Here is a 117,500-nt window from a genome sequence, read left to right on the forward strand (position 1 = left end):
TCATATTGATGCTCCAGAAGGAAACACGATGCATTAAGAGCCGGGGGGTGTAAACTTTTGAACAAAATTAAGATGTCCAAATTTTTCTTCTTTTGCTGAAATATCTTAAAATTAAGTACAATTTACCTTGATCTTCAAATTCAAAAAGTTTTCACCCCCCGTATCTTAATGCATCGGGTTTCCTTCTGGAGCATCAGAGAGTGTTTGAACCTTTTTTAATAGTTGTGTTTGAGTCCCTCAGTTGTCCTGAGTGTGAAAATATGGATCTCAGAATCATACAGTCACTGCTGGAAAGGGTTCAAATATGCAAAAGATGCTGGAAAATGAAGAATCTGCAGGACCTGAAGGATTTTTTCTGAAGAACAGTGCTCAGTTTAACTGTTCAGAACAAACAAGAGACTCGTGAACAACCATTACAAAACAAAAAAACAATCGTAGATCATCCAGGTAACCACACACAGTAATAAAAACTAAGGTTTCTCAGACTTTTGCAGGGGGTTATTTTAATAATTTCAGCTATATGTAAACATCTTTGATGTAAAATATCTTACTCAGGACAGTACTAAATAAAAAAATAACATTCATTTTGTATGATCTCTCTTATTTTGTTAAAATTATTCACATTTTCACAGATTCTACAAGGGATTCCCAAACTTTCGCATACCACTGTACATACATGTGTGTATGTATATATGTGTATATAAGTAAAAAAAATAAATAAAATAAAGATCATAGCATTAACATGTTTTATGAAAAAATGTCATTTAAGTCTTCCTACTGCAAAATTTCACGTTTAATTCAATGGATTATTTGCTGATTATTTGTAATTGTGAAATTTACTACCAATTTCTGAGTGAAAACTGTTACTATACTATTTTTTTAATCAGTGTATACACTGACATTTTGAACCTACAAAATCAAGCATGGATATCTAGAGGTATCAGTGCGTATGTACACACAGAGTATGTTTCAGGCTTTTAGTTAAAACAGTAACAACATACCAGGTTTTGAAGTCAGAATGTACTCCGACAAGTCCTGAGACTTTATGTTAGTCTTCACGTGGCCCGTCCCATTAGACCAAACCACGCATCCTCTTTGCCAGTACATGTCAAAGGACTGTATATCTTCATTTGAAGTAAAGAGCTCAGTTTTCACAGGAGTCTTTCCTGCAAACTCCAAACTGTATACGGCTGTTGCTGTTGCATAGGTGACCTTAAAGTCTGAGGAAAGAGATGGAAAATATCATCAAGAGGCAACTCATCTTTCAGTGAAATATTAAATATTAGATGCTAAATAGTGAACACACTTTCACAAGATCCCCAAGACATGGGCAGCGCTCCTTTAGGACACAGACAGGTGAATCCAGCAGCACTTTTCTTGGAGGGCAAACACAGCTTACAGCCCGAGTTCTTACATGGTGCAAAGCCTACATCATGAAAACAAAGTTTGGAGTCAATTGATGTGATTTAACCACTATTATGAATTCAGAAATATATATATATATATATACACACACACACACACACACAACAACGTATTCACCTTGGGGTTGCTGAAGCGCATGGTAGATGTTCAAGACAGGAAGTGAGGCTTTTAAAATAAAACCATTTTGTGTATCAGCAGGCATATTTTGAGAAGCCTGCCAGAGTTTTTTCTCATCGGCAAAATAAAACCAGCCGTTAAACACGGCTAGGATCTGAGCGTGACGTCCTTGAAAGAAATCCCAGAAGGTGTGGCGTCCAGTGCCGTCTGTCCTGATGCTCTCAACTGACTGGAATATCAATTTAAAGGATTAATATTAACACACAATAAATAAATCTGACAATATATATTTTTTCCCCAAACGTATCGCACCGCTTTGTAAACACTGATCCAATACAGCCGACGCGCTGCCACATCCAACGTAAGACTTCTTGGTAGCTGTGCAGTAATGAAAACCAATGTTGTCCGAGTCAAACCGTCCATTTCTGCCCTCTCAATGGTTAGCTCTTCATTCATTCCTTTATTGATCCAAAATATGAAACTACAAATGGGAAAAAAGATGCATTTTAACTCTTGTCCTCAAGTTTGTACTAATATGATAGAAAGCAGTTTGCACCTTTCAATAGGGCTGAGGACCATATCGCTGGGGTGTATTTCTTTGGACATGAGCATGCCTACAGCACTGCCATCAGCTGCACCGGTGTAGATGGCTTTCTGGGTAACACTAGTCCAGTACAGTTGTCCAGTAAGCCAGTCGATGGCTAGACTGTGCAAACCAGACTGTCCTAATAAGTGAGAATAAAAACGGTCTTTGACATAAATAACACCTTTTGAACTTTTAGCATATTTAAGTAAAAAAAAAAAAAAATAAATAAATATTTTACAGCATTTTAAACCACCAAATATCACAATTTTCCCTATGTCCCCAGGCCTGTGTCTGCCATTTTGATGATGAATACGACACTTACTGTGAGTGTGGTAATAGTTTTGTCTAAATGTATATGGGTCATTAAGATGTCCACGTCAAAAGAAATTTACAAAAGTCATTTTATGTCCATAGAAAGCACATTAAATGTTAGTAAAGTGTCTACTTAAGATTTAAAATATGTTTTTGGAGAATAAAACATCAAAATTTGGTTGAAATAATGTTACATTGTCATTCAGTGTAACACAATATTTGTGTAAAAATTCAAACAACATGCTTATTCTGACTTGTACATATTAAAAAAAAAAAAAAAAAAAAAAAATTATATATATATATATATATATATATAAGAATAAGGGAGCATATTACATTTTATTGTGTTTTAAATGAGTAAAAATTAGCAAAACCTAGGATAGTGGCAAATTTAAAAAAGTAAAATTACAACTAATTAGTATTTGGAATGAAAGTAATTATTCTTTTAATATGTCATAAATTGATTTTTGTTGTAAATATGCCTGATGAGATTGTTACACTGAACGACATTTTAGTGGGTGTTTTCTGTGAATTAGGGGAAAATGTATGATATTTATTTTTTGCTCTGAAAAAAAAAAAAGAAGAAATTAAATTAAACAGAAAACTTAATTTTTTGAAGGACAACAACAGTTTAAATCAGTATTACACTTACTGTTTTTATGCTTAAACCTTTTTTCATCTTTAACTCATATAGCATCACGTTCAAAAATTACCAATGAAATTCGATATTTGTTCCATTTAAAACTTGACTCTTCTGTAGTTATATCGTGTACTAAGACCGGCGGAAAATGTAAAGCTGTGATTTTCTAGGCTGATAAGATTAGGAACTACACTCTCATTCCGGCGTAATAGTCAAAGTTTGCTGCCGTAACATGGCCGAAGCAGGCGCAGTAATATCACGCAGCACAACGTGACCAATTGCATGCACAGGGAGCGTTCCTCGTTGGAAGTTACCCAGCTGGGAACTAATTTCAGGCGCTGTGTGATATTACTGTGCCTGCTGTGTCCATATTACGGCAGAAAACTTCCTTGATTACGCCGGAATGGGAGTGTAGCTCCTAATCTTATTGGCCTAGAAAATCGCATCTTTACATTTTCCACCGGTCTTAGTACACGATATAACTACAGAAGAGTCAAGTTTTAAACAGGACAAATATCGAAACTCATTGGACATTTTTGAACGCGATGCTATTGGTCTCATAGGATTCAATGATCTATGCTAAGCTATGCTAAAAGTGATATCGCCAGAACAGGAGAACGGCTGAATTGATTTCAAAACTGTAAAACTCAACTTATTAACTTAGGGGGAGTTGGAGAATGAGCCTATTTCCAAAAAAGTGGAGTGTTCCTTTAAATGCAGACCTTGAGCCAAAAACTCATCACCAAACACTAATGACTTGTACATGCACTACATGGACAAAATTGGGACACCCCCTTCTTTAGAACAGAAAAAGGCACTTCCAAAAATGTGGCAACAAAGTTGGAAACATAATAAATGTTTTTAAAACTTGCATTTCCATTTCTGTTGCAACAGATATGGAAGTGTCTAAAATGAAAAAAAGTCTAAAAAGTCATTGGCGTTTTTGGCTCAAGGTCTGCATTTAAAATAGTTTCCATTAGGCGTATTTTCAATTTTTGCGCAATTTAAAGGGTAATGGAAACACAGCTATAGTCTACTTCAACATGTCCACCCTGTTAACTGGAATATGAAAAAAGTAAACAGAAATTAATTGTAAAAGCAGCATTTTAAAAACATTCCATTCTTTTGACAGACATACTGTGTTAGCATTTTTTTTTCTCAGACTCATAATGGCTGATTTTTAGGTCAAAATGTCCACTCTGTTAGTGTCCACTAGGGGTGGCACGGTTCACAAAACCCACGGTTCGGTTCGTATCATGGTGTTCGGTTCTGTACGGTTCTTGTTTTTGTTTTTTCTTTTAATCTTTAACACTCCAGAAATTTACTTTGGCATATGATATGTAGCTTAATTATCCACAATTTAGGATACATTATAAAAAAAAATTTGTTATATCATGTAATCATGCACAAACTGAATTGGACTTGACTTTAAGCACATTATTGGGACCATCTCTGAGGAAAGCTAGGGGAGATTTTGATACAGCAAGAGAGAAGACATCGATGACATGCTTTTCATTTATTTGGCAAAAACAGGAGAATGTGTATTGCTATCTCTACAGGAATTTGTGCGTTTTTTGCGCAAAGATTGAACTGAAGAATTAACTTGCATTTATCAAACTGCCAACTTCAGTGTAGCTCTTACAAAAATTTTATCTTTTAAAAGAAAAAGAGAGGAAATCTTTAAGCTCTGTTTTTTAAACAAGTGATTGATTGGTTCATGTCACATGACCTGCGGTGCGCTTGCGGCATTTAGAAAAGTTGAGATGTTTTTATCTCGATGCGGGGCGGACGCATCTGGAAAAGCGAGCACGTCGCTTCCATTATATTATATTTGACCAAAATATTTTTTTATGATTTACATCTCCCTATCATAATTACACAAGAATTGGTTAAAAAAAAATGTTAATTTTTTTAATTTAATGTAACTTTTTTTTTTTTTTTTTAAGTGTTATGATGTCCGAAAGGCACCAAATACAAGGAATGACACATTCCCTTTAACAGGTTGGAACTGTTGAAGTTGACTACATCAAATTGGAAAGATAAAATAATTCAAACAGACAATAAACAAATCAGAGGCTTTCTCTCACCTTCCCTGGTTGTTTTCTCTCCGAAGAAATGATGTCATGATATGATGTAATTTCCTTTTTCCAACTTTCATTTAATAGATCAGTAGTCGAATATAACAGGGTGGACGATATTTTAAGGGACAAGCCTAAAAACCTTTATTATTTTTTACAAATTAACTTAGTACTTGGAAAATATGTAAATTAGAGAAAACTATTACTGATATACCAAACTATGCAAAAAAATAAAATAATAATAATAATAATAATAATAATAAATAAATAAATAAATAAATAAATAGCTTATATTAAGTGTTGTAATTTATCATCAAAATGGGAGACAGGCCTGTGGAAAAACGCTGATATTTGGTGGTTTAATATGCTGTTAAATGTTTAGAATTATATAAAAAAAACATGCTTAAAGTTCTACATGTGTTATGCCAAAGACAGCTTTAAAATGTTCGTTGCTGAACATTAAGGCAATAATATCTTTTCTTGGGACACAAAAACACCAAATCCCAGGAACGACCCACATGGCTTCAGCGTAGGCCAACATATTTTAAGCAGGTTTTTGAATGGGTTTAGCACAAAACTAACCTGAATAAAGAATCACACTCTTCCGGTTAAAAGCCTTGTAGATATTCCCATCTTTATCAGCCCAGAAGATGAAGTTTCTTTGGAGATCGTAGGTCATGGTTATAGGGTCACTCTCACTCATCAAGAGCGGTTCATAGACTCTGGTCTTCACATTCACTAACCCAATCAGCCCCTTCCTGGTGGTCAAAATCTTCGTCACGGCTCCTTGTAAAAACAGTGTGATGTTACTGGTTTCAGTGTATACTTGCTTTTAATAGTAAAATTTGAAAATAAATGTTGTAAGTTACCTTGAGCTTCACAAGAACCATTGCCCAAAGGTTTGAAACCATTCTGACACAGACATCGAAAAGACCCAGGTGTGTTTGTGCACAAGTGCATGCAAGGTCCGAAAGACTGGGCACACTCATTTACATCTGGAATAATAAGAGGAGGAACAATACTTAAATCAAACTGAAAACAGTGCACTATTTGTGTACAAACAATTTGTTAAAATTGATTACTATTGGTATCAAGTCGAAGATGAACACTTGTTATACTACTAAGTGTATGTTTGGAGTAAATGGTGCATTGACTACTGTATACTGTATACTGCCTTAAAATTAAAATATTACCCAAAATAATATTAAAAGAGTTGTGATTATTATTACACTACTACAACTTAAGAGTATGCTAAATGCAGTGATACATACAGTATAAAAATGTTTTAAAAATGCTTTACTTTATGTCACATACTCTAAAACAATGATTTTTCTTGCAAGGGACACAATTTCTATTCATTTTCAAAATAAAACAGGATTTTATACTGTCAGACACTGTTTTATTGTTGTGCAAAAGCCAAAGTGAATTACTTAAGCATTTTCAGTAAAATACATTATTTGTATCAAGTTGACCATGCAGCTTTTTCTGTGTGTTTTTCAGGGCTGATGCCGATAGCAATTATTACAGATCAAGTAGACCGATAACCGATATACATGTCTGGTGTAAAAACGAATATAAATAAAAATTTAAAACAACAAAGCCTCTGAAAAAATACTTTTTTTAAACGCTTTGAAATTATTTTCAAGGCAAATTGTTTTGAAAATAACATACCGATAACCATAAAAATGCTTAGTATCAGCGACGATAATCGATCAACTCCTACTTTTTTCTAACTTATTAATAAGCATGTTTGTTTAATTTTATCTATCAAGTTATGTGTAAATTGTCTTGACTTTTTGCCCAATTGAATAACAAACAACAATTGAATAATCAACAAACATTCTACAGCATAGAACAGTATACATATTGCATATTACAGAAATGGCATGACTAGTATGGTAGTGTGCTATTCCAAATACATGACCCTGGACCACAAAAACCTGTCATAAGCAGCACGGGTATATTTGTAGCAATAGTCAAAAATACATTGTATGGGTCAAAATAATCTATTTTTTCTTTTATGCCAAAAATCTTTAGGATATTAAGTTTTTGTACATTTCCTATGATAAATATATCTAAACGTTTTTTTGATTAGTAATATGCATTACTAAGAACTTCATTTGGACAACTTTAAACTTTTGGCGATTTTCTAATTTTTTTTTTAAGAGTTTTTTTTTGCACCCTCAGATGCCAGATTTTCAAAAAGTTGTATCTTTTGTGGTCCAGGGTCCACATATGTGTTTTTCAGGGTTGATGTCAATACCGATTATTACAGATCAAGTAGACCGATAACCAATAATTTGAACCAATATACATGTCTGGTGTAAAAATGAACATTAATGTCAAAATTAATAACAACTAGGGCTCTGAAAAAAACTGTCTTTAAATGTTTTTACATTTTGAAAATGCCTAATACTGATAACCATAAAAATGCTTAATATCGGCACCGATAATCGGTCCACTCTTACTTTTTCTAACTCAGAAATAAGCATGGTTGTTTCATTTTATTTACCAAGCTATACATAAACTGTCTTGACTTTTACATTACTTTTATATTACAACTCAATAAATGACATACCAGATATATTAAAAAGCTACAATATGCCATATTACAGAAATTATAAGTATGGTAAGTTTGCTGTTCTAAATATGTGACCCTGGACCACCAGAACAGTCAAAAGTAAGCAAAAGCCAACAACACATTGTATGGGTCAAAATTATATATATTTTTCTTTTATATAAAAAAAAAAACATTAGGGTATTAAGTAAAGATCATGTTCCATGAAGATATTTCTCTTCTAATATATTTCCTACCATGAATATCTCAAAACTTAATTTTTGATTACTATTATGCATTGCTAAGAACTTATATTATATATATATATATATATAAAAAACACACACAGAGCATAAATGAGTACACCCCCTCTTAATATATATAAAAGATGTATTTTCTTAATGATCACTAATCTAATTCATGAAAAGATGGCAATATTTAAATGTATTAAACATATACTTAGTAAAAACAACAAATATATTCCAATATTTCCTGTCATAGAAGTAAATTTTCCAATTTTGTTTAAATAATGGATTGCAGAAATGAGTACACCCTATATGTAAATCAGCAAATGTATAAAATTCTAGTCCTTAATATGTCCTCCAAAACATTAAGTATGCTGCTCTGACCCTTCTTGGCACTGAGTGTACAAGTTCATGGCAAATTTTCATATCTGTCCTGTTTAATTCTGCCCTGGTCTTTAATGGGGAGTTTTTCTTAGCTCGTCTCAACGGAATCCCCTACAGCTGCTCAAGAGTGTTACTACTGAGAGAAATGCATGTCCACTGAAGGATTTGCACCTTGGGAGAATAAATATCCTCATTGCCATGCTGAAAAAAAAAGCCCAATAATGCAGGGAATGAGGGGAGGGTAGCATCTGCAGTTTCAGTTTTTTGTATTACATCACACAGTAGTGTGTGAATTCATGACAGCACTGATAAAGCACAGCTCCCTCACACCTTCAGCACTCATACGTCCCTGTAGAAGAGCTTAACTACCACTGAACGTCACTGTACAGTCGTGGCCAAAAGTTTTGAGAATTACATAAATATTGGAAATTGGAAAAGTTGCTGCTTAAGTTTTTATAATAGCAATTTGCATATACTCCAGAATGTTATGAAGAGTGATCAGATTAATTGCATAGTCCTTCTTTGCCATGAAAATTAACTTAATCCCCCCAAAAAAACTTTCCACTGCATTTCATTGCTGTCATTAAAGGACCTGCTGAGATCATTTCAGTAATCGTCTTGTTAACTCAGGTGAGAATGTTGACGAGCACAAGGCTGGAGATCATTATGTCAGGCTGATTGGGTTAGAATGGCAGACTTGACATGTTCAAAGGAGGGTGATGCTTGAAATCATTGTTCTTCCATTGTTAACCATGGTGACCTGCAAAGAAACGCGTGCAGCCATCATTGCGTTGCATAAAAATGGCTTCACAGGCAAGGATATTGTGGCTACTAAGATTGCACCTAAATCAACAATTTATAGGATCATCAAGAACTTCAAGGAAAGAGGTTCAATTCTTGTTAAGAAGGCTTCAGGGATGTCCAAGAAAGTCCAGCAAGTGCTAGGATGGTCTCCTAAAGAGGATTCAGCTGCGGGATCAGAGTGCCACCAGTGCAGAGCTTGCTCAGGAATGGCATCAGGCAGGTGTGAGCGCATCTGCACGCACAGTGAGGCCAAGACTTTTGGACGATGGCCTGGTGTCGAGAAGGGCAGCAAAGAAGCCACTTCTCTCCAAAAAAAAAAAAAAAAAAAAAAAAAAAAAAAAAAAACACAACATCAGGGACAGATTGATCTTCTGCAAAAAGTATGGCGAATGGAGTGCTGAGGAATGGGGCAAGGTCATATTCTCCAATGAAGCCTCTTTCCGATTGTTTGGGGCATCTGTAAAAAGGCTTGTCCGGAGAAGAAAAGGTGAGCGCTACCATCAGTCCTGTGTCGTGCCAACAGTAAAGCATCCTGAGACCATTCATGTGTGGGGCTGTTTCTCATCCAAGGGAGTGGGCTCACTCACAGTTTTGCCCAAAAACACAGCCATGAATAAAGAACGGTACCAAAACACCCTCCAACAGCAACTTCTTCCAACAATCCAACAACAGTTTGGTGAAGAACAATGCATTTTCCAGCACGATGGAGCACCGTGCCATAAGGCAAAAGTGATAACCAAGTGGCTCGGGGACCAAAACGTTGAAATTTTGGGTCCATGGCCTGGAAACTCCCCAGATCTTAATCCCATTGAGAACTTGTGATCAATCCTCAAGAGGCGGGTGGACAAACAAAAACCCACTAATTCTGACAAACTCCAAGAAGTGATTATGAAAGAATGGGTTGCTATCAGTCAGGATTTGGCCCAGAAGTTGATTGAGAGCATGCCCAGTCGAATTGCAGAGGGCCAACACTGCAAATACTGACTCTTTGCATAAATGTCATGTAATTGTCGATAAAAGCCTTTGAAACGTATGAAGTGCTTGTAATTATATTTCAGTACATCACAGAAACAACTGAAACAAAGATCTAAAAGCAGTTTAGCAGCAAACTTTGTGAAAACTAATATTTGTGTCATTCTCAAAACTTTTGGCCACGACTGTAGGTACCAGGCACTTCTCGCTGTACTCCTCCTGTAGCAACACCAGAACATTTTGGATGCTTTTGGATCCGAAATGATTGACTTGGTCCCTTGACACCAGAGTATGGATTCCCAGAAGTCTATATGTTGTAAATATGGGCCTTGGAAGAGGTTAAATGAGTTTACTGTGCTTTGGCTACAGTAGGTAATTCTAGTGGTGACAATAACCATGCATGTCACTTCTGCAGGCTGCTTCATAATCTCTGAGATAAAGTGTCACTCTTTTCATAGCTTTTGCTGGCTCTGATACTCTTACATGGTATTTCGCCGCCTCATTTTGTAGCAAAAATTCTCTCATCATTAAATGAAAACTTAAAGTGAAGACCTGGTTATTTCAGGAGCCTTATCACAAGTCCATTGTTTTTGAATGTCAGTGCTACTTCTGCTTTATTTTCACACTTAAAACAATAATTTGGTATTCCTCTTGTACCATTGTCCTCTTTTCTGCTAAGAAATAAGTCACCTGGCAGTTCTCTCCCAAGTGGTTTCATTGTTGACAGCATTAAGTCGGTGTATGATTCAGTAGGCTATAAAACGCTTTTAACTGTCAGGAAATTACTTGTCTTTAAAAGTTTTGGTTCAGTATACTTACCAGTTGATCAAAAACAGCTTTAAACCTACACTTTTGTTTTCTTATTTTAGTTTTATTTAGTAACTTTCAGGAGGGTGTACTCATTTTTGCAACACAACATTTTATCACTTTGACAGGAAAATTTTAATTAATTTGCTAAATAATTTTGACATTCTTCTTTGGTAATTGATCAAACAGGCCTGTTGGAACATTAGATCTCCAAAGAATCCTAATATCTCTTTCAAGTGAAGAGTAATTGCTCAATTTGTTAAGTTTTAGAAGGGGTGTATATATAGAAAAAAATAACTTTGCTTGGAAAACTTTAAAAGCGATTTTCTCAATATTTAAATTCCAGATTTTCGAATATTTGTATCTCGGCCAAATATTGTCCTATCCTAACAAACTATGATGTATAAATCTCAGTTTCATAAAATTGATCCTTATGACTGGATTTGTGGACCAGGGTCACATTACGCCTACTTGGAAGTAAACTTGGAAGTGCATGCATACCTTCACAATCACGTCCATTTGCAGAAAGGGTCATTCCAACGGGACAAGTGCACAAAGCTCCCCAAACCTGATCAATGCAAGTATGACTACAACCACCATTCCCATTACGACAACTTTTACCTAGGTGACAAAAAACAAGTAAATAAACAAATAACCGATGAATAAATATATGCTTACATAAAATAAATAAAGCTAACCTACTGTTTGTGATATGCAACATGATCAAAGTCAAATGTACTTCAAAGTAAAGCCAATAATAATAAAAATAATAAAAGTAGTAAATAATTTTGAGGCTCTTTATGTACCACATGTAAGAGGCTCATCTCTCTTATCTGAGCACTGAGCAACTCCATCACACCTCTGTCTCGGGGTTAGACATGTGCCATCAGGACAACGGATGTTCATTTTCCCACAAGAACCTAATAAAACACAATAAGGCAAATATATGAATATTAAATAAAAAGGTCAATATGATACTATAAATATCAGCCAAAATATTCTGTATATGTACAGGGCACCAACAAATGTTTAACGTAGATCTATAAATTTATAATGAGAAAATATTTTTTGATCCCCTAAGGTTTTTGTATGTTTGTCCACTGACAAAAAAAAAAAAAAGATCCGTCTATAATTTTAATGGTAGGTTTATTTGAACAGTGAGAGACATAGTTATAAATTTATTTGCTTTTAATGAGTGTAATAAGCATTTTATCCCCTATCAATACCATCGCCAAGTAGCTTAGTGAGAAGGTGACAGTTGGTGCAATTATTTGCAAATGGAAGAAACACAAAATAACGGTCAATCTCCCTCGGTCTGGGACTTCAATGCAAGATCTCACCCCTTGGAGTTTCAATGATCATGAGAACGGTGTGGAATCAGCCCAGAACCACACAGGAGGATCTTAAGGCAGCTGGGACCATAGTCACCAAGAAAACAATTGGTAACACACTACGCAGTGAAGGACTGAAATCCTGCAGCGCCCGTAAGGTCCCCCTGCTCAAGAAAGCACATGTACAGGCCCATCTGAAGTTTGCCAATGAACATCTGAATGATTCAAAGAAGAACTGGGTGAAGGTGTTGTGGTCAGATGAGACAAAAACCAAGCTCTTTGGCATCAACTCAACTCGCTGTATTTGGAGGAGGAGGAATGCTGCCAATAACCCCAAGAACACCATCCCCACCATCAAACATGGTGGAAACATTACACTTCAGGGATTTTTATCTGGGGGACAGGACAACTCCATGTATGGTCAAAATTTGGGTGAGAACCTTCTTCCCTCAACCAGGGCATTAAAAATGGGTCATGGATAGGTATTCCAGCATGACAATGACCCAAAACACATGGCCAAGGCAACAAAGTAGTGGCTCAAGAAGCACATTAAGGTCTTGGAGTGGCCTAGCCCTAATCCCATAGAAAATCTGTGGAGGAAGCTGAAGGTTCAAGTTGCCAAATGTCAGCCTCGAAACCTTAAATACTTGGAGAGGATCTGGAAAGAATTGGACAAAATCTCTCCTGAGATGTGTACAAACCTGGTGGCAAACTACAAAAAAAAATGTCTGACCTCTGTGATTGCCAACAAAGGTTTTGCCACCAAGTATTAAGTCATGTCTTGAAACTTATTTCACTCATTAAAATGCAAATCAATTTATAACTGCATTGAATAGAAATGCATTTTTCTGGATTTTTTGTGTTTTTATTCTGTCTCTCACTGTTCAAATAAACATACCATTAAAATTATAGACTGATCTTTTCATTGTCACTGGGCAAACATACAAAATCAGCAGGGGATCAAATAATCATTTACCCCACTGAATTAACACGCACAATTATAAAGCAATGTGAAATCTATATACAGTAGTCAACATTCGAAGTGGATCAAAAAAGTTAATCAAAAGTTGTCCTAAGATAAGAATGGGTATTCTTTTTGGTTTTAGGACAAATTTGATGAAAGGTTTTGATCCACTTCGAATGTTGACTACTGTACATCTAAATACATTTATGTATGCCTCTTCATGTATGCATTAATTTTAACCAATAAGTCACATCACAGGTTGATGCAGTGCAATGACATTCATACATTGTTTAAAGAATCAGTTCACTTCTGAATTAAATTTCCTGATAATTTACTCACCCTCATGTCATCCAAAATGTTCAAGTCTTTCTTTCTTCAGTTAAAAAGAAATTAAGGTTTTGAGGAAACATTACAGGATTTCTCTATGTATAGTTAACTTCAATGGGCATCAGCAGGTTGAGGACCTAAATTGCAGTTTCAATGCAGCTTCAAACCAACCCAGTGTTAACAAAGCAGTTTTTTCAGATTATTTTTTTGAACCGAAGTACATAGACTAACCATAGTGTCTTTTCCAACATAATGCAATGTGTGAAGTTAAGATAGTGCAAGACGAGCATTTGTGGTTAAAAGTATATAAATTGTATTTATTTAAAAGGAAATGACAGATGGCTTCACTACATAAGACTTGTATTCCTCAGCTGGGATCATGTAGAGCCCTTTGATACCCATTGAAGTCCACTATATGGAGGAAAATCTTGGAATGTTTTCCTCAAAAATCTTAATTTCTTTTCAACTGAAGAAAAAAAAAGCCATGAACATTTTGGATGACAAAGGGCTGAGTAAACTATCAGGAAATTTTAATTCAGGAGTGAAGGGGAGATACTGCAGGCAAACAGGGTTTTTTTTCCATACACCTAACAAGTTTGAGATTTTTGGTGTTTCATAAAGTGTTTTTTCAGACTAGTGGAAAGAAAACAAACAAGAGACACGGTTAAGTGTTGCTTTTATAGCACTTTATAACACTTTATCTGTGTCAATAGATTTCAATTACAATCCACATATTTAAAGGCGGTTTTCTTAAAATTAAATGTTTTTTTTACCTTTCACTAAGCCATAAATCTCCACTTCAGAAGCACTTACACACACCAAACTTTACATTTTTATTCCAATCTATATTCTGAAGGTTTTTACAGGGGGATTCGTTGATGTATCATTAGCTTGATTTTATACATTTTATTCCCCCAAAAATGGTAAAAAAAATGTGTTGTTTTCTGTTCGTTTTAAGTTTTTTTCTGAATTATGGAGTGACAATATAAAATACCCCAAATCCCCCCCCAAAATAGACTCCAATATGTAAATAAATAAACAAGAATTTGAAACTGACTTCATCCAGTATTTAGATTGTACTAGAAATGTATGCCAATTCGTGCATATTAAATAATGCCTCATTTGCATATTTAAACCTAACATTTTCGAAAACTTGTAATACAAAAAAGTTATTATCAACATAATCAACTGAGTAAGTAAGGAGATAACTATTAGTTTTTTTTTTTTACCCCATTCACCCGCAATGTCTCGCCTTAATGAGGCGCTTCTACACTACAGAACCTCACCACAGGTTTGTTCATCAGAGTTGTCACCGCAGTCGTTCACATCATTGCAGAGAAGGTCTTGTGGGATGCAAATGTTGTTCTTGCACTTCCAGTCACCTGACAGACACCCTACGCGCCAGTTGCAATCCCACTCATCTGAAGCATCAGGACACTGGGGCCGGCCGTCACAAACATCCAACCCAATCACACACCCAGAGCCATCCGCACATGCCAAATCTCCAGGTTGACATACTACTGCAATTAAAAAAAAAAAAATTTACTTGATTATTTGTGTTCTCCTTCTAGAGTATCAACCTGATGCAATCTACAGTGGTGTGAAAAAGTGTTGGCCCCCTTCCTGTTTTTTTTTTTTTTTTTTTTTGCATGTTTGTCACACAAATGTTTCAGATCATCAAACAAATTGAAATATTATTCAAAGACAACACAACATGCAGTTTTTGAATGAAGTTTTTTTTATTATTATGAATGGAAAACAAAATCCAAACCTACATGGCCCTGTGTGAAAAAGGGTTTGCCCCCTAAACTTAACAACTGGTTGGGCCACCCTTAGCAGCAACTACTGCAATCAAGCGTTTGCGATAACTTGCAATGAGTCTGTTACAGCACTGTGCAGGATTTTTGGCCCACTCATCTTGGCAGAATTGTTGTAATTCAGCCACATTGGAGGGTTTTCGAGCATGAACCACCTTTTTATAGTCATGCCACAGCATCTCAATAGGATTCAGGTCAGGACTTTGACTAGGCCACTCCAAAGTCTTCATTTTGTTTTTCTTCAGCCATTCAGAGGTGGATTTGCTGGTGTGTTTTGGATCATTGTCCTGCTGCAGAACCCAATTCGCTTCAGCTTGAGATCACGAACAGATGGCCGGACATTGTCCTTCAGGATTTTTTGGTAGACAGCAAGTCTTCCAGGTCCAGAAGCAGCAAAACAGCCCCAGACCATCATACTACCACCACCATACAGTATTTTACTGTTGGTATGATGATCTTTTTCTGAAATGCTGTGTTACTTTTACGCTCCAGATGTAATGGGACACACACCTTCCTAAAAGTTCAACTTTTGTCTCGTCAGTCCACAGAGTATTTTCCCAAAAGTCTTGGGGATCATCAAGATGTGTCCTGGAAAAATGAGACGAGCCTTTATGTTCTTTTTGCTCAGCAGCGGTTTTCGTCTTGGAACTCTGCCATGCAGGCCATTTTTGCCCAGTCTCTTTCTTATGGTGGAGTCATGAACACTGACCTTAACTGAGACAAGAGAGGCCTGTAGTTCTTTAGATGTTGTTGTGGGGTCTTTTGTGACCTCTTGGATGAGTCGTCGCTGCGCTCTTGGGGTAATTTTGGTTGGCCGGCCACTCCTGGGAAGGTTCACCACTGCTCCATGTTTTTGCCATTTGTCGATAAAGGCTCTCACTGTGGCTCGCTGGAGTCCCAAAGCATTAGAAATGGCTTAATAACCTTTTCCAGACTGATAGATCTCAATCACTTTCTTCCTCATTTGTTCCTGAATTTCTTTGGATTTCGATCATTGTCCCTGCCTGGTGGAACGATCTTCCCACCCCTATCCAGAATGCAGACTCCTTGACAGTTAAGCAACTGCTGAAAACCCATCTCTTTTGACACTATTTGACTCAAAAAAAAAAAAAAAAACTTTGTTCTCCTCTCTTTCTTAAAGGATAACTATTGCCAGAATGCAACCTGGGCTGTTTTTTTTTCACTGTAAACGAGACAAACTTATATCTAAAAGCATAATTACGACAAAAGAGCCGTTTTTGAGATTGACCGTGATTTCGATTTGTGGTCAATGGCCGGTGAATGGGAAAACTAGGGGCATAACTTTGAGTGCATCGAAATCTATATTTTTACAACACTAAGAAGGCTCGACACACCATGAAACTTTGCTCTAAGTATCGCCTGGGTCTCTACACATTAACGCGAGCATTGGGAACATTGTTTGTGTACACAGAGTTTACTAAAAGTTTTTAAACAACTCACTTTCACTGTTTGAGTTTCCGCTCGCGGCCGTCTTGCCAGTCAAGAAGTGTCGATCTCCGAATGCGAGGAGAGTAAAGATGGATAGCTCCTAAAGCATATTTCCATATTAATACACGGCTAATTTGTTGTTTTGTCGCAAGTGAAAAACAATATTAACCTTCTAGTTGTAAAAAGAGCCTCATATAAGCCTAATATTTCGTCCTATGGAGTCCATTCATTCGCATTCGGAGATCGACACTTCTTGACTGGCAAGACGGCCGCGAAGCGGAAACCCAAACAGTGAAAGTGAGTTGTTCAAAAACTTTCTTTTTAGTAAACTCTGTGTACACAAACAATGTTCTCAATGCTGGAGTTCATGTGTAGAGACCCAGGCGATACTTCGAGCAAAGTTTCATGGTGTATCGAGCCTCCTTAGGGTTGTAAAAATATCGATTTTGATGCGCTCAAAGTTATGCCCCTAGTACTCCCATTCACCGGCCATTGACCACAAAACAAAATCACGGTCAATCTCAAAAACGGCTCGTTTGTCGTAATTATGCTTTTAGGTACAAGTTTGTCTCGTTTACAGTAAAAAAAACAGCCCATGTTGCATTTTGGCAATAGTTATCCTTTAATTTTTCCTTTCTAGCCTGTACTCATTTAACAATGCCTGATATATGGTATTTTGAGCACTTCCTACGTCGATCTGCATCCTTAGGATGAATCGATTGCTGTATTCCCCAATTGTAAGTCGCTTTGGATAAAAGCATCAGCTAAATTAATAAATGTAAATGTAAATCTCAACATGATGTGTAGCTTTTGATGATCTTTTGGTCTACTTCACTTTGTCAGACAGGTCCTATTTAAGTGATTTCTTGAATGTGAACAGGTGTGGCAGTAATCAGGCCTGGGTGTGGCTAGAGAAACTGAACTCAGGTGTGATAAACCACAGTTATGTTTTAACAGGGGGGAGCAAACACTTTTTCACACAGGGCTTGCGAGTTTGGATTTGGTTTTCCCTTCATAAAAAAACCTTAATTTAAAAACTGCATGTAGTGTTTACTTGTGTTATCTTTGATTAATATTTAAATTTGTTTGATGATCTGAAACATTAAAGTGTGACAAACATGCAAATATTTTTTTTAAAAAATCAGGAAGGGGGCCCAACACTTTTTCACACCACTGTAATTCAACAAGTGAGCATAAAGAAACAGACAACTTTTCAGAAGCAGGTGGTGTCTTATACATACTGCAGTCCATCTCATCAGATCCATCCTGGCAGTCACTGACACCGTCACAGCGCCATCTGTGCGACACACACACTCCATCATCACACTGCCACTGATTTCTGCTGCAGTCTCCATGAACACCTGAAACATTCACAGAAGTCTCTCACTTTAAATGCTATTGTTGCAGGTGGATTATATGACGACTCACTACTTTATACAATCTTGATGTTTTTTTGTAGGTCAAATTAAAACATGAAAAAAATATATATCTCGAAAATGATATAAAACATTTGTTTCAAAGATTTTAATTATTTGTGGCAGAATATATAGTTTTCTTCCTGCCATTTTGAAAGCCATACATGCTCTATGATATTTAATGATTCATTGAAAACAGTCATTATAAAAGAGCCATTTTCAAAGCATTGAAAGACAAGGTCTCTATGAATAAATGAAAACTGAACAAATGCTGACCTCGTACAACAAAGTTTTAAGCGGCAAAACAATTTAGCAAAAAATATAAACTGTAACATACAAAACTGTAATAAATTATATAGTTACAACATAAAACATGCAGCCTAGACCACCAGTCAAAAGTTTTTGAGCCGTGAGAATTTTGCCCTCCAAACCTGCATTTATTTGATTGAAAGTACTGCAAAAACTGTAAAAATATTTCAAAATGTTACTATTTAAAATAACTGTTTTCCATTTAAATATTTTTTAAGATGCAATTTATTCCTGCAATTTCACATTTTTAGCATCATTACTCCAGTAACATAATCCTTCAGAAATCATTTTAATATTCTGATTTGCTGCTCAAAAAGCATTCATGATGATGTTAGAAGAACTTTTGATCTTTAGATCTTTCTACTCATCAAAACATCTTGAAAAAAACATACTCAACTGTTTTAAATATTTATGATGATAATAATAATAATAATAATAATAATAATAATAATAATAATAATAATAATATGTTTCTTGAACTGCAAGTGATCCTTTTAGAATGATTTCCAAAATTACATTTAAATAACATTTGAAAATATATCCAAATAGCAAACTTATTCTAAATAGTAAAAATATTTCAGAATTGTACGGTTTATGCTGTAAATAAATAAACAGCCTATGTGAGCAGAAAAGACTTCTTTAAAAAACATTACAAATCTTACAGCTCAAAACCTTTTGACTGTTAGTGTAACAATTTTACAACACAGTAAACTCAGCAATATTGTAAAGTATTATTATGGTTTAAAATATTTAAAATGTAATTTTTTGTTGTGATTAAAGCCGACTTTTTAAGCAACATGATCCTTCAGAAATCATTCAAATATGCTGATGTGCTGCTCAAAAACAAATAGAAATTGCTTTGTAACAATTTAATGTATTTTGATTAGCTGATCTTTAACTTAACAGGAATATAGGCCTAATTGGAACAAATTTCTCAAGGATTCATTACTGACGCTCTCTGCGTCCCAATGTGCATACTATCCGCCCTAAATAGTAATGAAATTTACTAATAACGTATATAATTTAGGATAGATAGTATTGGGACGCAGGCACTAACTTGCAGAAATGAATCAAACTCTGAAGCGTCATTTTTGCTACTGAAAATGCAAACCTTATGTTTGTGACAACTAGCCACGGTTTCTGCTTTATTTATTTTTTCAGAGTCGGAGGAAAGTAGACATCAGTGTTCTGCTGCTCCTATAAAAGTGTATGAAAAAAGCGAGAGGCAAAAGAATTACCTGAAAGTAACGCAAACACCGCCGTGCAGCAGATCAAATGCCGCAGGTCCATCACACAAATCTACCTGTTTGAGTCAAGCGCGTCTGCGCAGTGCGGACCAATTACATCCATTTATAAGATCCCGCTGCGCGCGACCTGTTCGATCATGACGTCATGTGTTTTTTTTTCTTACAGTAAGTATATATAACAAATATATAAATATATAGGTCTATACTCCGGTCATAAGTTTGGGATAAGTAATATTTTAATTACTTTTGAAAGAACGCTGTATTTATTTGATTAAAAGTACAATAATAACAGTAGGCCTAATATTGTGAAATGTTATATCAACTGTTTTAAAATGTAATTTATTCCTGTGATGGTAAAGCTGAATTTTCATTCTCATACTGATTTGATGCTCCATTATTATCAATTATTATTGAGGTTCAGTATTAAAAATGGTCTTATTATTGCTGCTTAATATTTTTGTGGAAACTGTGATAACTTTTTTAATTGTTCAGATTCTTTAATGAATAAAAAAGTTCAAAAGAACAGCATTTAATGTGTTTGGGAATAATGCATTACAAGTAACGCAAGTTATGTAATCAGATTACTTTTTTCAAGTAACTAGTGAAATAATGCATTACTTTTTAATTTACAAGAAAATATCTGAGTTACTTTTCCAAATAAGTAATGCCAGATACTTTGTTTTCCCATTTATTGACTGACAGCTCTCCTGTCCCCATGTTGAGAGTAAGTGCAAAGGCGTTGTGTGTATGGCAAGTCGTTTTAGCCTAAAATATACGTTTCTCATCGTAATTGCATTTTTACTAGTAACAATTCAATTAGTGAGCTCTAGTCTATACTTCAATTCCTACTAGTAACAATGCCAATTAGAGAGCTCTCTAAATCAATTTTTACTAGTTACAATTACAATTATAGAGCTCTACAAATAAATTTTTACTAGTCACATTTCTCCATTGACTTCCATTCATTTTTAATTACAGAGCTCTACAGCTGAATTTTTACTAGTAAGAATTCCTAATAAAGAGCTTTCTAATTCAATTGTTACTAGCAAGAACTGCAATCAAATATATCTTTAATGTGTTTTAATTATTTACTAGAAAAATGTAATTATAGAGCTCTGTAATTGCATTTTTACTAGTAATAATTAAATTAGAGAGCTCTCTAATCAAAATTGTTACTAGTAAAAATTGATTTAGAGAGCTCTCCAACTGGAATTGTTACTAGTAATAATTCAATTGTAGAGCTCTGTGTCACAATCTGGCGGGTTGAGGAGTGGAGATGGAGGAGGAGAACCGGAGTAAATGAATATTATAAAGTTTATTAAATAAAACACTGAATATAATTACAAACAAACAAAAACCAGGAGCATTAAACGAGAACATGTAACATCAACAACGGACAGCAGGGAGTGATTAGACACAGGCTTAAATACACAGAAACGGGGGCATGGTAACAAACAAGATAACAGAATAACGAGGGGGAAATACAAATATGGGCATGAACAAACCAAATGGAAACAAAACTAGAGGGGAAGACAAGGACTAAACCATTTACATATGAAACATGGGGGAAAAACACTGGGAGAACAGAACAAAACAGAGACATAATCCTGACATTACAACCCCCCCACCCCATCCCCCGAAGGCGGGTCTCGCGCCTAATAACATCCATAGGGGAGGGAGGGTGGGCGCCCTGGAGACCGCTAGGTAGGGACACAGGATACAGAGGTGGTCTCCAGGGCGGATCAGGGAGCTCAGGTGGCCATGGCGGGTCAGGAAGCTCAGGAAGCCATGGCCGGATTAACAGTCCAGGAGGCCATGGTGGATCTGGGGGCTCAGGAAGCCATGGCCGAGTAAACAGTGCAGGAGGCCATGGTGGATCTGGGGGCTCAGGAAGCCATGGCCGAGTAAACAGTCCAGGAGGCCATGGTGGATCTGGGGGCTCAGGAAGCCATGGCCGGATTAACAGTCCAGGAGGCCATGGTGGATCTGGGGGCTCAGGAAGCCATGGCCGAGTAAACAGTCCAGGAGGCCATGGTGGATCTGGGGGCTCAGGAAGCCATGGCCGGATTAACAGTCCAGGAGGCCATGGTGGATCTGGGGGCTCAGGAAGCCATGGCCGAGTAAACAGTCCAGGAGGCCATGGTGGATCTGGGGGCTCAGGAAGCCATGGCCGGATTAACAGTGCAGGAGGCCATGGTGGATCTGGGGGCTCAGGAAGCCATGGCCGAGTAAACAGTCCAGGAGGCCATGGTGGATCTGGGGGCTCAGGAAGCCATGGCCGGATTAACAGTCCAGGAGGCCATGGTGGATCTGGGGGCTCAGGAAGCCATGGCCGAGTAAACAGTCCAGGAGGCCATGGTGGATCTGGGGGCTCAGGAAGCCATGGCCGGATTAACAGTCCAGGAGGCCGTGGTGGATCTGGGGGCTCAGGAAGCCATGGCCGGATTAACAGTCCAGGAGGCCGTGGTGGATCTGGGGGCTCAGGAAGCCATGGCCGAGTAAACAGTCCAGGAGGCCATGGTGGATCTGGGGGCTCAGGAAGCCATGGCCGAGTAAACAGTCCAGGAGGCCATGGTGGATCTGGGGGCTCAGGAAGCCATGGCCGAGTAAACAGTCCAGGAGGCCATGGCGGATCTGGGGGCTCAGGAAGCCATGGCCGGGTAAACAGTCCAAGTGGCCATGGCTGATCAGGGGAGTAGCCCCCCCCAAACAAATTTTCTTGGGGGAACCTAGGGCATAGTCCAGCCAGGAGAGCACGGAATGGCATGCAGGAGAGAGCTCCGGCTCTGAAGGGCGCACAGGAGAGAGCTCCGGCTCTGGAGGGCGTGCAGGAGAGAGCTCCGGCTCCGGAGGGCGCGCAGGCTCTTGATGAGCGGGCTCTGGACAGCGCTCTTGATGAGCGGGCTCTGGACGGCGCTCTTGAGGAGCGGGCTCTGGGCGAGCGGTCACTGGAAGGCGCTCTGGTGGCGTTGTCACTGGAGGGCGCTCTGGCGGCGCGGTCACTGGAGGGCGCTCTGGCGGCGCGGTCACTGGAGGGCTGGGCAGAACCAGTGGAGTCTCTAGGTGCGTTCGACTTCATGTGGCGCTGCGCAGACCGATCGGCGGCTGACTTGAAGTAGTGCATGCCGGTTAGAAATTTTGTCCGACTTGAACCGGCGCCGACGCCACGTGACGTTCATGTGTGGCATCAAAGTAATGCGAGAGCGTTTCGAGAACAGCCAGCTTCCTCAGCCAGCGCAGCATTTCAGGAGCGGCTGCACTAGGCTGTGATGACGTCACAGCTTCTCATGATTGGCCACATTCTCCACATGACGATGATCACGCGTGTTTTGTGCTTCAATCCATATAATTGCATAACAAATCAATTTGCATGCCATTTCCTAAATAGTTTACGATCTTTTGACTGATCTTTTTTCCCCTTAAATTCTTTATATTGGATTTGTGCATAAGTTTATTATTGTATTTTTTTCATACAGACCACTTATAGTATTCAGCTGCATTAAAGTAGGCAAACGCCACGTGATCTGCCATGTTTGAGGAAGCAACGAGATCCCCAACGTGTCCGACTTGACGGCTCCGTTTTCAGCTCCTCCCCGACTGCTTTCGGCTAATCTCGCCGATCGGTCTGCGCAGCGCAGCATGAGCTCGAACACGCCTTCTGACTTGGCGGTAGCCATCTTGGGTGCAGACTCAGGCTTGGCGGCCATCTTGGCCAAGGATTCATGCTTGGCGGCCATCTTGGCCGGGGAATCAGGCTTGGCAGCCATCTTGGCCAGAGACTCAGGCACGGTGGCCATCTTGGCCGGGGACTCAGGAACCGAGGCCGTCTTGCTTGCAGACTCTGCCGTGGCAGCCATCTTGTGAGCTGGCGTGGCGGCCATTTTGTGAGCTGATGCTGGCTTGGCGGCTGACGGGCTTGAATGCGGACAGGAAGCCGGCGCTTGAGCGCTGGGCGGCGGCCGGCAGACTAGAGCGCGGGGATGAGGCCGGCCGCATCGGGCTGAGGACCGCGGTGGAGCTCTGGAGGATGACTGGGGATTTGGGACTGGGCTGGCGGCTCGAGCCATTGACACGGTATGTGGAGGTTCTCGGCTGAGGGCAGGCTGGCGCGTTGCGCCGTGTTTGGGAGGGGGCTGGAAGTTGAGACCTTCTCGGACTAGGAACTTCTTCTATTTCAAAATCAGATCCATTTAAATAGAGAATGAGATTGATTAGCTCGATCAAGGAAAAACTACAAGCGGGGAGATCGCAGCGAACCGTCTCATCATCCAGCCCCAAAACAAACACAGCGCAGATGGCAGCTTCGTGCCAGCCTACCTGGTGGGAGAGCTCGATAAATTCTTCCACATACCGTTCCAACTCTCGACCGCCTTGCCGCAGTCCCCTCAAAGCAGCCTCAGCCCGACTCATCTTGTTTGTTAGGTCCGTTGTTCTGTCATGATCTGGCGGGTTGAGGAGTGGAGATGGAGCAGGAGAACCAGAGTAAATGAATATTATAAAGTTTATTAAATAAAACACTGAATATAATTACAAACAAACAAAAACCAGGAGCATTAAACAAGAACATGTAACATCAACAACGGACAGCAGGGAGTGATTAGACACAGGCTTAAATACACAGAAACGGTGGCGTGGTAACAAACAAGATAACAGAATAATGAGGGGGAAATACAAATATGGGCATGAACAAACCAAATGGAAACAAAACTAGAGGGGAAGACAAGGACTAAACCATTTACATATGAAACATGGGGGAAAAACACTGGGAGAACAGAATAAAACAGAGACATAATCCTCACACTCTGTAATTAAAAATGAATGGAATTCAATGGAGACATATGACTAGTAAAAATTAATTTGTGGAGTGCTCTAATTATAATTGTTACTAGTAAGAATTTAATTAGAGAGCTCTTTAATTGCATTGTTACTAGTGAAAATTTAATCTCTCTAATTTAATTGTTACTAATAAAAATGCAATTATGATGAGTAACGCTTAGTATAATTTAGTCTAAAACGGCTTGCCATATTGTATTGTGCTGAGTAAACATGATGTTATTGTGGTTCTAGACTATTATTATTATTATTATTATTATTATTAATCTAGACTTCATTTCAGTTGCAAAAAGAAAAAAAAGTGAAATGCAAACTCAGATTACATCCTATTTTATTAACCTGTGTCTTTGCTGCTAACTTTCCGTGATTCAATTCAGTTAATGCAATTAATGCTTCACAAAAGTATAATTTGCTCTACAATTGAATTATTACTAGTAACAATTAAACAACAAACAATTACAGAGCTCTCTAATTCAGTTTTTACTAGTAACAATTCCAATTAGAGAGCTCTTTAATTTAATTATTACTAGTAAAAATGCAATTACAGAGCTCTATAATTCAATTTTTACTAGTAATAAAACACATTAAAGATATGTTTAATTGCAGAGCTCTGTTATTGAATTAAAGATCTCTCTAATTCAGTTCTTACTAGTAATAATTAAATTAGAGAGCTCTCTAATTCGGAATTCTTACTAGTAAAAACTGAATTAAAGAGCACTTTGAATTATTACTGATAAAAAAAATGTATTTAGAGAGCTCTCTAATTGTAATTGTTACTAGTAAAAATTCTGTTTTAGAGCTCTGTAATTAAAAATGAATGGAAGGAACTGAATTATTGAGCTCTCTAATTGAATTGTTTCTAGTAAAAATGCAATTACGACGAATAATGCATAGTATATTTTAGGCTAAAACGGCTTGCCATACAAGATAATCTAACATTTGTTTTCCTTTTTTTTTTTTTTATTGCTGAAGAGTTGACATTGTTTCTTCTGCGGTCCACTATACAAACGTGAATTTACTTTTCTCTAAGCTTGAGGCTTTTGGTGTGAAAAGGCTTTTACATTCGCCAAAAATACAACTTTTTATATTAAAAACAAACAAGCAGGCCCTGCCCAGATTTTCAAAGTAATGCAAAAGTAACGTAACACATTACTTTCCATTAAAAGTAACTAAGTAACGTAATTTGTTACTTTTTAAGGGAGTAACTCAATATTGTAATGCATTAAAAGTAACTTACACAAACACTTCTGATCAAAAAGAGAGTTTTGATATATTTGCGGTAGGAAACTTACAAAATATCTTCATGGAACATGAAGATCCTATTGATTTTTGGCATAAAAGAAAAATCAATAATTTTGATCCATACAATGTAGTTTTGGCTATTGCTACAAATATACTCGTGCTACTTAAGACTGGTTTTGTGGTCCAAAGTCACAAATAGTAGTGTATTGTAAACGTTCATTGGTTTTCTCAGTGTTTCAAACAGCAAAAAGCCACAAACAGTGATTAAATAGTGGACAATGTCGACATCTAGTGATATGCGCAGGTACTCATTTGCTTTCTTTATGATACTGGAATATTGTTGATCTGGGCTTTGTTTCATCATCAAATGCACACATCACATTAAGTCACCATCGTAAAAAAGTACTTTAGTACAACTCTTGACATAATTTATCGCTATACTGCACAAATCTGAGTATTTTATAAGGCGTAAAAACACCGGTGGATTTTTAAAATATTTTTGTGTGCACGCTTTTTATGTTTTTACAGCTGTTTTGTTATCGCGAATGAGCTCAGGTGGTTAACAACACAAGCTTGTGGCCTGTTTTAGTCTTATTTTTTACGTGCTGAATGGCGGATGAACACACAAACATCACAATCTCATAGTAATGTTATTTAGAGGCAGTAACTCGCTCGCAGTTTCCCCACCCCGTTCAGTTTGAGTCTATTATGAAGTCAATAGACAGACAGCCACATTGACAAACCACTGCCTCCTACCAGAACCTAAACATCACTGATTAGAAGACACACTCTGATTAGCCAATAAAAGTTGACTATAGTTTGCATATTCAATTTTGATCAAGATGGACGGTTTTATAAACCAATCGACGTGAAGCGCGTCCATGACCGGCTTCTCGTTTATCCAATAGGAATTTAGAAGGCGGGGCTTATGCGCAGAGCGTATCGCATTGCGTGCATTAAGGTTAGGTTGCGCGCGCTGGAGGCCGTCGTCTGCTGCTGTAATTCGGCTACAGTGGGAAGGAAAATATTGTTTAAAATCGACTTTTAACCGCTCGCGAATAATCCGTTTCGCTCGGATTTTACGCTATCCCTTCCTTACAGAAAAAGCGCCTCGCTGAAAGGGTGAGTTGACGGGGAAACGTAAAGATAACGGCTCGCAAACCCGTTTGAAAGCTGTTTATTTTTCTGTCAAAGAAAGTAGCGCAGGCTGCTAGCGGTTTACACAAAATCAATGTTCACACAAACTCACACATCGCGCATAAGCAGACAGATTTCGGCTTTTCGCTTTTGCACAGATTGAAGAGTTTGCAAAGCAGCGATTAATGTAAATGTATTGATCCTGGGGTTTGTTATATTGTAGGCAGACCGGGACGGTGAGTCGATTAGCGGCCCATGCAGCCATAACGAGCCCGTGATACACCATCAGATCGCTGGAGAAGGTAACAATGCGTTTATTTACCAATTGCAAATCATTTTAAGCTTATAGATGAGATATTGATGGCTAGGGTTAGGTTGGCTCGATTTATAGAATGATACTAGCAGATAAACATGTTGGTGTTTGTTTTGCCTATTTAGTTTATTAAATAACAACTTGTTATTGCTATGTGTTTGTAGACAAGTGCACGAAATGTAAGCATACTGGGATATAACTCACACCTGCCTCATTGGCATCTGTGTATTTCTCATCTCAGACTCTGGCTGTGTGTCAAAACTTAGAGAGCTGCCTAACTAGACAGCATTCTTGGGCATCAAAGTCGCGTTACTAAATGCTGCTGACCGGAACAGCCAATCGAACAATCCAACATGCCAGTTATAGGCAAATATTGTTCCGTTTGAACGTTTCAGAAGCACTTGTGGTGCTTGCTTTTTATGAACGTCCTAAACGTTCCAAAAGTGATTTCCGGAAACGCTTATAAGGGTGTTCGAGAATCCCCATGCGTTTAGAACGTTCCGTTCGGGTCTGTGATGCCACAAAACTTTAAACATTCCAATTTATTTATTTACATTGTTCAAATAAGCGTTCAGGACGCGCGGATTTTTGCTCAAAATATGATTCACATGTTCCATTTACCCTTTGAACATTTGTTTTGAATCTTTCGAATGCACACATGATGCTCTTGAAATCTGTTTATTAGTTTGGAACGTTCCAAATGTGCCTCTAACGATCTAAAATGTTTCTAATGTTCTAATGAAATCGTTTAAACTTGCATGTGATGTCCAAAGTGCTGTCAAATGTGACAGTTCACTGAAACCTATATATATTTTTTCAGAGCTTCATAGAAGGGAAGATTACTCTACTCTCAGAAAAAAAAATTCCTGATAATTTACTCGCCCCCAAAAACGAAAAAAGGGTTAAGCATAGGAACAGCAAGAGTAATAGTGCTTTGAAGGAGTAGTTCACTTTCTGAACAAAAATTTACAGATAATGTACTTTTGTACTTTCTTTCTTCAGTCGTAAAGAAGGAAAACATTTCAGGATTTCTCTCCATATAATGGACTTCTATGGTGCCCCCGAGTTTGAACTTCCAAAATGCAGTTCCAAAGGGGTCTAAACGATCACAGCCGAGGAAAGAAGGGTGTTATCTAGCAAAACGATCGGTTATTTTCTAAAAAAAAATTACAATTTATATACTTCTTAACCTCAAATGCTCGTCGTGTCTAGCTCTGTGTGTACTGTGTGTATTCTGGTTCATGACAGTTAGGGTATATCAAAAAACTCCCATCTCATTTTCTCCTCCGACTTCAAAATCGCCTGTCTGTTTTTTGTAAAGAGTGTTTGATCTTCTTTGCACGTTCACTTTGTAAACACTGGGTCGGTACTTCTGCAGCGATGTAGGACGATTTTGAAGTTGGAGGAAAGAATGAGATGGGAGTTTTTCAACATACCCTAACTGTATTGAACCAGAATACACAGTTCACGCAGAGCTAGGCAAGACGAGCGTTTGAGGTTAAAAAGTATATAAATTGTAAATGTTTTTAGAAAATAACTGATCGTTTTGCTAGATAAGACCCTTCTTTCTTCTCTGGGATTTAGAGCCATTTGAAGCTGTATTTTGGAAGTTTAAATTCGGGGGCACCATAGAAGTCCATTACAAAAAGAGAAATCCTGAAATGTTTTCCTCAAAAAACATAATTTCCTTCCGACTAAAGAAATGAAGACATTAACATCTTGGATGACAAGGGGGTGAGTACATTATCTGTAAATTTTTGTTCTGAAAGTAAACTACTCCTTTTAAATTGTTGTTTTTTTTTATTTTAAGTTTTCTTTTTAAGTGTATTTTTGTTTTGTTTTTTCTGAGCAAAAAATAAATATCCTACTTTTTTTCCTAATTTACAGAAGACACCCACTAAAATGTAGGGCTGCAACTAACGACTATTTTAATAGTCGACTAGTCACCGACTATTGAAACGATTAGTCGACTAATCGGATAATTATTCAATTTTTCTCAAATTTAGCATGAGATTGCTTTAATTATGTGGAAAATTATAGTAAACACAAGAAAGAAGGGGGTACTTCAATAAAAGATGCATATTTTGCTGCTGATAGGCCAATTCATACTAAAAGTAAATAAAAATGCCCTGTCTAAAACCAATTAGGCACAGTGCTCGGTCAGTACAGACATAAATGCATAAATTAAGAAACTCTATAATTTTTTTAATGGACAGGCACATTTGTTTTATAAGAAAAAATAAATTAAAATCAAGTAAACATTTTCTTCCTGTAAACCATCAGCAGCAATAAAACAGTAAACAAAAATGTATATCCAAAACAAAACGTATTGGCTTCCATGTTATTTAAATCTTACCGAGGCCAGCCAAACTCCGTTTCATTCAACTGTCCGACGTGCTTTCTCTTTAAATGTTCGTGCATCACAGAGGTGCTGCCGTGATGCGCAAGAACTGCTTTACAAACCATGCAGGTAATATTTTAATTCGCCGTAGCAGGCTAAAATGCTCCCAAACTTTACGCCTGTTTCATACATACTCAGTCTGCAGTGCGTCTACAGTCCGTGTGCGTTACGTATGCGGTGCAGAAGAAGCACATACTCGTTTTGCTTTCACACAGAACGCGTTTGCAGTCCGTACATTGTGAACGTTCTAATCCGTTAACATGGGTGTGGAAAAAAAAAAAAAAAGCACTGCAGACGGAGTATGTGTGAAACGGGCGTGTTTTGGTACGCGCAGCTGCTGCGTTGGACGCCGCCATTTCTGTATGTTATCGCTCAGCATAGAAGCTGCGTATGTGCGACTCTCGGCAGAAAGATGCCTCACTCGGTTGTCTGGCGACAACATCGACAATGAAATTCATTGTCGACTATTTCTATTATCGATTTTTGTCGACAACGTCGACGAATCGTTGCAGCCCTACTAAAATGTCATTCAGTGTCACAATCTTGTCAGGCATATTTACAACAAAAATCAGTTTATGACATATTAAAAAGACTAATTTCTTTCACTCCAAATACTAATTGGTTGTAATTCTACATTTTTAAAATTTGCCACTATCCTAGGTTTTGCCTATTTGTCAGAAATGGTTTTACTCATTTAAAGCACAATAAAATGTAATATGAATGTAAGATTATTCCTTTATATATTTTAACATGTTGTTAAAATTTTTATATAACATTATTTAAACCAAATTTTCGACATTTTATTCTCCAGAACTTATTTGAAACCTTAAAAGTAGACCCTTTACTTACATTTAATGTGCTTTCTATGGATGTAAAATCACTTTTGTGAATTTCTTTAGATGTGGGCATCTTAATGTCTTTGACCCTAATGTCTTTCTTTCTTCAGTCACAAAGAAATTACATTTTTTTGAGGAAAGCATTCCAGGATTTGTCTTCATATAGTGGACTTCAGTGGTGCTTAACAGATTAAAGGTTAAAAATGCAGTTTAAATGCAGCTTCAAAAGGCTCTAAACCAGCTGAGGAACAATGGTCTTATCTAGTGAAACAATTGGTCTTTTCCCTAAGAAACTGCATTTTTAACCTTCAATTGAAGTCCACTATATGGAGAAAAATCCTGGAATGTTTTCTTCAAAAAAAAAAAGTAATTTCTTTGCGACTGAAGAAAGGAAGGATAACATGGGGGGTGAGTAAATTATCAATCAGGAAGTTTTTATTTTAGAAGTGATCCAATAATTACCATTATTTGTCCTGTTACAAGAGTAATTTCTTAGTGTCATCGTGCTGTCAAAGTCAAACATCTTCTTCTTTAGTGAATTTGAAGTAGCATTTCTAGGTATTGACATCAATCTTTTGTCATGGCCCATTGTTTCCTTTATAATAACTGACACCCAGAGTAAGGGTATGTTGTAAGCTTGACCAAAGTGATCAAGATGTTTTACTTCCACTTTCCTATGTTCGCAAACTGGCAATATTCGCTTGGTTTCTCTGCATAGAGTTTCTTGTTATGTTGAACCTCTTTTTAAATTAAATTATATGAAAGATGACCTTCTGCGGTATTACCTTTTCTTCTGTATAAAATCATAGTTTCAAAGAAATCCCTCATTTGGTGAATAAGGTTGAGTCACTATCAAAGGCTGAGACCAATGCCAGAGAATCAGTTCTTGGTAAAACAAGAAAAGCTAATTATGTTGAACACGCTCCTTTATTTAAAACTGATGTCTCAGTTCTGCTCTACTAGCGTCACTAAACCATATTGCAAAAATAAAAAAACTGTCTCAAACTTCTAGTATTGCTTATGCATTTTTTTTTTCTATAATGCAAGAAAAAGAAATAGTGACTGCATATTTACACTACTTTTAAAAAGTTTGGGCTCAGTATGATTTTTCTTAAATATATTAATATATTTATTCAGCAAAGATGCATTAAATTAATGAATGTGACTGTAAAGAGGTTAGTATACAGAATATTTTTTATTTTACATTAATGCTGTTCCTTTGCACTTTTTTTTATCAAAGGGTATTAAACTTTTAATATATGATAGTGATAAATGTTTCTTGAACAGCAAATCAGCATGGAATGATTTCTGAAGGATCATGTGACACTAAACTGGAGTAATAATGCTAAAAATGTATCTTTTAAGTATATTACAATAGAAAACCTAATAATAATATTGCACAATATTACGGTTCTACTAAAAAAATAAGTTATAGGGCTGGTTTCGCAGACAGGGCTTAGACTAAGCCAGGATTAGGCCATAGTTCAATTAGGACATGAAAGTAATTTTTATAAACATGCCTTTGAAAAAACTTTACTGGTGTGCAGATATTTCAAGGTCAATCAGTGCAAGTTTCTTTCAGTTAAAACAGCTCAGATTTACATTTTAACCTGGGACTAGGCCTGAGACTTGTCTGTGAAACCAGGGGATAGTTATATAAATTATAATCCCAAACTGTTGAATTGAAATGTATGTAAAAACACAAATTGAAGCTATAAAAACATTTACATTAACCAAATAATAGTTCAGGGTGTAGTAGTAGTAACAAATGACCAGCTGTCTATATACACAACCAGTCAAAAGTTTTTGAATAGTACGATTTTTATTTATTCATTTATTTAAGACGTTTCTTCTGCTTACCAAGCCTGCAAAATTTTATAAATATTTTTAATGTTTAAAATAATTGTTTTCTCTTTGAGTATATTTTAAAATATAATTTATTCCTGTGATTTCAAAGCTCAATTTTCAGCATCGTTACTCCAGTTGTCAGTGTCACATGATCCTTCGGAAATCATTCTAATATGCTGATTTGCAGCTCAAAAAAGTTGTTAAAAGGTTTCTTTGATGAATAGAAAGTTCAGAAGAACAGCATTTATCTGAAATAGAATTATTTCTTTATCGCTTTTGATCAATTTATAGCGTCCTTGCTAAATAAAAGTATTAATTTATTTAATTTCTTCCCCCAAGAAATGACACTGACTTCAAGCTTTTAAATATGTTATAGTGTATAATGTAACAAACGCTTTTTATTTCAGATAAATGTTGATCTTTGGATCTTTCTATTCAATAATAGTAAAATAATAATAATTAATAATAATAATAATGTATCTTGAACAGCAAATCAACATATTAGAATGATTTCTGATGGATCATGTATAAAGACTGGAGTAATGATGCTGAAAATGTAGCTTTGATCACAGAAATAAATGATATTTTAAAATATATTCAAATAGATGAGTTATTTCAAATAGTAAAAATATTTCAAAATTTTACTGTTTGCTGTACTTTGAATAAAATAAATGCAGTCTTGGGGAGCAGAAGAGACTTTAAAAAAAAAAAAAATCTTACTGTTCAAAAACTTTTGACTGGTAGTATCAAAAAAAAAAAAAAATTAATAATAATACAAAGACACTGTTGAATTCAACTTAGTCAGCGAACAGGATGGAGTTTTTTTTAGTCTCATCCCTGAAGTTTGAAATCAACTTCTTGATTTCTTCTTCTCTCCACTCAGGTAACTCCTCGCCCCCCTTTCCTCTCCTGTTTCCTAAGCTTCTCTGTCCCCTGCCCCTCATAATCAACCCAGAGACCCTCTTCCTAAAGGCCAGTTAGGAACGTTGGGTCTGTTCCTCCCCATTCTCCCAGCCTCCATCTGTCTCTCTAACTCCACCTGCCCAGTAGGGGGCTGACCGCTTATTGGACACCCCAAAAAAAACCATGTCCTCCATCTTGCCTTTCACTCCGCCCGTGGTGAAGCGTCTGCTGGGCTGGAAGAAGTCGGCCAGCGGTTCGAGCGGAGCGGGAGGGGGCGGAGAGCAGAACGGCCAGGAGGAGAAATGGTGCGAGAAGGCCGTCAAAAGCCTGGTGAAGAAGCTGAAGAAGACGGGCCAGCTGGACGAGCTGGAGAAAGCCATCACCACACAGAACTGCAACACCAAGTGTGTCACCATTCCCAGGTACGCCAACACAAAAAAGCTGAGCGCTTTCCTGCTTTTAGATCAGTGTCTTGTCAAAATCTTAAATTTGTCGATCTAAATCGAAAACATAAGGGAAAGGATGAAACTGTAGTTTACTCATCCTCTTGTTGTTCAAGAATCAGGTGTGTTACAGTTTGTGTAAGAATTAGTGGTCGACCGATGCTTGCCAAGGCCTCCAATTTGACGTTTAATTATCTGCATCAGCCAATTATTTTGTCAAACTTTTATTTTGAAGGTTTTGCAGGGCATTTATTTTGACACAGATGTGAATGCTACTTCATTAGTTTACTGTCTCTGTTTAACAGTTTTCAATAATCATTTATATGTGACCCTGGACCACAAAACTCTTGAGCAATAGCCAACAATACATTGTATGGGTCAAAGTGATGCCAAAAATCATGTTCCATGAAGATATTTTATAAATTTGCTACTGTAAATATATCATTTTTTTTAATTAGTAATGTGCATTGCTAAGAACCTCATTTGGACAACTTTAATTTAGATTTTCTCAGTATTTTTTTTTTTTTTGCACCCTCAGATTCCAGATTTTCAAATAGTTGTATCTTGATCAAATGAAGTCGTATGCTAATCAAAAAAATGACACTTATGACTGGTTTTGTGGTCCAGGGTCACATATTTACACAGAGAAAGGAAACAGTATTTTCATTGTGTCATGTATGTTAAATTAATGCTAGGTTAGCTTTATTTGAAAAATGATTTCCAGTGTGCACAAATTTACCAGATTACCAAATACCTAGTTAAACTTTTACTGTTTTTATTAACAATTTCTTTGTGAAAAATGAACTGCAGAATCAGCCATCTAAAAAAAATCACTTAATTTTACACTTTTTATGTACTTGTTTATCATTTATTTATTTATTTTGCATTTTTGCAGTATATAATTAAGTAGCAGTGTTGGGGAAAGATACTTTTAAAAGTAATGCATTATATTTCCTTCATTAAAAAGTAACTAATTGTTAGTTTTTATGGAAAGTAATGCGTTACATTACTTATGCATTAGGTTTTGTCACATTTGGTGGGCTGCTTATTAGTTTTAAGTTACAACAAAAAGTTTTTTTGCCAACTGTAAGTAACTGTAATCGGATTACTTTTTCATGTAACTAGTAAAGTAATGCATTACTATATGTGTTACTCGGAAAAAGTAAATCTGATTACGTAACTTGTAGAGCTGGGTGATATAGCCTAAAATCAAAACCTCAATTATAAGGCACAATATGTGCGATTTTTGATTAAAGTACCCAAAAACCACTAGAACAGTTCTATTTGCTGACTTGCGTACTTGTATTATCCCAAATGTTTCGCAAATCCCATTGTAGCGGTCACTTGCTGTTAAAATACTCTGTCATTTTTGCTCATACAGAGAAAAGTCAGAAGAAATTTTTTTTCGAATAGGGCTGTGTTCATTTTCGATTTCTATTTTGGCTTCAAACAATTATGAAAATACAATAATCGAGATAAATTGGTTATTGCTCCTGATTCTGCTTCCTTCGTGCGCTTTCGCTCCACTACAAAAGTCCAATTTCATATGCAAATCAGTAAAATCATGTAACATGACTTGCATAAAAAAAGGGACATGCTTGATTGATTGATTTATTTTATTTATTTATCTTCAAATTAATCAATCATAATCCTGTTAAATAATCGTGATTACAATATTGACAAATAATCATGATTATGATTTTTGCCATAATCGAGCAGCCCTATCTCGAATCTGTAAGGACTCGGTTTAATTGTGTGCACTCACAGTAACGACAAAACGTTTCGCTTTTGTAAAATAATGAAAGCAAACAAGATGCACTTTTTGCCATCTCGGTCTCTGTGAACTTGAGTGCGAAACTTCGAAATTCCATGTATTCTTGTCTTACAGACATGAAAGATATAGGATATCTATAGAGAGTGAAATATCTACTATTGAATAAACCAATTCAAATGGAAAACAAATATTCTCAGATTATGTAGTTCGTATGTAACCTGCATACAGGAGCATCCGCTACTGTGAAGATGACGAGTCAGTGTCGTCGACTTCATCTTATAAGCCGAAAACACTAGTTTATCAAGAAATTATTAAAACATCAATGGAGTCTCCTTGCTGTTTTTTTTCCTGAAACATTCATAATTATCTGTCGGTGTGCCAGGGCAAGTTTCTTTTTTTGTTTTTGTTTTTATTATTAGGTTATGTAGGCAGTTAAGGACTCATTATGATTTATATGATTTATTATACGTGCAACTAATAGTCGACTAATGCTTAAAATGAACGCCTACTAGTCGACCAGAAAAATCTTTAGTCGTGCTTAGCCCTAAATAACAGTATTAAAAAAAACGAAATAACCAACGTAGGAAAGTTATATCAAATTTCAGTTTCGATTAATCGTCCAGCCCGAATAACTCATGTTACAAGTAATGTGTTTCCTATGTAATGTATACATTTGTGTTTTTGCTTTAATTTTTCAAATTATGTTTTTACGTTTTTGTTTAAATAGTGTGCTATTATATACATTTATACATTGGTCGTCCACTAGTAAGAATAGCATAAGTTTGGAACAACATGAGGGTGAGTAAATATTGACTGACTTTAAGATGTGTAGAACTTTTTGTTCGCTGGCGTCTTCATCTAATTATAAAGCAAGTCCTCTAATGAATCCGAAAGGCTTTTATTGAATCTTAGAAGTGACCTTAGCCGTATCATTGCGTGTGTTGCTTCCTGAGTGAAGGTGAAGGCATGACGCTGAGTTGCGTCTACCGTTGCGAAATATCAGCATTACTCCCCTTTGTTTCTTTAAGTGATTTCAGCTCCATCTGTCTTGGCTTGAGCTAAGGTCACTCTGTACAGCTCCACATCACCTCCATTCTGAGGCTTCTCATGCTGTATGAATGTCTGCGATATCAACCATCAGGCTGCTTTTATTCCATTTCTCATGACAAACGGTGGAATATCAGCGCTGCTATTTTAGGGAGATGATAAGAGGAGAGGATGATGGAGGATGGGTCGTGTGCCCGAGCCACAACATATCAATAGTTTGAAACCAATGCGTTACAGATACACGAGGGTCGAGTGATATGTCTAATACATTTAATCTGGTTTTCAGCCGTTCAGTGATATTTGAGAGAAATATATTGATGTATTTGCTCTGAAATGGCTTTAAAACATTTTTAGGCTTACAAAAATAAAAAGCTTCATTTTTCTGCTTATACATTTTTTTTTAATTCTAATAAAATTTGAGCTTAATATATTGAACGTTTATTATATAATATAATATTTTTGGTGACACTTTACAATAAAGTCCCATTTATTAACAATTTAACTACATTTAAGATGATATGAATTGACAAACTGTTTTTTTTTTCATTGAAAATTAATAAATATTTCTCATAATGGCTTTTAAATTAAATGAAGATTGATTTCAAATTTGTTCCATCAGAATGAACCATTTTCTCCAGTGTTTTTCCAGTCTTGAGTGCATTGCACACCATAATTTGTAGAAATGAGCATATGTAAGTGCCATCGCAACATCTAAATCATTTAATGCCAGCCTCTTTTAAAGGGATAGTATGTCTTAAAATGTCAATTTAAATTGAGTTTTTCAAAACTATGATATTAAGTTTTTACATACTATAGAAGTCAGTGAGCTCCAGTGTATTTTGGTTGCCAAATGTTTGTAAAAGCATCTTATATATATATATATATATATTTACTTGCTCTATAACATTTTGACATTTAAATGCATTCCACAGATTTTTGACCAATTTTCAATAAAATGTAGTTTAGTATGCACAATTTTTGCTCTATTTTGTTGTACTAGAGCTGAATGGGTTCCTGTTTATGTTAGGAAGTTAAATATGAAATTGTCCAGAACCTCAAGACTCAACTCACTTAAACACATAATTTTTTTTTTTATGATAAGCAGAATATTTGCTGTATTGTAACACTAGTGACTGGAGTTTTGAAGTTGCACAAGAAGAATTGAATAATTCATGTGCTTTTAAAATCCCATGCTGAGACTTTTAGGTCAGTTTTTATGCAAGACTCACGATTAAACCACCCTGTTGCCTTCTCTTAGGGATATTAGGGATGTTAAATATTCAAATTAATTGCTCAGTGTTAATATGTTTTATTCAATGTATTAAAATTCAATTATTTATTCACCTAACATTAACTAATAGGACTTTATTGTAAAGCGTAACCGTATTTTTAGATTTCAAATTTTATTATAGCATCCATAATTTGGCCTGAACAGACACTAAATGGACTTGTGATTTTAAATGACAATGTAAAACAATAAATATCTTTAAAAATAATCAATTTACGCTGCTGCTCAAAAGTTTAGCATCAGTAAGATTTTTAACGGTTTTTAGAGACGTTTCTTATGCTCATGGCTGCATTGATTTCGCTCAAAAATACAGGAAAAAAATGTAATATTGTGAAATATTTAAATTTAAAATAACTGTTTTTTTATGTGAATATATTTTGAAATGTAATTTATTCCTGTGATACAAAGCTACATTTCCAGCATCATTACTCCAGTCTTCAGTGTTACAGGATTCTTCAGAAATCAAAAGAACAGCATTTATTTACAATAGGAAGGTTTTCTAACAATATACACTGCTGTTCAAAAAAAAAATTTTTTTTTTGAAAGAAGTTACTTTTCACCAAGGATGTGTTAAGTTAATAAAAAGTGATGGCATAGATTTACATTTTTAGAACAGATTTATATTTTCAATAAATGCTGTTCTTTTTAACTTGTTATTCATCAAAGAATCCTGAAAAAAAAAAAAAAACATTCTAAATAAATATTTGGCAGCACAATGGTTTCCAACATTGATCATTCTAAGAATAAATCAGCATATTAGAATGATTTCTGAAGGATCATGCAACACTAAAAACTGGAGAATCAGCTGATGAAAATTCAGCTTTGCATCACAGGAATAAATTATATTTTGAAGTACATTAAAATAAAAAAACATTATTTTATATTGTAATAACTTTTTTCAATATTACATTTTTCTTTCTGTATTTTTAATCAAATAAATGCAGCCTTTGATGAGCATAAGAGACTTTTGAGCGGCAGTGTTTAAATATTTAATAATACCAATGCAATACTATAACAATTCAATAACAATTTTATAATCGTCCATTCCTAAGATACTCCACAGCTTACTTTTATTATTTAGATCCGCATCTAGCCTTAATGTAGAACTCTAGCACTGGTTCTTATTCTTTAACATCTATATGCAATTTTTAGTGCGAGTTACGGAGCAAACTTGAAAAGGGCACGATCACATAATTTCCTGGGTTAATTCAGTCGAAAGGTGTTGATGAAACGGATAATGCCAGCTTGCTGTAATGGCAAACAGGCATTATCCTATAATTTCCATTGAGTTCTTTTTGAATCAGTTTTAACATCTTGAGTCCTCAGAATAAGTGTGTAATTTAACAAACGCTGGCCTGAAAGCGTATCTCCCTCCACTGCTAGAAAAATTGTGCAATGGTTATTGTGAAAATGCTGTGCGACTTGGCACCGTGCCTTACTGCTTGATCAGGTTCACTTAGCAAAACCTCTGGCAGTGTATAGCCTACAATAAATACAGGTTAAATCTGACCTCCCTCGTGTTGAAATTTGTTCAAGTGAATGTTCAAATGATGACTTTTCTCTGCCAACTCTGGACTTAGATGCAGAGCTCAGGTCAGCCCCTCAGAAATGTTTCCAAGTCATTCAGAGTGCTTTGTCTTCCCTTGAGAGTGGATTCAAAGGGTGGGAAACTTTGCTTCCAACATGTGTTTTCTCCTGCTAATCTATTTTCTAACCTTGGAGGCTTGTGGGAACGGCTGGATCAGGCATTGTGTTCGCCGCTTGTCATGTTTGGTAATGGGAACGTCAAAAGCCGCCTCCAACTGTCCTCTCAAGCCTCCCTCGAATACCTGTGAACCAAACGGCACGGCTAGACTACTCTTGGGTGTTTTCAATTTGAATGTTCGTTGTTTATATAAGGGCATAATGGCTTGTAAATTAAGAGAAGATCGGTTTCAGATTTGTTCCATTTTGCTGTAAATCATGTCCAGTCAGACATTAGAATGAGCCATTTTCTCCAGTGTTTTTCTGGACTTGAGTGCGTTGCACACTGTAATTTGTAGAGATGAGCCTATGTAAATGCCATTGCAACATCTAAATCATTGAACACCAGCTTTTTTTAAAAGGGATATTCCATCTAAAAATGTAAATTGTCATGCTTTTTCAACTGTATGATATTTTTTTACATACAGTAGAAGTCAGTGAGCTCCAGTGTTGTTTGGTTGCCAGTGTTTGTTGGTGGAATATCTTGCTCTATAACTTGCCATTTAAATGCTTTCCACAGATATTTGAACAATTTTCAATACAATTTAGTATAGGGCTGTCACGATTCCTCGATTCAATTCAAGTACTCTATTTTAAAGGGGTCACATGATGTTGATAAAAAGAGCATTTTTTTGTGTATTTGTTGTAATGCAATGTGTTTAAGCAGTTTGAGGTTCAAAAAACATTTTTTTCCACATACTATACATTATTGTTGCTCCTCTCTGCCCCGCCTTTATGAAACGCTGCGATTTTTACAAAACTCATCGTTTTCTGATTGGCCAGCTATGTGGTGCGTTGTGATTGGCCGAATACCTCCAGCGTGACAGAAATGTTACCATGCCGTTTCTCGGCGCGATGAGACAAACAAAAAAATCCCATTATAAACGAGGCATTTGTTGCATCCAGTGCATCCATAACTACTGATTATAATGACTAATACTGTCTTTTTACATCTTGTGTCGCGCCACATAAACATAACACCATGTCTGCATTTGCGATCGTAAAACGAGAAACAACAAGCACTACTCTACACTGTTAAAAAGTCACATTTGAATAGTCAGTACTGAATTCTTTAAATATGAAAACGTACTTACAGGCTGTGAGTCAGAAGCGCAGACTGTCCTTGCAACATTGGAATTGCCCCACTTTATAGCCTTAACCCTTTGTACGGCTGACATTGTAAAGCTGCTCTCCCAGGTTCAGGAAACAGTCCTCCGTGAAATGTGCAGCACCCACTCAAATATTTGCGTTGTACTGTTCCAGAACAGTGTTGTAAATATAACTTGACCACTGATTTCTAGTTGTGTCCTCATTTGGAAGGCTAAACAAAGTATTTTTGCTTTTGCAATGAAACATACTGCGTCTCCACAACATGGCAACTGCAACAATACTACAGCCGGTAAAAGTTACCGCTGCTTTCTTTCCATATACATATGAGCAGTAGGGGTGTAACGATATTACAAACCGAACCGAAATATCGCGATACACCAACCACGATACGCATCGCGAAACTCTCGTGGCGTACCGCGGTACTCTCACGCCCCCTGCTGCCCATTGTTGGGGTTGACGTCACTTGTCTCTAACTAATTTAACCAATTTAAACATCTTTATTTTATCACATTTGAATAAATTGTATTAGTAATTAGGGGTGGGCGGTACACCGGTGTCATAGTCAGCACCGGTGTGACATTGCGCCACGACATGGATTTTCTAATACCGTCAATACCGTAATAAATCAATCATGTGCCTCGAACGGCTACATTTACATCAATAATAGCTCATTCTAAATAATAAGGCATTACATTTTCTTCAAACGTTCAGTTGTGGTCTGAATACCTGTCCATATACTATATATCTTGTTGTAAGTAAAAAAGTAAAACATATTCATATCAGCTTTGCAGGTGGTAGGTAAAAGGGGAGTGGCCATTAAACGACTGGTGAAACACCGTGAAGAAAGGTCGGGCCTAGCCTATACCAGGGGCGGAGTGGCAATCGGGACGACCGGGACTTTTCCCGGCGGCCGGCAGAAGGATTTACACAGCGGATCAGATCACAAATTGAGCGGGTGCGAGCGAACGCGACCGGCCTGTTTACTTTTACTTTCGATTTTGCGATAACACACACACTCTGTGTAAAGGGAGCAGCACATCTTATAACGTTAGTAGATATTTGTCAGTGAGTACAAGATTGCAGCAAATCCTCCAGTCTATGTTTGTAATCTCTCTTTACTTTCGACCCGTGATCATTCAAATCTAAAGGACATTGTACGCTTAGTCCGATTTTCGTATGCATTTTTTTTAGTTTTCTCATATTCGCCATCCTTATCAAAATGCTTATTATGGATGCGAAAATGCAGAAAATCAAACACGATCTGTTTTTTTTTGTGACGGACGAAAGTGTCAGAGGCAGTGTGTAAACTCGATTAACATAGCCTGTATTTTTTTTAACGTGCAAAAATCTCGGACGAAAATTTCGTACTCATGTGTGCAATGACATTAACTCCAGCAGCTCGTGTTGGATGCAGGGTTGCCAAGTCTGCGTTTTTCCCCACAGAATTGGTCTACTTTAAAAACTGTTGCCATGGGTTGATTTCCCCCAGTTATTTAAAGGTTTTAAATATTGCAGAAATTAAATTAAAAAAAAAAATGTTTTGTTGTACACTGTTAAGTAAGATCTTTAGGTTTTTTGCAAATAAATATGTTAAAGGAACACTCCGCTTTTTTTGGAAATGGGCTCATTCTCCAACTCCCCCCGAGTTAATAAGTTGATTTTTACCGTTTTGAAATCCATTCAGCCGTTCTCCTGTTCTGGCGATATCACTTTTAGCATAGCTTAGCATAGATCATTGAATCCTATTAGACCAATAGCATCACATTCAAAAATGACCAACGAGTTTCCATATTTGTCCTATTTAAAACTTGACCCTTCTGTAGTTATATCGTGTACTAAGACCGGTGGAAATGCAAAGCTTCAATTTTCTAGGCTGATAAGATTAGGAACTACACTTCCATTCTGGCGTAATAGTCAAGGAAGTTTGCTGCTGCAATATGGCTGAAGCAGGAGCAGTAATACCACGCAGCACATGTGCAAATGCTAAACTAGCTGGGAACTCATTTCTGATAATACTCCGCCTGCTTCGGCCATATTACAGCAGCAAACTTCCTTGACTATTACGCCGGAATGGAAGTGTAGTTCCTAATCTTATCGGCCTAGAAACTCGCAGCTTTGCATTTCCACCGGTCTTAGTACACGATATAACTACAGAAGAGTCAAGTTTTAAATACAACAAAAATGGAAACTCGTTGATCATTTTTGAACGTGATGCTATTGGTCTAATAGGATTCAATGATCTATGCTAAGCTATGCTAAAAGTGATATCGCCAGAACAGGAGAACGGCTGAATGGATTTCAAAACGGTAAAAATCAACTTATTAACTCGGGGGGAGTTGGAGAATGATCCTATTTCCAAAAAAAGTGGAGTGTTCCTTTAAGAATACATACTCTCCCATGTCTTTTTTTGATAAGGATACCTACCATTTACTTATTATATTATACAAATATTACCTTTATTCACATACTTAAGGGAAAGGAGAGGCTACTCCTCCCAAAATAAGTAATACCGTGATATTATACCGTCACCGTTCAAAAGATGACAAATACCGTGATATTAATTTTAGGTCATATCGCCCACCCCTATTAGTAATGATGAGCTTTTGTTCTAAATATTATATTCTAAAGTGAGTATTTTCCAAGTTCATGTCATGTGACTTGAGTGAGCGATCACACTCGGTTACTACTCAGGGCTGGACATTAACGCTTGTCCGGGACAAGTGGATTTTGTGAAAGGGCAAGTGAAAGGGGATTTTACTTGCCCAACCGGACAAGTAACCTGATTAAAACATCAAGTACAAACAATAACTAGCGCAGCAACGAAACTTTGGTGAGCATAATTCTGATTTTATTACTTAAGATAACTGAAAACGGACAGTATCAAGCTCGTGCAGGCTATCTGACTCACGGAAAATCAACACTAATAGGCTCAACAGCTACACAAAGAAACAAACATGAACAGACATACTGTACTGCGGTAGAAAAGCACCATTACGATTGCAAACGTGAGTGACATTGATTTTATACAACAGTAGTTCAATAAACTAGAAGTTAATATTAACTGACTTACATTTTAGACACATCATTAACCATTTTTGCAAACGAAAATAGTTCTAAGCAACAGCAGAACCTCCGTGAATCTCCGAGCAACACAGCGGTATTTCAGTACTGAATGATTTAGCTTTTTTTTTTTTTAATGAATGGAGTCAGTGAACGAACTGGTTGAATCCATCTATGGTTGAATCCGTGACTCGCTCATTAAGACAGTGACTACTGCCACCTATTGGTGGTTCGATTTTATATTTAAAGGTATTGCATTTTTCCAATATTTTTGTATAACATTAATCTTATTACATTATTTATGTATTTGCAATTTTACTGTGTAAATGCATTTTTTGGAACCTCTTATCTTCATTGAACAGTCTAAGTAAATACAGTTAAATGTCAATTTCATTGCAGGCCCGGTTTTTCCTGTGCAATGGAAAGATGGAGTTTGTTGATACTGATTTAATTTGTGCAACCATACAGAGTCTAATTATTCTAATTTGATGTATTGATAAAATTTAAGAATTTGATGTGAATGATGACACATACAGTTAGTAAGGTTAGGAAAATAAAGTTAAAAAGTGTCCTAGAAATCAATTTAAGGCAAATATCACAAATATTCAGATTAAAGTAAGACCTTATAGAGTAGTGATGAGACTATTGCTTCAGAATGGATTAATTTACAGCAAAAAAGGCATTTTTTTTTTGCCCCGGACAAGTAATTTTTTAACTCGGACAAGTGAATGTCTAATTTTCACTAACTTACTCAGGTATCCTGACTGTACTAAAATGGGTTGGCAAAGTTAATAAAGAAAAAGTTTAGTTGTTCTTGTTATTAAGTGAATCTATTGTTCCTTAGCATTGCTGTTAAGATGACATCAACCCTAACCCCACAGCAAACAGAAACCGAACCGAACCGAACCGTGGCTCCAAAACCGTGAACCGAACCGAACCGTGCCTTCGGTGTATCGTTACACCCCTAATGGGCAGTGTTACGCTGATCTACTCACCCAGTGACGTGGACAAGTGGGGCGTGTTTGAACGAGCCGTTTTAGGGAGGTTTGTGGATGAGTCTTAACTTTTATAATATCTCTTTGGTTTTTTAGACTTTAAGCTTTGCAACTTTACAGATCTTATCTATGCACTAACAGCTTGTAACACTCCAAAGACAAAGGAAAACAAGAAACCGCATCGTATGACCCCTTTAAAAAAAATCCTCGACTGCAATTTGCCTGTGTCGAGTAACCGGCTAAATACCGGAAGTGGCGCATTCAACAGATGAGAATCCATTAAAACCCATTATTAGGCCGTTTTCCAAAACTGCATGATATTAAATCCATAATTATAATAAAGCATAATGCTATTGTAATTTCACAAACTCTATGATTCAATTAACATGTAGTGGAGGTTTTATGTATGCGTTTAGGTTACGTACATGCGTGTCAGAGCGGAACAGTTATTGTTTACATCTGAAGCGTCTCAAACTCCATATATGTCTGTTGTTTTGAGTTTGGGTTTATTGTAACATTCATCCGGGAATGCGCGCCATTCCACCAGATTTGTAAGGTAAATCATTTATAAACCTAGGCAAACACAGGAGAATACATCAATATCTTTCTCAATATACTAAATGTTCATCGTGATTTCGAAATATAAACTCAAACCATCACTCTGAGTTTAAACATTTTGATGTCCACAATTGTCCACTATTCAAGAAGTTACAGTGGTTATTGCATTTCTGTGGAAAAGATATTGCTTTTTTTATTATTTTGAATTATTAAAGATTAAGTTGACATTTGAATTAAATGTTGTTTAGTCAATATTAAACAAGGATGAAACTATTATCAGGCCGTTGGCGCCCTCTGTTTTCTGTAACCATATGATTTCTTGCTTTTGGTTTTTTATTTGAACTAATTACATGCTAAGTAATTTTAAAGGCTATTGTTCACTTACATCTACATTTTTATTACCACAAAAAAAAGCCAAATTATAGTTATAGGGCCCTATGAAATCAGTTTAAATTTTTTATACTTTCTATACTTTAATGGTTAAATTTAGGGTTTTTTTTTTAATCAAAAAGCCTGTCTAATTGAGTTTTTACAGATATTTTTACCAAATTCTCTTCCGTCTTCTGGATTCCTTTTTAATGTTTCCATTGAAAATGTATTAATCAAAAACATCTGCAATTAATTGGGTCGTTTAGATTAATCAACAAATTAGTCGATAGATTAATCGATATAAAAGTAGTCGTTAGTGGCAGCCCTACTTTGTTAGGAAGTTTATCCGAGGTAAATATGAAATTGCCTAGAACCTCAAGGCAAATCACTTAAACGCATAAAGTTGTGTGCGCTAAGCAGCATATCTGATGTATTGTAACTCTAGTGACTGGAGTTGTGAAGTTTCACAAGCTGAATTCAATAATTTGTGCTTTTAAAACGCCATGTCGAGACTTTGAGGCCAGTTTTTGTGCCAGCGTCATGATTAAACCACCCTGTTGCCCTCCCTTAGGGATATTTATCCAGTAATACTACATTGCCGGCTCAATCGGTTCTGTATAATCTCAAATGAAAATCAGGTGCATTGTTCACTTGTTGTTCCCTTCGGCGCTTGGGAAATCAATCTTGAAATCTTCCAAACAGATCCAGCTGTGCGCTAATTTGCTCGAAACGAACATCCAGAGGATTCCCGCATGCATCCAGAACTAAACACAAGAGCAAGCGTAAAATTTTAGCTGATGTCTAGTCCTTTTCATTACTTATGTTTGTCTTGTTTAAAGGGAAAACAAACCCGTATCGGTCTTGACCTGACTTCCTGTTGAGGATCTCAGCTGGCTGCGCTATCAGCACAGGTCTTTTGTGTCGAAGTGCTGATAGTGTAATCTGCAAGATGCCTTCAGTGAGCGTAAGAATGCGAAGAGGGTTTCTCGTGAGGACACAGCCGACTGGCGCTGTGGTTTTTTTCGAGTCTATTGATTGTAACCCGAAGACGCTGTTGTCTGTCTGGCTTTCCATACTATAATTAAGACCCAGCTCTCTTTTGAACTCATAAATGATGTTAGAGTTGAGGTAAAAATGTCTCTCTAGTGGTGTTTTCTTCAGAAAAGCTTAGACTTTATTTGAAGTGCTTGCTGTTTTATCTATAAAGCACTATGAATTACTCTGTATTATCGGAAATAACAAAAACGCAAATCGATACAATTGGAATTAAGCCATTTGAACAAAAGGTTAGCAATTTTTAATGAGTAGTCTTTTAATGGAGATCCTCTTGAATTTCTTGCTCGGACATCTTTCGTGGAAATTAAGTTGTCCATTTGGCTCATGTTCAACTGGCTGAAATAGGACACGAATAGACTGTTCATTTGCAGGAATCATCCTGAGATTTGACAGAGACATATGGTTTCCTTTGTGGCGATTCTTTTTTTTCTACTCTGGCCTGGGGTTCGTTCTGAAACTTGGCATGTGTGCCTGCTAAACCTTTTCATTTTATTTTAAGACTAACTCTTTGTCTTCATTAGCTAGTCACCTGGTGCGCGAAGGCGGCGCTGCTTTAATAGAAAAGCTTTTTTGCTTTTATCTCAAGCCAAGTATAGTGTAGACGGTGGCCAGCAGATGGACTCTCAGTGGTTTAGTGGGGATGGGGTCTTCACACACCAGGATACGAGGGTTAATACCCTCCAAAAGTGTGTCATCTGTCTGGGACGTGGACGCCCAGTCATGCTGGTGTTGGATCCAGGTCTATTGGTTTTGGGTATTTTAAATAGCTGATACGAGCATCCATCGCATGCATATGATGGACTTATGGAGGTTAGTTGGAAATAAAATTAAATAAAGCATTGCATTTTGGGTGCAGACATTAATATCATTAATGTTTGTCTACTATTGATTGGATTTCTGCTGATGGTTGATGATAGGTTTGTGAATTATCGTTATCGTGCTTGATTGCACCTCTGTTAATATCACACAGTGATCGGCCATCTGCTCTATTGTTAATTTGAGGGTTAATACTCAATCGGGTTTTCTATTGTAAGTGTGTGCATGTGTGTGTTTTCAAGAGAGCATTGGGGGAAACTCTTCATCTACTGGTGTTTAAAATAACTAAAGTCCCCATCCCCCTAAAACGAGTCATGTGAGTTTATGTAAACTCACTGCGGTTTCACTTCTTTTAATGGTTTCTCATATACATTCACTTTGCTCTCGTTCTCTTTTTTCCATCTTAATGCCTGGCATTTCACTTTTAGTAAAGCTCAAACTGAAATGTCTTGGTTAAAATATTAGAGCTTTTTTTTTTTTTACATTACATTAATTAAGGGGATTCATGCACAATGTCAAGTTTGAAATTTCAAATTTTAAAGTTGTCCAAATGAAGTTCTTATGCATATTACTAATCTCAGTTTGAGTTTTTATATATTTATGGTGTATATAACAACGTTTTGGCATAAAAGAAAACTCTAACGCTTTGACCCATACAATGTTTTGTTGGCTATTACGACAAATATACCAGTGCTACTTATGACAGGTTTTGTGGTCCAGGGTCACACATTTAGAAGAGCAAACTACCATACTTGTCCTATAGTTTCTGTAATATGCAGCATGTTATGTCTCTATATGTGTGAAATACTGTATAATACTGCCTAAAATATTGTATCACACAATTCAATGTTTGTTGATTTAATGTTGTTATTTGATTGGGCCAGAACTCAAGACAATTTACATATAACTTGGTAAATAAAACTAAACAACCATGCTTATTTCTGAGTTAGAAAAAGTAGGAGTCGACCGATTATCGATATTAAGTTTTTTTTTATGGCTATCAGTCATTTTCAAAATTTAAAAGCATTTAAAGAGTTTTTGTCAGAGTCCTAGTTATTCTTAATTTTGACATTTAATTTTCATTTTTACACCAGACATATATACAGTTGCAATCAAAATTATTCAACCCCCCTTGACCTGCAAGACATTTTGCTGCAGAGAACAACATTTTGTGAAAACAGTTCAACAAAGGCATCAGTAAACTATTAAAGAAAGTTTATTAATACACATTTGAGTAATTCTGAGAATGCAAGTTGATGAATAATGAAAAAAAAATCGAATTGGCTCTAAACATTCATGTTCAAAATTATTCAACCCCTGAAAGTAAATTTGGTGTAGAATCTTTTAGTCTTTAAAACCACCAATAAACGCTGCCTGGAAGTGCTTCGATGCTTCTGTCACCTTTCTGCTGCAATCTTGGGCCATTCCTCCCCTGAAAAAGCTTTTAGATCACTGATAATCATTGGTTTTTACTTTGAAAATACATGGTTGAATTTGAAGCAAGCAGTGGCAATGAGAATTACATCTGGAAACTGAACAGGCCAATTAAAAAACATTCTATGACTGATCCCTGAACCCAAGCGTAAGTAGATTTGGATGTATACTTTGGGATGATTGTCCTGCAGGAAAGTCCATTGATTATTAGCTTCAGACATTGCACAAAAGGCATCACAATGTTTGCCAAAATGGTCTGATACTTTAATAAATCAATGATATCCTTTGTATGGTCATGTTTTCCACTTCCTGCTACAGTAAAACAACCCCATAACAGGACTGGCCCACCTCCATGTTTGATGATGGAGATGGTGTTCTTCGGCTTATAAGCTTTGTCTTTTTTGCACCAGACATACGGCTGATCCATACGTCCAAAAAGTTCCAGTTTGGACACATCACTCCATAAAATATTCTTCCAGAACACCACAGGTCTATCCAAATGAATGTTAGCATGTTCAAGGCAGCCTTTCTGTTCTTCTTGGTCAAGAATGGTATTCAGCAAGATTCCTCAACATGAAGACCGTACTTGTCTAGTGTTCTTCTTTTACATGGCATTGAAATGTTTTTCCTCCTATTGTCTGGTCATCTTGCAAATCTTTGGCTGTGCATTGCAAGTTTTTCTCAGTTGATCTGATCAAACATTTTATGATATTGTGCTTTTTTGTTCAACAGCCTCAACGGTTTTCTGGTTCAACACACTTTATTCCATGGAATACGGCTGCCAGCTGTGTCTCTAGGGACTTGTAATGTCTTAGAAATCTTCATGTAGTTTTAGACTTTCTAATATAGCAAACCATTTCTTCTCTATTGATTTTGCGTGAGCTCTGTTGACTTTACCATATTTGCTACTCATCTTCAGCACATGCATGGGCTAAGAGTATACTGTGTGTAACACCCCAAGCTAATTCCATTTTTAATAAGTTTGTAAAGGCTGAATTATGTTTTAAGACAGTTTTGTTCCTGACCATAAAAATAACTCTTAAAACAGCAATGTTGAGTAGGGGTTGAATATTTCTGTCATAGCTGTGTTATTAAAACAATCCTATAACTCAAAAACATTACATTATATATTGACATTATCATTTTTAATATGCCAGAAAGCTGTTGTAGATGCAGTTTAGTCCTGGATCTTCAGAAAGAGCAAAAATCATTTGTAAAATACTGCAGTCTCTGGGGGGGTTGAATAATTTTGATTGCAACTATATATATATATATCTCACACATATCACTTTAGATAATCTGTTATTGGCCTACTTGATCTGTAATAATCAGTATTGACATCAGCCCTGAAAAACACATATGTGACCCTGGACCAAAAGGTCCTTTTTTTTTTTTTTTTTTTTTTTTTTTTTAATTTATTTTTAATTTGAGACTTCTACATCTGAAAGCAGAATGAATTAGCTTTCCATTGATTTGTTTTGATTGGGCTCTATTTGACTGAGAAACAACTATTTGAAAATCTGAAATCTGAGGGTGCAAAAAAAAAAAAAAAAAATCTGAGAAAATTACCTTTTAAAATAGTCAAAATGAAGTTCTTAGCAATGCATTTTATTAATCAAAAATTAAGTTTTGATATATTTATGGGAGGAACTTTACTAAATATCTTGGAACTATCATTTTTAATTAACTTGTAGTATCACCATGTGGAATATTATTTATAAAGTTATTTTTAAAAAAAATCTGGTTTTAACATTCTACAAATTAAACTCACCTTTAAAGCGAGACACTGCAGGTGAATAGGGTAAAAAAAAACATTGCTTACCCAGTTAATTGATTACATTGATAATTACAAACATTTTTGGTATTACAAGTTTTCTCAAATATTAGGTTTAAATATGCAAATGAGGCGTTATTTAATATGTGCTAAATTGCATACATTTCTAGTACAGAGATCTAAAACTGGATGAAGTCAGTTTCAAAATTCTTGTTGAATTTTTTGACATTAGAGTCAAATGTTTTTACAGAGGGGATTTTGGGTATCTCTCTTTGTCAGTTCATAATTCAGAAAAAAAAAAATTAGACAATATATATATATATATATATTTTTTTTTTTTTTTTTTACCATTTTGGGGGGAATAAAATGTATAAAATCATGCAAAAGTTTGTGTCTAAGTGCTACTGAGATTTCTGGCTCAGTGTAGGAGAAAAAAATCATTTTGAGAAAACGGCCTTTAAAAATATGGTTTGTAATTGAAATCTATTGACACAAATAGATAAAGTGCTATAAAAGAAACCCTTCAAACTGTGTGTTTTCTTACCACTAGCCCAAAATCTCAAACTTGACAGGTGCATAAAGTGTCGTTTGTAATTATGTAATGGTTATCAGCTATAATGTAATCATCCAAATTGGTAAATTTTTATTGGTTCAGTACTATAAATAGTATTGTTCAATTAGACATTAAATTGTACATGAATTACAATTGTGTGTAATTCCGTACCTGTAGTATCACATGGAATTGTATTTGTTTTTTAATATCTGATTTCAAAATTCTACTTATTAAACTCATTGGTTTCAAAAACGTAGTTGACTTTTGTCGTTGGCCTGTCGCTGACTAGAAGTGCCTATCGATCATGTTCTCTGGGCATCATGAAATCTTAATTTCCTCAAGGAATAAGGACACGTTATACTCTGAGCAAGCTTCGCATAATATCTCGGGTGACTTTGTTACATCAGGGTCGGTCTCATTAACTTTTGACATCAGGTAGGAGCGAGTGGACAGGTCGAGGGTTACAATACACGCAGTGCTCACATAACCTGCTCTAATGTTAATGTTCTCCTCAAGGGTTGTCTTTCTTACTCCTTTTGTCTTCTTAAGTGTTTTAATGTTGGTTAGTTTGTTGTATAAATGCTTGTTGTTGGTGTTGGCATGGCTGTTTTAAAGTTTCAAGATACAAACACTACAAATAGTTTTTTTTAAAAGTTAGTTTAACCAAAATGAAGTAAATTAGTCATTTACTCAATCTCAGGTCATTCTAAGCTGATGAGACTCAGTAAGACTCATGTTCGTCTTCTAAACACACAAGAAGAGTTGTTGTTTTTTTTTTGTGTGTGTGAAATTCGAGACCTTTCTCTTCCTCGTTTTGAAAATCCACGCAACCAACACTGGAGCTTCAAAAAGTTTATTAAGACTTTTTATTAATGCCTTCATTTGTGTTTCAAAGATCTTATGGGTTTGAAACGATATGGGTATGTGAGTATGATGACTACAAGTTTTGGCTTCTCTCCTGAATATTACTTTTTGCTTGTTTATTCAAAGCAATAAATTAAACAATTAGAAATAAAACGGCATCATGTATGTAGGCATAGTTTAATAAAATGGACCGAAAACCAATCACAAAGAGTACTTCTTCATTTGAAAACATGAGATGCAATGGGATAGGGAGAACCCTGCCATAAAGTTTTGAGACTTGTTTTTAAAAAGTTGAACTTGCATAAATTGCACATGGCTTTCTAAAACAAATGGCTTGCGAGTCAAGTGCAGTGGTGATAGTTAGGTGTCATTTGGGGTTGATTAATTCTGAAATTAGCATACAATGGCATACAGGCCTGGCATGAAAGTGTAAAAAAAAAAAAAAAAATTAATATCTTTTAAGTAAATGAAAGTTAAATTCTATTTTTTTGGCAAACTAAAGGGGTTTACAATTAAAATGAAAACACCTAATCAAAATAACCCAACTGCAGTTTGAAAAGATTAATTGAAATTCACAATGAAAAATAAAAAAACATGATTTCTGAAAATTGTTAAAACCAGAGTTATCCATTTTTTTTATTTTTATTTTTTTTTCCCCAAATGAACACTTCATTTATAGATACTAGTCTGTATTGTTATTTAAGTGTACTGGCCTACGTTTGATTAATGCTAGGGATGCACCGAAATGAAAATTCTTGGCCGAAACCGAAAAAGAGGAAAACGAGGCCGAAAATCGAAACACCGAAAGAATTATGCCAGTTATTAGCACCATTGCATTTATGGCTATGACTATGTACTGATCTTACTAAAATCAAGGCATTGCAATTGCATAAATTAATATTAAAGTTTCAAAGAATAAATCAATTATATTAATTTAAACAATTATTATCAATCAAGTATTATATTACTTAACATATACATATATTTTACTGCCTTTGTTTAAATTGTTTAATTGTTTAAATTTTTATAACACATTATCTTGTGGATCCATCAGTTCACATTTACAACTCATGTGTTTCTCTTCCAGCTGGAGGCGCTGTCAGAATGGTACACAAAGCAGCGCAGCAAATGACTTTGAAACGTGCAGCGCTCATATTTATTCAATGGATAGCCTTTTGAAGTTTCATCGCAATTCTTGTCTTTCAGTCCCCACATTTAAGACCACCTGAAATCATAATTAAGACTTTCTTAAAGGGATAGTTCACCCAAAAATGAAAATTTGATGTTTATCTGCTTACCCCCAATGTATCCAAGATGTAGGTTACTTTGTTTCCTCAGAAAAACACAAACGAATATTTTTAACGAAAACCGGTGCAGTCTGCCAGCCTTATCATGGAAGTGGATGGGCACCAGACCTTTAAAAGTAAACAAAAACATGCACAGACAAATCCAAATTACACCCTGCGGCTCGTGACGATACATTGATGTCCTAAGACACGAAACGATCGGTTTTTGTGAGAAACTGAACAGTATTTATATCATTTTTTACCTTTGATACACAGCCATGTCCATCTCTCCTGAGCACGCGTTTGGCATCAGTCACGTCACATGTGCACGCGCTTCTGGCGTAGAATACGCAAACGCCGGAAGCGATCTGTTGCATGTATACGACACTCATTGTTTACACAGAGCACAGAGATTGTGGATATAGCGGCTATTCAAAATGGTTATTACTTGCGCGTATCCTGATTGTTTAAACCGATTTAAAGCTAAAAGATTACATTAGTTTGCGCAAACTCATCCGGGACTTTTCACTGATTTCCCCCTACGGCGTTTGCGTATTCTACGCTAGAGCGCGTGCTCATGTGACGTGACTGATGACAAACTCGTGCTCATGACAGATGGACGTGGCTGTGTATCAAAGGTAAAAAATTATATAAATACTGTTCAGTTTCTCACAAAAAACGATCGTTTCATGTCTTAAGACATCAATGTATCGTCACGAGTCGCAGGGTGTAATTTGGATTTGTCTGTGCATGTTTTTGTTTACTTTTAAAGGTTTGGTGCCCATTCACGTCCATGATAAGGCTGGCAGACTGCACCGGTTTTCATTAAAAATATTCGTTTGTGTTTTTCTGAGGAAACAAAGTAACCTACATCTTGGATGCATTGGGGGTAAGCAGATAAACATCAAATTTTCATTTTTGGGTGAACTATCCCTTTAACCCCTAACAACACTGCAGTCATCAATGAAAATTAAGAGCTTGATTTAAGACTTTTAAAACAAACCTTACACAAAATACGTTTATTTTTATTTTTTTCCCACCGTGTTCGGGGCACAAGAAAAATAGTAGGGGACTAAATTAATATCAGCAAATGAAGTATAATCGCCTCTTATCGTCTCTGAGAGAATGCATGTCAGATGCTGAAAGCGCTGTCAGTGTTTACTTTCACTTTAACGTATTGCGCAGTTTTCACGTTGCTTGTGTGATATCCATTGGCTCACCTCCATGGTTTAAAACATAATTATTTATAAATATACAGTAAATAGAAAAGACAAATCTTTAAAATATTGTGACGTAACGCCAACGTAAAGCCATTGTTTTTGACTCACTGAAAGCTACATCTGTCTCTTTCTCTGCTCTCATCACTGGCTGCGCGCACGACTGCAGACACAGCCCCTCTTGAAATTTCAGCATTACAAGTTTTGCAAATCGCTAACCCTGGGTCTTTCTCAGATATACTGAAATACGTCCACACCGTAGACGTGTTGCTTCAGACAAGCACGTGCTGGATGCGGTTTCTGTTTGCGTCAACATACTGTTTCGGTGATAAAAATCTTTCGGCCGAAAACCGAAAATGCACTTTTAGGCTATTTTCGGTGGCCAAATATTCAGTGCATCCCTAATTAATGCTTCGTCTTAAAGTTTGGATGATACAGTAAAATTCAGGTTTTTTTTTTTTCTGACTGGATTCTGTGAGAATAGTGTAGCTTGAAAATACTGAAGTATATCTTCTTTATTATATGGTATGACAACATAAATGCTTTGCTTTTGTTTCTTTGAGGCAATATTCTTAGACTTGCTTTGGATTCCTGAGGCTGATTTTCCTTCTCCAATAAGTGTACTGTACAGCAAAGCTGAATTAATATTCATTTAGTTATTGCCAGTGTGCATATAGGAAAAATACGTCTATAGCCCACAGGGTCGCCGCTGCAGGAAAAATCTAAATGAACAATTTAGCAAGCTTTTTTTTTTTTTTTTTTTTTTACCAAATTCTGTGTTTAAGCATGTCTAATTATTTTAATGTATAAAACTTAAAATTAACATTTATTTGTACATTTGTGAACTTTATTTATTTTTCCCTCAGGAATTGTTGTGTATTTTTAATTTTTTTATTTATTTTTTCCTGGCATAAAACATTTGATTTACCTTTTAATTAAATGAAATTCTTTTTGGCAAACCAAAGGGGTTTTACAAATAAGTTTAAAACATTGGAGAAATATAAAAGGTTTCAATCATTTTAGTAGTAGTGGTGGTGATGTTATGTACAATAGTAATAAATGTAACAATTTCTTCGAGTTAAACCAGACTTTTATTTTGACGAGTTGCCATTAGGACGCTTAACTTCCTGTGTGTATTACAATAGTTTTGTTCAAATTAAATGGTTAAATGCTCATTAAGTATGCTAAGCAGTTCTGGAGATGTTATTCATGTATTTATTTCCTCATTTAGTGAGGCAGCAGAGTCTGAAAACACTGAGCGTTAGGTGTGCTTCAATATGTGTTCTTTGAGGAAATATTCTTAGACTTGCTTTGGATTCCTGATAGGGCTGCACGATATTAGGAAAATATGCGATATTGGTGTTGAATATTGCGATAACAATATTTCTTGCGATATTACATTTCCCAAGAGAAATGCTTTATTATCTATTTTTTAAAATATTTTATATATGTAATGATCATGCTAAAATAAACAGGTTATAGATATTCTTCTGTCATCCGAATTAAATCTAATTCAATATGTCAAGGAAGTTGCAAAAATGTTGACTTTAAAACACTATGAATGACTTAAAACCTCGGCAGATATTCTGATTTCTGGTTTGCTGTTACCATAGACCTGCAAACACAAAATGAATTGCTTTCAAACATTACTTTTTATTTACATGTAAGAGCATCTTTTAAACTAAATATTTCCTTGCCTTGCCTGTTGTTTTTTTTTTTTTTTTTTTTTTTTTTTAAATAAAACATTATTAAACAAATTTTATTAAAACTACTATTAAACTTAAAGTTAGGAGCATCAAAAAAAAAAATTAGGAGCACCCAATTTCTTTTTAGTAATGCACTGATCTTTATTCTTCATGGCTGATTCCAATTGCCAGGCAAATCAAATGGGCTGTTTCTGAAAGCTTCAGAATCAAATGTTTAAAAAATTACAGTATAAATAACAAAAAATAGACAATAAATGCAGCCATATTCAAAGTAGACTACTCTTTTAATTTTTTTTTACGATTTTTTTTAAGTATGATACAGAGTTATAGACAACTTCACAACTTATTATAGCCCACATTCTAATGACAGCCTAGATATTTTATCTAGTCTAATTTGCGTGCATTGGGGAGTCGCTCTCTAAACGTGGGGTATTAAAATTGCTTTTAAATGCGCGTAGCCTACGCGTTTTACTTTTGGTTTCGTTTAAGGATCGCGCGAAACTCTCGGCGGTGAGGAGCATGCACTCTGCAATACAAGAGATTACTTTAACAAACCACTTGAAAGTCGGAGGACACCAACAGGATTTTGAAAAGCGTGTCCCCAGTGGAAAATACTCCCCTTCGCTGAGTTATCATCTGATGTGAATGAATGCCGCGTTGTACAGAACCTTTTTACTGTCCACAATAAAAAATCGTCATACCACACAACCCTAATTGCAATGCAGTTTGTGCAAATCCGGAACAGAGGTTTCAGAAAAAAATACGTCCGGTTCCTAGTTCAGCGGTGCGCATTGTCAGTGACAGGAAGACGGCTAATATCTCAAATCTTCATTAAAGGTAACACTAAAGATTAAGTTTAAATGGTTATGTAATGTTGGAGAGAACGGCGAACGCATCAGCTCACAGCAGTCTGTGCAGTAGTTAGGTTAGCGAAAGTTTTGTAAAGAAATGAAACTAGGTCGCACCACAACAGTTTCTCGCACTCGCACAAATGCTCCCAAATATAATTTGTGGTTGTGCAGATTAAATTTTGGGAGCATAAACGGTGGCAATTTTGATTCCTGTACAGTTCTTTTTAGGCACAAGTTCAACGCTGCTGTCATTTTCTCCCTTCATACTCCTGCCGTATTTATTTTTCATTCTCTGCTCTGAGCCACAGGGTTCACCTGTTCGCCCGTTCTAGCCAATAGCATTATAGAACCTACTTGGGAGGCGGGTATAAAGATAGTAAGCCCCCATCTGTTTGGTCAAATGAGGACAGCTTATGCATGCAACGCACAAATGTTTGGCACATAAATTAAATGTCAGTTATCGCAACTCTCTGCGATACTGATATGGTGACAACGATAATTTTTCGATATATCGTGCAGCCCTAATTCCTGAGGCTGATTTTCTTCCTTCAATAAGTGTGCTTTACAGCAAAAATTCATTTGGTTATTGCCAGTGCGCATATAGGAAAAATGCTTCTGGAGCCCACAGGGCCACTGCTGCAGGAAAAATCTAAATGAACAACTTACCAGGCGAAATCATCAAATTTCAGTGTTTGCAAAGGTTTCTCAAGCGTACTTATGATAAGAACAGGTCGCTGGTGGAGTCTGGCACGTGTTCGAGTCCCTTTTCAGAGACGGTTAAACCACAGGGGGCCCAAACTTCATTCATCACATATCAAGTCTGTGCGAGTCCTGTTCCTGTCTGCACCGTGTCTGTTTCTCATCCCATGTTTCTTTTTCAGAGCTACTGAAGGTCTGTGTGCTTGTCTGATTGACCGATAGCGTTCTTTATCTTAAGTGTGATGTAGTCAAACGACAGTAGGTCATAGGCTCCTGTCCTGTGCTGCATGTTTAAATGTTGATATCTGATGTGAAATCCGAACCCTTGAATGAAACGTCTCTTATAACGTTAATTGCCCTGTTCGTCTCATCACACCGCATGATGAGCGGGGAACAGATTATGCACTGTAAGTAGAGCTGGGCGATGTAGCAGATAATGTTAGGAGATATTTTTTGAGCATAAATCTTCTTAAAAATGCTGATTTAAGTGTTTCCTCGATGTTTTTTGTGCAACAACTTGTCGTAAAAGTAATTGAGGCATTGGTTTTTACACTAAATGAATGAAAAAAAAATCATCTAAATTCATTTGATTCAAAGCTAATTGCTGAATCAGTTAATTTAGAGACAATCTGAGTTGTTGCATGCACATACTGCCTATTTTTCATTGCGATTATATTGTGAATGTTCAATATATCGCCCAGCCCTATCTGTAACTTTAAATACATTTGTCAGTTTCTCTTCGGTTTTCTCATCTCACTGTTATATGTGAAATTTTCCATTAGAGAGGCTTCTTTTATTGGAGGTGGGCCGCGTTTGGGCCGGCTTTGGGCCTGACCTGCGCGAAGCATCTCGAATAAAAGAAACGATGCCCTTCGATTTATCCCGTCATGGTACTTCATCTTGGTATTTTTGAATGAATCATGCCCCATGTTTATCATTTTTTGTTTCTTTGTGTTTTTGTTTTTCTTTCTTTTTGTTTTTGTTTTGTTTACTTTCTGTGCACAGCAATTGCTCTGAAATTTGGGGACTGAGTACACCAAATACGATAGAACAGTGGGATACCTCAGGCCTTTACAGCTACCCTGACCAAACCAGGTGAATATCCTCTCCTGACATTGTGCCACACTCACCCCACGAGACACAGGTGGGGCTGAACGAGCACAGGGGGCTCCAGGGGCCGTGAATAAACATTTTAACGCGCTTTATTTATAATTGATGTACAATTAATATCTTGAAGATGGAATCACTTTTGTTTTTGTAGAGTTGTAATTCTAAATGTTACAGTAGATTTAAAGCAGATGGATATGTTTTTGTAATTCATACATTCACTTCACGGAAGCAAGATGTTTAAAACAGTAGTTCTCAACTGATTTTATTTATCGTTTTATATTTGGTGACCCAGCTATTTTTACACTTTATGTAAACACTTTTTATATATGCTGTGCTAAAGTTTGCGGTCAGTAAGGTTTTTTGGTATTATTATAAAAATTTGAACTAATACTATTATTCAGCAAGGATGCATTTAGCAAAATACATCTGTATTTTGATGAGCAAATAAAGGCTTGGTGAGCAGAAAATAAATTTCATTATAAAAAATGTAAATAATATATAAAATAAATATATATGTTAGTATTTTTTTATTTTCTAAATCTTTTTTTTTTTTAATTTTAGATATTTTATTTTTTATTATTATTATTATTATTATTATATACATTTTTAAACTACAGTTTGATTATCAAATAAATTCAAATGTATAAATAAAATATGTGAATAATATATAAAATAGTAAAAAAAAAGATGTTTTTATGTATATTTTAAAAACTGTATTTTGATCAAATAAATGCAGGCTTGGTGAGCATTTATTTAAAATGTGTAAATAAACAAAATGGTGAGCGTTTTATTATAAAATATGTAAATATATAAAATAGAAAATGATTTATTTATTTTTAACTGTGTTTTGATGATTGAATAAATGCAGGATTGATGAGCGTAAAATTTCATAAATGTAAATATATAAAAAATATTTTATGTATTTTGATTATTAAAAATGCAGGCTTGGTGCATTTTATAATTCCATTACAAAATATTTAAATAATAGTAAATATATTATTTTTACTATTATTATGATTATTATTAATATTTCAACTATTTTACTGTCAAACAAATGCATGCTTGGTGAGCATAAAATAAATTTGGTTATAAAATATGTATAAAATATAAAATTAATTTATTTTTATTGTATTTTGATGATCACATAAATGCAGGCTTGGTGAGCATAAAATAAATTTCATAAATATGTGAATGTATAATTATTGATTTGTATTTAAGATACATTTTAATCAAATGCAGGTTTGGTGAACAAGAAATGTCATAAATGTAAATGTATAAATATTATTATTATTATTATCATTATTAAGTATCATCATCATTATTGTTGTTATTATTTTTTTTGTAAGTTGTATTTTGATGATTAAAAAAATGCATAATTTCACTATAAAATATTTAGTTAAATATATAAAATGAAAACATTATTTATTTATCTTGATGATCAAAACAATCAGGCTAGGTGAATTTCATAAAATATGCAAATATATAAGTGTTGCTGTTATTATTATTGTTAAACTGTATTTTGATGATCCAAAAAAGGAGGCTTGGTGAGTGTAAAATGTAATAACTTTATCATTTCATAAAATGTCATAAAATCGGTAACACTTTACAATAAGGTTCATTAGTTAAACCTTAGTTAATGTATTAACTAACATGAACTAACCATGAGCGATACATTTGTTACTGTATTAACTAATCTTTATTACCCTTAGTTAACGGAAATACAGTTGTTCATTGTTCATGTTAGTTCACACTGCGTTAACTAATGTTAACAAAATTTTAATAATGCATTAGTAAATGTTGAAATTATCATTAACAAAGATTAATAAATGCTGTATAAGTGCAGTTCATTATTAGTTCATGTTAACTAATGTGGTTAACTAATGAACCTTATTGTAAAGTGTTACCATAAAATCTGCATATAATATATTTTATAATAATTTTTATGATCAAAAACATGCAGACTTGGTGAGCATGAAATCAATTTCATTATAAATATGTAAATAATACATAAAATAAATGTCATTTGTTTGTTTTTTAAATAAATTTTTGATGATCAAATTAATACAAACTTGGTAAGCATAAAATACATTTCTGAATGATATATGAAATCATTAAACAAAATATGTAAATTATATATAAAATTGAAAAAATATATAATTTTTATTTTAGATAAATTTTAATTATCAAATAAATGCGGTCTTGATGAGCATAAGAAACGTTACACATTAAAAAAAGATCTTACCGACTTCAAACTTTTCACTGGTATCTTATGTAATTTATGCATTATGATTGGATGCATATTAAAATTAAGATGAACATTTTCCCACATTTTAAAACCGTTATATGGTTATTTGGATTTAGATTATTATTTTTCTTTCTCCAGTGATATATACCACCCGTTTTTTGAGGTCACCAACCACCAGTTGAGAACCAGTGATTTAAAATTTTAGCATTGTGTTATTGTAGCTAAACTTTGAGATGTTTGATTCATAATAGATGAAGCCTGTATATCTGGTGTTGATGACTTGCCGTCTAATCTCACCATCTCCCCTCTTCCCTCCATCCATGCATGTCTTTCTCTGGTCATTTGGCACGCTCCCTCTCTTCCATTTCTCTCACCCCTCTCTCTGTGGATGCTCGGGTCAGATCTCTGGACGGGCGTCTGCAAGTGTCTCACCGCAAAGGTCTGCCTCATGTCATCTACTGCCGTCTATGGCGATGGCCCGACCTGCACAGCCATCACGAGCTGCGCGCCATCGAGACCTGCGAGTACGCCTTTAACCTCAAGAAGGATGAAGTCTGCGTCAACCCCTACCATTACCAACGGGTGGAGACGCCAGGTATGGAAACTAACAATGTTTGTCATTTAAACAGATACAGCTGTACACTTCCTTACTAAGCGTTCATTCAATCATGTGAACATTCGCTCCTGTAGTTCTTCCTCCTGTCCTCGTGCCAAGACACACAGAGATCCTGACTGAGCTGCCTCCTCTGGACGACTACACCAACTCCATACCTGAAAACACCAACTTCCCAACAGGGATCGAGCCTCCTAACAATTATATACCAGGTAGAAACACATTCCACACCATGTGTCGTGTCCAGAAATTTAAGGTCGAAGACTCTGTGGGTAATTGTGTAGCTCTAACGAGTTGTTTCTGAACGTGTTTAGAAACACCTCCACCGGGATACATCAGTGAGGATGGGGAGGCCAGCGACCAGCAGATGAATCAAAGTATGGACACAGGTACATTCCCGAAGTGACACCACTACATGGGAATGACAGCCACGTGTGTTTGCACTTTAGACAGTAAAGCACAATCTGCTTTTACTGTGGTAGTTTCCTTTCCGAGCTCCAGCTAGAGTTCCCCTGAAGTATCTTCTGTGATTGCATACTGATAGTTGGATAACAGGGCTATACACATAGCAGTGGTGCTACAGAGGTTGAAATTTTTTATAGCACAGGCCAAACGGTTGACCACATTAGAGGATGGATACCCAAGCCGAGCCCGACGGTACCCGACGGAACCCAAAGGGCCGGGACAGATATTTAGAAAGGATGCTCGGGTTCGGGTCGGGCTCGGTTACATCAGCGCGATAGTGCGCCTGTGTTATAACAGCGCCTTTTGCCCCGTGTGCACTGATGCGCTCATCTGTTGACATTTCCGAACGCCTTCCTACAGTTGCTTAATAAAAGCGGGCTTTCCACACAAAAAAAGTGCATGTGTCATTAGTATGAGGAAAAAAAAAGATTTTAACTGTGTCGGGCTGGGATCGGGCTCGGACATAAATATCTTAATGCCTGTCGGGTTCGGGTCGGGCTCGGTTACTGCTCTGTCGGACGCGGGCCGGGCTCGGACAGAAAAACGCGGCCCGATCCGCACTCTAGACCACATGCACGGAGCATTCTTGAGAACTTCTGCATAATGATAAGCAGCTCGTAAACTTCCGCTGAAGCTCATTTTATATCTACTATATATAGGTAGACATTCTTGAGACTCCTCTACTGCCTTGCTCTTATCAGAAACTGAGAAAAATAATAATTGCAACATTGTAAATAATGATAGCGGCATGAACATTCAGTTTCATATTATTTAACAACACATAATTTAAATGCAGAGTCTGCATAGTTGTACATTTAAATGCTGACTGCTAAACAGTATCATAAGATGTTTAGGTTAATGTTAGCTAGCTAGCGATACTTCAAGGACATCTTTATCGTAGTCTTGATAATCAGTAACGTGCCTTCATTGCCATGAACACATTTTAAAACTTGTAATATTTTAAAGCCTTTATTTTTCAACTCTACATCTGTGCAGTGAAATTAATTTCAAAGACTCACCTTTCATTCATAAAGAGACATGGGAAAAGCCTTTTCATGGATGAAAATATGAAATTACCCATATAACCATAAGATGGCAGCAGAGGATCAATCATTGGCTGCAGATGCCACTTCAACTTCCTAGTTTTTTTAGGACGTCTTGCTTTTCGTTTTATTATAAAATGACTAGTTTTATACCTAACAATGAAGGCAAGTAACTTGCCTTCATTGCCATAAACACATTTTAAAACTTGTAATATTTTAAAACCTTTTATTTTTCAACTCTACATCTGTGCAATGAAATTCATTTCAAAGACTCACTTTTCATTCATAAAGAGACATGGAAAAAGACTTTTCATGGATGAAAATGATATAAAATGACCCATATAAGCAGAAGATGGCAGCAGAGGATCAATCATTGGCTGCAGATGCCACTTCAACTCCCTAGTTTTTTTTAGGGCATCTTGCTTTTCGTTTTATTATAACATGACTAGTTTTATACCTAACTAGTCATAAAATGACTAGTTTTATGCCTAACAATGAAGGCAAGTCATGAACACATTTTAAAACTTGTAATATTTTAAAGCCTTTATTATTTTTCAACTCTACATCTGTGCAATGAAATTAATTTCAAAGACTCACTTTTCATTCATAAAGAGACATGGAAAAAGCCTTTTCATGTTTGAAAATATGAAATTACCCATATAACCAGAAGATGGCAGCAGGGGATCAATCATTGGCTGCAGATGCCACCTCAACTCCCTAGTTTTTTCAGGACATCTTGCTTTTCGATTTATTATAAAATGACTAGTATAATAAATCGTAGTACTTTTACCCCACTGAAGTATATAGTATAGCCAGTGCAGTAAGTCTTTTAAAATTAAAATAAGCTCAGACACAAACAGTCTATAATGTTGAGTTATTATATATAGTTTTATATAGTTCACTAAATAAGCTAAATATTAATGGTATAATAATTAAATTCACTCAATATGAATCTATATGAATTTGAAATATTTTATATAATTTAATGCAGTAATCAAATCAGTGTCTTGCCATCACCTACTGGCAGATCTGTTCAGTTATTTAAATCTTTAATATTTCTGTACTCAATTTTATATTTATAATCTAATCTAAACATGAATTTATGAATTTGATTGCACTCATGCCACCTCTGAGTTTCATTAAACATATATGAAAAGGTAAAAACAAAATTCCCCTATAAATCACTTTAAGGAGGCAAATATCACCTCGTAATGGGAAGGCAATTTTTTTAGCAGATTTTTTGATTATTGTTTAGAATGTGCTCCTGAAATTTTGACTCTGCTCCTAAATTTAAGTTAGAAGCACAACTACTTCTAACTAGAAAAGTAAGCGTAGAGCCCTGACATAATATACAAATAAAACAAACAGTGCTTTATATTTCAGGTACAGTATTTAGCAGTAGCCAAACATTCAAGAAACTGATAGATTTCACTCTGGTGACTTCATCTGCAAATTCGCATTTAGATCTACCTTGTCCAATCAAAAACGATGGAAAGCACCAAGTCCATGTCCTGTATTTTTAATTTTTTTTTATATGTATATCTCAATACAGAGATATGTTGCAAGTTTTACATGGGCAAGCACCAAAATAAATAAAATCTATTTATTTCACTTTGTGTGTTGTGTTCTTGTGTAAGAAATTTTGTTTTGTTTGTTTTTTCGTCAGGTTCTCCTGCAGAACTATCACCAAGCACACTCTCGCCTGTCAATCATGGCATGGGTAAGATCTCACTAACTACTTGAATTTAGCTCTTCGAAAGTCTTTTTGATCTTAAGAAATGAGAACGATTTCATACTACTATAGTCATACATTGGTTTTGCACAATACATTTGAGTTTGTGAGGTTGTTCTTACATTTGCTCTTTTCATCTGTGTTTCAGACCTTCAGCCAGTGACTTACTCAGAGCCCGCATTTTGGTGCTCCATAGCTTATTATGAACTAAACCAGCGGGTCGGAGAAACATTCCACGCCTCTCAGCCTTCCCTCACTGTGGATGGCTTCACAGACCCCTCCAATTCAGAACGCTTCTGCCTGGGCCTGCTGTCCAACGTCAACCGCAACGCCACCGTGGAGATGACCCGGAGACACATAGGTACCAAAACATCTTCAGATGCTCTAGTATATATTGTTTCAGTTGAGTTTAAGCGAACAGTTCGCCCAAAAAGAAAATATTTTATATTCAATCAGAGATGCAACAATTCCTCAATTCTATTCGAGTATTCAATTAAAAAAAATCCTCGATTGCGTTTTGTCTGTGTCGAGTATTTGGCAAAATACTGGAAGTGGCACATTCCACATATAAAACCCATTTAAAAAATGTTAATAAAACATAATGCTATTAAGAATTCACAACCGCTACAATTCAATAAAAAAAATGCCCTTTTAATTCTTTACATGCGTTTTAGTTATGTACGTCCATCTAATTTAGCTCTATTTATAATAAATTATGCTTTTTAATTTTAATAGTATTTGTATTTTATTTTTTTTTTCCTTTACTTGCTTTTGATACTTTATTTAAATTACTGCCTCATTGCTATTATGTGTGTATTTGAAGTCATTTAAATGCTGTTGTTTGCTTGGGTGTATTTTGTTACCTAAGAAAAAGGAATTATAATTATCAGATTACTCGATTAATCGTCAGAATAATCAACCAATTACCAAAATAATCATAAGTGACAGCCCTAGTACTCCCCTTCAGTCCATTCAAGATGTAGAGATGATCTTTTTATTTGCGTCTAATTTTATTACTACAAAATATTACTTCGAAAGATCTGATTACTCGATTAATCATCTGGTTTCTAAAATAATCGTTAGTGACAGCCCTCGTACTCGCCTTCAGTCCATCCAAGACATAGAGATGAGTTTTTCCTATTTTTATTACTACAAAAAAAGAATGATCCGTTTACTCAATTAATCGTCAGAATAATCGACCGATTACCAAAATAATTGTTAGTGACAGCCCTAGTGTACACCCCTTCAGTCCATTCAAGATGTAGAGATGATCTTTTTATTTGCGTCTAATTTTATTACTACAAAATATTAATTAGAAAGATCTGATTACTCGATTAATCGTCTGTTTTCTAAAATAATCGTTAGTGACAGCCCTCGTACTCGCCTTCAGTTCATTCAAGATGTAGAGAGAATTTTTTTCTTTGCATCTTTTTATTACTACAAAATAATTAGAAAGGTCCAATTACTTGATTAATCATCAGAATAGCCAACCAGTTACCCAAATAATCACTAGTGACAGCCCTAGTACTCGCCTTCAGTCCATCCAAGATGTTGAGATGAGTTTTTCTTTGCGTCTATTTTTATTACTACAAAAAATAATTAGAATGATACGATTACTCGATTAATCGTCAGAATAATAGACCGATTACTAAAATAATCATTAGTGACAGCCCTAGTACTCGCCTTTAGTCCAAGATGTAGAGATTTTTTTTCCATCTATCTTTATTACTACAAACAAATCTAGAATGATCCAATTACTCGATTAATTGTCAGAATAATCGACCGATTACCAAAATAATCGTTAGTGACAGCCCTAGTGTACACCCCTTCAGTCCATTCAAGATGTAGAGATGATCTTTTTATTTGCGTCTAATTTTATTACTACAAAATATTAATTAGAAAGATCTGATTACTCGATTAATCGTCTGTTTTCTAAAATAATCGTTAGTGACAGCCCTCGTACTCGCCTTCAGTTCATTCAAGATGTAGAGAGAATTTTTTTCTTTGCATCTTTTTATTACTACAAAATAATTAGAAAGGTCCAATTACTTGATTAATCATCAGAATAGCCAACCAGTTACCCAAATAATCACTAGTGACAGCCCTAGTACTCGCCTTCAGTCCATCCAAGATGTAGAGATTTTTTTCCATCTATCTTTATTACTACAAAAAAATCTAAAATGATCCAATTACTCGATTAATCATCATAATAATCGACCGATTACCAGAATAATCGACCGATTACCAAAATAATCGTTAGTGACAGCCCTAGTACTCGCCTTTAGTCCATTCAAGATGTAGAAAGAATTTTTTCTTTGCATCTATTTTTATTACTACAAAAAATAATTAATGATTCGATTACTCTATTAATCATCTGAATAATCAACAGATTACTAAAATAATCATTAGTGACAGCCCTAGTACTCGCCTTTAGTCCAAGAGGTAGAGATTTTTTTTCCATCTATCTTTATTACTACAAAAAAATCTAGAATGATCCAATTACTCGATTAATTGTCAGAATAATCGGCCGATTACCAAAATAATCGTTAGTGACAGCCCTAGTACTTGCCTCCAGTCCATCCAAGATGAGTTTTTTTTTTTTTGGTCTATTTTTATTACTACAAAAAAATTTGAATGATCCGATCAATTAATCATCAGAATAATCAAACGATTAGCAAAAAAATCATGATCAAATAATCACTAATAATCATTAGTGACAGCCCAAGTGCTCACCTTTAGTCCATCCAAGATGTAGAGATATTTTTTTCCTTCTATCTATTTTTATTACTACAAAAAATTATTGGAATGATCCGATTAATAGTCAGAATAATTGACAGATTACCCAATTACCAAAAATAATTGTTAGAGAGAGCCCTATATTCGATCATGTCATTTCAAACCTGTATGACTTGCTTTCTTCTACAGAAGATATTTTGAAGAATGTCTTTGTAAGTAAAATGAAAGACAATGGAGTCCAAAACAACTTTTTTGTGTGTGTTGATGTTTTTTGATTAGGACGAGGGGTCAGGCTGTATTATATTGGTGGGGAAGTGTTTGCCGAATGTCTTAGCGATAGCGCCATCTTTGTTCAAAGCCCTAACTGTAATCAGAGGTATGGCTGGCACCCTGCAACAGTCTGTAAAATCCCTCCAGGTAAGAGATTCACTTACTTTTCATTGTCCTCTGCACCATCCATCCACCATCTGGAAATTTACGTCAAGCATTAAGATGTAACCGTATCCTCTTTCTCAGGCTGTAACCTGAAGATCTTCAATAACCAGGAGTTTGCGGCACTGCTGGCTCAGTCGGTGAACCAGGGCTTTGAGGCTGTATATCAGTTGACCAGGATGTGCACCATTCGCATGAGTTTTGTCAAAGGCTGGGGAGCCGAATACAGGTATGGACGATCAAAAAACTAAATAGTCTTAAATAGTACAGTAGCGCAATAGTGCAAATCCTAGGGTTGTAAATGGACCTGTAAAACTCTTTCTGGAGGTTTTTTGCCCTTTCCTATGCCATGTACCTTCTATGTAGATATCAGAGAACAATTTAAAATATTGTATCAATGCATTCTATGGCACCTTTAATTAGGGGTGTGACAATATTCTGATGTGTCCTGCGAGATCTGACTGGTCTCGCGAGAACGTGGCGATATCATCGCAAAACATTTTGCAGTGTTTACATTAGAGCTGCATGACTAATAGTTAAAATATCACCCACGCGATCTTATTCATGAATGACAACGATTCAGCGATGTCTATTACAACTGTTTGACTCGCTCCACTGACGCTTACGACGTGAAAGTTATTGAAGACATTCAAATCTGCATTCTTAAACAGTCTTTTTAACCACATAATCATCATTATTTCTTTGTTACAGACATTTAAATAACATGAGTACTGGGATAAAAGCTTATAGTTTGGGTATAAACACTTATTGTCTACAGTAGCGATCAAAACGATTAAAAAAAACTGCACGTTTTAAAAAAAAAGTATTGGTCATTGAATTATATATTAAAGAGATTTCAATAGTGAAACATCTTTATTAATTGAGACACTGGCTCCTTCGTTTTTTATTTATTTTGTTAAAATTTAAACTTAAGCAATGAACATTCTGTCAGAACCGCTCGTAAATTACGTAATTTTGTTTAGATTTCTAATCCTTTTTTTCTTCAGAATTCTGATCTCCAGTTTATAACAGAAAATAGTTTTTCAGTTTATCCAGAATCATGCAGCATTAGTTTACATGTTTATTACTGCAAATGATTCATTAAAATAGAAGTTTATTTTCATAAAGTACAAGTTCTTATCAAAATGCACCTCCTTTTTTTGCATTTTGTGTTTGTTTTTTTTTGTTGTTGAATAAAATACTGTTTTCCCCCTATGAGGATTTCTTTAAAGTTAAAAATCTCGTCTCGTTCTCGTGAACCCAATCTCGTGTCTCCACTCATCTCGTCTCGTGAGATAAGTGTCTCGTCACACCGCTACCTTTAATACAAATGAAATAAAATAAAAAATAAGAAGAATAGGTAAATATAGTTATATTTTATTTCTGAAATAAAATGAATAAAATAAATTAATGAATGGGTTAAATTATTTAAATTTATAACAGCTAAGGGGGTTTTAGGCACGACATGAAGCGGAGTGCCTAAAACCCTCTTAGCTGTTATAAATTTACTGTAAACCACGGCTTTAGGGGGATTATTGCTTTTTTATAAAACGGTTAGTTCCATTCCTCAATTCTGATTGGTCAGCAGCGGTGTCGTATTCATGATACGGCACTGCTATGACCGCTTCACTCAACGGTTTTGTGTATCATTGAACCCCCTTAGCAACCACCCTTAGCAACGTAAACACAGCTGCAGCAGTTAGGGACTACTTTTTACAGCGGAAGGCAGTTAATGATTTTACTTTATGAAAACGTACAACTATATAAATTAATATATATTTTTGATTTTAATATTTTTATTGTGTGGTAACCGTTTTATAAAAGCAATAAGGTACTTGAGGCCGTGCTGTATCATGAATAAATCACGGCTGATTTATTCCTGATTGATTCAGCCGTGATTTATTCATGATACAGCACAGCCTCTCGTACCTTATTGCTTAAATAAAATGGTTATTCCATATACGTAGTAAGGTTTCACAAAATAGTATCCGTAAGTTTATAACGGCTAAGGGGTTTCTAATAACTGTTAGAAATTCACTGTAAAGCATGGCTTCGTGGGGCTTATTGCTTTATTCATCACCATTGTAGCTTGAACATGACTGCACGCTGTTGAAATTGAAATGTGTTTTCCATGATGCATCCCGTGACCGTTGTTTGTCGTTGCGCAGACGACAGACAGTGACGAGCACCCCCTGCTGGATCGAGCTTCACCTGAACGGCCCCCTGCAGTGGCTGGACAAGGTCCTGACCCAGATGGGTTCGCCCTCCGTACGCTGTTCCAGTATGTCCTAATCGCCGTGACCAAGCTCTCTGTCCTCTGCCCCCCCAAAAACGACTGATTCTACAATCACGTGAACCGACAACTCGAAGAACAACAGACTTATTCGCCCCCTGCCCCCTTTCTTTCTCTTTCATAGTACTCGTGAGCCTTTCTCTATCCTCCCGACACTGATGTTCTCTCTCCGTTCGGACCTGAACGCAGCACTTGCTGTCTCATCAGCTTCATGCACCTTTAATTCTCTCTTGTTTTCTTTCATAAACCCTCAATATTAAATGTATTAGTAGTAGAATTTGAAATGTATATTGGTTTCTGTTTTCTTTTTACGGATTTTCGCGACGGAGGGAAGGGTGCGTATGTTGTGTGGAAGTTCAAGAAGGCAGTCAATAACTTCACACACTTGTAGCAGCAAGGCTTTTCCCCCTCTGATGAAGTAAATACGCTGATACTCTTCATTTTCCTGGATGCCGATCCCAAGCCGGCCGTTCAAGGAGGTTACTTTTTCTGGCAAAAAGTCACGTTCTTTGTTTTTATACACGTTGTTGTTGTGTAGATTGACACGGTAAGACTTAATCATGGTTTTTTTATTTCTTCAGTAATGCCAAAAGATACTCTACTTTATTTTTATTACCGTTTCCTCCCCCAAACCACTATCTAAGAATGTTGCCTTTGATTTGAGGCGTGCTGCTGTAAGTCATGCTTCTTTTCTTCAAACTTCTAGAATGTCTCTAACGTAAAGGCAAAAAAGACCCCACGTTCAATTCGAACCTTAATCCGCCCCTTAGAATGAACTTTTTATTCAGTAGTAAGCTGTGGAGTGGTTTCTTCAGAAAGTGGCTTCTTTTAGACTTTCGAAGGTATTAAAATGTCCGGAGATTTAAAATAAAAGACAAAAAATGCTAAAAAACAAATCCAAGTATTTAAGCTTTAAGTGTTAATAAACTAGGTTATCCTTCACACGATTACGAGATTTCTTTGTTTTTTCCCTTTCTCTTTCTTTTGGCTACTTTTTGTATTTTCATGTATTTTTATATATAAATATATTTAAGATCTTTAAAGCTCTCTTCCTTTTTATTAGAATTGAATATTTTTTTAGATCATGCCCTCTTTTTAAAGCAACATGGCTTCGTAATGAGATGTCCTATCATACGAAAACGTTATTTAGCATGGAATTTTTATAAGCGCAACTATCTTTTCTCCTCTTCCTCCGCTTTGGAATTCAAGCTGTTGTCCCGGTTTAACGTTTCGCCCTGATCTCGAACCCCCTGAAGTACATCGGATTTTCGTTTCCTTTTAGTTGCTTTCCTCTTATGATGCTGTATATCCCACCGCCCCTTGACATACGGTTACCTGAATCCCGCAGGTTCTATTTGTTTGCAATTGGGGAATAAAAAAAAGACTAAACGGGTTGCTTTTCCAGGGAGAACTGTGCAACTTTAGTGTGCGTGCTCGTTGTACAACTTTTACTAATGACTGTGATATAGCTGTCTGTTATTCTTTACTTGTTGTGGCAGTGACCAGGCGTTGCAAATATCCATTCCCCTCTTCCCACCTCTGTCTCCATATTTTCCTTCATCGATCTTAACTACTCTTGCGATTGTACTTTAAGTGCATCTAGTAAAAAGCTGACGAAGATGTTGTGGCCCTTTTTAACTTTTTTTTTTTTTTTTTTTTTAAAGCCGGCGAGTGGCCGTTAAGACACTGGGAACATTCTGTTTGCCATTTTTTGACTGGGTGTGGAAAGAAAACCAAATAGAACTGAAAGTGGACCAGACATATATGCATATAAATGTGTATATATAATTTTATTTTACTTTTTTCTGTTATTTTTTTTTTTTCCTATTTTGCAAAGCATTTAACAGTTGGTGAGCTTGTTTTACCATTAGAGAGATGTATTGGTAGGACGTGAACTTCAGGCGATAAGCTTTTCAGGCGTGTTGCATATGCAGACTTCATAAATACACTAATAAAAAGTTTTAATTCTCATGTTAACGCCTGTCTGGAGTCTTGTTTTTGTTATTGTTGCACAACTGTGATGCCACTTATGTTATCCAACAATGTACTGGGAAATAAGTATAACTTTTGAAAGCTATATATTATATAACTTGGGTGAGACTAAATGGTTATTTACTTGAAAACAGTTTTTTCATGCACCTGTCAAGTTTGAGATTTTGGGCTTTTTGGTGTTTCATAAAGTGTTTTTCAGACTACTGGAAAGAAAACACCCAAAAGAGACTGTTACGTGTTTCTTTTATAGCACTTTATCTATTACAATCCATATTTTTTCTCAGTTTTTCTCAAAATGAGTTTTTTCTCCTACACTTGAGCCATAAATCTCCACTTCAGTAACACTTACACACCAATCTTTACATTTTTCTGAAGGTTTTTACAGAGGGATTTGTTCATATATAATTTGCTTTTATACATTTTATTCCCCCCAAAATAAAAAAATAGTTTTCTGTCTGTTCTAAGTTTTTTTCTGAATTTTGAGTGACAAAATGAGAAACCCAAAATTTGACTCTGTCATAAATATTTAACGATTTTGAAACTGACTTCATCCAGCGTTTAGATTTTTGTACTAGAAATGTATGCAAATTAACGCATATTTCATTAAATAATCTCTTATTTGCATATTTAAACCTAACATTTTAAACTTGTAATACAATTTTTTTTTTGCAATTATCAATGTAATCAATTAACTGGGTAAAGTAAGGTAATGACTTTTTTTTTAAACATTTTTATATACCTCATTCACCTGCAGTGTTTCACCTTTATCATGTGGCATGGTAAACTAATGTGACATTTCTTAAAAAAACCCCGAAAGAACCCTTTTGGATTCAAAACAGCACACTTTGTGTTTACAATTGACTACACTGTAAAACGTTTTCACCAGTTTCAACTTAAAATCTTAAGGCAGCTGCTAAACTTAAGTTTTTAAGTTAAATCAACTTAAGCCATTTAAACTCAAGTTATATTGACTCATTTTTGTTGTAATAAGTTAAAATGACATGTAGTTTTAAGCTGATTTAACTTAAAAACGTAAGGCAGCTGCTGAAAATGTTCTAAAATGTACAGATCTTAATGCAATGACATGTTTTGGGGGAACATTTTATCATTTATATACAGTGGAGATCAAAATGAAAAAAAGTATAATTTTTCTAAATTTCAAGGTCACTGCTTAGTCCTATTTGAAGTTATCCTAACAGGAGTAGAAGGGCAATTTAAGCATATGCATATTTCATAAGTTAATTGTATTATGAAGCACATAATTAAAAAAAAAACTGATCAAAATTAGACAACACTTAGAGATGCATCTAAGTTTTTAGTGTTAATCTGGCAACTGGTGCTAATTGTATGTCAATTAATTATGACAAACCCAATTTAACTGGCAGCATTCCTCCAATTTTCACTGAGATTGCAAGATTGCGGATGCTGTAAGGTGACTGAAGCAGGAGGTTGTCCAGATGAAGGCCAAAGGGATGACTCTTTCAGCCACTGGTCATTTCAGATATGTGATGTCTCAAATATTGCAGGTTTACAATGACACTAATTCATTCATTTCCCCAAAAAGGCTGATTGTCCACATTAGGCAAATGCATGAGAAGACTCTCAATGGGGAATGGGTTCAGCACTGCAGCTTGAATTGCTTGCCAGTTTAAAACATAAAAAGGATCTGCTTCTGGATGTTTAAGAGAAGTCGGACTGAAAGCACACTCTGGAGGGGCCAAGACTCTTATCAGCTGAATAAATCAAAAGTCTAAAAGCTCACCTTTGCTGAGAAGCATGTTGTGTTGAGAGAGGAGAACTGTCCAAAGTTTACTTCAGTGATGATAGCAAGTTTATTTGGGTCTAATGGGAAACATTATGTTTGCAGTGAAAGGTGGAGAAGGAAGTGTCATGGTTCGGGGAATGTTTTCCACAGCAGGAGTTGGGCCTTTTATACAGATACATGGCAGGGTGAATGCAAATGTTTATCAGAACCTCCTTCAGCAACATGCAGTTCCTTCCCTGCAAGCATCTCCCAATCAGCCTGCAATTTTCATGCAAGACCATGCTTCTGGAAAGCAGTTCCATGAAGCTAAGAACACTTAAATAATGCAATGGCCAGCCTGATCAAGTCCTGTTCTAAATTTCTGGAAAATCCTTGGTGATAAAGTTATGAAAGTTAAGAAACCCACTACAGTTACCAAACTGTGGACTAAGATCACACCAGTGCGAGCTGAGAAACTAGTGATGTGCTGAAGTCACTTAAAGAATTGGCCTCAACACTTCCTACTAATTTCTGACAGCTGTAACCCTCAAATTTTATTTGTAATATCATTTGTACTACACTGTCCACAAAATAAAGTTTTTTTGTTCACCCAAAATTTGAGCTGTGAGTAAACTACTGTTTTACTAATGTTTGACAAAATAGCCAAGGCATTTTGTCAAACATTAGTAAAACAGTGGTTTACCTACATCTAATATCCCTTTAAATTCTGAGCGATAAAGATTAACAATATCAAAGACTAGCAGTCATAGTTATAACATTCATAGTCTGGGGATGTTATCCTGGCTTTCTATCCTATAACTGGCTTTATTTCAGATGCTGGACTCAAGCAGACTTTGGCCAAAGTGAATAAAGGAAGATTATGCCTTTAGAAAATAGGAAAATAAATACATGTTCTGTAATTGTTAATATACGAAGACATGATCAGGGGAATCTCAGCACTAGAATACCATTGATATGAAAGCGGGCTCTTTTGACCACTGGGACCCCCAAGGTCTAATCTTCTGTAACCATCCTAGACCAAACTATGTGGATGAAACCAAGTTCACTCTTGAAAATAAAAGTGCTTTAAAAGGTTCTTCACAGAGGTGCCATAGAAGAACCATTTTTGGTTCCATAAAGAACCATTCAGTCAAAGGCTCTTTAATAAACCATCTCTTTCTTACCTTTTTTGTAATCTGAAGAACCTTCTTTCGCCACAAATGACTTTTTGTGAAACAGAAAGGTTCTTCAGATGTTAAAGCTTCTTTATGGAACCATTTAGACAAAAAAGGTTCTTCTATGGCATTTTTAAAAGGGTACAGCATTTTTTTAAAGGAAAAAATAATGCTGCTGTGTACTTTCTTACCAACAGGGGGAGCAAGAGCTCCAGTAACAAAAGTCATTTCTGAGATCAGTTCAGCAGCCCATCAAATGCCTGTCAGATAGTCTAGTCAATTAAAATCTGAAGATAGAGTTTTAGGATTGAATTTGGTCACTTTATGAGGCTTAACTGAACTAAATTTTGTTATAATTGTCAAGCTAAATGTGTAAACTAAGTACATCTGATCTTACCATTTTATTTTCATTATAACAAAGCCATTGAGTCCTTTAACTTTCGGTGACTGTGCACCAGAGACGTCTTATAAAAACGAATTTGCTTGTTTATTAGTAGACATCACAATGAACAGAAGCAGTGTTTAGGCTCACTCTGAATCAAGGCCTCACCGTCAGTTAGGTCCGTAGTGGCCTCGATGTTAGGCGAGACCCAGAGCCAATCAGTTGCTAAAAGCTCGGAGGCGTATTGCAGCATTCGTTAATCATTCCTCTCCCGTTAAAACCCCTCTCTGTGGTCGGGATAGGCACTAAGTGGTTTCTCCAAGTTACACTGTAATAGTTTATAATTTATGTGGCATTTAGTCTCGAAGTTACATCTGGTTTGGCAGCATTTCGCAGTGTAAACTCCAGTGGCTCGTTAATGTGCGCCAGAAAACATTTCCCAAAAACGTATATTTACTTACAAACGGACTTACTGGAAATGTATTCTAAATAGGCCTATTGGGTTTGCAACTCAATCAGAGGACGCAGTTCTCGATACTACTGTGGTCCCGGTAACTATTCAGGGTCAAACTGTTATGTCCGACTCTCGGTAATGTAAGTATGATACTGTTTTCCATTCTGAGCTCGCCGTCTTGGCTCTCCTCATTCACATGATTGGTTAACTATGAGATTTCTTTACATATAATACCTTACTGACCCTCACAATGCCTTGTGTTATTCTTTCCGGATCATTCAAGAGTAGCTCCATTGTTGAATTTTGTCCATAGGGAAAGAGCAATCATGTATAAGTTATGGCCAACTAATTAAAACATCATCCTAACCTATACTTGACCCTGACTCCTTTACAATGGGCTCTACGGATTCCTTTGTGCACTGCCCTCTGACTTGTCCAGTGTGAAGTGTTGGATGTCTTCTGAAGTCTTTTTCCTGCTACTTTGGCAAAGGTCTGCAGCAGTAACTGGAGCACAAGGGCCCTGCAAAGAATTAATTAGGCTCAAATGAGTTTTTCCACCCATGGTAAGCACTGACAATGACCAGGATATACAGGACATCTGAAGGGTCATGTAGTCTCTCAGTCTGTGACCCCCAAGAGACCTGTAGGAGGAGTAGTTAATAGGATAGTTTGCCCAGAAATGACTGTCATGACCGTACTTACAGTGAGGAAAAAATGTATTTGATCCCCTGCTGATTTTGTACATTTACCCACTGACAAAGAAATTATCAGTCTGTAAGATTTATTTTGACAATAGCTGCGTTTCCATAACAGATTTGCACAAAACTTTGATGCTATTTTATAAATGTCAATTAAAGAGTATTGCGAAATGACGGCGTTTCCATTAACCAACGTTATGCGACTGAAATGTAATTTTTTAGTTGGTCATGGCAACAGATTTTTGTGGGATTTTGGCTATATTTAATTGAATGTGACCTGTAAATGCGAGAAAAAAAAAAAAAAACATTGCTGTTTTGCAAAATATTCTTTTTTCGAATTCCCTAAAAATAACCTCCTCATGTGAGCTTAAAAACTTTTTTGCGATGTAAGGGAGTTTATGTGCAACTGACGCGTTTCCATTAGGCATATTTTCAATTCCCAATTTCAATTTGTGCAATTTAAAGGGTAATGTAAATGCAGCTAGTGAGAAACAGAATCACAACAGATACAAAAAAATCAAGAAAAACGCATTTAAAAAAAGTTATAAATCGATTTGCATTTTATTGAGAGAAAAACGTATTTGATCCCCTATCAATCAGCAAGATTTCTGGTTCCCAGATGTCTTTTATACAGGTAACGAGCTGAGATTAAGAGAATTCTAATAAAGGAAGTGCTCTTAATCTCAGCTTGTTACCTGTATAAAAGACACCTGTCCACAGAAGCAATCAATCAGATTACAAACTCTCCACCATGGCCAAGACCAAAGAGCTGTTCAAGGATGTCAGGGACAAGATTGTAGACCTACACAAGACTGGAATGGGCTACAAGACCATCGCCAAGCAGCTTGGTGAGGAGGTGACAACAGAATTTGAGATGGAACACAAAATAACTGTCAATCTCCTTCGGTCTGGGGCTCCATGCAAGATCTCAACTTGTGAAGTTTCAATGATCATGAGAACGGTGAGGAATCAACCCAGAACTACACGGGAGGATCTTGTCAATGATCTCAAGGCAGCTGAGACCATAGTCACCAAGAAAACAATAGTTAACATTACTCAAGAAGGCCCAAGAAGCAGCACATTAAGGTCCTGGAGTGGCTAAACCTTAATCCCATAGAAAGTCTGTGGAGGGAGCTGAAGGTTTGAGTTGCCAAACGTCAGCCTCGAAACCTTAATGACTTGGAGAGGATCTGCAAAGAGGAGTGGGATAAAATCCCTCCTGAGATGTGTGCAAACCTGGTGGCCAACTACAAGAAACGTTTGACCTCTGTGATTGCCGACAAGGGTTTTGCCACCAATTACTAAGTCATGTTTTGCGAAGGGGTCAAATACTTATTTCACTCGTTAAAATGCAAATTTATAACTTTTTTGATATGCATGCTTTGTTGTTATTCTGTCTCTCACTGTTCAAATGAACCTACTATTAAAATTACAGACTGATCATTTCTTTGTCAGTGGGCAAGAATACAAAATCAGCAGGGGATCAAATAATTGTTCACTCACTGTAAAAAAAAATTTAGTGCCATACATAAAATTTGTGTTTTTGTGGACTCCACCTAAATTTGGCACATTTACATAGCAGACTTATGTTAAAAAAGAATATAAAAAAGAACATTATATGAGCCCTGAATATGAATTCTTGCCAATTCTTCTTGTTTAATTTTTATTCAAGAGGTTTAGTGGTGCATAGTTGTTGGATGGCTATAGCATCCTTCTAACTTGCTGGTTATTGGAAATCACCTAACCTCAAGAATGAGTGTACCTCTTGCTATGCACATTGTTACCAGCAGCTGGCAGCAGTTCTAAAGAAAATCACTTGGTGGGCCAACAGCCAAAAAATGAGCTGTGAATTTGTGTTGCTCCTTATTGGCAGGGTAATTAAAGCAATTATACAGATTATTGCTGTTTTAACCGATTAATACCGTTTCAGTAATGAACACTTTTATTTGCCAGTGAGATGGCTTTAACTAACAGCTCTGTTTTGGTAATCACAGAAGTCATTTGAAGTGCCAGCTGCTTATTACCCAAGTACTTGCTGTTTGGGTGGCTTTGAGTGGAGACAAATAAACCCACGTTAATATTACAAAGAGAATGCGTACTACGTGACCTTGTTTTGACCTGAATGTGGTGACACTCCAGATAGGAGGGAGTGACGGTTTGACCTTTGGGGTCAAGTCTTAGACGAGGATGTTTTTGACACGCAATCCTTACACTTTGCAAGAGCTACAAAGAAGCTGGAGCAGTTTTGAAAAGGTCCCAATACAGAGCCTTGCTGAACCCCTCATTTGTTTCTGTGCTTGAATGCCTGCGTTAGAAAGTGTGCGTCATAGTTTCCTAATCTAGTATGTAAACATCGCAGGAGAACAAAGGAGACAAGAGCCGTGAGGAGTATCAGTGATACTTTGCTGCTTGTAAAAGATACCGAGGGGTCGTGAAGATCTAAAGAAACGTACTCTCATTTGCAGTCTGTTTTCGGAGGTAACACCCAAGCGATTTACCGTACCCCTCTCCCACCCAAAGAGAAGCAGGGGAGAGTTATAAAAAACTGTTACGCTTAATAATTGATGTGCTGCATTTCAATCAATTTTACCACGGCGCTAGGCTAATTAAGGGTTGTCTCTGATTCCCAGGGGTAATTTAAAGAAAGAACGCAGAAAATAGTTTATTCTCTTTCTTTCTCTTCCCTCTCACTCTCTTTTCCTTCCTCGCTCCTCAGTTCATGGGAATTCGCTATTTCAGGAAGCAGAGATCCGTTCCTCTCCGTGCGTCTCCTGGGGCGGAAGCCTAAATGCAATTAATACAGCCGCTTTACTGCCTGCTAATTATTAAACGATAAAAAGAGATTATTTTACACCAGACTAATTTAAAGTTCATAGATGATTGTTTTAATTAATTAAATAAGAAAAAGTACACTTTAAGCATGACTAACGGCATTTGCATATGAAGGTAATAATTAGCCACGGCGACGGTTCTCACCTAGCTGGGCTGTGCGGAGGAGAGGCGTATTAATGAGAGCTGCTTAAAAGTGCTTTTCTTTGGGTATTTAACAGTAAAATTAATAACTAAGGAGCTCAGTTAAGGGAAGGGGGAGTTGCTAATCCTTAAATATACAGATGCACCTCCTCCCTCCAAAATCCACGCGTGACTCAGGCGAAAAGTCAGCGCGACTGAATCTTTAGGCCCGTTTGTGCTCCGCCATCGACTTCAAATTGATTTCCTTTGGATATTTCAAGGTCAGTTTTGTCAAAGTGCCATTTAGTCAATGAGCAACATGGGCGTTGAGAAGTTTTCTGCAGTAATTACAGTCTTCTGAAGCCTTACATGAAGACTTACAAGGGTCAATGATGCATTTCCTTTTTTGTCCTTCTTATTTATACAGAAATATGACTTTTCAGTCATAATTTATTATTTTTGAACTTATTTTTTAACAAAACCACTTCACTGCTTATTACAAAAAAATATATTAAAAACAACAGGAAATTATATCATAGAGAAAAACCCAGCGGGCCTTCATGAAAATGTGTCAAGGTCAAGAAATTAATATATTAAATAATTTGTGACCCTGGACCACAAAACCAGTCATAAGTAGCACGAGTATATTTGTAGTAATAGCCAAAAATACATTGAATGGGTCAAAATGATCGATTTTGTTTTTATTCCAAAAATCATTAGCATATTAAGTAAAAATCATGTTTCATAAAGATGAACATGATTTCCTACCATAATTATATTAAAACTTAATTTTTAATTAGTAATATGCGTTGCTAAGAACTTCATTTGAACAACCTTAAAGGTGATTTTCTCAATATTTAGATTTTTTGCACCCTTAGATTCTCGAATTAGATTTTCGAATAGTTGTATCTTTGCCAAATATTGTCCTATTCTAACAAACCATGACTTAATGGAAATTATTTATTCAGCTTTCATTAAAGCAGAAATCTCAATTTCCAAAAATTGACTTTTATGTCATAAGGTCACATTTGACCTTTTTATGACAAAGCTTTTACAGGTTGCACTGCAAAAAAAAAAAAAAAGCTTATCTTAGTATTTTTGTCTTGTTTATAGTCAAAATATTTAAAAATTCTTAAATTAAGATGCATTTACTAGATAAGCAAAATGACATAAGATAGTTAGTCTTGTTTCCAGGAAAAAATATCTTATGTCATTTTGCTTATCTAGTAAATGCATCTTAATTTAAGAATTTTTAAATATTTTGACTATAAACAAGACAAAAATACTAAGTAAGATGAGGCTTTTTTGCAGTGTAATGTCTTTTAAACATTATGCATTAATTATTTTTTAAAAACTAGTTTCATTTAAATATATAAGATGTAAGGAAAATGTTATTTTTTACAACACATGGCATTTTTAGAGTCGTTAAATTGTAAATGTAAATGGTGCAAAGGTTCACAGCCATGCAATATTAAAAAACAAACAAACAAACAAAAAAAACTCAAATTTATTTAGCAGATGTTTTTATCCAAAGCTACACAGAACATCACAAGCAATTTGCCATAAGAAAGTACATTATTCAAAATTCTGTGTTCCACTGTAGAAAGTAAGTCAGAGGTTTGGATCCACATGAGGATTTTTGAATTGCCAGTTGTTAAGTAGTGCTATTTATCAATTTTTCTTTTATGCCAAAAATTATTTGGCTATTAAGTAAAAATCATGTCCCATGAAGATAATTTGTACATTTGCTACTGTAATTATATTAAAACTCAATTTTTAATTAGTAATATCTTCATTTGAACAGCCTTAAAGGCAATTTTCTCGATATTTGGATTTTTTGCAACATCAGATTCTAGATTTTCAAATAGTTGTATTTCTGCCAAATATTGTCCTATCCTAACAAACCAGCTTTTCAGCTTTCAGTTGATGCAGAAATCTCAATTACCAAAAATGGACTTTTATGACTGGTTTTGTGGTCCAGGGTCACATTTGACCTTTTTATGACAAAGCTTTTACAGGTTGTACAGCAAAAAAAAAAAAAAAAAAAAAACTAAGTTGAATAAGCCTTTTTTGCAGTGTGTAATGTCTTTTGGTGCAAAAAAACATTATGCATTAAGAACTTTTAACTTTTAATAACTATTTTCTTTTAAATATATAAGATGTAAGAAACATTTTATTTTTTACACCACATGGCATTTTTAGAGTCGTTAAATTGTAAATGTAAATAGTGCAAAGGTTCACAACCATACAAGATCAACATCAACATTTCTAAAAACTTGTGTTCTAGAAACAAAAAAATCTCTAATGTTTTTATCCAAAGCTACTTATATAGAACATCTCAAGCAATTTGCCGTAAGAAAGTACCTTATTCAAAATTCTGTTTTCCACTGTAGAAAGTAAGTCAGAGGTTTGGATCAACGTGAGGTAAAGGTAAACCCTTTTCATTATTGGCTTCTTCTTGAATTGCCAGTTGTTTAGCACTGCTATTCATAGCATGCATTTTTATGTAGAACCTTCACGTAGAGCGTAGCTCTGGCTCCTAACCTCGCTAGGGCTCATGGAAATGATCGCACGGTGGACAATCTAATTAAAAAGTGTGTCAGAACAAGAAAGAAAGTTCCCTTGTGAAGTGGCGACTGATACAAGGCCCCTGAGAGAGGAAGCGGGAGAGGACTTGCTCTCGAGTGTTGATCCTTCCTGAACAGCTATTGAGAAGATGAAAAGGGAGCCATGTGCGACTCTATTAAGCATTGCTTCACGGAGCTTTGTGTTTGTTTGTTTAATTCTGTGTGCTCCTCTCTCTGTCGGTTTGCGGAGGAGATGTCTCCTCACCAAATAGCGAAAAGGAGGCGATGAAAGAAAAGAGATGAAAGAAAAGCGAGTGTGGCGAGAGGTTTGGTGGCAGGAATGGAGGCCTTGAAAATGTGCGATGGTCTCAGGTGTTGAAGGAGCCTCCCATTACACTCGGAGCAGGGGCTGCTGTCAGCCGGACGCCCGCTCTACCGCGTCTTTGGAAATGGCCCTTTTGTACGGATAGCTTATTATCCGTTTTGAACAACAGCCGTGCGCTGGCCGACGTAGCACCGGCCCTTGTACTTTTGTCTTGAGTGTGCTCTTCTGTGTTCTGCTAATCAATTTCATTCTCAGACTTTTATTCATAATAAAGAAGATACACTTGACAATATACCTACCGACTGTGGCTAAGTTAATTTTCTTAGAGAAGACAGCAGTAATGCATGCTAATAGAATCACTATCAAGGGCTTTTGTTCAAGTTCATTAAAGCCTAAAACACTTTCATTTAAGACAACATGCTCTTGTTAATTGCAAACATTCTTGACACAGTGCACTCTATAGGCGTTATGTTTGCATGTGGTAAGCCTAGAATAAAATTGCGTTCTTCAGTGCACAAATGAACAATTGCATGTGCAAAATAAGTGAGCAGTCTCATTTTGTTAAGCTGAGCATCAGTGATCTTGATTAAAATTGGCAGCGGAGCGCTTGGATAATTTTGGGACACCGTAAACAAACAAACTAGAAATGTATTGATTACTCTTGATTGTTCTTGTAGAGGAAGATTTCAACTTACTGAAACAGCATGATATTTGTGGCTTGAACTCTAAAGTCCGTCCTCTGAACTGAAACAGGTTTCTTCCACCAGGAGTTGCCAGCCTTTGGCAAGCAACCAAAGGTCATTATGTTCAATTAGCAGTACAGCACTCAGCGAGCACGTCAAGCCTGACATTGACACCTAGATCGTAATGAAGAGCTATGGCATGGGGCGCATTAACGTTCCTTTGCATTTCCTTTCGTATGGCTTTATTGGTGGTGTTTGCAATTGAATCGAAATCCTTCCTGGCTCAATCGTCAATTTTTGAACATTTGATTTCGCTATTCATAGCTCAGCTGTTGTCATTTGCACCATATCTGACATGCATCATATAGACATACTGAGTCAAATCTCATGATATATGAGTGATATGAACCAGTAGCCAGACCCCTGGACGGTCCCATCCTCTGGCTGGTCAGAGGGTGGCGTTGACCCCAGGCGGGGTCGGGGTGATGACGGATGGCCGGGCTGTAATGTTGGGGGCGCGTGGTAGAGGCCTCGGGGGTTCATGGCAGCCCTGTTCTCTACTCTCGACCGACCGGGCGTGTGCGTTATTGATGCTCCTGCCCCGGGGGAGAAAAGAAGGAGGGTGGAAAGGGGGGGATTGAAAGGGGCTTGTGGGAAATGGATGCACAGGGGCAGCTCGCCGTTCTGTCATCAAACAATGGGCTTGTGAAGGATGGGCGGCACTCAGTATGATCAGTCATCTGTTGATCAAGTCTGACGTCGCCACTCTATCGTTTTTTACGCATGAGTCCTTTCTCTTTCTTTTGTTTGTCTTTAGTTTGACTTCTTGTTGTTGGAGTGGGGCGGTAGTGAGGTAAGTCAAGACGAGAGATACACACACACACACACACACACACACACACACGCTCTACGGCACCCACTTCATCTAATATCATATAACCGTGGCTACTGAAGACCTAATGCACACAAACAGGGAGTCTCACTGTGGTGAATAGATAATGCGTCAGATCAGAGTGAAGTGCTCGGGCTATTCTGTGGCCTGACCGCAGCGCCTCTGTTTAGTTCCCGCAAAATACATAATGCAGCAGTTCTGACCACTGCCAAAGTATTTACGCTTCTCCATTCACATTACATTAAAAAGCTCTCTCTGACTTAAGTATCCTGAATAAACACGGGCTGAGGGATTGCCGTTAAACAACAGGACAAATGTAGTCTTGCAAGAACATTATTGTCGCTTTTGAAGGAAACAGTTGATCACTCTTACAACTCCACTTTCTGTTAGAGATGCATTTCCACTTTGTTGTGTATTGTGTCATTCTGTAAATTTTGAGTTTTTTGGTATGGCAGAAGTGTTATGTTTGTTTCTTGCCATAAAGAGAGCACATGGCCAAGGAAGGAGCTTTTCTCAAGGGCAAAAACGCTATGCCAAGGGTGGCCAACGTTGCTGCTGGATGGCTAACTGCCTGCAGGCTTCAGTTCCAACCATGCTCCAACGCACCTGCCTGTTATTTAACCTGTCAATTAACATGAAAACCTTGATTAGCTAGTTCAGGTGTGTTTGATTAACTAAGATCCTTCCAGGAGCAAGGTTGGCTAATTCTGCACAGGGATATTACACCACAATGAGAGCATCATGACATGGTACAAGTGTTTTGCCATGGCATGAACATCGTCTCACAGCAAGAGCATTTCCCTGTGACAGGAATGTCATGCAACTACAAGTGCATGGCCACAGCAAGGGCAAGCTTTTCCCAAGGGCAAAAACACTATGCCACAGTAAGTGTTTCTCATTAATAAGAATGTTATGCAACTACAAGTATGACATCCATCATACTTCATACATTCAACTACAAGAAAGTCCCACCATGATATGAGCGTAAAATCATGGCAAGAACGTCATGACATGGCAAGAATTTTTATGAGACAAGAATGTCATTCAACTACAAGTACGGCATTTATCTACAAGAGGTTCTTGGCATAGAAAAAGTGCACGAGCGGCATGTCATGACAAAAAGGTCAAGAACATTTTGCCATGACACAGAACATCAGTAACAGTAAGTGATTTCCCATAAGAGCGTTATGCAACTACAAGTATGTCATCCATCGATATGCGAGTCTTGTGACAGAAAAAATGGCCACAAATAAAGCTTTTTGAAAAGGCAAAAACATGATGACATGGTGAGAATGTTACACCATGATACAAGCATCACATCATGGCAAGAACATTATGCCATTTAAGGAACATCATGCCACTATAAGAGCGTCATACAACTACAAGTACATCATCCATCGATGGCCACGACCAGAGCTTTTTACAATTAAAATAAAAAACACTATGCCATGTCAAAAATTTTAAACCATCATGAGAAGAAGGTCAAGCAATGGCAATAGCAGCATGAAACGGCAAGAGAAATTTCTTGTGACAATAATGTCACACAACTACAAGTACATCATCCATTACTGGCCACAGCAAGAGGTTTCCACAATGGAAAAAAATGCTATGCCATGCCAAAAATGTCACACCATCATGGGAATAAGTTCAAACCATGGCAATAGATCATGACACGGCAAAAGTGTTTTCGTGCAACAAGAATGTCATACAACTACAAGTACATCATCCAGTGATGGCTACAGCAAGACATTTTCACAATGAAAAAAAAACCCATTATGCCATGCCAAAAACGTCACACCATCATGGGAAGAAGGTCAAGCCGTGGCAATAGTATCATGACATGACAAGAGTGCTTACTTGTGACAAGAATGCCATACAACTACAAGTACATTATCCATCAATGGCCACAGCAAGAGCTTCTTACAATGGAAAACAATGCTATTCCATGCCAAAAATGTCACACCATCATGGAAAGAAGGTCAAGCCATGGCAATAGCATCATGATACGGCAAAAGTGTTTTCTCGTGACAGGATTGTAATACAACTACAAGTACATCATCCAACGATGGCCACAGCAAGACTGCTATGCCATGTCAAAAACGTCACACCATCATGGAAAGAAGGTCAAGCCATGACAATAGCATCATGACACAGCAAGAATGCTTACTTGTGACAAGAATGCCACACAACTACAAGCACATCATCCATTGATGGCCACAACCTGAGCTTTTTACAATGGACAAAAAAACACTATGCCATACTAAATATGTTGCATCATCTTTAAAAGAAGATCAAGTCATGGCAATAGCAGCATGACACGACAAGAGCATTTTCTTGCGACAAGAATGTCATAGAACTACAAGTACATTATCCATCAATGGCCTCAGCAAGAGCTTTTCACAATAGAATACAACGCTATGCCATGCCAAAAACGTCACACCATCATGGGAAGAAGGTCAAGCCATGGCAATAGTATCATGACACAGCAAGAATGCTTACTTGTAACAAGAATGTCATACAACTACAAGTACTTTATCCAACGATGGCCACAGCAAAACCTTTTCACAATGAAAAAAAAACCAAAAACACTATGCCTTGCCAAAAATGTCACACCATCATGGGAAGAAGGTCAAGCCGTGGCAATAGTATCATGACATGACAAGAGTGCTTACTTGTGACAAGAATGCCATACAACTACAAGTACATTATCCATCAATGGCCACAGCAAGAGCTTCTTACAATGGAAAACAATGCTATTCCATGCCAAAAATGTCACACCATCATGGAAAGAAGGTCAAGCCATGGCAATAGCATCATGATACGGCAAAAGTGTTTTCTCGTGACAGGATTGTCATACAACTACAAGTACATCATCCAACGATGGCCACAGCAAGACTGCTATGTCATGTCAAAAACGTCACACCATCATGGAAAGAAGGTCAAGCCATGACAATAGCATCATGACACAGCAAGAATGCTTACTTGTGAGAATGTCAAACAACTACAAGTACTTTATCCAATGATGGCCACAGCAAAACCTTTTCACAATGGAAAAAAAAAACACTATGCCTTGCCAAAAATGTCACACCATCATGGGAAGATGGTCAAGCCATAACAATAACATCATGACACGGCAAGAACGCTTACTTGTGACAAGAATGCCATACAACTACAAGTACATCATCCATTGATGGCCACAACCTGAGCTTTTTACAATAGAGAGAAAAAAACACTTACCATGCTAAATATCTCACACCATCATGGAAAGAAGGTCAAGTCATGGCAATAGCATCATGACATGGCAAGAGCATTTTGTTGTAACAAGAATGTCATACAACTACAAGTACATCATCCATCGATGGCCACAACAAAAGCTTTCCACAATTGAAAATGCTATGCCATACCAAAAATGTCATTACATCATGGGAACGTGATCAGTTACATTTTGCCATGACATGCTATGCCAGAGTAGGAGCATTTGGCCATTGAAGGAACGTACTACAAGAAAAGTGTTTAGCTGCATAGTGTGCAGCTACAAGGATGTCATACATCGAGAGTGTTAAGAGTGTATGAATGAAGAATGTCACATCATCAGAAGAGAACCATACCATGGCAAGAGTCTTTTTCCACAACAAAAGCATTATTTGGTGTAACGGCAAGTGAAAGAAAGATATTTGCAAAAATATCCATTTTGTCCTTCTCCAACATTGTGGTTTAAACTGAGCACACATGGTAATCACCAAGCACACCTTATTCAGGTCATCAGTTCAATAGTAGTGACTAAAATGGGTGGGTCAGACAAAGCAAACCTTCAAAACGTGCAGTAATGGTGCGGCTCCAGGAATAGGTTTGAAAACCAGTGCGTCAGTCTATTGACTGAGAACAGAATGAACTGAACTTCTCATATAACATCATTAAATCTACTGGTAGCAATGCATTAGTGTCTAAGAGGGAAGAGCCAGTGATTAAACTGCCATTAATGAATGAGCTTAGTGATTATTATGAAAAACATAAACATAAAGCTCTAATTATGACTGCATAAGCGTAATTATGAGTCATATCTAGGGACCAGACGCTCTTTTGACTCGGGCCAGTAAGGAATCAACCAAGAACGTCTTACAGTAGCAACGCAACAAACAACCAACGGAAACATTGTGGAGATGACTTTTCTTATAAAAATGTAAAAATATGGTTGTGCTTATGTTTGTTATCTCAAATTCTGTCATTTAGGTCTACTCACCCTTAAGTTGTTCCAAACCTCTATCAGTTGCCGGTAGCCATTGACTTCCATAATATTTTTCCACGCAACAGAAGTCAAGAGGAAAACGCTGTTTTTCATGCACCTGTCAAGTTGATATTTTGGGCTTTTTGGTTTTTCATAAAGTGTTTTTTCACACCCAAAAGACACTGTTAAGTATTTCTTTTATAGCACTTTATCTATTTGTGTCAATAGATTTCAATTACAAGACATATTTAAAGCTGTTTTCTCAAAATGAGTTTTTTCTCCGACACTGAGCCATAAATCTCCACTTCAGTAACACTTAGACACACCAAACTTTACATTTTTATTCCTGTCTATATCCTGAAGGTTTTTTACAGAGGGATTTGTTTATATATAATTAGCTTGAACATTTTATTCCAAATACATGTTTTCTGTCTGTTCAAAGTTCAGAGTGAGAAAATGAGATACCCAAAGTCCCCTCTAATATTAATACTAAAGACTCTAATATTAAAATAAATGAATAAATAAATAAACAAGAATTTTGAAACTTGGACTTCATCCAGTGTTTAGATTTTTGTACTAGAAATGTATGCAACTTAGTGCATATTTCATTAAATAATGGCTCATTTGCAAATTTAAACCTAACATTTGAGAAAACTTGTAATACAAAATATGTTTGCAATTATCAATATAATCAATCAACTGGGTAAGTAAGGTGATAACTATACGTAATTTTTTTTTTTTAGCCTATTCACCTGCAGTGTCTTGCCTTAATGACTATCTGTGACTCTTTGGTTACCAACATTGTTCAAAATCTTCTTTTTGGATGAACTATCCTCTTAAAAAGTGATAGTTCACTCAAGAACGAATTTTCTACCATCATTTATTGACCCTAATGTTATTCCAAACCTTACTTTCTTTCTTCTGTGAAACAAAAATTAGTAAGTAAATGAGTAAATGATGACCAAAATCTTTTTTAAATAAAGAAAAGACAAGAAACATTAGCACACAATACTATAACACGCTGTGACACATGAAGTCTTCCAAGCCTCTAAAGAGGTATATTAGCCTGACGGCTGTCACTACTTCTGGGGCGATGCGTGCCTTTTTGCCCTGTAACGTTATCCGTCTCTTTAAAGCTGGAAGCATACGCCTTTGGCTGACCCTACTGTCTGACCCTAGTGTAAACACCATGTCATGTTTAGCCCTCTTAAATAGCCAGAGCTCTCATCAATGTTTCATCCTGGGGTAAATATCATATGCTCTTGACTTATTTACATCCGCTCAAGGAGCTCTGAAACCCTTGTCCGCATGAAATATTCATCATCATTTTAGCAAATGCATGCCTTTGTCAATACCGTTGGCTTTGGGTGCCCACCCTATCCCTCTCGGCCCGGCCCTGCACTCTATTGCCTGGATCAGGGCTTTATGACTTCATAGATGTGGGACCAGTCCGGTTACGATGAATTACATCAGTGCGAGGTATCCTCCGCGTCCCGCCGGCGCAAAACACGATCCTGCTTTCATTTTAGTTGGGAATCAATGTGATCTAGAGACGAAATGCCACATTAATTTGATTTCTGGTGATCCTGATACAATGGAGGAATTAATATATGAGATCTTTAGACCTTGATATTGTTTTTCGGAAACAAGGTCTGGAGGTCTGGTGCAATGATTAGCATCTCAAACTTGATTTTAATGAGCAGACGTGTTGTAAGGCCTGCTACACACTCCCAGCAGCCTCAGGTGTTAGATTAGACTTCATCAATAGAGTCTATTTAACACTGGATTAGTTTTAACAATTACCTGGCACTTCTTTTCATCTTTACGCTTTTATGTTCGCTCCATTTTTCTTTGCACGTTTTTCTGCACACACTTGGTCTCTGTCTTTGATTTTAAATTGGAACTTCAAAACACTGTGTGATTTTTGCTCTTTGTGTCAGCCTTTTTTTTTTTGGGACTGATATAAAAAGATGACATATTACCCTATTTAGCAGGGTCCATTTTCAAGTGGCAAATGAGTCAAATAAGTTTTAGGTGAAAAGTACATGAGGTTTCCTGGAAAATGTTTTAGTGATTTAAATGGAAAAGATATGTAAATGTCTGGCGGAGAAATCATGTATCAAATACTGTAAAACTATTAAACATATAATGCATTTTACAGTATATAACAAATAATAGCATATATATTGTTTAATTATTGTTTAATAAAATTGCATTGCATTGATTGTGAAATAATATATGTATTGTATTTATATATTACAATATATTTATAATATTTTATTTATATTAAATAATAAAATTGTGAAATATTTTTATGAAACAATATTGATTGTGAAATATTGTGACACTATTACATATACATTTTATATAACAAATAATCAAATATACATACATATATATATATATATATATATATTAATATTTCTTTTCTATATTATATATTTATATTATATTATATTAACAAAAAGGTATTGATTGTGAAATATTGTGAAACTATTAAATATACATTTTATATAACAAATAATAAAATATATCGATAACAAATAATATTTTAATAATATAGCTATTAAATATACAATTTATACACAATATATTAGATTTGTATATTTAAATATATATTATTATTTTATATATGATATATATTTATATTGTATTATTGTTTAATAAAGAGGTATTGATTTTGAAACTATTAAATATACATTTTATATATACAAATTATATATGTATTTTTTCTATATTATGTATTTATATTATATTATTGTTAAACAAAAAATATTGCGAAATTATTAAATATACATTTTATACAACAAATGATAAAATATATCAATAACAAATATTATATATATTTTTTCTTTTATATTATTGTTTATTAAATCGTATTGATTGTGAAATATTGTAAAACTATTAAATATACAACTTATACAATATATATTAAATTTGTATATTTAAATATATATATATATTATTAATTTATATATGTTATATTTATATTATTGTTTAATAAAGAGGAATTGATTGTGAAATATTGTAAAACTATTAAATATACAACATATACAATATACATATTATATTACAATATATATTATTATTTCATAAAAAGGTATTGATTACAGAATATTAACTATTAAATATACAATACATTTTATATGACGAATAATCCAATATTAATATTTGTTAATATAATGTATGAGTCACCTTATAATTTACAATAAAAAGCTGCTCCTAATTAAACAAGTTTCTTTTTATTGTTTTGAAGCTGTTATGAACATATGAGTGTATATAACTGTTTCAGTGTTATAATATGTACAAAATGTCATTTTGTAATTATTGTTTATTGAATTATGATTGTTTTGTGTAAAAATGCTATTCCCTGACTATTTAGGTTTATTAACTACTGTTCATGAAAGTTACAGTTTGATCTTGTGAAACTATTAAATATACATTTAAATATAATCTTAAACATCTTTTGTTTTAATATCTGTATTGCTTATCAATTATTGGCTTTTTCAGCATCATTGCAGGTACTTTTTGTCATTAAGAAATACTTAATTATTTAGCTGTTACAATAAACCTCAATTTAAAATGCAAAGAATAAATATATATATATATATATTAATGAAACATACAGAGTACTAGTTTAACATCAAACATTCTATATTACAAATACGATTTTTAAAATCTGCAACAATTTAATCATTCTTGCCGGTAATATTATATATAAAGCACAAAGTACAATGAATATATATTTATAGTTCTAGGTTGGTATATTAATATACATGATTATCTATATATATAACATTGTTAGTTTATACATATTAGTATATATTTCTGGCAACTAAGCTGCCCTTTTTTTCTGCATTGTATCCGATAAATTCGGTTTGGATATTAATACACAAATGACTATGTATATACTCTTGTTTCAGCTGTAGTGTTTGCTCTTTCTGCACTTGACTTTTTACTATGAGCAAAGTGTTTGTACTGATTGCAGATCAGTGTCTTCCTGTCCATAAATCTGCGTTTGCAGTATGACAGGCGTCAGCGTCAGATCAGCGATGGCGAGGAAGGCCGGACTTAGTCCATCTCATCGGGTCCCAGCAGGTTTCTGTGCATTTAGCTTCAGACACTGGGGACAGTCAGTAAGTGAAGCGGCTTATCAGTCTGTCACATTTCACCTCCGCTCTCATTTTTAAGTGTCCTGCTTTCTGTTTCAATTATTTAAACAGCATTTGGAGTATTTTAAAGAAATTTCTTGACATTTATGGATATCTGGTAGATAGATCTTGCAGTTGTTTTTAGTGAACATTCAAATGTCGGTAGATTTTCTTTCTGGTTTAATTTTTTCACACTGAAAACATTTTTTTTTTTATCCGAAATTGCAAAAGTATTCATACCCCTTAATTTTTTTCACATTTTGTTTTGTTGCAGCATTATGTTAAACTGCTTTAAATTAGTTTTTCCCCACATCAATTTACACTCCATACACCATAATAATGACAAAGCAAAAACCAGATTTGCAAATTTTACAGATTTATTACAAATAAAACACTGAAATAAGTAGATTGCATAAGTATTCATACCCTTAACTCAGTGCATAGTTGAAGCTCCTTTACAGCCTCAAGTCTTTTTGGGTCTGATGTGACAAGCTTTGCACATCTGCATTTGGCAATTATCTGCCATTCTTTGCCTCACCTTTTCACCTCTCCAGCTCTGTCAGCTTGGATGGGGGCTGGCAGACATTTTCTAGAGTCCTAGTTGTTCCAATCATCTTCCATTATGGATAATGCTTTTGTGAACCTTCAATGCAGCAGATTTTTTTCTGAACTCTTCTCTAGATCATTGCCTTAACGCAAGTCTGCACTGAGCTCTACAGGCAGTTATCTTGACCTCAGGACTTGGTTTTTGCTCTGATATGCATTTTCAGCTGTTAGACCTTTTCTGACAGGTGTGTGCCTTTCTAAATCAGACTCATTCAAATGAATTTGCCACAGTTTAACTCCACTCCAAGTGTAGTAACATCTAGAAGCAATATGAATGCTCCTGAGCTAAATTTCGAGTGTCCCAGAAAAGGGTATGAATACTTATGCAACGGGATCTTTTCAGTTTTTTATTTCTAATAAATTTGCAAAGTTGTTACAAACCTGTTTTGTGCTTTGTCATTATGGTGTATGAGGTGGGGGAAAAAAAGTAATTTAAAGCAGTTTAACAAGGCTGCAACAAAACAAAATGTGAAAATAAATGAAGGGATATGAATACTTTTGCAAAGCACTGTATATACAAAAAACCCTTTGAATTTTTTGTACAGTGTTCAAATTTTTCTCTATTTCCCTCCATCATAAAACATCCTGTGCATATGAAATAAAGATTATAGAGCAATATAACAGCTGGCGTTGAGTGTTTTAATATAGCTGTTGATTGTTGCTGTGCAATTATCACTGTTCTTTTATTTTTCGGTAAAACATAAAACTCTCATCTCAATATCTTAATCAGAGTTGATATAGTGAGGGATTTCTGTAAGCATTTGGATTGAAGATAAAATTAGAAAGCATTGTTCCTGGCATATTTTGTCTTAAAATTCATTTTAATAATTATAATAATTAACAATGAATTCAGATGCTTTCGAGTTCACACAGGTGATCCAACAATTTGAAGGTGTAAATAAAAAGATTTTTGTAATATGTTATATAATAACAAAAAAACAAAAACTTTATATATATATATATATATAAATGATTTGTAAAAATGAGATTTACTAGCAGTTCCTAAATGAAAACTGTTGTAAAGTTAGTTTTATACCAAATTTTATTTAGTGTATGAACATGATTCATTAACATTTTGAACAGTATATTTCTTTTTCAGTGAAAATTGTTGCAAAATAAATCCTAAACCATTTTCCCCCTTTTTTGGTTATTACATTACAACTTAAAACTATTATTTCATCATTTGTGATGTTAATGTTTCTATAAAAAATGCAACAATATACAACTTTCAAAGTCCAAAGAAAAAAAAGTAAAAAAAGGTTGTTCAAATGGTTCTTGGCAGGGTGTATGGTCCCATGGAGAACCTTTAATATCCAAAGAACCTTTTCATTGCACAAACGGTTCTTTGCAGCACATAAAGGTTCTTTAGACTATAAAATGGTTCTTCACACTCAACATATTGTAAATATTTCTTTCTGGAAAGTGATATCAAGTGAGATAAATGGTCTTTTCTGGTCCAGAACTCATTTCAGACTTATTTTCCAGACTCAAATGAGCATACATAGTGCAATATAATCATAAAAAATAATTAGTAAAAATGAGATAAAACAAGAAAAGTCTTTCTATACTTCAAAATGTCATGTTTAATATAAATTTCATGAAAGCTTCATGTGTCATGTGTTACTAGCAGTTTCTAAATGAAAACTGTTGCAAAGTAAGTTCTATACCAAATTTCATTTAGTGTATGAACATGATTCATTAACATTTTGAACAATATATTTCTTTTACTAGCAATTTCTGAATGAAAATTGCTGCAAAGTAAATACTACACCAAACATTTGACAATGAAACAGTGTTTTAAGCAGTATAAGTATTAAAGCTTAAATAAAAATCTTCTATTACAAAAAAAATAAAATAATAAAATAATAATAATAATAATATAAAAAAGTCAAATATTTTAGGATATATATCTTTTTTAAAACCACTTCTAGCACAAGTTAAATTTCATTTGATTTATTACTGTTTGAAAAGCTAGTATATAAAATATATTAAATTAAAATTCAATTGAAAATGTTTTATTAAAATATTTGTATTATTATAAAAAAATATGGAGTAATATAAAAGTCTTGTATTTCACTTCTAACACAAGTATAATTTAATTTGAATTATTTCTGTTTGCTGTGCTGGAATACAAATTATATTAAATAAAAAATGATGATATTAAATATAAAACAACAATATACATGTAAAATATAGGAAAAAGAAACAAGTCCAAGTCTACACCAGTATTCACCAGTATATTACGCTTTTTATTTATTATATATTTTTTTATATTTTCATTTTACTTTTACATTTTAGTTTTAGTAATTTTGTTATGTGTTTTTTTTTTCTATTTTCTTGTTTTTTTAAATATGCCTATATACAGTCAAGCCCGAAATTATTCATACCCCTGGCAAATTCTGACTTAAAGTTACTTTTATTCAGCAAGGTGTTTTTTGGCCGGAAATAACACATGCTTCTCCCAAAAGATAATAAGACGATGTACAAGAGGCATCATTGTGGAAAAAAATGTTTCTCAGCTTTTATCTACATTTGAACAAAAAGTGGCATGTCCAAAATTATTCATACCCTTTTCAATAATCAATAGAAACGTCTAGGTTACGAAGGTAACCCACGTTCCCTGAAGGAGGGAACGGAGACGTTACATGGGATCTCGCCTGAGAGACCGATCATCTCTGAGCCTTATATAAAAAGGCCAATTGCAAATTGGCGAGTGGACGTGCGCGTCGGCCACTCCCCCGTACATACGGGTATATAAGATGGCGGCGCGCATCACTCAAACAGGTTTTCGCTGAAGAGCCGTCAAGCCGGCGTCAGCGCGACGCCAGGGGCGTGGCAGGGGAATGTAACGTCTCCGTTCCCTCCTTCAGGGAACGTGGGTTACCTTCGTAACCTAGACGTTCCCCTTCAGTCGAATCACTTCGACGTTACATGGGAACTATCCCTATGGAAAAGGCCACGACCCTGACGCCGCGTTACGCGACAACTTCACGTGCTGACAAGTATACGTGCCGACAGGCGAAGTGTAACGTAACCTTCCCAACGCCCTGAGGCCCAATAAGGGGGCCCTTCCAGGGATGCCAGTTGTACTGAAGCATGGGTTGGGGGGGCGGAGCACATGAAATCTTTACATGTGGAAATGAGAATAATTCAATATATCCATAAAGGTTTTTAGGGATACACGAGGGAAACAGCGGTCTCCTCCGCTGGAATAATAAAAACTAAGCCACAATCTGCGGGGCGAAGGAGACCCAGGCAGGATCACAGTGCAGGACTACTCCGCGTCTAGCCCTGACTGCGGGGCAGGAGGACCCAGGGTTCGCCGGAGGGAACATTCTGGGAAATAGCGCACGGATCCACGTGGGAATGGCGCCGCAAACCGACACCAGCCGGTCTTCCCGCTCACCTGTGAGTCCTCATGTAGGACACGGGAGAACGGCCTCTGCGCAAGGTTGTAGAACCAAGCGAAGGTAGGGTGTCGCCCAGCCCGCAGCTTCTGGTTTTTACATCTGCTGGTGAGGTGCCGTGACCCAAGGATCATGGCTGTCCCTGAGTATAACAGGGAGAAGGCATCTACCACCCATTTAGCCAACCTCAGTTCGGGGAGCATTCCCTTTCTGCTGAATCCCGAGGCAGATGAAGCTGCTTGGTGCGGCTGAAGTGCCGAGTGATTCAAGTTTCACGTATTTAACGACACAACATCGCAAGGCTGGGTCTGCCTCCTCCAGGGCAGAGCTTGCAGGTTCACCACCGGGGCACCGGGCCGGGGTCTCGACGGTAACGTGGAAGACGCCGGGCCGAATTTCTCGACACACTTTGCTGGCAGAGAAGCTTGTAGGCCCTCTTGATGGGAGCCAGGGCAGTCAGGAGCGCTGTCTTAATGACAGGAATTTTAGCTCGACTGAAGCCAGTGGCTCCAATGGAGCGACCGCGGCCCTGAAAGGCGACGGGGAGGTCCAAGAGGTATGAGGTGCGTTTTTTGAGCACCTCTGAGGAACCTCAGCTTTAAGCACCTCTAAGGAACCTCAGCTTGTCGATATCCTACCCTCTTAATGGAAGCCAGGGCAGTCAGGAGCGCTGTCTAAATGACAGGAATTCTAGCTCGACTGAGGCCCATGGCTCCAAGGAGCGACCCGCGGCCCTGAAAGGCGGCGGGGAGATCCAAGAGGTATGAGGTGTGTTTTTTTGAGCACCTCTGAGGAACCTGAGCTTGTCGGTATTCTACCCTCTTAAAGGAAGCCAGGGGAGTCAGGAGTGCTGTCTCAATGACAGGAATTCTAGCTCGACTGAGGCCCATGGCTCCAAAGGAGCAACCCGCGGCCCTGAAAGGCGACGGGGGGGTCCCAGAGGGTAAGAGGTGCTACTTGACAGAGAAAACTTGTAGGTCTCCTGCCCTCTTGACGGGAGCCAGGGCGGTCAGGAGCGCTGTCTTAATGACAGGAATACTAGCTCGACTGAGGCCAGTGGCTCAATTGGAGCGTCCCGCAGCTCTGAAGGCGACGGGAAGGCCCCAAGAGGGTGAGGGGTGCGTTCTGGGCACCTCTGCGAAACCTTACGGTCAGTGAATGCTTGCCTACTTAGCTCCATCTACTGCATGTGATACGCGGCGAAGCAGCGGCATATACTTGGAGAGTCGAGGGGACAGCATTACTGCAGTCGTGTATCTCTGTGGAAAGCCAGCAAAATAGACCTCATCTCAGTGCGCAAGCCTGCCTAGTCAAGGGAGCTCGGTACTGAGTGATAGTTGTATCACAGTCTGTGAAGGCCGGAGAGGTCTGGGGTGTCATACCGTGCCCTACAGGGAGGGACTGCCGCGAGGGAACGGTTACTAAGACCTGAGTCCGGGTGGGCCATTGTTGTAGCACAACCAACAGACTTACTCCTCGTCCTCCCTGGACTTGCACATTGTCTGTGCAAGGAGGCTCGCTGGGGAAGGGCGTACTTGGGCCCCGGAGGTCAGCTGTGAGCCAGCGTTACTCAGAAAGAGGCAGCTGGCAAAGGGAGGAATCGGAAGACGAGCGAATGTGGCTGGCCTACCGGTATACTCCAAACTAGCTGCATCACGGGGTGGAGTCGCCATCCTGCAGGTGGGTGGACTGCCGTGAGAGCCGACAGGCTGCACGGTTGAGTTTCCCTGCTTCAAGTGAATGGCAAGTAGCAAATCTGCCACGTTGGACTCCATGGGAGCAGATGGGGAGGTTGTAAACCTCTGTCGTACATGGCAACCCAACCCGTGGTAGCCACGGGCTGGCTTGACGGCCAAACTGCGGGAAAACGCCAGTCCGGAGTGGGCCGAGGTGCCATGCCCATCATGGGACTCGATCGTGCTGAAGCGGTCTCACATGAACAAGCTTAGCGGCTCTAAGCGGCTTAGAGCTGTCATGTGCCCCAGGAGCCTCAAATTTGAGAGGACCGCTATGTTGTGCCTGATTGACTCAGGAACTACAGCACTGACTGCGCGCTCCTAGTAGTAAGGCGGGCTGTCTTGTGGACCGAGTCGGGCTCCCGACCGAGGGAACGAAGTCCTTCGGTTGGCCTGAAGGACCAGATGGCGGGGGTGCCGAAGCACCAGGTCCCCAAGTTCGCACAACGGAACTCACGAGTGGGCTGGCAAAGCACCAGTCGAAGAGACGGTTGATGATGCGAAGTCCTGTCTGCCGAAGAGGAGACAGGGGAGCTCCCATGGCCTAAAAAAGGCAAGAAGGAGGGGGACTGGCCGAATGGAAGCACCTCACGCTGAAGAGCTCGACCCCCGGAGCAAACCGCCGAGGGGGTGTGTGTCGGGGGGAAATCGAGACGCGACAGCGGGTGCCCTTCAGGCAGATGGCTGCAACCCAGCCCTGGAGAAGGAAACATACCTGTATGTGCTTCGTCGTGAGCGAGTGTGCCGACAGCCTGAGAAGGGATCGGGACAGAGCTCCATCCAGGGCGGATATTAACCCACCACACTTAACTGGACACGTGAAGTCGGGACTAAGAGATCCCGACCTCGTCCCGGGGGAGGGACAGGCTGGATCGCGTCCTTCGCCAGTAGGAACGCGACCTCCGCAGGCAGAACAGAGGCACGCCTGCTCGAATAAGAATGTAAGGGGTACCTCTGAGTCTGGGCGGACGCCTGGGCCGGGCCGTACCGTCCGTATCAACCAGCGTAGTGGTATCAAGGGAACGTTGACCGACGTGACCGTGGTGGGGCAGCCTAAGGGGAGACAGGGAAGGGGACAGAACCCAGAAGGATGAGCGTCCTGGGGAAGTGTCTAACTGCACTAAGCAGTGCTTACCTTCTTCCCTGGATCCCGCGCAGGCGAAGACCAGCCGCGAGTCTGGTTCCGAGGAGTGTAAGTGCTGCTCAGGAAGGAAACTCGAGGCCGAAGCCAGAGGTGAGAAATTTGCTCTTTTTGAGAAAATGTGGGTACCGTCGACCGTTGGCCGACGGCAGCATTGAAGCACACAGTGGCTCCCGGCCCTCCACCGGGAGCGGGGAGCGTAGATGTTAGCATCCCCTAAGGAGCAGTCTCAATCACCTCTGGAGGCCCGCGTCAGGGACGTTTCGCAGTTTTCTTGCGAGTGTTTCGGGCCGGTCCCTGTGCCGCGGGCGGCGCCACTCTCCTGCGGCTGGCTCTGCGCTTGCGGGCCCTTCTCGCCGACCTGGCGTCGTGGGCCTCCGCAGGGGGGCGAGCCGTAGATGTTGCGGCCGCAGGGGGGCGCCCTCGGCGACGTGCAGGCGGAGGCGGTGCCTCCGGCGGCGGGATGGAAGCATCGCGGCGGGGCAGGATGTGAAGCGCCTCCGTCTGTCTCTGGGCTGCCGAGAACTGTTGGGCGAAGTCCTCGACAGAGTCGCCGAATAGGCCCCTCTGGGAGATGGGAGCGTCGAGAAAGCGTGCTTTGTCGGCATCTGCCATCTGGGCCAGAGAGAGCCACAGGTGTCGCTCCTGGACCACAGCCGTGGACATCACCTGACCAAGGGCCCGCGCCGCGACCTTCGTCGCACGAAGGGCGAAGTCGGTGGCAGCGCGGAGTTCCTGCATCGTACCTTGGTCAGGACCACCCTCGTGCAGCTGTTTCAACCCCTTGGCCTGGTAGACCTGCAGGGTCGCCATCGCATGCAGGGCCGAGGCGGCCTGGCCCGCAGCGTGAAAAACGCGGCCCGCAAGGGCGGACGAGCGCTCACACGCCTTGGACGGGAGACGCGGCCGGCCCCGCAGGTGGCAGCGCCACGCGGGCAAAGTTGCACCGCCATAGTGCGCTCGACCTGGGGAACCGACGCATACCCCCTGGCCGCCCCGCCATCAAGGGTGGCGAGGGGAGAGGAGCTGGGCAGCGGGCGAGATGAAAAGGGCGCCCGCCAGGTCTTAACCAGCTCCTCGTGCACCTCCGGGAAGAATGGCACCGGGGGAGGGCGAGGCGATGCCGCCGGAGCCGTCCCCAGGAACCAGTCGCCCAGCCGAGAAGGATCGGCCGAGGCCGATGGAGTAACCTCCAGGCCGATCCCCCTGGCGGCTCGGAGGAGCATAGCCGAGAGCTCGGAGTCTGCCTCCGACGGGGCAGCAACCGCGGAGGGGCGCCGCGCCGCCGGAAGAGCGTCCTCACCCCCTGACTCTCCCTCTGACGCAGCGTCAGACATCTCTTCCTCCTGTGGAGCGCCAAAGGAGACGCCCAGCCCGGCTGGCGGGGAGGCGTACTGCTTTGGCATCTCGACGGGGGTATGCTGGCGGGCGGAAGACCGCAGGGCTTTTGGAGCCGGCGGAACGTTCGGCACCGTGACTCGAAATTCCCCCTCGTGCCTCGCCACAGCGGCGGAAAAATTCCGCAGGCCGTGGGGCGCGAAGGGGGGCCTGCCCGCGAGCGAGCGGCGAGTCCTCAGCATTCCCATGGTCATGCTTTCGCAATGAATGCATGAACCATCCGTGAAAGCTGCCTCAGCATGTTCGATGCCCAGACATGTGAAGCAGCTTTCATGTCCGTCCAGTGAGGTGAGGAAACTGCCACACCCAGAAGCGCACGGCCGGAAAGCCATTCTGAAAAGAACGTCTTTACACAGCCGTGAGAAATTGCTCTTTTAGTCCCGGTCTGCCCAGGGAGGAAACCGCGGCACCACTGTGCACTCAATGGGGCTTGCTCGCTGGAAAGCAGGAGGCTTTTATGGCCGTGAAAACGGCCGCCCGCGGGACCCCGCTGGCGGCGCCGAGAAATTCACTCTTTCAGTAAAGCTTTGTCTCTTATTCGATCGGCGCACGCCAGCAGAGAAGAACAGCAGCAGCAGGAACGTGAAGTCTTTCTCTTTGAAGATTCTTCTTCTGGAGAAGGGAAGGCTTGAGCATGAAGGCTCTGAAAGCGAAAGTCTGTTTGAGTGATGCGCGCCGCCATCTTATATACCCGTATGTACGGGGGAGTGGCCGACGCGCACGTCCACTCGCCAATTTGCAATTGGCCTTTTTATATAAGGCTCAGAGATGATCGGTCTCTCAGGCGAGATCCCATGTAACGTCGAAGTGATTCGACTGAAGGGGAAAGCCTTTACAGCAATCAAATGCTTCCTATAATTGCTGAGCAGCTTTTTGCATGTCTCCACTGGTATTTTTGCCCATTCATCTTTAGTGATGAGCTCCAACTCTTTCAGGTTGGAGGGTCTCCTTGCCATCAACCTGATCTTTAGCTCCCTCCACAGATTCTCAATTGTAATTAAGTAAGGACTCTGGCTGGGCCACTGCAAAACCTTAATGTTTTTGTCTGCTAACCATTTCTTCACCACTTTTGCTGTGTGTTTTGGGTTGTTGTCGTGCTGAAATGTCCACTGGTGCCCAAGGCCAGTTTCTCTGCAGACTGCCTGATGTTGTTGTTGAGAAATTTGATGTATTGCTCCTTTTTCATGGTGCTGTTTACTGTGATTAGGTTCACTGCTCCACCGGCTGAAAAACACCCCCAAAACATTAGGTTCCCACCACCATGTTTGACAGTGGGGATGGTGTTCTTAGAGTTGAAGGCTTCTCCTTTTTTACGCCAAATGAAGGCTACATCATTGTGGCCAAACAATTCAATTTTTGTTTCATCTGACTATAAAACAGAAGACCAGAAGTCTTGTTCTTTATCCAGATGAACATTTGCAAAGGCCAAGTGGGCTTTTGTGTGTCTTATCTGGAGAAGTGGTGTCCTCCTTGGTCTGCGTCTATGGAACCCAGCGGTGTGCAGTGTCTGTTGGACTGTCTGCCTTGAGATGTTGCCACCAGCAGAGCCCAGATTCATCAGGATTTAGTGGTGATCCTTGGATTCTTGTTTACCTCTCTCACTATCCTCCTGGCCAGCACAGGTGTCACTTTTGGCTTCCGACCACGTCCTCTGAGATTTTTTACAGTATTTTTTAATAATACTTCGCACTGTAGCCACTGGAACTTCAAAACATTTAGATATGGTCTTATAGCCCTTTCCTGACTTGTGAGCAGACACAATGCGCAGCCGCAGGTCCTCAGTGAGCTCCTTTGTCTTAGCCATGACTGTCCACAAACCAACAGCAGAGAGCTTCTGTTTTTCACCTGTTGAGTTGATTAAAACGATGTTTCCAATGAATCAGGGTAATTAGGATGCTTTAGAACAACTTGGACTATTTGGAATGGTATATAACTTTGGATTTTCCCATAGACTGTGGCAGTTTGCAAAGGGTATGAATAATTTTGGACATGCCACTTTTTTTTTTTTTTTTCAAAAAAAAAACAAAAAAAAAAAAAACTTGCTGGTTGAATAAAAGTAACTTTAAGTCAGAATTTGCCAGGGGTATGAATAATTTCAGGCTTGACTGTAGTTTTTATTTCAGTTGTATTTTAGTTCTTTTATTACAAGCAGAATGAAAATGAAAAATTAAGACTTGTTACTTGCAATTTTTCTTTGGACTTATATATTACTACATCTTTTATATAAACATTAACATCACAAATGATGAAATAATATAGTTTTAAGTTGTAACGTAATAACCGCATTTGTGTTCAGTGCCATTGTTAAGCCTTCACCCCTCCATCGGAGCATCTCCGGCGTGACAGATCCCCCACAATTAATTGATTAATTAACAATTAATTGTGTTTTTATCTCCAAAACTGATATTTGTCTGGCTGCGGCTGCTTTTTGTTTTAGAGTGCACCTATCAGTTGTGCAGGTGCAAACATGGCATGTAATTAACATGTCATAATCAAAATGACTGAGTTTGACACATTGTAATCACTGCATGGAGATTAGCCTGTAGCCAGAGGCCATCCATGCGGCCTGTTTTAATATCATTTGCATAATGAAAGCCCAGCGCCAGTAATAGCTTTGCTTTCTCTTATTATCATAATTTCACCCTGGGCAGAGAAGACCGCCACCACGTCTCCTCATTACCTCGGACAAACTAAGAGACAAAGTCACGCTCAACTCAAACTGCTGTCCTGCGCCATCAGACGCAACCGCAGCGAGTCACCTTCAGATAAGGGCCGGGGGTGACTGACATTAACAGATGTCATTGAATCTAGAACAGTTTTGACATAAAAGGCCTTTATGAGCCACAGACAAATTACACAGTCATATAGGTACATGCTATGAAAGTTTGAAATTAATGCTTAACAACTGTCATTAAATGTGTCAATTTTGCATATTGTTTCGAACATTTGACATTGGAGCCACACTAAAACATGTCTGGATGTTTATTATACTTACTATAATATTAAAATAGTTAAATGTGTCCTAATGTTCATAACAAAATAAAATAAAGACCATCAAATGTGTGATGAAGGAACTTATATGAAAACATATTTTTAACGGTAACAGTTCACAATAAGGTGTCATTTGTTAACATTAATGTACTAACAATACATTTATTACAGTGTTTATTAATCTTAATGTTAATGACAATACAGTTGTTCATTGTTTGTTCATGTTAGTTCACAGTGCATTAATAAATGTTAACGAACGCAACCTTATTGTAAAGTGTTACCAATATTTTTAATTGCATTTTATTTTAATTTAATATATGTAATATTCTAGCTTTACCAACTATCTAACCCTAACAATGAAATGAAATTATACTTTTACATTTATATTATTTTATATATTTTTTTTAAATAATAATATTTTAACAAAACATTTTCAATTGAATTTTTATTTAATCATATAAACTTATACTTGTGCTAGAAGTGATTTAAAAAAGAAAAATCCTAAAATATTTTACATTTTTATATTATTATTAGTCTATATTGTTGTTAATACATTATTTTATTTTAATTTAATTTAAGCTATTTTATAGCTTTTCAAACAAAAATAAATCAAATGAAATTAGAAGTGATTTAATATTATTATTATTCTATATTTTTTGTTAATAAATTATTTTATTTTAATAAAATATTTTGAATTGCATTTTATTTTAATTTAATGTATTTAATATTCTAGCTTTACAAAAAAAATCAAATAAAATTATGCTTGTGTTAGAAGTGAAATACAAGAAAAAGTTCCTAAAATATTTTACTTTAATATTACTTTATATTTTTTCAAATAATAATAAAAATATTTTAATAAAATATTTTCAATTGAATTTTAATTTAATATATATTTTATATACTAGCTTTTCAAGCAAAAATAAATCAAATGAAATTAGACTTGTGCTAGAAGTGATTTATTATTATTATTATTATTATTATTATTATTATTATTATTATTATTATTATTATATATGTTTGTTAATAAAATAAAGTAAAAAATTTTTTACTTTTATATTATTATTCTATATTTCTATATTATTAATTTTTTAATGTAAATAAAATATTTTTAATTGCATTTTATTTAAATTTAATAGAATTTATATTCTATCTTTACAAATCAAATAAAATTATACTTCTCTTAGAAGTGAAATACAAGAAAATGATCCTAAAATATTTAACTTGTATACAATTTAATATTTTTTTATTAACTGAATTATTTTAAAAGAAGATTTTCAATTAAATTTTAATTTAATATACTTAATATATTAGCTTTTCAAACAAACATAAATCAAATTAAATTAAACTTGTGCTAGAAGTAAAATACAAGAAAATATCCTAAAATATTTTACTTTTATAGTATTATTCTATATTTTTATGTTAATAAATTATTTTATTTTTAATAAAAAAAGAATTGCATTTAATTGTGTAATTGTTAAATGTAATACATTTTAAATATTCTAGCTTTACAAACAATCAAATGAAATTAAATTTGTGTCAGACGTGAAATACAAGAATAAATCCAAAAATATTTTACGTTTATATTATTATTCAATATTTTTGTTAGTTCATTATTTTATTTTAATAAAATATTTTTATTTGCATTTTGTTTTGAATTAAAATATATATTTATATTCTAGCTTTACAAACAATTAAATGAAATTAAACTTGTGTCAGAAGTGAAATACAAGAATAAATCCTGAAATATTTTTTTATATTATTATACAATATTTTTGTGAATAAATTATTTTAGTTTTAATTAAAAAATAATTACATTTAATTGCAATGTAATACATTTGACATATTCTAGCTTTACAAACAATCAAATGAAATTAAACTTGTGTCAGATGGGAAATACAAGAATAAATCCTAAATATTTTACTTTTATATTACTATTCAATATTTTTATGTTAATAAATTATTTTATTTTAATTAAACATGTTTAATTGTATTTTTAAGATAATGAATAAATTACATACAAACAAAAATACATTTAATTATATTTTATATCATTATTCTATATTTTTATTTTGAGAAATAATTGTATTTTTAATAAAAATTGTAATAGCATTTCATTTGTATTTAATATATTTAATATTCTAGCTTCTGTCTTGTGTCAGAAGTGCAATACAAGAATAAATCATAATATATATATATTTTTAATAAGATTTTTAATTTCATTTTATTTTAATGTAATATATAGCTTTAGAAACAATCAAATGAAATTAAACTTGTGTCAGAAGTGAAATAAAATCCTAAAATATTTTATTTTTATATTATTAGACAATATTTGTATGTTAATACATCATTTTATTTTTTAATGAAATATTTTTATTTGCAGTTTATTTTAATAAAAAAAAATAAAAAATAATATATATATATATTCTAGCTTTACAAACAATCAAATGAAATTTAACTTGTGTCAGAAGTTAAATAACCTAAAATATTTTATTTTTATATTATTATTCTATATTTTTGTTAATACATTATTTTATTTTACTAAAATATTTTTAATTGCATTTGATTTTAATGTAATATTTTAGCTTTACCAACAATCAAGTGAAATTAAACTTGTGTCAGAAGTGAAATACAATAATGCATGTTAATTATAACAATTCAATAAGAGGCCTCAAAACCAATAAAAACAACATTTCATTTCAGTGCAGAATATTTTCAATATAGTCTAAGTGTTCCATTATTTTTAAAGAGCATTACAGACGTGCTACAGAGAGAATAAAATCAGCCAAATAATACAAATCCCCCAAAGATCCAAGAGACCTTTCCTTGCATCATTAACTTCTTCAGTTACCAAAATATGAATTTCTATCTATACAGCACACATTTCCTCACAGTAAGAGTGCCTCCATCATCTCACATCGCTCTGTTCTGTGTGGACTGACCTCTTCTCTCCCACAATGCATTGTGTCGGTGTCCTAATGGAGGCCTCTCTTTCTCTTTCTCTCTCTCTTGTTCTGACTGCAGTGGTTAGGGCTTGTTCAGCCGCGCACAGACTGATTGTTTATGTGCTTTATTCTGCTAAATCCTTGGGGATTCATAAATATTGATTGGAGGCAGAAAATGGATGGAGTCCAGGCCTAGGGAATCAACTCGATTTCTCAGACTCGCCCGAGACCACACACAACGGGATTAATGCTTCACAAATTGTTCTGGATGTGTTTTTTTCTTCTTGCCACTTTTCTTTCGTTTCATATCATGTCTCTCTTTTCTACTTCTGACATTTCCAGCTCTCGTGTCATTGTGTAAACGTGTTTGATGCTGCATTACGAGTGTTATATCCTCTGGGTATATATTCATATCACTGATGAATTGAGCTGCCTGATATTTAATTAGACGGACATGTGATATTTGCTACATTTGATCTGTTCCTTTTAATAGAGAACAAATATATAATTATGTGAACTGTATGATAAACTAGATTAAAGACAAACTTTAAAGGGATAGTTCACCCAAAAATGAAAATTTGATGTTTATCTGCTTACCCCCAATACATCCAAGATGTAGGTGACTTTGTTTCCTCAGAAAAACACAAACGAAGATTTTTAATGAAAACCGGTGCAGTCTGCCAGAATTATCATAGACGTGGATGGGCACCAAACCTTTAAAAGTAAACAAAAACATGCACAGACAAATCCAAATTACACCCTGCAGCTCGTGATGATACATGGATGTCTTAAGACACGAAACGATCGTTTTTTGTGAGAAACTGAACAGTATTTATATCATTTTTTACCTTTGATACACAACCACGTCCATCTGTCATGAGCACGAGTTTGGCATCAGTCACGTCACATGAGCACGCGCTCTGACGTAGAATACGCAAACGCCGTAAGGGGAAATCAGTGAAAAGTCCCGGATGAGTTTGCGCAAGCAAACGTAATCTTTTAGCTTTAAATCGGTTTAAACAATCAGGATACGCGCAAGTAATTACTATTTTGAATAGCCGCTATACCCACAATCTCTGTGCACTGTGGAAACAATGAGTGTCGTATACATGCGACAGATCGCTTCCGGGGTTTGCATATTCTACGACAGAGCGCGTTCACATGTGACGTGACTGATGCCAGACTCGTGCAAAAAATCATTTTTGTGATTAATTATTATGTATAACAGCATTGTTTTTTTTATACATGTAATTTTTATTATTTATTCTATATAATGACACCTGTCAATTATGAAAGCTTTTTATTATAATTAAATAACTGCTTAAAAATTACTATATTATGCATATGTATTATTTAAAAAAAAAATCAATAACTATTATAAAAACATATACTTAGAAGTTATATATATATATATATATATATATATCAATCATAATAAATTAATAATAAGTAATTATTATTAAAGCCCATGCACTTAGAAGTTACATACTTTTCCTAAAAATACATAAAAATTATTATTATTATTGTGATTATGTATAACAGTATTTTCCCTTTTTTATCTTCTTTTTATTATTTATTATATATTTTGAGCACAATATCTGGTACCTGTCAATTATCAAAGATTTTTATTATAATTAAATAATTAAATAAATGCTATTACTATATTATTCATATGTATCATAAAAAAATCAATTATTATTTAAACGTATGTACTTGGAGGTTACATACTTGTATTTAGAAATAAATATTATTTTTGTAATGATTTTTTATGTCTAACAGCTTCTCTTTTTTTATTATTTATTATATATTTTGTGTAAAATATCTGGCTGTGTGATACTTGGCAATTATGGAAGGTTTTTAATTTAATAATAATAATAATTATTATGAATAATTAAATAATATAATAAATAATTGCATTAAAATTGCATAAAATTTAGCATTTTAGCATATTAAATTATATAACACTTATTTCTGCTTATAAAAATAGGTCAATCTGTATCTATAAAAATATTTTAATATTGACTGTAAAGAATTTTTTGCTAATACTTTTTTCTGCTGACAAGTAAATTATTTAAATGTGAACAAATATTAACTTAAAACTTATAAAAGACTAAATCTGCATTCCTGAAAATGTTTTCATATTAACTGAATATTAATTTATGTAAATGTGTAACAGTGTTTATTTATATACTTATTTTACTTAAATCTGGTTGTGTAGTACCTGTTATATATATATATATATATGTATGTATTGTAAAAATGTGTTTTCTTTTTTATTTCATAACGGCACATATGCACTTTTTACAGTGCAGGTACATTTCCAGTCAATCTTTGGCAAAAAGGCTTATTTTTTAAAGTTGTGTACGTGCTAATGTTTACGGACAGCTAACTTGACCCAACACAGTGCTGTCAGCTCTGGTTTAGACAGACACCTTCCCCCAAATTAGAGGCCTTCATAAGCAAACCCTGCAATTTTGTGCCAGGGAAGAGCAGCGTGGGCCGAAATGGGAACAACAACAACTTATTCAGTACCTGTCACCTCCCGTTAATAAATAAGAATCTCTTTTTCAGAGGGCGCTGGTGGTGTCCCACACCGTCCGGGCCCATGCGAGCTACGCTCTCGCTAGATTAAACATCTTGTCTAGTCCGGCAGCATGTTAATGAATAGCAATGGAGATTCACTGTGTTTTAATGAAGAAGACACAGCTTTTACAGGGTGCAATTTATTGGGCCAATTCCCCCTGTCCATCACGGCGCGGGACCCCTTCCCCTCACCCCTTCTCACATTGTCAGCGAGAGTGTGCTGGAAATTGGGCAAGTGCCTGATGTAAGGCCAGGGCCTCTGACTCAATTTACCCACTGACATCTCTGATCTTGCTCCCTGAATCAGTAAGCAATTCTGGCAATGAGATGCATGGAAATTAATTACTCTATTTGTGACCCCGACACATGCGGCCGATGTTCACGGTCACCCGTTCTGCTGTGCGGCATGGAGGATTGGTTTACATACGCTTAATAACCAGGCAGGGTTGTGTACTCACGATTACATGTTCAATCTGAATGGAAGTGACACAGACGCCCACCCAGACATCTCTGAACAATGCATGTGTTTGAGGAGTTTTTAGAACTGGAGTTCTATGAAACCTATGTAATCTAATTAGCTGACTTTACTTAACCATCTGGGCCTCTTCATTTTTGGGTCACATTTGGTACCCTACCACTAAGATTTAAAGCAACCGAAGCCTTGAAATGTATTTTTATTTCCCTAAACATGCTTCAAGAACTTTCAGGGGTACTTCAAGATACTATGCAATGTTTATACATTTTTTTATTAGGTATTTACCCTTTAACATATTCAAATCATGTATATGATTTTGTGTGTGTTCACAATTGTCATTTCACTATGATAATATTTTACAATTTAAATTTATTGCCAAAAGTACAACAGCGTTTTAGTGCCACGTTAAAAAAAAAAAAAATCTAAGATTACGAGATTAAGGTCGTAATATTTCGAGAATAATGTTGAAATATTACGAGACTAAAGTCAAAACACTATGGGAATAAAGACAAAATTTTTTGAGAATAAAGTCTAAATGTTTCGAGAATAAAGTCAAAATTACGAGAATTAATTAATAGCAATTACATAGTAATATTAATATTTTAATATTAATATTTTGGGCCATTCATATCCCCAACGTGCTCATTCATACAGCCTGTGCTTTCGGGATAGTGGCGACTCCATCCCCAGGTGGCCCAGTTGATTTGGGACCTCTTCAGAGCCGCACAGGTAGACCTGTTTGCTTCTCCAGACTCGACCCATTGCCAGCTGTTTTATTGCCTGACTGAGGAAACCCTTGGCACGGATGCACTGTAAGCTGGCCCCAGGGCCTTCGCAAATATGCGTTTCCCCCAATGACCCTTCTTGCACAGACACTGTGCAAAGTCAGGGAGGACAAGGAGCAGGTCCTGTTAGTTGTGCCATACTGGCCCAACTGGACCTAAGTTTTTGGAACATATGCTCCTCTCGACAGCTCCTCCTTGGCCCATTCCTCTGAAGAGTGATCTGCTTTCTTAGAGACAGGGCACTCTCTGGCACCTGCGTCCAGACCTCTGGAAACTTCATGTCTGGTCTCTGGACGGGACGTGGAGGTTCTAGGTGACCTACCACAAGGAGTGGTAGACACCATCACTTCCGCTAGAGCCCCCTCTACCAGGCGCCTCTATGCTTTGAAGTGGAACCTGTTTGTTGATTGGTGTTCTTCCAACAGGAAAGACCCCTGAAGATGTCCGGTCAGAGTCGTGCTTTCCTTCTTACAAGAGGGGTTGAAGCGAAGGCTGTCTTTCTCCACCCTGAAAGTGTATGTTGCCACAATTGCCGCACATCACAATGCAGTTAATGGTAAGTCCCTTGGTAAGCACGACCTGGTCGTCTGGTTCCTTAGAGGGGCGAGGAGGTTGCATCCTCCTCGTCCTACCTTGGTACCCTCTTGAGACCTGTCTCTGGTGCTTACGGCACTGCAGAGACCTCCCTTTGAACCATTGCAGTCAGCTGAGTTGAAAGTCCTGTCACTAAAGACAGTTCCCCTGTCTGCATTGGCTTCCATCAAGAGGGTAGGGAACCTGCAAGCATTTTCAGTCGAATCATGCCTAGAATTTGGGCCCGCCAACTCTCACATTGTCCTGAGACCACGGCCTGGATATGTGCTCAAGGTTCTTATCACTCCCTTCAGGGAACAGGTAGTAAGCCTGCAAGCACTGCCCTCGGAGGAGGCGAACCCAGCCCTAGCTTTTCTCTGTCCCGTCCGCGCTCTGCGGTTGTACATGGACAGAACCCAAAACTTCAGGACCTCAGACCAGCTCTTTTCTGTTACAGAGGCCAGCAGAAGGGGAAGTCTGTTTTCAAGCAGAGGTTAGCCCACTGGATAGTGGATGCTATTGTCTTGGCTTACCAGTCCCAAGACGTGCCATGCCCATTCGGGTTGTGAGCACACTCAACTAGAAGTGTGGCTTCCTCCTGGGCGCTGGCTCAGGGCACCTCACTGACAGATACTATATTTGTAGAGCTGCAGGCTGAGCAACAGCAAACACGTTTGCTAGGTTCTATAGCCTTTGTGTAGAGCCAGTTTCTTCCCATATACTTGTCCCCAGTGGCCAGTAGCACGCAGAACCCGTTCTAGGTGTCGGCTTGCAACGCCACTGGATATGTGTGTCTATTGCTCCAGTGGAGTTTCCCAGAAATGGCTCCTCCGTCACCCCCCAGCAGTCAGATGTGGGGGAACATCTGACACCAGGCATACTCTCGTATGTAACCTGTGTTAGGCTGGGTGTCCATATATAGTGATCCCGGCAGCAATTCCATGTGTGTATTCTTCACGGTGAGACTACCCAGTCCGGTTAGCTCGTTCTTCCCCCGACAGAGCCCGCTCTATTGCCTCTGCTGGTGTTCTTTCCCCCCTAGAGCTAGCTTGGAACCACCCCAGAGACTTGCTTATGTTGTATTACTCTAATTGGCTAGTCCATATGTGTAAACAGCCACATTTTACATTCCTACGGACAGGATGTGGCCTCCGCAGCATTGCCTTCCCTTTCTAGGGTACGCTTTACCAGCGTTATTCAACACTAAGTGGGTCCTGTGGAACAGCAGTGACTGACCTCCTCTGGTTAGAGCCCTGACTTCCGCTCCATCAGTTAGGAGTGGCCAGGAGTCTCATGCAGAGCGCTGTAAGGGCCAGCGACAGTGCGTGTTGGTAGATATCCCCAATTAGTTGGTCAGTTTCGACGTACGTCGCATCGCCAGTGTTGTTGTACCTGCACTGTATGGAGGAGTCACTAGCTCGGCTCCTAAGCAAAAAAGTGAATATGCGACGCACCTGCTGCTCATTAAGTACTTGTTCTGCAGTGTAGAGCAGCTGGTGCAATTATTGCAGGCCAATAGACACTGGTTTGTTTTCTTACACTCAAAGTAGATTGATCCCAAATTTGTCGGTCAGTTCCGACGTACGTCTCTGTTCCCTCGTTTGGGGAACGAGGGTTACATACGTAAAAAGGCATTTTAATACAAAAAAATAAAATAAAAATGAAGGAAATTTCTCTGCCATTTCTTTCTTTTTGCTAAGTCGAAAACAGACTGAACAGTGACATCACTCTGTCGTATTGAACCGAACCATGAATTTTAATATTAATTTGTACTATTATTTAGAATTTTGAGGGGATATTTATGATACTGTGCAACACAATTTGTATTAGGTATTTACCCTTTAACATATTATAATCATGTTCATGATTTTTTTTTCAGAAGTGTGTTCAGAAGTGTTATCTCACTCTGATGAAGCAAAATATTAAAAAATTAATAAATGTGAAAATTTTCTGTCAAAAGCGACTAAAGAGGCCCAAAGGGTTAAAAAACTATTTAAGATGATCACACTTGGAGTATGTCATTAAAGGAATAGTACCCAAAAATAACAAAAAAGTTATTGTATTCTGATAAAACATTATGCAGACAATGATTCAACAGTGCACAATGAGACTGGGAACATATAAAAGTCCATTTTTATTTTATGTATGTATTAATGCACCTTAAAGTGTAATAATGCATTTCCAAATTGCTTTGTACTTTTCTGTCTAGATGTTTTAATGTCTACTTTTTAAATTAAGTCAGTGATTTTAGTTTGCAGCATATGGGTTGTGGATTAACTTTTGAACATAATGGATATGCACTGGATGAAACCATGTTTTTTTTTCTTTACTCCATTATTAAAACAGATGGAGTGTTGCAATACATGATACTTTGCACCCTGTCCTGCTCTCTGTGTTCGAATGGAAATTTTATCTCCATATCATGACCTTGAGTTAGACTTGTCGTAGACGTTAAGTCAAGTTACTGACAGTGATGCACACATATACTCTCACTCTCCTTGTCACACAGTTTTACATTATTTAACTATTATTTGCACTGAATTTAAATGCTGGGCTGGATATATATTTATATTACAAATACATTATTCATATAGCAAATAAACTCAACTCTGTTTGTTGTAGTTGTGTTGCTTACATGTGGTGTATAGAGTTTAGCATATAGCACGCTATGGTTATTATTCGTTAGTCTGGTGAGATTGGCACGTGAGGTAACGTCCAAGCAGAGGGGCCGCTCCTCAAACAGTCTGACAGGCAACCTGAGAGATCCCATCTTTACTTATTTATCGGCTAGACATCAGGTCAGTTTGGTGTTCACGTTACAGGCTAGGCCGCGGTAAACACTGTCTGCCTCAGTCTGTGCTTGACTATTGAGAACTACAGCAATCCCAGATCCCCTCATGCAGATGACATTTGACCAGATGAGTGTGCTAAATTATTGTTTTAATAAACAGTTATATTGTGCGATATTAAGTCACAGATTACAATAAATATATTGCTGTGAAATATAAAGTCACCAATTACAAAAAATAAAGTTGCAACTGTGAGATATAAAGTCACCAATTACAATAAAGTTGCAACTGTGAGATATAGTCGCAATTATAAGAAAATAAACTATAATTCTAACAGTTATATTGTGAGATATTAAGTCACCAATTACAAGAAATAAAGTTGCACTTGTAACATATAGTCACTAATTACAAGAAATAAAGTTGCAACTGTAAGATAAAGTCACCAATTACAAGAAATAAAATCACCAATTACAAGACATAAAGTTGCAACTAAGATATAACGTCACCAATTACAAGAATTAAAGCTGCAACTATGAAATATAATCACAAATTACAGAAATAAAGTTGAAACTGTAAGATATGATGTCTCAATTATAAGAAAATTAAAATGCAACTCTAAGAAAGTTATATTGTGAGATATTAAGTCACAATTATGAGTAACAAAGTTGCAATTGTGAGAAATCGTCACATTGCAAGACATAATATCACCAATTACAAGAAATAAAGTTGCAATTGTGAGATATAACATGACAAAGTTGCAATTACAACATGATGCGCTATTACATTTTCATTTTTTAAATTAAATGAAATTTGAAGTACTAATTTAAAAAAAATTATTAAAATTTTTTAGCTAATCTTTGTTTATACTTTCATATACATTTTTACCAGCGGTCTTTCTAAAGTTTGAGAGCACAGCTCTGTTGTAGTGATTGTAAACATTCAAAGTGTGCATCTAAAAAAAGCCAGATCTTCTTTCCAGTCGTCACGTCAAAGTGTAATAATGCGAGAGGAGCGAGAGGGAGAGGAGTTTAGCTAATGTGGCTGGAGTGTAATTACAACACCTCCTTTCCCTAAATATCACTTTCTCGCATCATGAATTAGCTATAAGATCAGTCTCAAAAAACACATGGAAGGAATCAGTGAGAAGATACCGTCTGACCAGAGATAAATTGGTCTCAAGATAAAGAGCTTTAAGATAAAGACACACAGCTTTGAAACACTTAACGTAAGTGCCACCATTTTAGATCTGGTCAGATCCAGTCAACAAATCTGGGATTGGACACGTTTTTGTATTTCGCTGTATTTAATAATGTAGGCTGGGACTTATTGTTGGTTGATATTTTTCAGTTTCAATATTTAGCCACTGGCATAACTTTATATTATATTATATTATATTATACCATGCTCTGTGGTTTCTGTTTTAAATAAATAATACATTAAAAATGGTAAAATATACCATTGACTAATTATATTATCTTGTATTATATTATATTATATTATATTATATTATATTATATTATATTATATTATAATTATTTTAACATTATTATTTCCCCCTATATAATCTTCCACATTTTCAATGACCAAAAACTCGAAAAAATTAAATTAAACGTTAAGAATGCAAAATTATTATAATAATTTTTTGTCCCTGCAATGAATATAATGTATTATTATATTATATTATATTATATTATATTATATTATATTATATTATATTATATTATATTATATTATATTATATTATATTATATTATATTATATTATTATTTTGGCATTATTATTTTTTCCCTCTATAATCTTCCACATTTTCAATGACCAAAAACTTTAAGTAATCAAACCAAAAAAGACAGCAAAATTTAAAATCTTTTTTTTTACCCTACTATAAATTCTATTCTATTCTATTCTATTCTATTCTATTCTATTCTATTAAATTAAGTTAAATGGAATATATTTAATTTAATTTAATAATATTATATTATCATGATCTGTGGTTTCTGTTTTAAATAAATAATAATTAATAATAAAATGTATAATAATAATAATAATAATAATAATAATAATTGACACCAATTTCTCACAACACTATAGATTGTTAAATTTTTTTTATATTATATTGTATTATATTGTATTATATTATATTATATTATATTATATTATATTATATTATATTATATTATATTATATTATATTATATTATAACATTAATATACAATGAACCCTAATTTCTCAGAACACTATAAATTAAGTTTTACATTTTTAAATGTATCTTATATTTTATTTTATATTATTTTTGTAATCAAAGTATTTCCCTCTATAATCCCCCCTAACTAAATGTTAAAAGTGCATAATTATTATTACAATTATTCGACCCTACAATGAAGATGCTCTGCGGTTTCAGTTTTGAATATATATAGTAATAAATTAATTATGAATCCTAAATGTTAAAATATACTATAATTCTTTATCATTTTTTCACAAGTTCAAACTCTTTATTATTTTACCTGTATATTAACTATATTTCATTATTATATGTAAGACTTGATTTAATATTATATTTAAATGTATTGAATTATTTATTTTTAAAAATGTATATTAACAGCTAAATCAGTGTCACAAAAACATATCATTTATGTTCTAACAGGCCTTGTTTTAGTGCCGTATTACACTGTAACACTACAAATGTAATCTTTTAGACAAAAACACATTAAATAGATGATCTGGTACATGCACTATCAGTCTCTGTATGTGCAAGTTTGTCATTTATTACATTTATGCAAGTCTGTTTTGTTACAATTAAGACAGACAAACAGCAGTCCTGTATCTGTGGTTCGGTCTAACTGGAGTCCCCTGACTCGGGTACTATACGCTCACGTCCCGATGTTTCAACATGAAGCAATTAACCCAGCAGCGCGCCTCTCCAGCAGTGAGGGACAGGAGGTTAATTGGCAGCTTGGCTTAGACAATTTGCTGGAGTCTCAGGCTGGGTTTAAGGGGCCACGCTTTGCTTTGTAGGAATCCACGAGGCACACGAACATCACACACGTCCCAGAGGAGCCATGCTTTTACAGATGATGAGCCCTGCCAACTTACAATTTACCCCCAAATTACTCCATTTTAAACATGTGGCACAAGGACAACCTATGACTCCCACCTGGACAGAAATTACCAGAGACGCTCAATCGGGGCATTTATTATGAGCTTGCAATGATGATTTTTTTTAGGG

The 117,500-nt window shown here is 36.6% G+C and overlaps 1 protein-coding gene across 2 annotated transcripts; it reads left to right on the top strand.

Moving 5' to 3' along the window:
- The first annotated feature begins 26,846 nt into the window (after positions 1-26,846).
- Positions 26,847-72,589, top strand: smad2 (SMAD family member 2). 2 transcript variants are annotated; one of them, XM_073829095.1, is made up of 12 exons: positions 26,847-26,983; positions 27,222-27,300; positions 33,280-33,721; positions 58,948-59,037; positions 61,699-61,892; positions 61,988-62,122; positions 62,225-62,299; positions 65,085-65,138; positions 65,299-65,511; positions 68,166-68,303; positions 68,403-68,547; positions 70,487-72,589. In XM_073829095.1, exons 3-12 carry the CDS (start codon positions 33,483-33,485, stop codon positions 70,608-70,610), a joined length of 1,407 nt encoding a protein of 468 aa, XP_073685196.1. In that variant the 5' UTR covers positions 26,847-26,983; positions 27,222-27,300; positions 33,280-33,482; the 3' UTR covers positions 70,611-72,589. The 2 variants fall into 2 exon arrangements, with proteins under 2 accessions (XP_073685196.1, XP_073685197.1); XM_073829096.1 differs by lacking the exon at positions 58,948-59,037.
- Positions 72,590-117,500: the final 44,911 nt, after the last annotated feature.

The sequence above is a fragment of the Garra rufa genome, chromosome 23, assembly GCF_049309525.1.
Source record: "Garra rufa chromosome 23, GarRuf1.0, whole genome shotgun sequence".
Lineage (NCBI taxonomy): Eukaryota > Metazoa > Chordata > Actinopteri > Cypriniformes > Cyprinidae > Garra > Garra rufa.

Excerpts from the sequence above, each read along its gene's own strand:
- smad2 (XM_073829095.1), top strand. The coding sequence starts at position 33,483 with ATGTCCTCCATCTTGCCTTTCACTCCGCCCGTGGTGAAGCGTCTGCTG. Across the intron at positions 65,139-65,298 it reads GCCTGTCAATCATGGCATGG|ACCTTCAGCCAGTGACTTAC; the intron begins GTAAGATCTCAC and ends TCTGTGTTTCAG. Across the intron at positions 68,304-68,402 it reads AGTCTGTAAAATCCCTCCAG|GCTGTAACCTGAAGATCTTC; the intron begins GTAAGAGATTCA and ends CCTCTTTCTCAG.